Raw genomic sequence first — 144,179 nt, 5'->3', positions numbered from 1 at the left:
GGAATAAAAGGGTAAAAACTGTATTTTGGTACTTTTTTTGCACCCCATGTATCTTTTAAACCAATAAACATACAAAAAATATTTTTGACTCATTCATAAGGGTTTAAGAGGTGAAAATTGTACATATTTTTGGTACTTTTTGCATAAGGGGGTTTGAATAAGGGGGTTAAGGATTGGCTTATTACTTCAATAGGGAGAAAAAAGTACCAAAAGATAGAAGTATGAAATTTGATTTTATTCATTAATTCTATTAAAGGGAAGTTTTTGGTACATTTTTTAATGTTCTATAATATTGAAACTAGGCACATGAAATTAAGCATGTAGTGCCTCATATAAGTGAGAAACAATACAAGTGGACCCTTTGGTAGTTTTTCGTTCTACAAAAGGTACTTTTTCAATATTCTATCATATTGACCCTAGAAAAATGTAATTAAGAATGTAGAGCCCAGAGAAAATAAGAATCTATAAAATGGGACTTTTTGGTACATTTTCGTCCTTCAAAAGGTACTTTTTGAATTTTCTATAATATTGAACCTATAAACATGAAATTAAACATATAGAGCCCGGAGTAAATGAAAACCCATAAAAGGGGAATATTTGGTACATTTTCGTCCTTCAAAAGGTATTTTTTGAATTTTCTATAATATTGAACCTAGAGACATAAAATTAGGCATTTAGAGCCCGGAAGAAATAAGAACCTATAAAAGATATCCATTTGGTACTTGTTCGTTCTTCATCTGCTACTTTTTGAGTTTTTAATTAAATTGAACATAGAAACTCAAAACTAAGCATTCAGGGACTTATGTGAATAAATATCTAAAATGGAGTAATTTCTGGTACTTTTTCGTTCTTTAACTGGTACTTTTTGAATTTTCGATAATATTGAACTTAGAAACATGAAATTAAATAAAATATGTCTTTTTTTTTTGTTTTCGAGCTTCAACTGATACTTATTGAGATTTCTAAAATATTGAATATATATATAAACATAAAATGAAACACGTAGTGTCCGGGTTGAACGAAAATATATAAAAAAAGACTTTCTGGTACATTTTTTAAAAATACTTTTGATATTGCAGATATACATAAATGCAATGTTACGAAGAGGGTATCTTTCTCGAGAGATAGGTCTCTTTTTTTGGTAGAGGGGTTTACGTCTACATTAAAGTTATTTATGCAGAATTTCATTAGATATTACCATTTATAAGTGAATTTTTACCTTCTGAAGGGGACTTTGAATGGGGTCAACTGAATACCGATTATTACGAAAATTTGCAGTACCATTTTGACTTAAATAAAATTAATTTCTGCCGATTTTTGGAGAGATAAAATAACATTTAACATTTTTAAGAGCTGAAAAGTCTTATTCGGGTATGTTTGCATGGGAGCTAGACGAAATAATGGACCTATTTTTAATATTTTCGATAGGCTTGGATCAAAAGAAGAGTATGTTCCAAAGTTCATCAAATTATCTTGAAAATTTCGACTTGTATCGTGCGCATAAGGTTTACATGGACACACAGACATACGGATATTTCTAAATCGATTCAGAAAATGATTCTGAGGCCTTAAGGTGGATATAGGACCAATATTTTTAGGTGTTAATACCCTCACCTACTATAGTGTTGTAGGGTATAAAAATATTTTCGAAAATTTATTAAAAATAGAGACATTTTCTTAAAGTAGAGAAATTTTTATAAATAAAAATAAAAATTTTTATTTAAAAATGTTATGTAAATTAAGATCTGTAATGATTATTTACTATTGGATATGAAGTTTTATTGCTATTATTAAAAATATGCAAATCAAATTTTCTTATAACTATTTATTCTTTATAAACTTTATAGTCAATAATTATTTTAACGCTTGCGTTTCCGTTTGAATTGATTTTGTTTTATCTAATTCAAAGAATAATCATTATTTAAATGTATATGGTTTGATTTGTTAAAAATTTTCCTTAATAAACTTTTAATGAAAATAATTTATTTTTCATAATTTTATTATTTCCCGTATTCTTTTGAACTATTTTAACAAATATTTTATGGTTTAACCATTTATGTTTTAATCAATTTCCAAAAAACTATATACAATAACACTTTATCCATAAACATGTATGTATATCCGGCCAAGAAACAAACATTTTCATTTGAAATTTAATGGTTTCACTTTACATTCTAATAGTATTGGTAATGTTTAGAATAAGGTTTCTTTTATAACAGATTTTATAAATTAATAATATTTTAATAAGAAAAAAAAAACATTTTTGTTTTAAAACATATAGAAATTTTGTCATTACAAGAGTTTTGTGATTTTAAATAGTCTTATAATGGTATAACACTTTATTTAAATACCTTATTATTTAGCAGTTTTATAAAATAACTTTTCGTATTGTTATTTTATCCCTTAAAAGTAACATTTACACAATTTAAAAGTATTACAACATAATAACGTACAAAATACAAAATTCACAATAAAGAATACGGCAAAATCCCATAAGTTATATTTTTTCCATTATAATGCCAATAAATATATATGTACAACAATATGAACAATAGCTTACTATACTTTTGCTCAAAATGCTTGCAAACTTTTTGTTGGAACAAACTGGAAACCTTAATTTACTAAAATCCAACAATTAAAGCCTTTAGAAAATTCTCAAACAATGTGAAATAATTTTCAGCACAATACCAGACCACTTAAATATATACATACATGTGTGTGTTTAGTTACACCTTTCCTAGGATGGATTAACAAATGTAAACATAAATCACCTTAAAACTTCAATTAAATTTAAGCCCGGCCACCCGTATACATAGACACTTTACGAATTACACATGTGTTATTGTATAGTTAGGTGAATGTGTGTATATTTATTCTCACATTAGAGTTTTAGTTTTTGTATCTTGTATCTCATATCTCATAGTTTAGATTTTGTATCTTTTTTTTTTGTTTTATGCTTTACAGCAATCAACTTATAAACATCTTATGGCTCTTTTTGAGTATTTGTTGTTGCAATAATATTTAGACATTCTATTAAAAGAGATTTTTTGTAGATTTGTTTGTGGAGAAAAGCCTTCTTGTTGTTTTCGAATGATCCTTTTTTTGCACAAAATATTTTAAATCCTTTGAAATAACAAACCTTAAGAACTCAAACTGTGTTGTAGAGAAACGCCTTTTATTTTTGGTTGGTTACCCTTGATATTTTGATTACATGTGTAAAATGAAAATTTAAGTTTGAAATATTGTTAAAATTGCAAAACCAACAACATCAATATATGTAAATAGCAACGACAAACTCAAAACTTTTTGAAATTGCCCGTAAAGTAAAAAATTTCGTCATACAAATATCAGAAAGTGCAACAGCTAGAGACTTTAAATTTTGTATGGACATCTTTGAGCTGTAGTAGGCGTGGCACCTCCCAAATAACTTCGTATATCTAACTCGCAATAGGGGGCGTGGCACCTCCCATGTGAATTAAGTACAATAAAAGTATATCTAAGAAACTATTAAAGCGAAAATCCTCAAATTTTGCACGAACGACTCTGATATCGATGAGAACATTTCTGTGAAAATTTCTGAAAATTTTCTATAAAAGGAGAATTTTTCAAAAATTTTCTATAAAAGGAGAATTTTTCAAAAATTTTCTATAAAAGGAGAATTTTTCAAAAATTTTCTATAAAAGGAGAATTTTTCAAAAATTTTCTATAAAAGGAGAATTTTTTCAAAAATTTTCTATAAAAGAGAATTTTTCAAAAATTTTCTATAAAAAGAGAATTTTTCAAAAATTTTCTATAAAAAGAGAATTTTTCAAAAATTTTCTATAAAAAGAGAATTTTTCAAAAATTTTCTATAAAAAGAGAATTTTTCAAAAATTTTCTATAAAAAGAGAATTTTTCAAAAATTTTCTATAAAAAGAGAATTTTTCAAAAATTTTCTATAAAAAGAGAATTTTTCAAAAATTTTCTATAAAAAGAGAATTTTTCAAAAATTTTCTATAAAAAGAGAATTTTTCAAAAATTTTCTATAAAAAGAGAATTTTTCAAAAATTTTCTATAAAAAGAGAATTTTTCAAAAATTTTCTATAAAAAGAGAATTTTTCAAAAATTTTCTATAAAAAGAGAATTTTTCAAAAATTTTCTATAAAAAGAGAATTTTTCAAAAATTTTCTATAAAAGAGAATTTTTCAAAAATTTTCTATAAAAAGAGAATTTTTCAAAAATTTTCTATAAAAAGAGAATTTTTCAAAAATTTTCTATAAAAAGAGAATTTTTCAAAAATTTTCTATAAAAAGAGAATTTTTCAAAAATTTTCTATAAAAAGAGAATTTTTCAAAAATTTTCTATAAAAAAAAATTTTTCAAAAATTTTCTATAAAAAGAGAATTTTTCAAAATTTTTCTATAAAAAGAGAATTTTTCAAAAATTTTCTATAAAAAGAGAATTTTTCAAAAATTTTCTATAAAAAGAGAAAAAATGTTTTTATAAAAAAAGAGTTTTAAAAATTTTCTGTAAAAAGAGAGTTTTTCAAAAATTTTGTATAAAAAAAGACAATTTTTAAAAATTTAAAAATGCGAGATTTTAAAATAAAAAACGTCGAGCACATGTATAAACTAATACTTCTTTGATCATCTCCTTTTGTTGTTTTTTCTCTGTATGTATGTATTTTGTTTTAGCTTAAAAAAATTGATGTCAACATTGATAATACAACTGAAGATTAATCGCAGGGCTGGCACTTTTTGGCATTTTAATAGGTTATCGCTTATTGCAGGCGTTAACATTACTGTCACACCCAAAAACAACAACAACAACAACAACAACGCGGCAACAGCAGTAATAACAATTATATACAAATGTATCTTTTGAAAAAAAAAAAAAACAATCTAAACGAAAAAGTTTTGTCCGACTAACTGACGTCTTTAATACTTGCTGCACACTCTCACACACTCAGATAAAGTTTAAAAATACATTTATATATTGATATTTAGAGACCTGAACTGTTTTGTGTTTGTTAATCTATAACAGGACATCGACATCCATCCAGCCATAACGAACTTAAATAAAATCAACAAACATAAAAAGGAAAGAAATTTTTATGATAAAAATCTTGCCATTCAGTCAATAATCGTATTGTAATGTATTTCATTGAGTGGTGTTGTACAGTGGTGTTGTACAGTAAATTAGAAAATTCAATAATAATAGACCTGCATTCAGTCCAAAGTATAACCATCAGCTTGAAATGGTAGGATCGAAGAAATTTTTATATACATGTGTATGTATGTGTGTGTGTGTGATTACAAAATTTTGCCCTTATTTCGTACCATGAAAATAGAAAGCTGAAATCGATTCATTATTTAATTTAGGCTCCAGACAAATGTCAGTTCGGAACTTGTTTGGGCTAAGTTTATCCTATTTAATAAAATTCATATTGTACAGATTCGTAATAGACACTAAACCAACAGAGCGCATCGACTCGGTCCACTTAAATCAATTCCAAAGTTTTTTCTATGATTAAATTTTCTATTATAACGATGTCCACCCCACTGTACCTCATTATTTGTATCATCTGTAAACATGTATCACAAAAAAACACAAGGGATTGTCTCTGCTATTACAATTGACTTTATTGTTCCAGACGACGTTCATCGTTCATTGGTTTCTCATTGTAATATTTTTACGTTTCGATTTATTATTTTGCTGACCTTTGCTTTAGTTTCTCGATTTCGGTACTTTCTGGGTGCCATTCGTAGATGAGAAAATAACAATTGTAAAAAAGAAATTGAACAAAAAACAATTGAAATTCAAAAATAAAGTTGACACATATTGGCACAAAGTTAAAGTGACACTTTTATTTTAGCAAATTCCTCTTATCCATTGATTCATTCATTTCCCAGCATCAAAGTGAAAGTAGTAATAAATTTGCAAATAACTAGGAAATGACAAAGAAAATAATTTTCCAGCAAAAAAACTAAAATTTGACATACAAGGATAATATTGAATGAAGGACAGTAAAATTAAAATTGAAAGTTTTTTATTTATTTAACTTAAACTAAGGAACTAGAACTAGTTTATAACAACCTTAAACCATCAATAAGCCAGTGCCAGTTTCAAAATTTATAACCCCAAATAGTTTGTATTTTATACCTTCACGTTTCTTTGACAATTTGATGTGTCACATCAAAAAATAAGAAAAAAATATAAAAACAAATCTTGTAACCGTCCGACTGTCTGTCTTGTTTATATTACAACAAAACCCTTCTCAATGTAATAAGTGTCAATACAGTTTCTTTCTTTTAGTTTTTTTTTTTTTTTTAATTTGTCTCGCATGTTTTCAGATCGTAAACTGATTTAAAAAAAAAAACGACAACAAATCCGTAACTTGTTGTGTGTTTCTTAGAAAATTTCAAAATTAATTAACACTCCTTTATTACTGTATCGTGTAGTTCTTTGGAATTAAACATCATACATGAGCAAAGATCAATACTGATTCGTTACTATTTATTTTTTTCCTTCATCTTCTTCATCTTAAGGTTTTGGGTTTTTTTTTTTCGTTTAACTGATGGGCAGTTACTGATATCGATTGTATATGGTCCATTATAGTTTAGTTGACGATTATCATTGATAAGTATTTTTTTGTTTCGTTGTTGTTTTCCCTTTTTTGTACTATAAACTCTAGATGAGGAAAAAAAAACCAGAAAAGAATCAAAATGTTATTTATATGTTAATCATATTGTCTGTCCCCTGTTTAAAGGTCAAAATAAAGTAGAAGAAGGGAGTTTGATTTTGATTCTTTAAACATGTGGAATAATTCTTTAAGTAATTTTCGAAAAATGAAGGCTATTATTGTCATTGATAGAAAAAAAAAGAAATAATTAGATATTTTTTTTTTGGTTAAATTCTTTAAATTTTTAAATAAATTTGATTCTGAAAATCTTGGAATTGTTATCAACAAAATTGCTGGTATGTAAATGTGAACACCACCTTACATTCTTGCACGCTAAAGAAATATTTCTATGTCTTTTAGACAGCTTCTTGGTAAGTAATTAGATAAAGAATAAAATATAGCTTTAGTTTTTTATTCCCAAAGCAAGTGCTTTTTTAGAATGAATTTAAAATTTGTGGAATTTCCACTTAGATTTTGGAGTTCGCTTAACATATACAGGTACAGTTTTAAATTTTGACAAATCTACATTTTCAACTTTAGATGAGTCCTGTCTATATATTCTACAGTTTTGACTATAGACTAGACTAGTCTATACTAGTTTTGTCTATAGATCAGTTTATAGTTTGACATTAAAAATGTCTATAGTTTTGAAATTAGACCAGGCTGTAGTCCAGATTATAGTCTAGTCTATAGTCTGTACTATAGACCAGTCTTGATATCGTCTTGACTATAGAACAGTATAAAATCTTGACTATAGACCGGACAATAGACCAGTCTATAGTCTTGGCTATAGACCAGTCTATAGCCTTGGCTATAGACCAGTCTATAGTCTTGGCTATAGACCAGTCTATAGTCTTGGCTATAGTCCAGTCTATAGTCTTGGCTATAGACTTGGCTATAGACCAGTCTATAGTCTTGGCTATAGACCAGTCTATAGTCTTGGCTATTGACCAGTCTATAGTCTTGGCTATTGACCAGTCTATAGTCTTGGCTATAGACCAGTCTATAGTCTTGGCTATAGACCAGTCTATAGTCTTGGCTATAGACCAGTCTATAGTCTTGGCTATAGACCAGTCTATAGTCTTGGCTATAGACCAGTCTATAGTCTTGGCTATAGACCAGTCTATAGTCTTGGCTATAGACCAGTCTATAGTCTTGGCTATAGACCAGTCTATAGTCTTGGCTATAGACCAGTCCATAGTCTTGGCTATAAACCAGTCTATAGTCTTGGCTATAGACCAGTCTATAGTCTTGGCTATAGACCAGTCTATAGTCTTGGCTATAGACCAGTCTATAGTCTTGGCTATAGACCAGTCTATAGTCTTGGCTATAGACCAGTCCATAGTCTTGGCTATAGACCAGTCTATAGTCTTGGCTGTTGACCAGTCTATAGTGTTAGCTATAGACCAATCTATAGTCTTGGCTATAGACCAGTCTATAGTCTTGGCTATAGACCAGTCTATAGTCTTAGCTAGAGACCAGTCTATAGTCTGGGCTATAGACTAGTCTATTGTCTATAGATCAGTCTATTGTCTTGGCTATAGACCTGTCTATAGTCTTGGCTATTGGCCAGTCTATTGTCTTGGCTATATACCAGCTATATTCTAGACTATAGACTAGTCTATAGTCTTAATTATAGATAAGTCTGCCTTGACGATAGATCAGTCTATCGTAATCAATATTAAAATATCCACTACAAAATACATCCCTAATATCTACAATTATCTTGTACATAGTATCCATTCCAACAATTATTTCTTCTTATCTCATACCCGAGAAAAAAAAACTACTAGTTTCTAGATATTTATTTTAATTGTCATGTCATCATCAATGAACATTGACTGAACAACAATTCATCGACAACGTTTGGCTAAAACTAACCACAATAACAACTATGCAGACAGACAACAAAACATTGCAACAGGTCAAAGTTGAAAACATTTTAACGATATGGCGTAATCGCTACAGCCAGACAGCGAACAATGTAAAAATAGCAAACAAATAAAATGTAAGTTTAAATAAAAATTATCTAAGCTTTACTTTTATGATTCTTTGCTGATATTTAACGCACTCAATTTATTCAATGCTTACTTTGTGAGGGAGACCAGACTATAGCAGACCAACTATTAAATTCAATAAAAAAAAGAAGTTTTAACGAATTTGTTTTTTATTTTGTTAAAATTTTATTTTTATGAAGTAACAATTCTTATTGTTATTTGAATTGCCATTTTTTGTTTAATGTTGTTGTATTAGTTGTTGTTGCTGTTGTTCAGATTGTGGGTTATAACGACCCACGCACCACAGGAGGTGCCAAACAACCACGCTTTACTTCTTTATGTATATATGTACGTGTGTTTGTCTGTCTTTGTTCCGAGTCTGGCCAATGTCTGTATGATACGTCCGTCCTTCTGACTTTATATCGAACAAAAACAATAACTGTCTGTTTTGTTTTGTTCTGTTTTTGTTTTTTTTTAGATTTCTTTTTCTTCTTTAGTTATGGGAAGGCATAAATCCCATTGTTAGACCAGCGCCTCGTTTGACACAGTTGGAGTTCATGAATTGTTTAAATAAAAAAAAATCAAGGCATGATCGCATGCGTACCGTATGCCCCCCTCACTTCAAGTTTTTTTATTATTTTTTTGCTTTGAAGGTTTATTACTTTTGATTCGTATTTTGAAAAACTTTTTATTGTAATAATTATACAAAAATAAAATTATTCGTGTTGATTATTTTGTAAAATAAGAATTGCACTAAGAAAAATTAAAGTTCTAAAATGTATAAAACAATTTTTATAAATAAACAAATTGTGAAAAATTCTCTATAAATGGTGTATCTATCACAAATTCTATAAAAGGACCATTTATCGAAAATTTTCTTAAAAAAAAGGAATAAGAACTTAAATTTCCTATAAAAAGAAAATTTATCAAGAATTTTTTGTAAAAAAGTATATTGATCAAGAATCTATATATATAAAAATGAATGTGTGTTTGTTTGTATGTTTGAACGTTATGGACTACTAAACGGCTGAACCGATTTTCTTGAAATTTTTACAGCGTATTTTTGTATGTCTGGAATAGGTAATAGGCTACTTTTTATTTTGAAATTTCAAGTGGGCGAGGAGCCACGCCCATATTAAGAAAATATCAAATACGTATATTTGAGATAATATAACAGTTAGAGTCCTCAAATTTTGTCGGAGCCACTTTAGTGTCAATATGATTATTTAGTATAAAAAGTGGGCGGACTAGCAGCAGAGGGCGTGGCAGCTCTTATATGAATTACATACAAAAATTCGTTTATCTTGGAAACTATTACAGTTAGAATCTTAAAATAACTTTAACATCCATTTAAACATTTTGGGTAATAAATTGGCGGACTATCCATGAAGGGAGCACCTTTTTACGGACAACTTTGACATCCATATGAATATTTGTTGACAAAATGAGCGGAATGGCTATAGTGGATGTGTCACCTTACATATTAAGAAAATATTAAATCAGTATATCTGATGAAATATAAAAGTTAGAGTCCTGAAATTTTGTCGGAGCCACTTTAGTGTCAATACGATTATTTATTATAAAAAGTGGGCGGACTAGCAGCAAAGGGCGTGGCATCTCTTATATGAATTACATACAAAAATTCGTTTATCTTGGAAACTGTTAGAGGTAGAATCTTCAAATTTTGCACGAAGATCTTTAACATACATATAAACATTTTGGGTAATAAATTGGCGGACTGCCAATGGGGGGAGCGGCGCCTCCCATATGAATTAAATACAAAAATTATTTTATAAGGGAAATTAATAGAACAAGATTCTTAAAATTTTTCACGAAGAACTTTAATATTCATCTAAACATTTTGGAGAATAAAGGACGGACTTTAATCAAGGATGGACTTTAATCAGCCTCCCATATGAATTAAATACAAAATTTCGTTTATCTGGAAAACTAATAGAACTAGATTCTTCAAATTTTGCACAAATTACTTTAATATTCATCAGAACATTTTGGAGGAAAAGGGGCGGACTTTCATCTGGGGTGCCTGAAGCCCCCACATGAATTAAATAGAAAATTGTATATCTGAGAAACTAGTAGAGCTAGAATCTTCAAATTTTACATGAAGAACTTTGACATTCATATGAACATTTAGAGAATAACGGAGGGACTTTCAATGGGGGGCTTGGCAACGCATTTCGTATATCTCGAAAATTGTTAGATTATTAAAATTTTTCATAGATAGATAGAAAATGGCGATAGATAGAAATCGGCGTACTAGCAATAATTTGCTTGGCATCCCTCATATGTAACATATTGTAAATGTGGAAATTTATTGCAGTTAGAGTCTTCAAAATCGTCAAATGTGTTTTTTTATTTATATTGCTTTTAGGGCAGCAAAGCACACTGGGTATAGCTAGTTTAATATAAAAATAAAATTTATCAAGAATTTTCTATAAAAAGAAAATATATCAATAATTTTCTATAAAAAGAAAATTTATCAATAATTTTCTATAAAAAAATTGATTAATAATTTTCTATAAAAAGAAAATTGATAAAAAAAATTTCTATGGAAAGAAAATTGATAAATTTTCTATTAAAAATAAAATTAAGCAAAAATAATAATTTCTATGAAAAAGAAAATTTCTATAAAACAAAATTAATTAAAAAATTGTTATAAAAATTAAATTTAATTAAACATTTTCTATAAATAGAGCATTTCTGGAACTTTTTGTTGAAAACTTAACGAAAATTTTTATCAAAACGATAAATCAAAATTTTGAAGAATCAAAAAAATTATCAAAAAGTTGACTATTTATATTTTACGTGTATTTAATTTTCTTTAATAAATTTTTGAATATTTTCTTAACGGTTTTCGGCTTTTGTTAAATTTAATTTCTTTATCAGTCATTCTTTTCGTTTCGGATCAGCTCCGTTCTTTTTATTCTCTTACAATTTGATTAAAGTCAAGTCATCATAATAATTTTATTCTAAACGCAAAATTTTTACACAATATTTTTTTTTTTTTTTTATATTTAACTATTCATTATATCTAAATCGTGTATCTACATAAGTTTAATTTTTTGTGTTAAGCATTAAAAAAACCTTGTTCTTTTTATTTCATGTACAACTTAAATCACTTAAAGAATTTTACCAGTACATCATTGCGTTTCTATTTCTAATATACGTTTTTTTTTTTAAAAAAAAACTTCGTTATGATTTTTTTTTGTTTTTTACTTCTTTTTGTTTGTAGCTTATTTTTATAAAATTTGATACAATTAATCATAAATCGTTATGTGGCGCGTGATCTTGTCTGTCAGAGTGTTTCGAATTAAGTTGTGGCTTGTTCTCATTAAACAAGGAAAAATATAAACCCAGCAGTAGGTCAATCAAATAACCAACCTCAACGAACAAACATTCAAATTAAATAATTCAAATGAAGAATAATGAAGATTTCATACGCCTCTTTATAATCAACGGAGGTGCTGACCCAAACTACTGACTTTGCGGCCAAATTTACAATACACACACATACAGAGAGAGAACATTCACTCAATCACTCTTCTTTTGTTCAGCTTCTAATCTAATCTGCCCTCCACCCTCTACTTTAAAAATATTTTCTTAACAAAAAAAAGCTTAACAATAAATAAAAATTTACAATAAAGCTTAAATCATTACCTAAATAAGATCTAGTTCATCTTAAGATAGATAATGTAAGTATGTCTGGTTATGTGTGCATATTAATGGTAAAAATCTAATAAAAGGTTCGAACATTATTAAATTCTATCATCAGAATTTAATATACAGTTATGGGCAAAGGAGTGAGTGCGTTTATTCATTCGCCATTCGACGTTCATCAACTGTCAATCATCCATCCATTGATTCAATTTTATTTTTATAAAAAAATAAATCCCGCATAATGTATACTTTTTCTTCTCTCCATCTTTTGACTTTTTCTACGTCTTTGTCAATTTTGGTCTTTATTTATGTACTCTGCCTCCTATAAAAATAATGTATGTTAAAAGTACCAGTACGTCTACCAGGGAATGTTTGTAGTTCCAAATTCAAATGTGCGGTTAAGCGTTTAGGGAAACCACAAATTCATCATTTTAATACGTTTGTTGTTGGTTGATATTTTTCATGTTTTTTTTTTTTTTTTGAGTTGTAACAACCGAATGAAGTTATTTATTGTGGTTGATTTAAAACTTCATATATTTTTCGTTAACAATTGGGCGCGGTAGAAAAATCAGTTAATGGATGTCTACTCAAATCTTAACCATAATATTAATGAGTTGTTGCTGGAGCTTAAAAATAGTAACCCAATGAGCAAATTGATTTAATATTTATGTGAAAATTGTGTAATAAAGGGGATTTTATTTTATAAATTGGGTTTAATTAAGAATTAATATTAATTGAAATAAAAAATGATAATTTAACTTAATTTAAAAAAGTTTTTTTTTTTCTTTTGTTCTAAACCCGTAAAAGGCTTTTAGTGCCTTATGCTTCTCATATAAACTAAAAAGTCTTTAATGCACTTGAAGTTACAAACAAAATATTGAAACCTTTATGTCTCTCCTAATGCGGTAAAATTCTTTTTGGGGACAAAAAATATCTTTAAAAAGTTTACAATAATTTTTTACGTAATAAACTCAAATTTTAGGAATCTTTGAGACACATTTCTTTAAAATTGAAGAAACTTAATTTTTGACAAATTGTACTGAAATAGGGAATTGAGGACGCTTTTAAAAATTTTATTTTTCTCGTACTCAGTATTCTGAATTAAACGATTAGTATTACTGTATGCAGTAAAACTCATCGTTTGAGAAGTTTGCCTATAGCGTGACTCTTTATAGTATGTATATCTCTTTAAATTATGAATCGGTTGATAATCAACTTCTCAGGCGACTTAACGATGTAGATCTGTTTTTAAAACCAATAACAAGACGTTATTTCTACTACACATGAGATTTTTACAGATTAAGTTTTATATTAACTGAATCGTAAGGATGAGTATGCAGATTGTCGGTCTGATTGTCCGACCGATTCTATACTCACTAGGAAATTGGTAGTTTATCGGTCAAATAGTCAAGTCGTGGGTATCCGTTTTCAACTGACCAAATGTAGTTTTGTAATGTATTAGATCCAACCTGTAATCATGAGAAATCTTAGTAGGTCATTAAGTCTAGAAAAAGATAACTCATCAAGGTTAGAACTGTATTCATTTAAAGCGATCGTAAGATCACTTTTTACTTTACACACTACAATTAACCCCGGATGTCTATCACGGGATATTAGTTATATGGTACGTTTTTCATCGAAAGAGCTTGTCCACTTTGCATGTTTTCAGATCATTCCGCCTACTTTCTAGCATTTGAAGAAAGCATCTGAAAAAAAATACTTTAAATTGACACTAGCGGAATTACAATATTTTTCGGATAATCCGTTCTTGCTAGCTCATCCGTCTGCTCATTACCATTGTAGTTTCTATGCATACGGACCCACCGTAAGCTGATGCCGTTCTTGCTACCTCATCCGCCTGCTCATTACCATTGTATGTATAGGGACGCACCCTAAGGTGATGTCAGATAGTCAACTCAGATTTCACAGATCATTTTTACATTGCCTGAACAATATTGACCCTGCAGTACTACGATCGATATCAATAGTCACTAAGACTAATAGTCACTACCACTAGTGAACTTTCAACCCACTAGCAACATTATTTACTGGTAAATTTAAGATGGGAATGTCATTGCGAGTGGCCTATTGGTACCCTATGCATAACATGCTGCCATTAATTTCACTAGTTCAAATGGTGGTGAACGGTGGCGTGTCATAATGTCCACTGACATAATGTCCATGGACGTTGTGACACACCAAAAAGTGTCATAGTGTCCATGGACGTTATGGAAATTCTTAAAAGTGTCATAATGTCCACGGACATTGTGACACACTACTAAAACAAAAGTGTTTTGGAAAGTATGTTTAGAATTTAGGAAAGGGACACTTTTATCCCGGAAAGAATTGCTCCAAAATTTGATGTATGTTGAGTTTTGGATTCCTTTAAAAAAGTGTTCTGATTAGACGGCCTACGGCCGGGCGCAGGAGTTTTAAAACTCTGGGCAATTCTTAAAAGTGTCATAATGTCCATGGACATTGTGACATTTCTAAAACAAATATGTAATGGAAAATTTGTTTAAGATTTAGGAAAGAGACACTCTTATCCCGAAAAGAATTGCTCCGAAATTTGATGTATGTTGCGTTTTGGATTCCTTTAAAAAAGTGCTCTGGATAGTCGGCCTTCGGCCGGGTGCAGGAGTTTTAAAACTCTAAACTCTAAAAATAATGTCCATGCTCATTATGACACTCCACTGTGGTGAATCACGATTGTAACACAAATTAATTTTGATCGTCTGTTAAAAGCATAGTAGCGCCTAAACAAGAGGATCTAGAATACTAAATTTTTCAAAAAATATTTTCTCTGTTATTTAAGATTTGATTACAATTGAAAATGGACAAGTTTATGTATATAATCGAACACAAATAAATTGTTTTTAGAAATCGATCTTCCACTGTAATCGAAATGGATTTACCATTCAGTATTCTTAATTTATATTTAAAATTTATATGAAATTTCAAAATTTCTAATAACTATACATCTTAGTATAACCTTAAATTTCGTAGAAATGTATTAATATTTCTTTAAAATTAATAACAAATGGCCATATTTGTTAAACACACTTAGATTTATTATATGGATACTTTTCCAATTCGTAATTAAGTTTTACTAAAAATTGATGACAGTAACTGATACTTTTTCTAAAACATTATTTATAAGATATTTTAAAAAAACATTTAACACTTTAGTAAAAGTTATAAACTTTTTAAATTGAATACAAAAAATCAATGAACTTTCATTTCTTTCTTTTTTTTCAATGAATTGTATACAAAAAAAGTATCAATTTCATAATTTATTACTAAAATCAAAAATTAAATTCCGTTGAAATAGAAACTATAGTTTTTGTTTATAAATTTTGCTAGTAAGTATCTAAAGTTATAAGATCTTGTAAAGTATATGGGGAAACTTAAGAATCCAAAAATTTTTAAATAACTGAACCAACTCATTCATTGGTCTAGACAACAATGTAATACTAAAGATGTCTAGTATGTGGTTATATAAGTAAATACTTTTATAATAATAACAATAGTTTTTATAGATGTCTGTTATTGGTATTTTAGAGTTTTTTTTTTTTCTAACAAACATTTTATGGGTAAACTGCATATTAACCATTGTAGAGAAAAATATATTTAAATATTTTTGTTAAGTCAAATATGGTTATTTTTTTTTTTTTGTGGTTTCTACTGGTATACAAAAGCACATGAACTAAAACCTTTTTAGTGAAAAAAAAAAACTACACAAAAAATTAGCAAATATGCATACAATTACCCACTGAAAATCTATAGTAATAAAAGTTACAAATAATTTAGTATTTTGTATTTAAATTTAAAGAAAATACTTATGACCCATTGCAGCCATAAAAATATTCTATTTAATTTTAAATTCCCATGCCACTAAAAAACTGCAAAAATATTTCAATTTTACAGAAATTTTATCTGTTTAAGTTCAGTGGTTGTTGGACAATTGCAAAATTAAGAAAAAACTGCAATAATGTACCATTTATGGTTTTTTTTTTTTAAAGAAACAAAATACCCCTTTAAAAATTATTATTAACCACAACTGCGTAGCAGCTTGCAAAATAATAACAGCAGAAACCTAGAGATTTTGTCACATGATATTTAAACAAATTAAAAAATATTGAAAAATTTTTTAAAAAATATATGTATAATACTGGTAGGTGATCTAACACTCATGTCGATCATGACACATTGCACAATTGTACAACATTCATAATACATGACCAGTATGTAGACAACATACATTATTTACATGTAAACTTACATACATATAACATAAAACCAAAATTCAAAATAAAAATTTTTGGGGGAAAAATACTACATGGTTCACCACTATTCACTCTTAATATTCGCGTGTGAATTCTTAGATTTTATTTTCAATTAATACTTGTACCAACATATATTTTTCTTACGTTCAATTCATTATACCCTACACCATTTTATTGGGGAAGGTATATTGGGTTTGTGCTGATGTTTGTAACGCACAATAATATTGATCCTATACCCACCTTAAAGTACATTAATCGACTTATAATCATTTTCTGAGTCGATTTAGCTATGTCTGTCTGTCTGTCCGTCCGTCCGTCCGTCCGTCCGTCCGTCTGTCTGTCTGTCTGTCTGTCTGTCTGTCTGTCTGTCTGTCTATCGGTCCATTATTTCACCTAGCCCCCATACAACTGAACCCGAAGATTAGGGATTTTAAGTTCATAATTATGTTTAATATTCTCGTATCTCGACAAAAAGCTGCAAAACCAAGTTCTATACTAGCCTTGATGACTTTCATGAATTTTATAATTATAGGGTCTCATTTGATCATAGCCCCTATACAAATCCCCTTCAAAATTTGACTTAAATGTCCACAATTTTGTTCAACAATAAATGTCATAAGTATAATTCAAGGCAAGATACAATTCAACTTAAATGCTTTATTATGAAAACTAAATCAAATTTTATTTTTATAACAAGTGTAGGGTAGGGTGCAGGGTATTATATGGTCGGCCTCGCCCGACTATAATTTCATACTTGTTTTATTACGTTCAATTCATTTTTTACTATGTTATTTTACATTCTATCGAAAATCCAGTACTGGCAGGCAGCATTCAAATGATTTATGATCTACATACATTATTGGAATATTTAAATGTCGTTATTTTTTATTTTATTTTTCTATTAGACCAGCAGCTACAGATTTTTTTCTTTAATGAAACTACTCAGTATGTACAAATATATACGCGGAACCTGTTACAAATAAACCCTGAGTATAGTATAATTTACTGTAGTTTAAAGTCTGCAAAATAAATAAACTGAAACTTAAACTAAAACCGAACACTTGTTTTACTTTTGTACAAACATTTGTTTTAACAAACTTGATCATTAATTTAAGACACAACAGCAAAAAAAAAAAAAAAAACAATTTAAACCAAATTTTTAAATCATTTTTTAATGAAATGAACTCAATGTATCACTTGAGGCGTTTAATATTGCTTTTTTGTTAACAAAAATTATAACATGTTAAATTTATTTTTACATTCAACATTAATTTTCGCTTTAAATGGTGGCAATAATTAATAAGATTGTTTGTTTAAATATTTTTCAAAAAAATAAATTTAACTATTTAAAGTAAATAAAATAAATTTTAAAGTCAAAACATATCTCAAGTAATTTATTACATTTAAGATTATAGTGCTTTACAAGAAATTTGCCATATTTTTGTGTTGGCAAAAGATATGATCATTTAGAGAAAAAAACATACTGGTTTTTTTCTAAGCCATATCATTTGGTTAGACTTTTTTTCTATATGATAATTAAGTTGAATTAAAAATTAGTTTGTCTTATCTATATGGAAAATTAAGTAATTATTTTTAATTTGCTGTTTCTTTTTAAAAGATCTTCTAATTATCGTTTTTCTACATATAATGTATTGCGATTTTTTTAAAAATTATAAACTAGTTTATATGATTTTAATAGTTAGATACAAAGTGATTTCTCGGAAACGATTTACAATGAAACGACTATATCAAGATTCAATAACACGATATCACGGTCCACTACAGATATCGTGTTATGGAATCTTGATATATATTTCAAACACTTTAATATCCCAGAAAATGTGATCAGTAAATTTCTTAAAATATTGGAGGACAGACAGACATCGACAAATCGACATGATTCAACGATTAGGTTAAGTTGAGTAGAGGATGTTTCTTTATTTGGAAATGTTGGTGGAAAAACTTTATGATGATGCAGGATCTGCATTACTTTAAAATAATCTAGTAATAACTTACACTTATTTATATATAACTGTACTGTATTATTCGGTGCGCTGATTTCGAAAATGGAAATAAAAAAGTCGTATCTATCACCCACCAATTTTCTAAATTTTGCTTTTTTGGTCCTAGTGATACTATACTCGGGTCCCAAATATTAAAATTTGTAATTTTACAGAAGTTGCAATTATTGGCCGTGACTTATACTTTAAGTTATAGAAATGAATTCTGGAAATATTTAGGATGATAGGACCAGGTTGACTGATGGTGCAATGGCTCTGAAAGTGAAAATGATTTTTGCAAAAACGTTAGCACTAAAATTATATTTTTATATTTGTCATTCCGTTTGTAACATATCGAATTATTGATCATAGACACCCACAAAAGTATATATACATATTCTGGGTCGATCTGGGTATGTCTGTCCGTCCGTCTGTCTATGGAAAGCACGATAGACTCCGAACGAAAAGCGTTAGAGACATGCAATTTTCCACAAACATTTCTTATAGGTAAGTTTTGTTTGTTATTGAAAATAGACAATATTGGTCCACGTTTTCGCATAGCCCTCATACAAGTGGCCCTCCGAAAAACAGCTTTAACAGTCATCACTGTTTTAAAAATGCGAGTATAGCGATAAAATTCAACATGAATAAGTTTCATATGGTCCAAATTCTCTCTACCAAATTTTATGAGTATCGGTCCATAATTGACCCTACCTCTCATATATGGTCCCAACAAAAAATTACTTTAACGCCCATTACTGGCTTAAAAATACGAGTCTAGCCCTGAAAAATATATCTACTGAATTTTATGAGGATCGGTCCATAATTTTTCCTACCCCCCCATATAAGGTTCCTTTCAAAAAATTACTTTAACGCTCAATACTGGCTTAATAATACGAGTATAGCGATAAAATTCTACATAAGCAAGTTTCTTATAAGTTAATATTTCTCTACGGAATTCTACGAGAATCGGTTCATAATTGACCTTACTCTCCATATAAGGCCTCCTTCAGAAAATGACTTTTACGCACATTACTGGCTTAAAAATGCAAGTATATCTATGAAATTCGTTATGTAGAAGTAAATTTCTTATAAGCCACAATCTCTCTACCGAATTTTATAATTGACCCCGATTGACCGCCCATATATGTACATATATATGTCCATGGTTTAAAAATTAGACAAAAATATTTTGTTTTTAAAAATTAATATTTTGTTAATCTGAAAGGGATATGTCCATAAGTCCTGTTTAAAATATCAACGTAATGTTAATAGGGGAGCATTGGGTATATAATATTCGGCATAGTCGAATATAACACTCTTACTTGGTGGATTTTAATTAGATTCGAACTTTTTACAAACTTTTATTTTCGTTCGTAATTGGAAGTAAAATGAATATTTTATTTATATTGTCTTAACTCTAAAACTTATATAAACAACTTTATAGACATTTTGTGTTATTAAAAGCGTATAATTTAAAAAAAGTTTACCATGTTCTCAAATTAAGCTTTAAAATGAGTACCTCTTATGTTAACCAATAAACATTTATCTTATAACTTGCCGACTATCTAAAAAAATTTTAAAAACCAATTGTGAAAAATTAACATTTTTGACAATTTCGCAATTGACAGACACTGATTGAAACTTAGTTAATTTTACAAAATACACGTTTAAAAATTATTACACAATTTTTAAAACAACTACTAAAGTAATGAACATCATTTAAAATGTTTATATATTTTTTTTAATTTTATTTTGCGTAAATAGTTATTAGCAAGATGATCATTTAAATGACACATACTTATTTACTTCGATTTTCCAATATAAGTATTGTCAAACTTTTTAAATGACAGTTGACTAGACTGGCTATTAACTGAATAACAGCGACAGCTATGGCAGCATAAATAGCAAAAAATACTTATAAAAACAATAACAACATATAAGATGTTAAACTTTGTTGTGTCATACAATTGCCAATTATGTGGCCAATAGGCTGAATGGCTGCTGGTTGACTTGACTGTGTGTGTCGGGGCAGTTTAATGCGAATGAATGGCTACGTAGAACCATTGTGGCAGATAGAACTACTTGTCTACAATTGATCACTTAAATGTTTTAGCGTGACATACAGTTTGTTGCAAATGTTGTTGTTTTTTTTTATTGTTTTCCCGGTTGTAAGATTATCCCTCCTTTAAACCAAAACTTCTTAACAAAAAACAAACTACTTTGACTGATTTTTTTTTTCTTTTAAGAAAATCAAAAATACAAATGTTGTCTACATGTTGCATATGCATGCTGCTGCTGCCACTAAAAAAAAACCATTGCTATGGTTATGCTGCTGCCGCTGTTGCTGTCTATGTTTAAAAAACAGTTTGTTGCAAAATCCATTGACAGTCAATTAATAAATGTTGGCAAAGGTAAAGTTAATAAATTTTGCAATTGTATTCGCGTATGAATGACAACAAATGTCACAAATCTAGCCAAACAACTCCCTAATATTGTGTGTTTTAAAATGTGATTGAATAACAATGTAAATACCGCGTGACATACACAATGTAGCGTTAATTAAAGATCACATGTCAGTTCAAAATAGCTGCAATAGCAATAACAAAAAATATAAAGTTAATCTAAATTTTGTTGCTATATAGTCTTAAATTTATATATGCGGTTTTGTGGAAATATATTTTTGAATAAATACTTGGGTACTTATTTAGTATAACAACTGATCCATTGATAGTATTGTGTTGTGGTGGTGTTTAGGCTGTGTAATTTGAATTTTATTTAAACCAACTCTATATGTTTACAAGCTGCATGGTGTCTTACCAACCGAAAAGTTTTTAAGAAAAAAATTAAAAAAAAAAACACACACACCACTGCAAGCCTACAATTATAAGTTGCCCACAATGTGTTATAAAAGATATCGAGACCAAATTGTTTGCGACGCAAATTAAAATTGAAATGGCATATAAATTGCCAACATTATTATTAACAACGACAGCCCAAATGACAACTTGTATAAAGAATGCAAAAATACAGCAACAGTAAAAAAAGCAACAATATCAACCAAAATTGCATATGCACTCGTTTATGAATTGTTAGGTGGGAGTAACTATTATTTCGTGACATTGTTTAGAACTAAACTGAACTAAAACTGAAATAGAATTGAACTAGAACTGAATTAGAATTGAACTAGAACTGAATTAGAACTGAACTAGAACTGAACTAGAACTGAAATAGAATTGAACTAGAACTGAATTAGAATTGAACTAGAACTGAACTAGAACTGAACTAGAACTGAACTAGAACTGAACTAGAACTGAACTAGAACTGAACTAGAACTGAACTAGAACTGAACTAGAACTGAACTAGAACTGAACTAGAACTGAACTAGAACTGAACTAGAACTGAACTAGAACTGAACTAGAACTGAACTAGAACTGAACTAGAACTGAACTAGAACTGAACTAGAACTGAACTAGAACTGAACTAGAACTGACTAACTAGAACTGAACTAGAACTGAACTAGAACTGAACTAGAACTGAACGAGAACTGAACTAGAACTGAACTAGAACTGAACTAGAACTGAACTAGAACTGAACTAGAACTGAAATAGAACTGAACTAGAACTGAACTAGAACTGAACTAGAACTGAACTAGAACTGAACTAGAACTGAACTAGAACTGAACTAGAACTGAACTAGAACTGAACTAGAACTGAACTAGAACTGAACTAGAACTGAACTAGAACTGAACTAGAACTGAACTAGAACTGAACTAGAACTTAACAAGAACTGAACAAGAACTGAACTAGAACTGAACTAGAACTGAACTAGAACTGAACTAGAACTGAACTAGAACTGAACTAGAACTGAACTAAAACTGAACTAGAACTGAACTAGAACTGATTTGGAAGTGAACTAGAACTGACTGAACTAGAACTGAACTAGAACTGAACTAGAACTGAACTAGAACTGAACTAGAACTGAACTAGAACTGAACTAGAACTGAACTAGAACTGAACTAGAACTGAACTAGAACTGAACTAGAACTGAACTAGAACTGAACTAGAACTGAACTAGAACTGAACTAGAACTGAACTAGAACTGAACTAGAACTGAACTAGAACTGAACTAGAACTGAACTAGAACTGAACTAGAACTGAACTAGAACTGAACTAGAACTGAACTAGAACTGAATTAGAACTGAACTAGAACTGAACTAGAACTGAACTAGAACTGAACTAGAACTAGAACTGAACTAGAACTGAACTAGAACTGAACTAGAACTGAACTAGAACTGAACTAGAACTGAACTAGAACTGAACTAGAACTGAACTAGAACTGAACTAGAACTGAACTGAACTAGAACTGAACTAGAACTGAACTAGAACTGAACTAGAACTGAACTAGAACTGAACTAGAACTGAACTAGAACTGAACTAGAACTGAACTAGAACTGAACTAGAACTGAACTAGAACTGAACTAGAACTGAACTAGAACTGAACTAGAACTGAACTAGAACTGAACTAGAACTGAACTAGAACTGAACTAGAACTGAACTAGAACTAAACTAGAACTGAACTAGTTCTGTGCTAGTTCAGTGCTAGTTCTCATCCAAAAATAGAGGTCCTCCATGTGTTCAATGAGGTTAGCATGTCGATAAAGCGCTAAGTTTTCTTAACGAATTTATAAATGAATTTATTCCAATTCAGCTCTTTATTGCCCTAAAAGTTGTGGGAGTTACATACATATATCTAGAATCTTACGAAGAATGAGGCTTTTCCTTGAAAGGAACGTTCTACACTTAGGAGATTCTACATCTTTTCACAAAAAAATTGTTCCTGTTCTTTCTCTGTTGCCTTTACATTACATTCTTCAGCGTTAACTCAAAGCAATTTTTCTCTCAACCAAATTTTCAAATACAGTTGATTTTTTACCCTTCCATCTCAAACATACCTTTAGCCAGAGCTGAGCAATCGAAACGAACGAATGCCTTAAATAAAAAATAAAATATTCAATGTATTTATGCAATGCAGCATATTTGCTTGCTGCTGCCTGGTCTGGCCTGGCTGGTGTTGAGACTAGTGATTGGCGGCAATCGCCAATAACAACAATCAACTGCTGAGATGATCATTTGTATAATATTTTTTATTTCTTTTTGCGTTCTTTATGTCATGAATGTTACCTATGACTTGTGAAATGTGATATGTGTATAAGAGTCCTATGAATATGGCTCCTGCCCACTGGACCACTATTTGTTTATTTATTTTTTTAATATGATTTTCATCTTCTGCTGTTTTTAGTTTAGTTGTTTCAATCTCAGTCTCCCAGACCATTTTGCTGGTGTCCATAAAATTGTTTATACTGGCTGTTCATTCGTACGTTCGTTCGTTAGTTTGGCTGGCTGGTTGGTTGTTGCTTTGGCATCTAACATTGCCAAGCAATTGTCCACCTACACAATAACAACAACAACAGTCGTTCGCTGTAAACAATATTATGGATGTTTGCCATTGTCAGTTGTATTGAATAAGAAAAAAAAGCTACAACGAACAGCAAACATTTGGCAGATCATGAAGACTTATATATATTGATGTTATGTTGTGGTTTTCTTAACAATATTTTATTCTTTCCCTTACCACGCTGTCAATCAATGCTGCTACTTAGAGACAGTTATTATGTCCGCTGAGAATCAAAACTTTGTTATGCAAAACTATAAAAAAATAAGATTTAATGTTGGTGATAAATTAAGAAAATGAAGAAAAATTATACAACTTTGATTTAAAGTGATCATAACACAGAGAGAATGTGAACGAATATGAATTGATTTTGGTACCTTTTTTGTCTTGGTGAAGGTGTTGATCATTCTTTTGTGAACATAAGTTTGCCAATATGATCATTTTTTGATTTATTGTGTTTTTTGTTTTTTGAAATGTCTCCCCTGTGGTTTTTAACGTTTTTGTTAAATTTTGTTTAAAAAAATGTAAATATTGATATTTGAAACAAAAGGCAATCAATTTTGACATTATGGACTTTATAACCTAAAGAATACACCAACGGAAAAAATTAACCAAAATTGAAATAGAACAACAATCAAATTTATGATCATCTTGTATAAAACAGGATGAATAGAAGGATTTAAAACTCGAACTAAACTAGAACTGAACTAGAACTGAACTAGAACTAAACTAGAACTAAACTAGAACTGAACTAGAACTAAACTAGAACTAAACTAGAACTGAACTAGAACTAAACTAGAACTAAACTAGAACTGAACTAGAACTGAACTAGAACTGAACTAGAACTGAACTAGAACTAGAACTGAACTAGAACTGAACTAGAACTGAACTAGAACTGAACTAGAACTGAACTAGAACTGAACTAGAACTGAACTAGAACTGAACTAGAACTGAACTAGAACTGAACTAGAACTGAACTAGAACTGAACTAGAACTGAACTAGAACTGAACTAGAACTGAACTAGAACTGAACTAGAACTGAACTAGAACTGAACTAGAACTGAACTAGAACTGAACTAGAGCTGAACTAGAACTGAACTAGAACTGAACTAGAACTGAACTAGAACTGAACTAGAACTGAACTAGAACTGAACTAGAACTGAACTAGAACTGAACTAGAACTGAACTAGAACTGAACTAGAACTGAACTAGAACTGAACTAGAACTGAACTAGAACTGAACTAGAACTAGAACTGAACTAGAACTGAACTAGAACTAGAACTGAACTAGAACTGAACTAGAACTAGAACTGAACTGAACTAGAACTGAACTAGAACTGAACTAGAACTGAACTAGAACTAGAACTGAACTAGAACTGAACTAGAACTAGAACTGAACTAGAACTGAACTAGAACTAGAACTGAACTAGAACTGAACAAGAACTGAAGTAGAACTGAACTAGAACTGAACTAGAACTGAACTAGAACTGAACTAGAACTGATCTAGAACTGAACTAGAACTGAACTAGAACTGAACTAGAACTGAACTAGAACTGAACTAGAACTGAACTGGAACTGAACTAGAACTAGAACTGAACTAGAACTGAACTAGAACTAGAACTGAACTAGAACTGAACTAGAACTAGAACTGAACTAGAACTGAACTAGAACTGAAGTAGAACTGAACTAGAACTAGAACTGAACTTGAACTGAACTAGAACTGAACTAGAACTGAACTAGAACTGAACTAGAACTGAACTAGAACTGAACTAAAACTGAACTAGAACTGAACTAGAACTGAACTAGAACTGAACTAGAACTGAACTAGAACTGATCTAGAACTGAACTAGAACTGAACTAGAACTGAACTAGAACAGAACTAGAACTGAACTAGAACTGAACTAGAACTGAACTAGAACTGAACTAGAACTGAACTAGAACTGAACTAGAACTGAACTAGAACTGAACTAGAACTGAACTAGAACTGAACTAGAACTGAACTAGAACTGAACTAGAACTGAACTAGAACTGAACTAGAACTGAACTAGAACTGAACTAGAACTGAACTAGAACTGAACTAGAACTGAACTAGAACTGAACTAGAACTGAACTAGAACTGAACTAGAACTGAACTAGAACTGAACTAGAACTGAACTAGAACTGAACTAGAACTGAACTAGAACTGAACTAGAACTGAACTAGAACTGAACTAGAACTGAACTAGAACTGAACTAGAACTGAACTAGAACTGAACTAGAACTGAACTAGAACTGAACTAGAACTGAACTAGAACTGAACTAGAACTGAACTAGAACTAACTAGAACTGACTAGAACTGAACTAGAACTGAACTAGAACTGAACTAGAACTGAACTAGAACTGAACTAGAACTGAACTAGAACTGAACTAGAACTGAACTAGAACTGAACTAGAACTGAACTAGAACTGACTAGAACTGAACTAGAACTGAACTAGAACTGAACTAGAACTGAACTAGAACTGAACTAGAAGTGAACTAGAACTGAACTAGAACTGAACTAGAACTGAACTAGAACTGAACTAGAACTGAACTAGAACTGAACTAGAACTGAACTAGAACTGAACTAGAACTGAACTAGAACTGAACTAGAACTGAACTAGAACTGAACTAGAACTGAACTAGAACTGAACTAGAACTGAACTAGAACTGAACTGAACTAGAACTGAACTAGAACTAGAACTGAACTAGAACTGAACTGAACTAGAACTGAACTAGAACTGAACTAGAACTGAACTAGAACTGAACTAGAACTGAACTAGAACTGAACTAGAACTGAACTAGAACTGAACTAGAACTGAACTAGAACTAGAACTGAACTAGAACTGAACTAGAACTGAACTAGAATTGAACTAGAACTGAACTAGAACTGAACTGGAACTGAACTAGAATTGAACTAGAACTGAACTAAAACTGAACTTGAACTGAACTAGAACTGAACTAGAACTGAACTAGAAACTAGAACTGAACTAGAACTGAACTAGAACTGAACTAGAACTGAACTAGAACTGAACTAGAACTGAACTAGAACTGAACTAGAACTGAACTAGAACTGAACTAGAACTGAACTAGAACTGAACTAGAACTGAACTAGAACTGAACTAGAACTGAACTAGAACTGAACTAGAACTGAACTAGAACTGAACTAGAACTGAACTAGAACTGAACTAGAACTGAACTAGAACTGAACTAGAACTGAACTAGAACTGAACTAGAACTGAACTAGAACTGAACTAGAACTGAACTAGAACTGAACTAGAACTGAACTAGAACTGAACTAGAACTGAACTAGAACTGAACTAGAACTGAACTAGAACTGAACTAGAACTGAACTAGAACTGAACTAGAACTGAACTAGAACTGAACTAGAACTGAACTAGAACTGAACTAGAACTGAACTAGAACTGAACTAGAACTGAACTAGAACTGAACTAGACTAGAACTGAACTAGAACTGAACTAGAACTGAACTAGAACGAACTAGAACTGAACTAGAACTGAACTAGAACTGAACTAGAACTGAACTAGAACTGTACTACAACGGAACTGAATCACCTAGATTTTTGGTGGAAGATTTAAAAATATTTAAACGAAAATATAATCTAGTCAAATATTAAAGTATTATTGAGAAAGTAGTTCATTCTATTTAGAGCTTAACAATTCTTTAAACAAAAGAATTCACTTTTAAAAACTGAAAAAAAACATAATGTGTGTTACTCACACACAACAAAAAACCTCATGCTCAATGGTTGTGGTTAACAAAAAAATAAAAGCCCATGTTAAAACTGGGTCACATTTTGCTGTAGATTTTCACATTTTTCTTACACAATTCCCAAAACGGAAGTAATTGTCATAATTATGAACCAAATAGAAAATAAAAAAAAACACCTTAATTAGATTTTATTGTTGAGTATGAGCAGCAATGGACACTCTCGCAACAAAAAACAAAAAAGGTTAAAACTTAATCTTTATAAGATCATTATTTTTGGGAGCAATTGTTTGGGGATACAAAAAAAGTATTAATTTAATAGTTTGGTAAGCGTGAAAGTGTTTCAGTTTACTTTTACAAAATCCATAACAAAACTATAAGAAAAAGGAAATGAATGGTCATTTATAAACTCAGCACATCCATACATACATATGTGACTTATCCAATAACTGAAGGCTTAAATGAATATGTGTATGTAAGTATGTTTCTTATGTTTTTTTCATTTATTGTATTAAGACACGATTTAAAGAGTAAACTTTTTAAGATAATAAAATTAACAATAATCTTTTCATACTTTTTTTTGTGTGTATGACGTCTGATTTCGTTTATTTTAACTGCAATGGCTACTGTTATTTCTTTTATGAAAATTTTTTACAAAAATAACTAAAATTGTTGATTGCTTTAACAAAAATAAACAACAATCACATACAATTTAGTTTAACATCATCAGATTTTCTGTTTATTTATTTTTTTAAAGATTTTTTTTTGTTAAATTGTTGATTCAACATTTCTTGGGGTTTTTTGTTCAACAGCATCTCCTGCTGTATTTATTTCTTAAAGTAGAGCCATCATTATCATCATCACCTGTCTTCAAAACTGTTACGAGAGAGTGCGAGACCTGTGTGTGTAGTTTGATTTTGACAACAACTGTTCAAAAAAAAAAATAACTTGGCTTAAATGAAAAGGCTATCATCTCTAGAGTATAACAAACGGTAACAGCATACTTACAAAAGTTGCAGTTTAAAGTACACTTAGAGAAAGGGAAAGTGGTTAAAAAGCTAATGGCTAAGGAAAATTATAAGATCTTCATCTTGATTTTTAAAATGTTTATGGGCATCAGATGGATTCGCACATTTTCAAATCATAACATTTCTCATGAAAATTGGAAATCTATCGTACCAAAAGCAGTGTTGAACCAATTTTCGATCTTTTGAATTTAGAGCTTAAAAGTACTCTACATATGGACTGATCGAAATATGACGAGGGGCTAAAATGTTTTTTGATCAAATCTGAGAAAAACCATAAAAAGCAATTCAACTGTTAACATCATCTAAGGTTATGTTCTAAGTCCAGAAAAAGATTTTTGGCCCTCAAATGATAACAATTATCTTTTATGGGGCTTAGATATCTAACCGAGTTACAATGTTGTGGAAAATGAAATAGTTTTTGACCCAGAGATAATATCACTTATCTATCATGGGGTTTTTAATATCTCACTGATTTACAATGTTGTTAAAAATGGAATAGTTGACATTAAAGGGGTCGTGGGTAATCCATTATCTGGACCCTAGATATTGTTGTGTAATAGTTATTTGTTCATGATCCTGCGAGTAAAACTGTTAGCTATTTACTCCCGAATAAGATTTGTTAATATACAAATATACTGAAAGATTTTACCCAATATCTATGATTAAATTATCTCATCATAGGTTTTTTTTCTCCGTGTAAGAAATGCCAATGGTTAACGAAGCTCAAAACATTGAATTGGTGTTTTATTCTACGTTTTTATTTGTATTATTTTTTATTGTTGTTCCTCTCCTGTTCAACTAAAATCAACAACAATCGTGTTGTGCTGATTAGGAAACAAACAATGATGGCGACGTAGCAAATTGCGTTTGTTATTCATCTTAACGAAAATAGTGACTTTCAAAACAACAAAAATCAAGTAGATTACTAAATGACATGACAGAAAAAAATTCCAAACCAAACTAACAAAAAAAAAATCAAAACTTAAATAACGTTTCAAGCCAGCCATAGACGACGTAGAAGTAAAGTAAAGAATCACATTTGTTATTGATTCTAATTTGCAGGTTGTCAAGTGTCTCTTGGCTGTGGCACTGGCTTCTAGCATTACAACAATAGTTTCCATCAAAAAAAAACTGTCTCCAATTGCAGTAAATGTGTTGAAATTTGTTGCTGTTGTTGTTGTTGGCGTTGTTAGTGCGCTGGTAAACAGTAGCATTGTATGCATTTCTCCATCATCATAACTTCTTTTCGTAGTTCGTTTGTTACATTTCATGTACAATGATTTTTTTTTCGTATGATCATGTTTAGTGGTTTTGTCAATATTGACATTAACACTTTGATGCTTTCATTGTCTACACCGTTTGAACACCTTTTTTTGTCTACCACTCACGTTTGAATGTCAAATTCAAATACAAAGGTAAGAGAACAACAACAAAAAAATCTAAAATCCATAACATAAGTCAACATAAAGATGCATGTTTTCATACATTCCCGCCTGCTTGCCACAACAACTGTCATCATTTCATAAGTGTACTATTAAATTCATAAGAATAAAAGTCTTAAACAAACAAATCGTGAGTGTCTTGTCTCCAACAACATTTATCACTGTTTTAAAGTTGATTTTTCCGTTTTTTTTTTGGTGTTATAAAAAATTATGATTTTATTGAAATAATATTTTATTTGATTTCTGTTTAAATCGTTTGTAAAGTTTTTAAAAACTCTTATATATTTGTAACATAGACAACACTTTGTTTACGTTAATTTAGATTGATTTATTTAAATTTTCATTAACAAATAGTTAGGGTATTCACATGTTAATTTGTATTTAAATTCATTGCTTGTAAATGCTATATATCGTTTTTCAAAATCCTCAGCTTTATAGTCACAAACTTGATCAAGCAGCTAAACGATTTATTGAGAGTTTTTTGCAGTTACTCGATACGCTAGTAAGAAGTCTATATTCGCCTTTGCCTAATCTTATATACCCTTCTCTCCGTTATTTAGGACGGATTTTGCAGATTGTAATGATCGAATGCATGTCTGACAGAATTATTGAAGATTTGGATCCCGAAGATATCTGGGGTCTTCAGAAAACAGATTTCAACAGACACATGGACGGACATGGCTTAATCAACTCCGCTATCTATATACAGAGGGAAAAAGAAATATACATGCCTGGTACCAAATTGACACCAAACTGTTTATAATTTTTCAATAACATCCGTTGTCAAAGTACATATATACATACATATGACAACACTATGTAATGTTGACAACATTGCAACAATTCGTTATCGAAATCTAAATTTTATACACATCCGTTGTCTAAATGTTAACAAACGTGGTAAGCTCACTATTGACAAACAATCCGTTGCCAATAGTGAGCTTACCACGTTTGTTAACATTTAGACAACGGATGTGTATCAAATTTAGATTTCGACAACTAATTGTTGCAATGTTGACAACGTTGCGTTGTCAACATTACATAGTGTTGTCGTACGTATGAAAATACTTTCACAACGGATGTTATTGAAACATTATAAACTCTTTGGTGTCAATTTGGTACCAGGCGTGTATATTTCCTTTTCCCTCTGTGTAAGGATACAGAATATACATATATACTTTATAGGGTCGAAAAATTATATTTTGGAAATTATAAACGGAGTGACAAACTTATATATATCCTTCTCACGAAGGTGAAGGGTATACATGAGACTGCTTCGTTATACTAAATTAGTTCTGTTTCTAATCAAAGTTTTATTGAATTCCCCTAATATATTTCTTAACCTTTTTTATGACTTTGTTTTTTCGATTTACTGTGATTTTTGACTTAAACAAAGTTGTACATTTAATATGGTGGGCGTCAATGATATTTGTTCAAAGTAAATATACAATTTACTGCCAACAACTGGAAGTTTGGATGTTGTGCTTATTATTATTATTTTATTTCATGATGTTGCTGTTTTTATTGCTGTTGTTGTCTTTATTTCCTCTTCCTTCCTTGGCAATGAAGATGATGCTGATGCTGATGACTGTGCTACAATTCCATACAAAAATAATAATAAAGAAAACAAGTCTTTATAGTGTGGTTGTCATTATTTTGCGATAAGAAATGGTTTTGTGGAATCTTTTAAACAGCAACAGCATCATCCTCAACAAAACACAACAGCAGCAGCAGCAGAAGCAAGTGTTTTGCAAAACCATTTGTGGTTTTCATTTCATTTTTAGTTTTATTTCTTTATGTTTGTTGTCTTGTCTGTCTTGATTCTTTAAATGCACATTTGGTGCTTTGCTTGCCATAAAATTTGCAGCTTCTGTGGCATTTAAATATTTTAATTTTCTCTAAAATACATTTGTCATTCTTTCGCTTATCTTAAAAATGCCAAAATTATCAAAAGAACAATTTTAAATTACGCAAAAGCTGTCGATTAAGAGTATTCAATTGGCCAGCAATAACACCATCAAGCAACCTGCCAGCACAGCCAGTTTCCACAGTCATTTCTTCTCTAAGCCAAGCTACCAGTAAAATGCTAAAGATGAGAAGTAAAATAAGTAATTTACTACTCGTATGTACGGGTACGGACTGGCAACTTGGTGCGTAAAACAAAATAAAGTTGGTAGGAAATTATAAAAGAATTTTTAAAATATCTTTATTTCTAATTTCTCTGTTTGTGGTGTATGCCAACAGAACCATGCCAACACGTTTGGCATACTGGGAACGAATACAAAAACGCAAATGCGTTGTGCAGTAAATGCAACAAAAAAATATATACCTAGTGTTAATTAGCAAAATATAAATTACTACTTTTCTTACCACTGGACACCTGAATACAGAATACTACTGGTACTATTTGTTTTTTTTTTTTTTTTTCGAGTATTACACACATTTTATTTTTGTATCTTCTTTTTTGTTTTTGCTGCTTTAGGTTTGTTATTTTGTTGGACAATTTCAGTATTATTTTAATTAAGTAAGTGCAGGCAACACTACCATCTTGATTTGTATCCAAATGCATCTTCTCACAAATACAAACATTGTAATGAAGGCTAGATACTTTATAGGTTGTAAGGAGCGTACTAAGTTTTACATACGATTGGTAACATTTCAAATCTTCCGAAAAGATAGATCGATAATAGATAAATACAACAACAAAATTTTCTATAAATAGAGAATTTCTCACATATTTTACCATTAAAAATAGATTTTTTAAAAATTTTCTATAAAAAGAGAATTGTTCAAAAATTTTCTATAAAAAGAGAATTGTTCAAAAATTTTCTATAAAAAGAGAATTTTTCAAAAATTTTCTATAGAAAGAGAATTTTTCAAAAATTTTCTATAGAAAGAGAATTTTTCAAAAATTTTCTATAGAAAGAGAATTTTTCAAAAATTTTCTATAGAAAGAGAATTTTTCAAAAATTTTCTATAGAAAGAGAATTTTTCAAAAATTTTCTATAGAAAGAGAATTTTTCAAAAATTTTCTATAGAAAGAGAATTTTTCAAAAATTTTCTATAAAAAGAGAATTTTTCAACAAATTTCTATAAAAAGAGAATTTTTGAAAATTTTCTATAAAAATAGAATTTTTCAAAAATTTTCTATAAAAAGAGAATTTTTAAAAATTTTCTATAAAAATAGAATTTTTCAAAAATTTTCTATAAAAAGAGAATTTTTCAAAAATTGTCTATTAAAAGAGAGTATTTTGAAAATTTTGTATAAATAGAGAATTTTTCCAAAATTTTCTATAAAAAGAGAATTTTTCCAAAATGTTCTATAAAACGAGAATTTTTCCAAAATTTTCTATAAAAAAAGAATTTTTCCAAAATTTTCTATAAAAAGAGAATTTTTTGAAAATTTTTTAAAAAAGATTTTTTCAAAAATTTAGAAAATTTTTCGAAAATTTTTTATAAAAATAGAATTAAAAAAATTTTTACAAAAACTTGAATTTTTAGAAAAAAGAATATTTGAAAATTTTCCGAAAAAAAAGTCGAAAATTTTTTCTTTCTGTGAAGAGAATTTTTCAAAAGCGTCCTGTTGTCAATCGAAACAATCAACATAAAGTATTTTCTTGTAATCGCTTAGAACTTTTTGTACAAAGATTTTTCAGCTTTTTCCTATTTAAAGCTTTTGCTGTTAATTTCTTTATTTGTTTAAGCAATTTTTCCCTCTAAGCTATTTGGCGCTATGTCATCCGTGGCCTGTGAAATGCCGCGATAAGACTTTGATTCTCCTCCAAAATGTCTGCTATGTAAATTGTGCGAACCCAGTAATCAAAGTCATGCATTTTACTTACGATAAGCTTAAGTTAAATGCGCAGCATCTTTGTAATTTTATTCTTTCTTTCATTTGGTTCTTTTGCATTTGCAGGATTTTTAAGTATTTTTTTTTTAGTTTCATTCTTTTCTCGCTTTTAGTGTAATTTTTTTTTAGTACGAGTTTATTTAGCATTCGGTTTGTTGCTGTGTCGTCTTGGCTGGTTTGTTTTGCGTGCCATATGCGATATAAAGCTGTCAAGGCGCGCATTTAAATTTCAAGTAACTTTGATAGAGTTTTACTCAAAATGCTTTATGGTCTTATCACTGTGCTGTCTCAATTTTAGCCATGAAATGTAAGCAAAATAGAGTCTGATTTATATTTTTAATACTGTTTTTTAGTCATTCCGTGTTATTTCCTTTTAACTGTTTTATCACATTCACGAAATTAAAGTTTTTTAGTTTATAGTTTTTAATGCATAAGAAGAGGTAGTTCTTATGGACACAACAAATTGAATATTTTTTGAGAGTGAAAAATAAAAAAATGCATATGTATACATCATTTTTAATTAAGTGGTTTTTGGTTAATAGAGTTTTTTTTTGTTTTGGTTTTAGCTAAGTAGAGTCCTTCGAGCTATCCCAACAAAAAATTCTACAAATAGTACTAATATCCGGAAGTATTTTTTAAAGCTGATAGTAGAGATTAAAAAAGCGAGTGAACTCTCATATACGCTGGAAAACAAGAGAGCATGATCGTTTACGAGAAATATCTTTGCCGATAGCTGCTTTCACCGAATGCATTATTTAAAAGCATATTGGAAACGGTGAATCATTTTTTACTAATTTTATTTAATCATTTAAGAAAAGCTCACCGCTAAACTTAAAGAAATTTAGTTATTTTTATTATATTTGACGGATTTATTTTTTGCTGGGATAAGAAATTTGTTGAAATCTATAATTTTGCATGTTGAATTGATATGGTAGAACTCTAAAACTAGATTTTATTAATAGAGGCTATTCATTTAAAACATGTTTATTTTCTCAAGAATATTTTTTATTTTTATAAAAATTATTTTAAGATGGAATATTTTTGCATCAACAATATATATTTACATTCACTTGAAAAAACAAGGTTTTATAATTTTTGAATTTAACATTGAGTTCTTTGTATCGAAGGCGGAGTAAAACTTTCAAAAATTTTTGAAATTTTGATTCTTTTAAATCTTAAATAAGATTAGGTTGTTATAAAAATTTTGCTTTTTTGGCTTCCCCGGAGAAAAAAACTTTTGATTGTTAGGTATGTTGCTGAGATCTCCTTGTTTTGGGAACGATTAGGTTATGTTCTATGGATTGGATGGCAATTATCGAATTATACCTAAGTGTTATACTTAAGTGTTTTTATTCTCAATTTTGTAAATCGTGTAGGTACTACCGGTATTAGATTAGAGAGGAAAATTACTAAAACAAATAAAGAAATTAACAGGAATAGCTTTAAATAGGAAAAAGCTGAAAAATATTGTACAATAAGTTCGAAGCGGTCACCAGAAAACACTTTAAGTTGGTTAATTCGATTGAAAAAAATTAAGTCTTAATCTTTTTATAGACAATTTTTTACTTTTTTCTGGAAACTTTTTAAAAATTCTCTTTACAGAGAAAATTTTAAAAAATCTCTTTATAAGAAAATTTTTAAAAAATTCCTTTTATAGAAAATTTTTAAAAAATGTCTTTTTATAAAAATTTTTTTTTAAGAAAATTTTCAAAAAATGTCTTTTTATAAAAATTTTTTGAAAAATTCTCTTTTTATAGAATTATTTTCAAAAAATTATGATTATATAAAATTTTTTGGAAAATTTTATTTTAATAAAAAATGTTCGGAAAATTTTATTTTTATAGAAATATTTTCGAAAAATTATCTTTTTATAGAAATATTTTCGAAAAATTCTCTTTTTCTAGAAATATTTCCAAAATTTATCTTTTTCTAGAAATATTTTCGAAAAATTATTTTTTTATAGAAATATTTTCTATAATATATATATTTATATATATAAATCTATATATATTTTTTCTCTTTTTATAGAAATATTTTCGAAAAATTCTCTTTTTCTAGAAATATTTTCGAAAAATCATCTTTTTCTAGAAATATTTTCGAAAAATTATCTTTTTCTAGAAATATTTTCGAAAAATTCTCTTTTTCTAGAAATATTTTCGAAAAATTATCTTTTTCTAGAAATATTTTCGAAAAATTCTATTTTTATAGAAATATTTTCGAAAAATTCTCTTTTTATAGAAATATTTTCGAAAAATTCTCTTTTTATAGAAATATTTTCGAAAAATTATCTTTTTCTAGAAATATTTTCGAAAAATTATTTTTTTATAGAAATATTTTCGAAAAATTATCTTTTTATGGAAAATATTCGAAAAATTCTCTTTATAGAAAATTTTCAATAATTCTCTTTTTATAGAAAATTGTCGAAAAAATTGCCTTTTTATAGAAAAATTTCGAAAAATTCTCTTCTCTTTTCTCTTTTTAAATAGAAAATCTTTGAAAATTTTTTACAGAACATTTTTGAAATATGTTTATGGTTATTTAAAATCTCAAAGGCCTTGAATATTTCAATTTATTTGAACTAATGCAGTTTAACATTGGTCTTTATTCCTTCAAAAAAATCCTTAACTTCTGGATACAAAAATAGAGTCTAATATTTTCAATTGATATATTTGTTTATTTATTGTAAATTTTGATGAATTTTTTAAAATGAAAGATGAAAATTTATAAATTAATACATCCTGTCAAATTGTTTAACATAAATCTCACTTTAGACCTTAAAAGAGTCTATTAAAATTTTATCACATTTTTTTTTAAATCTTATGTTTATATTTATAATAAACAAAAATTACATTTAAACAATTTGTTGTTTTTTTATTACATTACAGATTTCAAGCCGCAACAAAATGACAAACTCAAAACAGGGTAAGTGATGACTGACATTCTCCTTAATATCTACAACAGCTACAATGCTATTAATGTAAATCTTTAAAGTTTTTCTCACTTCTAAACTAAGTCTGAATTTCGAAGTAAAAGTACACATACATACATAAATACAGATACTCCAAGAAAATCTTATTTATTTCAATCTTCATCTTTCAACGCGTGTCCTCAATTTTGTGTGTAAACATCCGCTCAATATCCGTGTTCATGTCAATTTGATTTAATTTTCATTCTTTGTATAAAATTGTTTTTTTTTTAACATCATATACACTCTCCTCTTTTAGTGCTGTTGGTTGTTATTGCTTCTTGGTGAAATCTTATGTTTATGCAACATATTTATGTATGCCACAATTGGTGTTACTGACACTATGGACACACCCTTAATGAAATACGATACGATACATTTCAGAGCTCGGGCTGGCTGAACTAATATAAAAAAAATTGAAATAAGCAACATTAAACAGAGCAAAAAACCATGTTGACATAATCTTCTCAAATCAAGTACTTAACGCACTTCAATTGACCAAAAATACACAAGACACACATGTTCAAATCTGAATACCAAAAGCGGTCACATCAAGTGAAATTATAATATTTTTTATTGGATTTTAAATTCATCTTTCAAAATATGTATACGACTTAAAGTAAGAGTGTTTTTTCTTAAAAACCCAGTCTGTCGGTTGGACAGACAAAACAGCTTAAGGAATTTGATATTGTTAATGTTTTATGTTCTTTTTAAGTTATTTTTGGGTTTGTTTTCTTTTAAAACTGCATCCATGAATTGCAATTCGAAACATGTTTAATTTTTATTATGGCCATCAGTTGCTTCTTCCCTTCATAAAACTGAAAACGTAAGAAATTCAACATGTATTGCTTTTGCAGATGTCCGCAAATTAGACAAATGCTCATGTATTCTTAAGTTTGTGTCCAGACTTAATAATAATTTTGTGGCTTTTATTTTGTATTTGTTTTATATTTTTATTTTTGTTCAGCCAACATTAATGGATTTATAATTATACTGTGAGAATTTTACGCAGTTTCTCATCATCATTTGTTTTAATATGTATTTGAAGTTTTACACTCAATGTATTGTCGGATGTATACTCTTACACAAACTCAAACTGATAGATGAATAGATGGCTGACATAAAAGCCCTACAGCAAAACGGAAGTTAAAAATGAAGAGTCTACTTCAATATAGTGTAGAGAGCTGATAAAAACTATAACAAATATAGATAGATAGATATTTGTGTAGTATCTATAGTGTCGGAAAAAACAGTTTGAACATAAATTTTAGTTTTTTCTTAAAACAAATCTTTTACAGAAAATATTTTTTTCAAAATCAGGGGGTATATTGGTTTTCAGTGAAAAGTCAGATGTATAGTAAAAAATCGGTATCCCCCTCTTTAATTAGAATGTTAGTAATATTTTAATATACTTCATTATTATAATCGCCACTGTAACTTTGTGCATATAGCATTCGACTACATATTAACCATTTTGATTGTTATTTTCTAGCCAAGTTTTTTTCTTGTTTTTTTACTATAAAATGACTTCCGTTAATGCTTTCACATCATATATCATAGTGTTAATTAGACAAAAGGTTAACTAGGCCAAAACACATTTTATTTGCCTCAAACATTAGTTGAGAATTTGTGTAAGTTGGTGAGCTAGTAAATGCATATCAATATGTCACAACTATTTTCAAATAGTTGTTGTCTAACACAAGAAAAGGACAATTTAATGGATCAGTTATTCTAACGTACATTTTCGGTGACATGAATGACAACAAGATCAAATTAATGAGCCAACTGTCACTCATGTATATGGAGGTGTACCTATTCGAAAAAAAAAAAAATAAAAATGGGGATGGTTGTCAAAAACAAGTTTATTCCGTGACATTTAATAAAGAATTGTTAGATAAGGTATATTTTTTAAATATTCGTTTATAACTTAAAAATTTATCTATAAACGGAAATAAACGGAATAATTCTTCAGTTCTAGTTAATTCACTAGATCAGTTCTAGTTCAATTCTAGTTTTAGTTCTAGTCAGTTTCTAGTCAGTTCTAGTCCAGTTCTAGTTCAGTTCTAGTTCAGTTACTAGTTCAGTAGTCAGTTCTAGTTCTAGTCAGTTCAGTTCTAGTTCAGTTTCTTAGTTCAGTTCTAGTAGTTCAGTTTAGTTCTAGTTCAGTTCTAGTTCGAGTTCAGTTGCTAGTTCAGTTCTAGTTCAGTCGAGTTCAGTATCTAGTTTCAGTTCTAGTTCAGTTTCTAGTTCAGATCTAGTTTCAGTTCTAGTTCAGTTCTCGTTCAGTTTCTAGTCAGTTCTAGTTCAGTTCTAGTCCAGTTCTAGTCAGTACTAGTTCAGTTCTAGTTCAGTTCTAGTTCAGTCTAGTTCAGTTCTAGGTCAGTTCTAGTCCAGTTCTAGTTCAGTTTCTAGTTCAGTTCTAGTTCAGTTCTAGTTCAGTTCTAGTTCAGTTCTAGTTCAGTTCTAGTTCAGTTCTAGTTCAGTTCTAGTTCAGTTCTAGTTCAGTTCTAGTTCAGTTCTAGTTCAGTTCTAGTTCAGTTCTAGTTCAGTTCTAGTTCAGTTCTAGTTCAGTTCTAGTTCAGTTCTAGTTCAGTTCTAGTTCAGTTCTAGTTCAGTTCTAGTTCAGTTCTAGTTCAGTTCTAGTTCAGTTCTAGTTCAGTTCTAGTTCAGTTCTAGTTCAGTTCTAGTTCAGTTCTAGTTCAGTTCTAGTTCAGTTCTAGTTCAGTTCTAGTTCAGTTCTAGTTCAGTTCTAGTTCAGTTCTAGTTCAGTTCTAGTTCAGTTCTAGTTCAGTTCTAGTTCAGTTCTAGTTCAGTTCTAGTTCAGTTCTAGTTCAGTTCTAGTTCAGTTCTAGTTCAGTTCTAGTTCAGTTCTAGTTCAGTTCTAGTTCAGTTCTAGTTCAGTTCTAGTTCAGTTCTAGTTCAGTTCTAGTTCAGTTCTAGTTCAGTTCTAGTTCAGTTCTAGTTCAGTTCTAGTTCAGTTCTAGTTCAGTTCTAGTTCAGTTCTAGTTCAGTTCTAGTTCAGTTCTAGTTCAGTTCTAGTTCAGTTCTAGTTCAGTTCTAGTTCAGTTCTAGTTCAGTTCTAGTTCAGTTCTAGTTCAGTTCTAGTTCAGTTCTAGTTCAGTTCTAGTTCAGTTCTAGTTCAGTTCTAGTTCAGTTCTAGTTCAGTTCTAGTTCAGTTCTAGTTTAGTTCTAGTTCAGTTCTAGTTCAGTTCTAGTTCAGTTCTAGTTCAGTTCTAGTTCAGTTCTAGTTCAGTTCTAGTTCAGTTCTAGTTCAGTTCTAGTTCAGTTCTAGTTCAGTTCTAGTTCAGTTCTAGTTCAGTTCTAGTTCAGTTCTAGTTCAGTTCTAGTTCAGTTCTGGTTCAGTTCTAGTTCAGTACATTGAATAATATGTATTGTTTTGTGATTAATTATTAACAAATTTTATTACAACTAACACTCTTGCTTTTAATTACCAATCCCAAGTGTATACCTTTAATACTTGAGGAAAAACGCCGGAAATATTACCACTTAAATGTCAATTCTCATCACTAGCAGCTAAGAAAACCAATTTGTTTTTATACCTACAATTTGTCGAAAATAATTGATATTTTTCAGGAAGATAAACAAAACAAAAAGGATCTTCCGAAAGTTAATACGGGAGCATATATAATAAACCGCCTTTGTAAAGACTACTGTTTAAATAAACTACTGTTGCTACTTCCACGGCGTTACTCATAAATGCGGTTAAAAACAGTACATATGTTTGGAATTAACCAAATGGGAAGAAAATAAAACAAAAACTACTTATTTGTACTTGAGGGCGTGTAACACGCGGTAACGACTATTCAACCATGTATCTTTCATTGATCTATGTATCTATACATTTTAATGGTGCTACACTTAATGCAGCATTAAATTGTCGAAAACGGTTAGTTTTCAGACAAAACTCTACACTTTTTAAAACATTTAATCGCTTACACCAATGATGGCGTCAATTTTTTTCAGTTTTTTTTTTGAATTGTGGAATACAATAGTATTTTATTTTTTGTCTTCTTATTTGGTGTCGTCATTAAGTGCACATCATTGGCACTTTTAGAACTTCACCGCCGGAAAAAACAGAGAAAAAACTTTAAATATACTACTGCCAGCCAGCCACTACACATGTATACACTTACTTGTCCATAACCATTTCATTCATTCACATTCATGCATTGACAATGCAAGATGGAAGTAGTATAAAAAGTATTAAAACACTTGTTCAGAGAATGACGACAACTCTCTAAATGACCATTTGGTGGATGATAGTTTTTTCTGTTTGGTAACTTTTATCTATCATTCTACTACTAGTATTCCAATATTACTTTTTTTTTGTCCATTGTCTACATGCATAGAAACATATTCATACATATTTTTTGCTAACATTTTCTCAAATTTCAAACAAAAAATATTAATTCACTTAACAATTGTTATTTTTTTTTATAAATAATTTCTTCTGTGTATATTTTTTCTTTCTGTTGTCTGTATATTTTAACACTATCGATCTATCAATTTTGTCAGACACATGTTGCGTTTTTGTTTAGTTCAGTATATTTATATTTTGCCTTGTGTCGTTTTATATTTATTTTTCTTCTTTTGCCTCTTTTTCACTTTGAACTGTCAAATTAAACCGATTGTAACTGTTGGATTTTGACTTGCAGTTTTTTAAATTTCTTTGTTCGATTGCCGCCTGCAAATAAACTATTGTGTAGATAGATAGATGATCAGATATGGTAGGCGTATAAGATCAGGTGTATTAAGAAAGAGTGTAAAGTGTTTTATTTTTTCTTTCTACATTTGCCAAAAAGGAGAAATGCAGATAAAAAATATATTAATTTATATTGTTTAGGAGAAAAGAAAATTTGTCTAAGTCATGTTTGACAATTATTTTTTGTGGAAACAACATTTGGCATAAATGTTTTGATCTCAAGCTTACGCCGATTGGTAGTGTGGTTGTAGGGAACTTGATTTGATTCTAATATTTTTAAGAGATTCCTAGACAAAATATTTTACTTTACGAGTATGTATGTATGAAACAAAAATGTTTTTCAAATTAAAAGTTAAATTCGTTCGAAAATAATTTATTCGCGAAAAAGTGCAGACGATAAAAATTCTATAAAAAAATATTCGACAATTCGTTCGTGAATCACCGAAGTAAATAATAAATTCGGAATGGGAAATAAAATTCTTTAGAAATTAACTTATTCAAAGAAGTGCAAAACGATTAAAATTCTACTACAAAAACACCCGAAGTTTCTGAATCGATATTTAATATTTGTTTCGTGAGTGTATGCAACACATTTAATTCAAATTGGACCTTCGCTATTTTTAGTAATGGTTATTTAACAGAAAAGCGCAAAAAATCATTCGATGATTTGTTTCTGAATATCCGAAGAAGGATCCAGTTAAATTCATAAAATACATTTGTCAACAAAATTTTTTCTTAGAAATTTGGAAAATATATATAATTTTCTTCGGGAAGAAAGTAAAATAACAAATTTTCTTAAATTCTTAAAATAAATTTATATAATAACTAGTTATACCCAGTGCGCTTCGCTACCCTGATCGTAATGAAATAAAATAAATGACCCCTTTTAGAGATTTCATGTTTCTAGGATCAATATTATAAAAAACACAAAAAGTATCTTTTGAAGAACGAAAAGGTACCAAAATTGTCATTTTATATGTTCGCGCTTACTCCGGGCTCTACGCACATAATTTCATTCATAATTTCTAGGTTCAATATTATAAAAATTTTAAAACGTACCTCTTTTTGGTACGAAAAAGTACCAAAAAGTCCCCTTTTATGGGTTGTCAATTAATTCGGCATCTACATACCTAATTACATGTTTCTAGATTCAATATTATAGAAATTTCAAAAAGTACCTTTTAAAGAACAGAAAGATAATAAAAAGTCCCCTTTTATGGGTTCTCGCTTAATCCGGGCCATAAATATTTAATTTCATGTTTCTATATTCAATATTATTGAAAATTTAAAAAGTACCTTTTGAAGAACGGAAAAGTACCAAAAAATCCCCTTTATAGCTTCTCATTTAAACCGGACTCTATATACCTTATTTCACGTTTCTAGGTTTAATATTATACAAAACGGAAAAGTGACAAAAAGTCTCATTTTATAGGTTCTCAAATAATACGGGCTCTACATGATCATTTTCATGTTTCCAAAAAGTCCCTTTATTATTAATTTCATGTTTCGATTTCAATATCATAGAAAACTCAAAAAATACCAGTTGGAGAATGAAAAAGTACCAAAAAAATATCACTTCGTACCGGGGTTCCAAATAACACCCCATTAGCGTATATAGTGTTTCTAAATGTAAAATTTTCATCAAGTTTTCCTTTTTTCCCCTTTTGGTACTTTTTTCCTCCCCATTAACGAAATAAAAATGAAATTCCAAATAGTTGCAACATCGCAGTGGGAGCCCGTTATTATGTATTCATATTATAAGTTAATAAACCAAAAATAATGTTGTATGAAAAAAGAACCAAAAATAGGTACAATTTTCTGCCTTTATATGTCCGTATATCCAAAAAGAACTAAATTTTTATTTATTCGTTAAGTTATGAAGGAGTCAAAAATATTTTTTGTATGTTCACTGGTTTAAAAGATACATGGAGTGCAAAAAAAAGTACCAAAATACAGTTTTTAACCGTTTATTCCCTAAAGGGGCCGAATTTGAAAAAAAAGTACCAGACACCTGCCCAATAATTTTTTAAATGAACGACTATAAGCTTTAAACTGTTTTAGTATCTCTTCTAGTTTAGGAGATATGAGGTTACCGAATTTTCCCGTTTTTTACCCAGCTCTTTAGTTCTAACCGCTTAGGCTGTGTGATGATGAATCAGTCAGTAGAATTTGGAATTAGAAACCTTTTTTTTATTGTATGTAAAATTGTTTAAATAATGCCATAAATTTATGTTAAAAATCTTTGAAATCGTTATAAATCAAACACTTACATATGTATATTGAATTTCTTTAATGTCATATGTGTAACAAATTTCCACGTGTGTATATATTTAAAATTGATTCTCAAAACTTAATGAATTTGAGTGATTTTTTTAATTTCTTTTCGTTTTTCCTCAAAACTAATAGATAAATTCATTTTTAAACTTTCAAAAACTCATTAAATCGTTAATTGTTGCTTTGTTGTACTCTACTCTTAAGATAAAGCGCGGTGAGGAAAAAAAATGTAGTAGTTTCGTGTCGGCGGCAAGTTTCATTACAAAACAAAAACTAAATATTGGGTGGCGTTAACATATAAACTCCAATTTTTTGTTTTCATACGAAATGAAAAAGTTTATATCCATCTTTAAGAGTATAATTAAATTATACAAGTACTATAATAAAGATTTCAAATAAAGATACCAAATATTTAAGGTGATTAAAAGGGAAAAAACAAAACAAACCGTTTTTTGAAAATTTTTATTTTATAAATAAATAGTTTTTAAATGCAATAAAACTGTAGTGTTTGTTAAAAAAAAGTTTCAAATTTAAGTTGCTATATATTTACGATTCGATATGAGCTATAATTATGGAAATCGTTTTCAAAACAAATAATGATTCTGAGCCTTTTTATGACTACTGTACGATAAGAATAGGAAAAAATATTCATTAGGTTTTAGTTTTATAGAGCGTTATGCATAATTTGTATTTTAAGTTTATTTTTCTCATTTATATAAATCTCTTTAATTTTCAATCGTTAAAATGTTTTGAAAAATATTTAATTAAGAAAAGACAAATGTGTTTATAGCAATTTGGGTAAATATTTGAATATATAAAGATTTTAAAATTGATAACTTTTATACATATTTCTACTTATCATGGTTAAACTGACAATTTTGAAATCTTTTAGAATAAAACAGTAGTGGGTTTTATAATACAGATAAATACTACTCAAAATAGATTAAGAGTGCTATGCCGAATCTGATATACCCACCATCAAATCATGTGTATTAAATTTCAAGTGAATTTCGGAAAATGGACCTATACTATGTAAATCGATGTTTTTTGCTACCACAATTTAAACATTTATTGGATTTTTTCTAAACTGATTCAGCATATATAAATAGTAATATAGTCAGGGTGATGTCATATTTAATAAATTTGTTTAATGATTTGAATTCCTGTATATTTACTTATGGACAATTTTGGCCAGATTAACTTAAGGCTTTACAAAGATTTTTGTTTCAATAAAACTTGTTATGTCGAATAGCAAGCCTTATATGAAGGTTTTGATCCAATATGAACCGATGCTCATATTACTTGACAGAAAGATTTTAGATCCTATAAAACTAGTTCATGACTCGCTATACTGGTATTTTTAAGCCAGTTATGGACGTTAATGTCATTCTAAATGAAAGGCCGTTTATAGGGGCTAAGATAAATTATAGACCGATCCGTAAAATACACTTTGTTTTTATAAAACTTGTTTATGTCGAATTTCATTGCTTTACTATAATTTTGAAGAAGTTGTTTATGTCGAATTTCGTTGTTATTTTTTAATATTGGAGCAAGTTATAGTTATGGTGGGAACGTTATATGGGCGGTAGGGTCAATTATGGGCCGATCTCCATAAAATTTGCCAGAGAGATTTTAGTTCCCCCAAAACTTGTTTACGTCGAATTTCATTGCATTGCTATCATTTTGAAGCAAGTTATGAGCGTTATAGGAGTTTTCTGAGAGGGGCCTTATATGAGAGGTAGGGCCAATTATAGACCGATTCTCATAAACATAATGGTACGGAGATTTTAGTTCATATAAAACTTCTTTATGTGGAATTTCATTGACATACTGATGTTTTTAAACCAACTTATATGGGAGCTATGCGAAAACATGGACATGGACCATTTTCAATACCAAACAAACTGCATCAATAAAAATTTCAGCTCCTTAGCTCTTCTCGTTCGGACTCTATCGTACTTTCAACAGACAGACGGACGGACATGGCTAGATCGTCTTAGAATTTAATAAGGATCCAAAATATATATACTTTTGTGGGTCTATCACCGATGTGTTACAAATGACAAAAACTATATTGTTTTTGTCATTTTTTTATGGTGGGTAAATAGAAGATTTATTAAAATTTAAAAAAAAATTTCAGATTTATCATTATCGTTCGCGAATGAAACAGAAATATTAAAATATTCAAAAACTTGGTATAAAAATAAATTTGTCTATACAAAAAGGAAGTTAGTTAATCATCTTCTATAAAAAATAATTTCATTGAAAATTTTTTATAAATGAAAATTTATGTAAAATTTTATAAAAATTAAGTTTGCAAAAAATTAAAATTTATTGATATTTTTTTATGAAAAGAAAACTTATTGAAAATTTTCTACAAAATTTTTTAGAAAATATTGAGAAGGTACAACTAGATATAGATATGTATATCAGTTTTCTTTTCTTGCTTTTCCAGTTTTATCAGAATTTCTTTAGTTCTATTTGTTTTAGATTCTGAAAATCTCATAAAACCTTTTTCATTATTTTATATAGTTTTTTTTTTTTTTTTTTAATTTTAAACTTGTTTTTTATTCCTTGTATTTTTTGTTATTTTAGTAGATTTTATTTCTGTTTACTTTTTTATGCCTTCATTACATTACATTTTAATGAGCACCGTTTTATGTTTTTATTTTCTCCTAAATATGTTGTAAAACACTAAAATGTATAACAAGTAAATGTAATTAAAAACAAAAAATTAATTGTTACTACAATTTCTTGTTGTCGTTGTTAAAAATTCACAACGCAACGCACAAGGCCGCAGGGGAATACAAAAACAAAGAATGGTTATAGGAAACTTTAAGTATGATTTTGTGTCGCCTAATTTAGTACCACGAAAATCTAATTGAATGAAATAACACCTTTGAGAATTAGAGTTTTTTCAGAAAAATCACAAATCTTATAACAAAAGTAGATAGAGTAGGGAAGAGAGAAGAAAACATAAAATTACACAACTGAAAATTGAAACTTACAAGGTAATATGAAACCTAGTTTTTCTTACCACCAAATGTTTAAATTTATATCTCAAGAATTTGTCATTTTCCACTTCTTGTGTTTTTTTTTTTAATGTTATGCATAATTAACTGTTGTTAAATAATTTTCAAGTACTAGTACACAAAAACAACAAGAAAATTCTCATATTACCAACAATAATCATAATTATAATGAATAATGATAAGAGTTGCTATAAGGAAAACCTAACAGAGGAAATACAGTTTGAAGCATTTTTCATATACAATATTATTTTGTTGGTTTCAGTTCAATTGTATTATACTTTAAGGTTTTTTAAGTTAATAAAATAAACCTTCATTTTTTAAGTTTTCCTATTCTAAGACAACAATGCACTTTTGTTGTCACAAGAAGTCAGTTAAAGAGAATGTGTTGTGTTTAAAAAAAAAGAACTTTTGTCAAAAAATATTAAGAATAATACACGAAAATTGCTAGACCATAACCAAAACTAAACAATGGTTTCATTCACACCATCATCCTGTTTCGTTTCTTATTTTTATTCTTTATTCAGATTACTTTTGTTTTTTTTTTTTTTTCTACCAAAACTTGAGAATAACATGCATGACTTTAATCGAAAATTTTCATATATATTTTTACAACACCCTACATATTGGAATATTGTTTTATGGGTGTAAACTCTCCACCCAAAAGGGTAATCAAAATGGGTAATACAAACAGGGATTGTTAAGTTTATTGGTTCACTTATACATAGATGAATAAAATTTAATTTCATAATCCAAAGATCAAACCAAACGTCATATGGATATATAAAAATTTATCAAAAATGTTCTATAACAAGAAAATTTATAAAAAATGTTCTATAACAATAAAATTTATCAAAAATGTTCTATAACAGGAAAATTTTTCAAAAATGTTCTATAACAAGAATGTTTATCAAAATTTTTCTAAAAAATATCCAAAAGTTTTCTACAAAAGAAGTTATTAAAAAAAGAAAAAAAAGAAAGTTTGTCTATAATCTATATATATATATATATAAAAGAGTAGTGTTACTGACTGACTGATTCATCATCGCACAGCCCAAACAGCTGAACCTAGAATCATGAAATTTTGACAGTAGATGTGTTTTTGGATATATAGATCCACTAAGGAGGGATTTTTGAAAATTTGTACATTTAGGGGTAAAAAAGGGGTAAAAACGGGTAAACAGGTTTTCTTAATTATCTAACCCAATATTAGTGATACAAGAAAAATTTTAAATACACCTGTACTCACTCTTAAAACGATCAGATGGGTGTCTGGTACTTTTTTGAAATTCGTACTTTTAAGGGGTGAAAATGTGTAACAAAGGCGATTTTGGTACATTTTTTGGCTCTTTATAACTTTTTAACTAATAAACAAAATAACATTTTTGTAAATATTTTGAATATATCTTCCAAAGTTATGAGACACTTGTTTCGTACTTTTTTAAAATTCAGTCCTTTTGGACTGTAAAAGGGAGAAAACTGTACTTTTGGTACTTTTTTAGCTAATGTGAAAACTTTGATTTATTGAAGTATTCCTACTAAAATAAGTAATATTTATTGAAACAAAATTTTTGCTATTTAACTGGGGAAAAAAGTACCAAAAAGGAGAAAAACGGGAAATTTAATTTTATTCGAACTCATTGAGCCAATTTTTATAAAATTTTAAAAAGTAGTAGTAAATTTGTTTGGTACTTTTTGAAAGCACAATTTTTCTGGAACAATTGAATGCAGATTTGAATAGTTTGAGTTGTGTCTGTGATATATAGATTTAAATACGGAACATTTTGTAAACTTAATTCTCGAAAAAGTATATTTCTAAGCGGAAAGGGAAACAAATTGTACTCTTTTTATTAGTTCTTTCCACTAAGGTAGAATTTATTCCACTTTTAGTACTTTTTTTTCTTCAAATGATGCTTTTTGTATGTTCTATAATATGAATTCGAAACACATGATTATTAAACATACACGGTCCTCATTGAATAAGATTCTTTAAGAGAGAACTTTTTAGTACTTTTTATCTCATAAATTGTACTTTTTGAATTTTCTAAAAACATCAACCTAGGAACATAAATTTTAACATACATGGTCTTGACTAAATAATAAAGTGTGAACTCTAGTACTTTTCCATTCTTCAAATGGTACCTTTTGGATTCTCTATAATGGTTAACCGAAACACATGACACACAGTCCTTATTAAATGAGAATTTATTGAGAGAGATTTTTTTAGCTTTTCCGATGGTACTTTTTGATATTTTTACGATATTGAACATAGAAATACAAATTTAAAACGTAGGGACCTTAGTGAATGAGAATCTACTGAAAGGGACTTTCATTCATCAAATATAGAACACAGAAACATAAAATTTTTGATTAAATGAGAATCTATAAGATGTATTTTAAAGTACTTTTTTATCAAATAGTACTTTTTTATCAATAGTATAATGTGGAAGCTAAACAAATGAAACTAAAAATACAAGCTTCTTACTGAATACGAATTTATTCACGTGACAATTTAATTTTCTATAAAAGTAAACAACATTTTGTATGTATTTAAATTTGGTTGGGGTAGCGAAACACCCAAGTATGATAGTCTGCTATAAAAGGGAACATTTTACGACAATTTTCTATAAAAAACGAAAATTTGTCAAAAATTATCTTAAAAAAAAAAAATTTGTGAAAAATTTTCTTAAAAATAGAAAATTTTTCGTAAGAATTTTTAACGAAAGAAAATTAAGGATAATTTCCTTTAACAGAAATGTTATGTTAATAAGTAAAAAGTTAACAGCCTTACAACCCTAACCTTCTTACACCTTTTTAAGTTAAAGCAGGGTAATTCCACAACGACTTTAATCGAATAAAAACATTTTATTGTTAGATCCCGTACTCTCAAACAAAATGTATGACTTGAGCATATCTATCTACATATCTATTCTTTTAGTGGGTTGTATTACTAAACCTCATGTGACATTAAAGCATAAACAAACATGATACAGAGCAATGAATTAAACTCGAACAAAAAAGGAACTGCAAAAAAAAAAACAAAAATGCAAAAAAAAAGTTTGGACAAGTAAATACAAAGGCCCCAAAATCAAGAAAACCTATATGTCTTTTGTATGTCTGTACATTGTTTTTACATTAATATAAAACGTTACCCATAGTGATATTGTTTCTTACTGCCAAAATGTTTACTTTTTGAACTTTTTGGCTTTAATATTGTCTCTTTAACAGTTCAAACATTTACGACAATGTTATTGTAATGTTTCTTTCATGTTGTTGTTGTTGTTATTATTGTTTGTTTGGTATGTTTGTACATTGTTGTTTTCCGATTTTGAATTTAATAACGAGTGAGCGTGATATACGCCACTTAGTTAAATATTCGTTGAACCGTAGTAAAAACAATTTTCGTTTGTTGGTTATTTTGCTTTTTTTTTGTCTGAATTTTTTTTGCTTAGTATTTTTGATTTCTTGAAATCGAGTAAAGTTAGCACCTGCCTGTAGCACCTCAATATAACATGAATTGTTGTATTATTGGGATGTTGTGTATTAACCCCAAAAACAGTAACAACTACTACAATATTGATAATAACCAGAAGTCTTAAGGAATTCAATAATTTCAAACTTTTGTCAAATATCTAATCAAAAATAATCTACAAGCTTTCCGAGTAGAACAACTTAAATGATATGCGTTTTAATAAGGTTTCAGTTCTTTTCATTTTGCTTAAACTACAGTTCTAGTTCAGTTCTAGTTCAGTTCTAGTTCAGTTCTAGTTCAGTTCTAGTTCAGTTCTAGTTCAGTTCTAGTAGTTCTAGTTCAGTTCTAGTTCAGTTCTAGTTCAGTTCTAGTTCAGTTCTAGTTCAGTTCTAGTTCAGTTCTAGTTCAGTTCTAGTTCAGTTCTAGTTCAGTTCTAGTTCAGTTCTAGTTCAGTTCTAGTTCAGTTCTAGTTCAGTTCTAGTTCAGTTCTAGTTCAGTTCTAGTTCAGTTCTAGTTCAGTTCTAGTTCAGTTCTAGTTCAGTTCTAGTTCAGTTCTAGTTCAGTTCTAGTTCAGTTCTAGTTCAGTTCTAGTTCAGTTCTAGTTCAGTTCTAGTTCAGTTCTAGTTCAGTTCTAGTTCAGTTCTAGTTCAGTTCTAGTTCAGTTCTAGTTCAGTTCTAGTTCAGTTCTAGTTCAGTTCTAGTTCAGTTCTAGTTCAGTTCTAGTTCAGTTCTAGTTCAGTTCTAGTTCAGTTCTAGTTCAGTTCTAGTTCAGTTCTAGTTCAGTTCTAGTTCAGTTCTAGTTCAGTTCTAGTTCAGTTCTAGTTCAGTTCTAGTTCAGTTCTAGTTCAGTTCTAGTTCCGTTATAGTTCAGTTCTAGAATTGAACGAGCAATCAAATTATATTATCGATTTAACACCTTTACATATATGTTTTCCCGTAACTACACAACAATTTAAATGTTTGCCTTTGCTTAAGCAACTCTACTACCATTTTCTTTACTCTATATGAAAATCAATTTGCAAACAGTTCAACCATGAAATTTTATGACAATTGTGATTTTTCTTCTTGCACTCTTCCCCCCAAATACCAACATTCTTTGCTACGATATATATATATAGCTGAAATAATTCGATATTAAATGACAATTGTCATGGAATATATTCATAAGTAAATACAGAAGTGGAAGTAACAATTTTTACCAGTTTAGATTTAAATTCATTCATAAATTTAAATATTCGCTCTATTTAGGCCAATAAAACACAATAGACACAGCAAGCAACAAAATTGCCTAATAAAATTAGTTACACTTGGACTCCTGTCGCTGGTAGCCATAATTGTAATTGGCATTTTTAGTTTATGGCCTACCACGAGTATGGCGACGACTAATGCCAACTACAGAAAACTATTGTAATAATATTTATAAATGACATTTTAAATACAAACAAATAAAAAATGTCTATAAAAACCAAACCAAAGTAAAAACACATCCGTACATAGAAAGAGGCCTTACGGTGAAGTTAGTACCAAGGCAAATCCTTGCACAATATTTTATATGTTTTGTCATTATTTTAGCTGTCTTTGCAAAACTGTAAGGAATACTAGAGCGAAACAATGAGTAACAAATAACTTCCGGTACAAATAATTTACACAAAAACAAAGGCATAAATAAAATTGAATAATATTGTTTAAAGACTTTTACTACTGTTATTTATTAATAATGTGTCTAAAATCTATACTTAGAGGTCAGCCTTCCGGTTTTTTCTTATATTTTATAATAATGGCAAGTAAATGATCAGTCTTGGCTCAAATGTAAAATATTACCTGCTCGGCAGTTGTAAGAAAAATGTTTACAATAGAAAGATGTTGTAACGCCAACATCCCTTAATAATAACACTGAAATTGTATAATTCATAGATATTGAAATTGTTACACAAATATCATTCATTCACATTTGAAACAATATACTGTCTAGATTTCATCTATTTGTAGAAAATGTCTTTGCAATTGTGATGAGCATGTCAGATAATTTTGAAGTTCCCTTTTTCAATCGTGGGAATAGACGTATTGTATCATTTAAATAAAGGAATGAGACAATTTCCATAATACTTCTTTTTATACACATGCACCTGTGATTGTTTCACAATGAAATCCTTTTCTTTTTTTTCTTATTGTCTATAATCCTTCAGATTTTGATTTTCACTGTCGTTGATAAGAATCAAAAGTATTGTAAATATTGATTGGAAAATGTTTTTTTTGTGTCTTAAATTGAGAGCACCTGTTTTGATTTTTTCCTCTTCTGTTTCTTTAAGGTCTGTAATATATTTATAGAAATAGAGAATTTTATAACATCATAAATTTCAAAGGTTATCCTTGAAATGTTCTTTTAAATATAAGATTCATCAAGATTACTATATTTTGACATCCAGTGGAAAAAGAGCGTTAATTTATGTTCAAACTAAATTTAACTATATTATAATTAATTTTTATATTTTCTTACACAATACATAAAACTAAACTAAATTACTAAAATCTCTTTAATTTTTTTAATTTTCACCCTATTTATGTATATAAAAACTTTGATTTCTTTTGAAGTTGTATTAGCAATTATTTTTATAACCTCTCCCTATTTGTTCCTTTTATAACCATTTAAACATCTTTTTTGTTTTACCAAAGTAAAAAATTTCATATAATTTATCTCAAACATTTCTTAACACATGATTAATTTGTCTTAAATTTTTAACCACTTTTTCCTTCACTCAAGTTAAAGTTTTCCTCTTCCGTTTTCCAAGTAGTAGTACTTGGCATTGGTTTTCTGTAAAATGAGTTTTTTTCTTTTATTTTATTTAAGAGTACGCGTCAATAAAGTTTATAATTAAATTTTTCCAAAAACATTCTGAAGGATGCATTAGTCAATATATATGTAGTGTGTAGTAACGAGAAATTTCAAGTGTTTGTTTATAAAACGTACGAGGGTTGTTATATAATATAAGGTTTTCCAAAATTAAGAAAATTTTAGAATTTTCTAGTTCTATTTCAGTACTATTTCAGTTCTAGTTCAGTTCTAGTTTAGTTCTAGTTCAGTTCTAGTTTAGTTCTAGTTCAGTTCTAGTTCAGTTCTAGTTCAGTTCTAGTTCAGTTCTAGTTCAGTTCTAGTTCAATTCTAGTTCAGTTCTAGTTCAGTTCTAGTTCAGTTCTAGTGCAGTTCTAGTTCAGTTCTAGTTCAGTTCTAGTTCAGTTCTAGTTCAATTCTAGTTCAATTCTAGTTCAGTTCTAGTTCAGTTCTAGTTCAATTCTAGTTCAGTTCTAGTTCAGTTCTAGTTCAGTTCTAGTTCAGTTCTAGTTCTAGTTCAGTTCTAGTTCAGTTCTAGTTCAGTTCTAGTTCAGTTCTAGTTCAGTTCTAGTTCAGTTCTAGTTCAGTTCTAGTTCAGTTCTAGTTCAGTTCTAGTTCAGTTCAGTTCTAGTTCATTTCTAGTTCAGTTCTAGTTCAGTTCTAGTTCAGTTCTAGTTCAGTTCAGTTCTAGTTCATTTCTAGTTCAGTTCTAGTTCAGTTCTAGTTCAGTTCTAGTTCAGTTCTAGTTCAGTTCTAGTTCAGTTCTAGTTCAGTTCTAGTTCAGTTCTAGTTCAGTTCTAGTTCAGTTCTAGTTCAGTTCTAGTTCAGTTCTAGTTCAGTTCTAGTTCAGTTCTAGTTCAGTTCTAGTTCAGTTCTAGTTCAGTTCTAGTTCAGTTCTAGTTCTAGTTCAGTTCTAGTTCAGTTCTAGTTCAGTTCTAGTTCAGTTCTAGTTCTAGTTCAGTTCTAGTTCAGTTCTAGTTCAGTTCTAGTTCAGTTCTAGTTCAGTTCTAGTTCAGTTCTAGTTCAGTTCTAGTTCAGTTCTAGTTCAGTTCTAGTTCAGTTCTAGTTCAGTTCTAGTTCTGTTCTAGTTCTGTTCTAGTTCAGTTCTAGTTCAGTTCTAGTTCAGTTCTAGTTCTGTTCTAGTTCTGTTCTAGTTTAGTTTTAGTTCAGATATAATTCAGTTCTGGCTCAGTTCAGATCTAATTCGAGTTTTATTCCAGTATAGGAGGAGACAACCCTCGTTATGAAGCAATCTTCCGCACTCTTTACAATCAAACCAAATTTAAGTACAAAGTTTCTTACTCTCATTGGTTCTCGGCAAACAAAGAGTATGTTTGTGTGGTTTAGAATGGATGTTTTGTTGTTACTAACTTTAGTAGCTATAAATTCTTTATAGCAGCACATCAGATCTTATTGTAAATTTATATCATGATACCATTATTTCAGCAAAAATAACCCAAAGAAAAAATTGTATATAATAGGAAGACTATCACTACAAAAAAACGCAATCAGTGCGTATAGTTGAGCATTGAAATGTACATGTATGTTTAAATACATATTGGAACGAATATCAAAAGTTTATCTTTATAGTTAGTATTTGTATTATGCTGTATTTACAACATTTTTTGCAATAAAAATGTTTATTTCAAATTGTTATTAGACGAAAGAACAAGCTTAATAACGACCGCTATATGATGTATTAAGTTTTTTCTTCAGATAAGTAACTCTTTTGCAGTGCAGCTTGAAAATGTAACCCAAAAACATTTAGATATTGCTAGTTTTTACTCATTAAGTTATATACAAATATTTGTTTAGATTTTTACTTTGTTTACCAAAATCTTCCTAACTCTCTCTTTATTTAGTTAACAAATATTTAAACTAATTGTGTATGAAGTATTTTCAAAGCCGTTGTTCACCGCCCCAACATATATTCTAACTTGTTACTTGTTTGTATTTATTAGACACAAGTGTAAGGACAACACCATTAAAAGAGGTCACTTGTATTTGTTTTAATGTCTATCAATGACGGAGGCAACAGTATTAATAATAGTGTCTTAAAAAATTACAAAAGCAATTTAATAGTTAGTGACACTTTACTTACTATTGTCAACATGCAGCTTATTAGATTTTTGCCTTGTTTTAATAACACTATTAAAACAATCTGATGTCCCTGGACCATGGCGATAGTGATGATATACATACGTACATTGATGAAGATGATGCTCTTTGCCAGTACGTCTTCATTGTCATCGTTATTGGAACACAAAATGTAAACATAAATATTGATTGTTTTCTTAGTTATTCTTAAAGTTTGTTATTATGGTAGTAAATAAGATTTGTTGTTTGTGCAGGAAAATGTAATTAAATGAATTATATTTATCTTAAGTTGGATAAATGTTCATAGCTAAACTGGGGCAATTATAGATTTTGAGTTTGGAAAAAAATATTATTAAATCTTTAAAGTAAATATTTTAAGAAAGTAAGTAATTTCATTGAATAAAGGTAATAAAATTCAAACTACAGTTCTTGTTCAGCACTACTTCAGTTCTAGTTCAATTCTAGTTCAGTTCTAGTTCAGTTCTAGTTCAGTTCTAGTTCAGTTCTAGTTCAGTTCTAGTTCAGTTCTAGTTCAGTTCAAGTTCAGTTCTAGTTCAGTTCTAGTTCAGTTCTAGTTCAGATCTAGTTCAGTTCTAGTTCAGTTCTAGTTCAGTTCTAGTTCAGTTCTAGTTCAGTTCTAGTTCAGTTCTAGTTCAGTTCTAGTTCAGTTCTAGTTCAGTTCTAGTTCAGTTCTAGTTCAGTTCTAGTTCAGTTCTAGTTCAGTTCTAGTTCAGTTCTAGTTCAGTTCTAGTTCAGTTCTAGTTCAGTTCTAGTTCAGTTCTAGTTCAGTTCTAGTTCAGTTCTAGTTCAGTTCTAGTTCAGTTCTAGTTCAGTTCTAGTTCAGTTCTAGTTCAGTTCTAGTTCAGTTCTAGTTCAGTTCTAGTTCAGTTCTAGTTCAGTTCTAGTTCAGTTCTAGTTCAGTTCTAGTTCAGTTCTAGTTCAGTTCTAGTTCAGTTCTAGTTCAGTTCTAGTTCAGTTCTAGTTCAGTTCTAGTTCAGTTCTAGTTCAGTTCTAGTTCAGTTCTAGTTCAGTTCTAGTTCAGTTCTAGTTCAGTTCTAGTTCAGTTCTAGTTCAGTTCTAGTTCAGTTCTAGTTCAGTTCTAGTTCAGTTCTAGTTCAGTTCTAGTTCAGTTCTAGTTCAGTTCTAGTTCAGTTCTAGTTCAGTTCTAGTTCAGTTCTAGTTCAGTTCTAGTTCAGTTCTAGTTCAGTTCTAGTTCAGTTCTAGTTCAGTTCTAGTTCAGTTCTAGTTCAGTTCTAGTTCAGTTCTAGTTCAGTTCTAGTTCAGTTCTAGTTCAGTTCTAGTTCAGTTCTAGTTAAGTTCTAGTTCAGTTCTAGTTCAGTTCTAGTTCAGTTTCTAGTTCAGTGTTAGTTCAGTTCTAGTTCAGTTAGAATCAAAATTTAAATATTTCCTGTAAATATGTTTGTAACAGTGATAGGATTTAAAGACAAAATTACCAATAAAAGTTTTTATGGCTTGTTTTGGCGAGAAGACACATACCAATCCGATCAACAATCATTAACGCTAGAACCCCCATGTTAAGGCAATTTTATAATTGGCTCATGGTGTCTTGTAGAAGAACAACAAGACAAGTATGGATAAAATAGGAGGTGCCTTATTTGCCACACTCTGCCAACAAGAAACATAAATATTTTAAGTACGTTCTTCTACATACTAGGGATTTTATACACATTCATACATACATAATCTACTATGTACATAAGTTTGTTTTTAGTAAGGATTTTTGTTTATAAAATAATAAAAATCCCATATTTATATGGAGGACTATATGTAGTTGACAGTACTCATTAAATATATTCCTGCATTTTAATCAGCATACAACAACAACGAATACTCGAATATTGTAAATTGTTCATTCTCATTAACATTACCATAAACATATGGTAGATATCATTTTACACTATCACAGTCAGCCATTTTTATTATTACAAGCATTTTAATTTTGTTCTTCTTTTTTTTTGCTCTCTAAAGGGGTTTTTATAGTTCAGGTGTGTCTGAATATGTGTGTTTTTAAAGTTTTACCCCTTGTTTTTTAACTACAGATACTTGTATGAATATATTGCAAAAAATAATAATAATAATAAACAGAATTGTTAGTTCGTTTTAATAAACATAAATGGCGGTAATTAACTGGCAGTTGTTTAGAGCAGAGTTACAAAATGTGTGAGATATTTTTAAAGGGGTTTATTTAATATTTAATTTACTTTATAAGAACGTTAATGTATTTGTCTTGTTATGTAGTATTGTAAAGTGTAAAGATTTATTTATATTAAATTTATAATAAAATCATCTGGGTATTTCAGGTTCGATTTCAACTAGAAGCTTTTAGTTCCTGAAAATATTTTTTTAGTCAAAAAACCTAATAATTAATGTTTTTAATATACCCTAAAATATAAAATTTGTTTATTAGAACTAAAATTTGTATTATTAGAACTAAAAATTAGATTTTTATACCCTACACCACTTTAGTGGGGAGGGTATATTGGATTTGTGCTGATGTTTGTAACATACAAAAATATTCGTCCTAGACCCACCTTAAAGTATACCAATCGGCTTAGAATCGTTTTTTGAGTCGATTAATTGGATGAAATTTGGCACACACGTTTTATTTGACCCAAGGGCGAAGCCTATTGAAAATGGTTAAAATCGGTCCATTATTTCACCTAGCCCCCATAGAACAGAACACCCCGAAAAGGGCTTCTGAGCTCATAATTATGTTAAATATACAGATATATCGATAAAATACGGCACAACTAAGTTTTATAGAAGTCTTGATGACCCTGCCAAATTTCATAAAGATCGGGCCCCATTTGACCCTAGCTCCCATACAAAGTCCCCTTCAGAAAATTACTTGAATGTCCCAAATTAACTTATAAACACAAATATCGCGATGAAATTCAGCACAATAAAATATTATGTAAATATAAATATATTCACAAAATTTTATCGGGCTTGGTCCATATTTGCCCCTAGCCCCCATATAAAGCCTCTTTCAGAAAATTAGTTTTTCATCCATAAATTGCTTAAATGTACCGGAACAAGGGAATATTGAAGATAAATGCTTTATTATGAAAAATAAATGACATTTAATATTCATAACTGGTGTAGGGTATCATATGGTCGGCCACGCCCGACTATACTTTCTTACTTGTTTTACTTAAATTCAATTTTTCGTTGACATTACATTTTTCACTTAAAAATCGATTTGTCGCCTAAAATTCGATTCACCTCTAAATATATTAATTTATCACAAAAATTTCTATTTTGCGCTTAAAAAAAAAGTCATGCCATAAGTTTAAATTGGAAATTCGCCATGATGACTTTATTGGCTTAAAACGATCTAAAACTTTGATCAGATTATTTTTGAAATTTACATACATTTAAAATTCATTATAAAATTATACATCTGAAAACTTTAATAGATCAAGAAGTAAATGAACTGGTTTTCTATTTAAGATGTATGTATATATTTTTCAACACTATCTTGTTCGAAACACACTATCATCACACCAATCAATTTGCTCTTCAGCAAATTTAGTTGTAAAAAATGGTGATTATTTCATACCTTGTGTTTTTGTATTAGATAAACAGGTGTGTCTAAATAAAACCACTAAAGTTGTAGGCAGTATAAACAAATAATTAACATTTTACAAATAAACAAATTCCCAGAAACAATTTAGCCAAAAAAAAAAAAAAAAACAAATGGTGAAGAGCTAGACCAAAAAATCAAAAAAATTTTATTGGTCTTTATTTATTTTTATTATTTCACATTTTATTAAGTTGGTCAATAGATTTAAGTTTTTGTCATTAATCTGGGTGGTGTCATGACAAACATCAGTAACTTAAAACAAAAGCTTTCAAAAAGTTTTCTCTTGAAATAATACAAAATTTTTATTTATGGGTATTAAAAACGACATTTTAAATAATATATATATAACACTTCTATTCTTACCAAAAAAAGGGGGAAAGACAGAGTAGTAGCCATTAGTAAAATATGGGTTTCACATGATACATACATAGATTTAGGCCAATAGGTCAATTGTTTGTTGCAAAGTTACTATACAAACTATTGCAGTTTGATGTAGGGTGTGTCTGCATTTGAAAGACAAATTTATTTAAACAAATTTAGCAAATATAAACTTTATAAGTAATATGACTGAATTGATTCAAGCGTAACATGTCTATATATGAGCTATAATATGTTTTATACTTAATTTTTAGATTTGTTTTCAAAGACATACAAAAAACGGAAATGAATTTGCAAATAAACACATTATTCTCTTTTGTTTCTGCTTTATTTTCAAAGTAATTTTTCACTACGACATGCAATTTAATAACTTTAGAATGCAACTATACCACCTTTTGTATACAAAATAAAAAGGGAGGGAGAAAAACCACGCCCCTCTACTACTTACAAATACAAATTGCACATTCATTTAAAGACCCCTTTACCCATACCCATACACAAACAAATCAATCAGCAGGAAAAAAAATTTTGTATTTTAAAACAACCGCACCAATCCATAAGTAGGGAGTTTCAAATTTCATAAATATGAAAAAAGCAAAAACAAAAAAAAGAGTTACGACTTTTGAAAAGTTGTTTGTAATTCAAGGAAAATATATATCCCTACTACACAATGTCTTCTGTCATAATTTGCCCTTATTAATGTCACCAGAACCTTATTTGTACCATTTGTATTACGTTTTTTTTTTTGTTTAGTTGGGTAAAAGAGGGAATGACAAAGACTTTGAGTACAAATGTTGTTTTTTTATTTTTTTGGTATTTTTTTGCGCAAGAGTTATTGAAAGTGCCAAAGGAAGTGAAATGTAAGCAGCCATATTTAAGGGTTCAATTAAAATGGCAGAATGCTAATAAATAACAAAACAAGAAAAATATACAACCAACTTACAGACGTACAAAACAATAAAAGGAAATAATTTATTGTTTTGTTAATTTTCACAAAAAAAATAGGTCTCTTTCAACTAGTACTTATTATACAATAGGCCGACGGCAAAATTATTTTATAATTAAAATGCGTGAGAAAAAGCAAAACAATAAATTCGTAGTTGTAAAATTCAAATTTTCTGCATCTAATTATGTTTGATCATAAAATTTATCATATTTGTTAAATAGTAGGGATTAATACAAACTATAGCAATAAATTATTTATGAAAATTTATTGGGATCTACCTTATACAACTATAAAAAGTAATTGTATGTATTTTTAAATAAAAATTTTAAAAGGGAAAAATAACGCCAAATTAGTTTCCCGATTGATTCTATAATGATAGGGTCCAGTTTTAATTTTAACACTTTATTTAGGAGAGGCTTTCACTTTAACAGGGCATTGTCCTAGGAGTGGGTCAATTCAAGCCTTTCAGACATTTAGTGAGAGGTTTAGTCTAGTTGAATTTGTTCCGATTTCGGATATCAAAATATAAAAGTAATATTTTATTCCGTCAGTTCATTTGCTGAAATTGGAGTGTGGAATATACGTTACTGAAATTTTGCGGTGAAATAGACAAGAGTCCACTGTAGTGAAAGAGCCCAAAAATAAATTATATTGAGAGTAATGAGTTTCTGTACTTACTTTATATTTTAACTCATTATTTTAACACGTTGTCATTGGAGGCAAGTACTTACCACGCTCGTTTACAAATAATTACTTAAATAAGTCATTATAAATGGGGAGTTAAAAAGTTGTTTTATTTACTTGGGTCATTGTTAGAGTATTAAATGATAAAGGAGGCGGTATGTATTTAATTTGTAGAACAATGAAATGTATTCTGAATTGTTATTACATTCTCAAATGATGTAGCCATGTCAGTCTGTCTGTCCGTCTTCTTTTTAAAAGCATGACAGGATCCAAATATAATCTGCTAAAAGGATGTAAATTTCCATTAATAATCCCTGTTAATAATATATGTTTGGTATTGGCGATATCGAAATTGATATTAGTTTCTCAAATTATTCAGCAATATATGTATGTCCATCAGTCTATCCTTATACTTTCTGGAAGCAGAGCAGGGTCCAAACGGAAAGCTGAAAATTTCAAAATATATTCCTTATTAATAAGATTGGGGTAAAGAAAAGACAATATCGATGAACTATATCAAATCCCCATATAAGAACCTCCTAAGAAATGTCTTCAATGTATATAATTGTCATTGTAATTTGACTTGTTTGTGTCAAATTACAATGACAATTATATACATTGAAGTCATTTTTTAGGAGGTTCTTATATGGGGATTTGATATAGTTGATCGATATTGTTTTTTCTGACAGTATCTCTATAACAAATTTCATGGCGGTCGCAATCTGTCACATGTACAGAAAATCACTTTACTTTCTATAAATCAGTTATAATTTAAGACAGTATAATATATAATAATTAAAATTTGCTTTACTACTCCTATTTATACAAAAAGAACTTCTTAAATTCATTTTAAAGTTTCTCACAGTTGAAAAGTTGTATTGATCTCGAAAGCCCAGTAACATAAATCTTCGAATATTATCACATTTCCTTGGTATTTATTCAAATAATTTTAATGCTAAACTAAGTACTTATATCGCAGGAGATTCAAATTCAAATTATTTATAACAACAAATTATTAAATTTTCAATTATTTAACATTTGGTTTTATTATTTTTTTTAAATGCATGCCAAATACATTCTTTATGTAGAATTTTAATCAACAAACTAAAATTTTAAACTTTTACGTTTGGATACCAATTGAAAATTACACAAGAATAAATAAACAATAAATACCAAGCGCAGCAATATCGTCGAATATTGATTATATTATATTTTTAAAAAGAGCGCACGATGATATAAACCTTGTCCTGATTTTTGTAATCAACTTTTGGCTAGACAAAATAAACTTTGGTTGGCAAAAAATTTTCATCATAATATTTACTTTAATTTCATTAAAAATATAAAACGCTTTGACCACAACTACATAACATTAAAATAGAAAACAACACACGTGTATGTATGTGTTTATAAATGTATAAAACTTTAGCTATATACATTTAATTAACCTGATCAGAATCCTGTGAAATAAATGCGTTTTTTTTTATTTATATAGCATTTACCCAGGTGTGTTAATGGATGGCGTTTTTAAATTAAACAATTACACACATACATACATACATCTTTATCCTTGTACTCACATACACACACACTACATGTAGGAAATAAATAAATAAAAACTTAAATATGTATATAGTTTTTTATATATGAAATACATACGCATAAAAAAACACAATTAATTAATCGTATAAATCTGCTTATTATCCATTTTGCTAACAAACAGAATTATGCTCAATAAACTATTGTACATATATTTATTACTCAAACGTAATCAGCCCAGTAGTTTTGAAAGGAGGCAATGTTTTGCGTTTTCATTAGATGAACAAAAATTCTATATCTTTGGTTTATTTAAAATGTTTGTTAATCTGCACTTTTCCATTAGTCCTTCAGTAATCCAAAGATTAGTTAATTTAACCAATAAAGCCAAACAGCCAACCAAAATTGCCGGTTTGTATTCAAATAACAGAACACTATATCAGTTTAAATGTATGTATTTGTGTAAAAGCTACATATGTATGTATATGTAAGTATATAAAATAATGCTTATAGAATTTTAATATCTCACAAATCATAATTAATTAATAAGTTTGCAAAAAATCGTGGAAAAAACAACACAATAAAACACAGAAAAATTTATTCATGTATGTATGAAAATTTGTACGTGTGTAAATATCCCATGTTTTACAGCATTTAGACATTGAAGTTTAATTGCATTAAACAAAAATAAAACCAAAACAAATGTACGGAGAAAAAAAAACTCAAGCTGATCAATAATGATTAATGCCTTATAATTAATGGGACCAGCTGAATTTCTTTGTGTGTTTATATGATTGATACGTTGAAATACCAGTGGATACTTATAAGTTTATTAATAAAATAAAATAATTAATAAATGTATGTTTAAGTGTTAAAAATTAATTAAAAACTTTTTTTGTGTGTGAAACTTTTTCAACTTCTTTGGCTCAATTTGATATTCTCTAATGAATGATGAGCACTAATATTATTAAAGCCTAGATGGGTTAGTTCACAAAAAAAATCTCTTATTTTGTTTTATACGATTATTGAACAGGTATCCAACAGGTGAATTTAACACTATTTAGATATCTCCCTACAGTCAATTTTTATGAGTGTTAAAGTCATTTTATGAAGGGGCGTTATATGGGAGATATGGCTAATTATCATCCGATCCTTATAAAATTTGTTGTTGTTTTCTTATATAAAAAATTTGTGTCAAATTTCGTAACATCAACCAGTTATGAGAAATAAAGAAATTTTCTGAACGGACCTTATATCGCTTGTAGGGTTAATTATGGTCCAATGTCCGCCATATATCAGAATATAATTTTTTGGGTGCATAATGTGGATTTTATATAGGAGCTATGACCAATTACGTGCCTCTTCAGAAAAATTTCGTAGAATGATTCATATGTATGTACACAAAACATATTTATGTCGAATTTTAACAGGATAGTTTTATTTGATATGAAATATGTGAGTTCAAATGATTTTCGGAAAAGGGTCTTATATGGGAGCTATGACCAATAATGAACCGATCCGGGGGAAAATTGGTATTATGATTTATATGTACACAAAACATATTCAAGTTGAACTTTATACTGATAGCTTTATTTATCAATGAAACATATGCGTTTAAGTGATTTTCGGAAGTGGACCTTATATGGGAGCTATGACCAATTATGGTCCTTTCCTATCCTAAAAATTTCGTAGAGTAATTCATATATAGACGAAACATATTTGTGTCGAATTTTATCAAGATATCTATTTGACAATGAAATATGTGCGTTTAAGTGATTTTCGGAAGTGGACCTTATATGGGAGCTACGACTAATAATGGACCGAAATTTGGTAGAACGATTTGTATGTACACAAAACATATTCAGCTTGAATTTTATCACAAAAGCTTTATTTATCAATGAAATATGTGCGTTTAGGTGATTTTTGGAGGTGGACCTTATATGGGAGCTATGACCAACTGAGATCTACGTTGGTGGTATGATTTGTATTCATATTATATTTGTATGTACAAAATTTTGTGTTGATAACGATATATTTGAGGGAGTTATTAACGATAAACTAATTTCCGGGAATATATACCTTTGTATGGGGGCTATAGGAAATATTGGATCAAATGTTATGAGTTTGAACATATTTGATCCCTGGCACAAAAAAATAATGTGTGACAAAATTCATCGAAAATTCATGAGAAAACTACTTAAGAATTGGGAAAAAACTTTATTTTTTTCGAGGTAGTCTAAAATTTTTACTCATAACTTTTTACGTCATGAACCGATTTTACTGATTTTCAATACCAAACTGTACTGGATAATAAAGAATGTTTTGGTGGAATTTCGAGAATTTCTATGGCTTCGTTTTAACGTGAGCGTGTTTTACACAGACAGACGGACATAGCTAAATCGACTTTCATAAGGATCAAGAATATATATACTTTGTTGGGTGCCAGATGAATATTTCCTGGTTTTACACACGAATGACAAAGTTATATATACCCTCTATCATCACTGATGGTGGTGGAGGGTATAAAAAAGAGTTATAGGTACTTAAATCAATTCGGAGAGTTGTCAGAAGTAACCGTTCCTTAAACTAAATAAAAAATAATCGATTCATTCGTCGGTTCGTATCGATCCTGTAGGTAAAATACCATAATGTATTTTTCTTGACAGCTAGAGTAGGCCGACTTCCATGTCTGTCTAAAACCCAGTCTACAGTTTTTACTGCCTGTAACCTTGATGTATACCGGCAAGTCCGGGTTATAAGTTGCCAGTTGCGTTTCTTGTTGAAAGAAGGTCATATTATCTTGGTCACTCTACATGTTTCCAGATTATTCGTTCCATTTTCAGCCTTTTGAAAAGTAGATGCTACTTTTAATAAAATCCGATGAGATATCTTATGGACGTTATATGGTAATAAAATCTAAAATAATTTAAATGAATGTGTAAATCGGACTACAAATAGCGAAGAAATCGATCCGTAATATATTTTGCCGTTTTTCGAAATTCTCTATCTGATCCATATTCAAAATTCTAAAAACTATGAGTTGGTGACATTACAGAATTTAAAAACTAGTACATACATAAATTTACATATTATACCGATTTTTCCTCATATACATGGTGGAGTATTTGATAATAGTATGGTGGAAATGTTGTGATTTTTAATGTTCTGTTATTATTTGAACAGGGATATAAATTTCCAGTTAATAGGATTTAAAGCGTAAAGTGCGTGGTGATGTTCACTAGTGGTATGTTTTTAATTACCGATATTGGCTAAAAGTACAAAAAAAATCAACAACAAATTACATATATACATAAATACATATAGACATATATATATACAATGTAAACCTTTTTAACCAACAAAATACAGTTATGAATGACTATGCAGAGCAACGGTACAAACAAAAAAGCAGAAAAGAACAGACTAGCGGAAAAAAAACGTTCAAACCAAATCCCTCTACTGTGGTCATATTTTTAATATATAGTGGAATCAACATTAAATCATTTTGTAGTATTTGATGGCGGAGTTGTTGCTAGTATATTATTGTTGTTGTTGCTGTTTAAATATATGGGAATACAGATTAATCATGCCACCTAGAGTGAGAAATATTGCTTACAATGGCACAATCATAATGGAAGCTCAACATACTGACTTGCTACCACCGACAGGTAGGCATACACATACCCACAACCATTCCAAGCTAACTGCACTATCAGCAACAACTCGCCCTGAATCGTAGTTCGAGTTGGTTGAGCATCATCATCATCATTATGTGTTCATATACCTTATATTCTGTTTGTTGTTAATGTTTTTTCTGTTGTTGTTATATTATAATTTTAAATACACGTTAAAAACTTAATTCTGCTCCATAATCCATTTTGAATTAATGTAATGTTTCAAATATAAGAGAAAAAAGTAAATCCCATTTGAAAAACACAAAAATTACCTCTGCAAATGAAAATCAATCTTTAACAATGTGGAGTTGTGTATGCTTTGCTTATTGCCCTTATCTAGAAGATACGAGCACGGGAATGTTGCACTAGAAGTTAATAGCATCATTTAAATATATAAACAGATTTCTTTTGTATTTAATAACATAAATTGATGACTTTTTCACTCCCATTTAAAAATTTGAATTTCAGTTTTAATAGAAACACCTTAAAAATCAATTTATATCGCCTGCATCACACATCACAAAAATGTTGCTGCTAATACAATCTACATGTTTGAAATCACAGCTTACACTAAATAAAATAAAGAGAACCTTGGTCGGGTATGTCAGTCATCCCGGTAAACCGGCATACTCCAGACGAGGCATTCAGTTCAACTGAAGGCTACACACGTATAAAATTCGTTACACATATCAGAACATTCGTTTAAATCTTTGTGCGTACGTTTCTAACTTAAACCGTTTACATTTGTTACGGCTAGATGGCAAGCGTGCTTTATTTTTTGTACTAGTAAGCCCAACATTGAAACGCAGAATGGAATATTTGTATGATTGTGTTCTCGTGCTGTAGTTAAATTTTTTAAACGATTTGTTTTTTTTTTCACATTTCTGTTCTGTTGAATATTAATCTTACAAAATATTAGCTACAATTTACCCAAAACAATTTCTTTCTATACATTTCAAATTATTAGAAATCTAATTTAAATTTGTCACAGCGCATATTTCGACAAATTTGAAGGGTATTTATGCTAAGAAAGCATTCACCCAACATTTCTATTTCGCAATGAAATTTTTTCCTTGAAACATTTGTTAGTTAGCATTAGCGAAACTTGTCTAATCAATTTGTTACGCTGCAAATGTGATAAAAAGTGGAATAGAAGGGAAATTTTTGGTAATGCGTTACAATAGGATATTTCTATGGGATGACTAATTAGCACTGCTTTTTTTGGGAAGAAATTAAGCCAATCATTATTTTTTATATTTTTGGGAGGATGGCATAAATAAATCTGGATGTATTAATATAATAGAATCCTTTTTATTTGAAACGATAAATGGATTTTCAAAGTCTTCCTAATTTAAACGGATTTTTTATTTTAAAATTTTTGTTGAACAATTATCATTCTTTAGCAGAACGAAATTCTATTGAAAATTTTAAATGAATATGTAAGTTTTATTAATATTATGTGAAAATTTCAAAAACTCAATGAACTAATGCATTTTTAAAACATTAACCTTCGTTTTCGTAATGACGCTAAATGTTATTACGTACACTTTCAATATAAAATAGCTACAATAAACATTTAACAATTTTATCAAATGTTTATAATTACACAGTGAGACAAAATAAACGGAAATAGAAATACTTGGACAGCGATACTCTTTTCTGTTTTTGAAAACTGCATAAAACCTCCAAAATCTTGAAACCTTGATCTCGAATTCTCAACAGATTTTAAGTTTCTTAACGGATTTATATAAAAGTAGCTGAGGCCTTTACAAGACCTATAATATGTTTAAGTAATCTCGGGAAATATGTACATATGTGTGCATTTCAATACCAAGCATATTTTGGATTTCAGTTTTGCACCGTTTTCCAAATTTGGTAGAAGTATTTCATATAGGAATGCAACTAATGCTATAAAAATCTATGTTTGTTCATGAGTACAACACAACTCTTTTCTTAAAACCTTGACCATAGAATATAGAATAGAATAGAATAGAATAGAATAGAATAGAATAGAATAGAATAGAATAGAATAGCTAGAATAGAATAGAATAGAATAGAATAGAATAGCATAGAATAGAATAGAATAGAATAGAATAGAAAGAATGCAAGAATAGATAGAATAGAATAGAATAGAATAGAATAGAATAGAATAGAATAGAATAGAATAGAATAGAATAGAATAGAATAGAATAGAATAGAATAGATAGAATAGAATAGAATAGAATAGAATAGAATAGAATAGAATAGAATAGAATAGAATAGAATAGAATAGAATAGAATAGAATAGAATAGAATAGAATAGAATAGAATAGAATAGAATAGAATAGAATAGAATAGAATAGAATAGAATAGAATAGAATAGAATAGAATAGAATAGAATAGAATAGAATAGAATAGAATAGAATAGAATAGAATAGAATAGAATAGAATAGAATAGAATAGAATAGAATAGAATAGAATAGAATAGAATAGAATAGAATAGAATAGAATAGAATAGAATAGAATAGAATAGAATAGATAGAATAGAATAGAATAGAATAGAATAGAATAGAATAGAATAGAATAGAATAGAATAGAATAGAATAGAATAGAATAGAATAGAATAGAATAGAATAGAATAGAATAGAATAGAATAGAATAGAATAGAATAGAATAGAATAGAATAGAATAGAATAGATAGAATAGAATAGAATAGAATAGAATAGAATAGAATAGAATAGAATAGAATAGAATAGATAGAATAGAATAGAATAGAATAGAATAGAATAGAATAGAATAGAATAGAATAGAATAGAATAGAATAGAATAGAATAGAATAGAATAGAATAGAATAGAATAGAATAGAATAGAATAGATAGAATAGAATAGAATAGAATAGAATAAATAGAATAGAATAGAATAGAATAGAATAGAATAGAATAGAATAGAATAGAATAGAATAGAATAGAATAGAATAGAATAGAATAGAATAGAATAGAATAGAATAGAATAGAATAGAATAGAATAGAATAGAATAGAATAGAATAGAATAGAATAGAATAGAATAGAATAGAATAGAATAGAATTTGACTATAGATTTGACTATAGATTTGACTATAGATTTGACTATAGATTTGACTATAGATTTGACTATAGATTTGACTATAGATTTGACTATAGATTTGACTATAGATTTGACTATAGATTTGACTATAGATTTGACTATAGATTTGACTATAGATTTGACTATAGATTTGACTATAGATTTGACTATAGATTTGACTATAGATTTGACTATAGATTTGACTATAGATTTGACTATAGATTTGACTATAGATTGACTATAGATTTGACTATAGATTTGACTATAGATTTGACTATAGATTGACTATAGATTTGACTATAGATTTGACTATAGATTTGACTATAGATTTGACTATAGATTTGACTATAGATTTGACTATAGATTTGACTATAGATTTGACTATAGATTTGACTATAGATTTGGCTATAGATTTGACTATAGATTTGACTATAGATTTGACTATAGATTTGACTATAGATTTGACAATAGATTTGACTATAGATTTGACTATAGATTTGACTATAGATTTGACTATAGATTTGACTATAGATTTGACTATAGATTTGACTATAGATTTGACTATAGATTTCGACTATAGTTTCGACTATAGACTAGACTATAGATTTGACTATAGACTAGATCATAGACTAGACTATAGACTAGACTATAGACTTGACTATAGACTAGACTATAGACTTGACTATAGACTATACTATAGACTAGACTATAGACTAGACTATAGACTAGACTAAAGACTAGACTATAGACTAGACTATAGACTAGACTATAGACTAGACTATAGACTAGACTATAGACTACACTATAGACTAGACTATAGACTAGACTATAGACAAGACCATAGACTAGACTATAGACTAGACTATAGACTAGACTATAGACTAGACTATAGACTAGACTATAGACTAGACTATAGACTAGACTATAGACTAGACTATAGACTAGACTATAGACTACACTATAGACTAGACTATAGACTAGACTATAGACAAGACCATAGACTAGACTATAGACTAGACTATAGACTAGACTATAGAGTAGACTATAGACTAGACTATAGACTAGACTATAGACTAGACTATAGACTAGACTATAGACTAGAATATAGACTAGACAAGACTAGACTACACTAGACTATAGACTAGGCTATAGACTAGACTATAGACTAGACTATAGACTAGACTGTAGACTAGACTATAGACTAGACTATAGACTAGACTATAGACTAGACTATAGACTAGACTAGACTATAGACTAGACTAGACTATAGACTAGACTATAGACTAGACTATAGACTAGACTAGACTATAGACTAGACTATAGACTAGACTATAGACTAGACTATAGACTATACTATAGACTAGACTATAGACTAGACTATAGACTAGACTATAGACTAGACTATAGACTAGCTATAGGACTAGACTATAGACTAGACTATAGACTAGCTAGACTATAGACTAGACTATAGGACTAGACTATAGACTAGACTATAGACTAGACTATAGACTAGACTATAGACTAGACTTATAGACTATGACTATAGACTAGACTATAGACTAGACTATATAGACTAGACTATAGACTAGACTATAGACTAGACTATAGACTAGACTATAGACTAGGACTATAGACTAGACTAGACTATAGACTAGACCTATAGACTAGACTATAGACTAGACTATAGACTAGACTATAGACTAGACTATAGACTAGACTATACTAGACTATAGACTAGACTATATACTAGACTATAGACTAGACTATAGACTAGACTATAGACTAGACTATAGACTAGACTAGACTAGACTATAGACTAGACTATAGACTAGACTATAGACTAGACTATAGACTAGACTATAGACTAGACTATAGACTAGACTATAGACTAGACTATAGACTAGACTATAGACTAGACTATAGACTAGACTATAGACTAGACTATAGACTAGACTATAGACTAGACTATAGACTAGACTATAGACTAGACTATAGACTAGACTATAGACTAGACTATACTAGACTATAGCTAGACTAGACTAGACTATAGACTAGACTATAGACTAGACTATAGACTAGACTAGACTAGACTATAGACTAGACTATAGACTAGACTATAGACTAGACTATAGACTAGACTATAGACTAGACTACACTATAGACTAGACTATAGACTAGACTAGACTATAGACTAGACTAGACTATAGACTAGACTAGACTAGACTATAGACTAGACTATAGACTAGACTATAGACTAGACTATAGACTAGACTATAGACTAGACTATAGACTAGACTATAGACTAGACTATAGACTAGACTATAGACTAGACTATAGACTAGACTATAGACTAGACTATAGACTAGACTATAGACTAGACTATAGACTAGACTATAGACTAGACTATAGACTAGACTATAGACTAGACTATAGACTAGACTATAGACTAGACTATAGACTAGACTATAGACTAGACTATAGACTAGACTATAGACTAGACTATAGACTAGACTATAGACTAGACTATAGACTAGACTATAGACTAGACTAGACTATAGACTAGACTATAGACTAGACTATAGACTAGACTATAGACTAGACTATAGACTAGACTATAGACTAGACTATAGACTAGACTATAGATAGACTATAGACTAGACTATAGACTAGACTATAGACTAGACTATAGACTAGACTATAGACTAGACTATAGACTAGACTATAGACTAGACTATAGACTAGACTATAGACTAGACTATAGACTAGACTATAGACTAGACTATAGACTAGACTATAGACTAGACTATAGACTAGACTATAGACTAGACTATAGACTAGACTATAGACTAGACTATAGACTAGACTATAGACTAGACTATAGACTAGACTATAGACTAGACTATAGACTAGACTATAGACTAGACTAGACTATAGACTAGACTAGATAGACTAGACTATAGACTAGACTATAGACTAGACTATAGACTAGACTATAGACTAGACTATAGACTAGACTATAGACTAGACTATAGACTAGACTATAGACTAGACTATAGACTAGACTATAGACTAGACTATAGACTAGACTATAGACTAGACTATAGACTAGACTATAGACTAGACTATAGACTAGACTATAGACTAGACTATAGACTAGACTATAGACTAGATAGACTAGACTATAGACTAGACTATAGACTAGACTATAGACTAGACTATAGACTAGACTATAGACTAGACTATAGACTAGACTATAGACTAGACTATAGACTAGACTATAGGCTAGACTATAGACTAGACTATAGACTAGACTATAGACTAGACTATAGACTAGACTATAGACTAGACTATAGACTAGACTATAGACTAGACTATAGACTAGACTATAGACTAGACTATAGACTAGACTATAGACTAGACTATAGACTAGACTATAGACTAGACTATAGACTAGACTATAGACTAGACTATAGACTAGACTATAGACTAGACTATAGACTAGACTATAGACTAGACTATAGACTAGACTATAGACTAGACTATAGACTAGACTATAGACTAGACTATAGACTAGACTATAGACTAGACTATAGACTAGACTATAGACTAGACTATAGACTAGTCTATAGTCTAGTCTAGTCTAGTCTATAGTCTAGTCTAGTCTATAGTCTAGTCTAGTATATAGTATAGTCTATAGTCTAGTCTAGTCTATAGTCTAGTCTAGTCTATAGTCTATAGTATAGTCTATAGTCTAGTCTATAATCTAGTCTATAGTCTAGTTTATAGTCTAGTCTATGAGCTAGTCTATAGTCTAGTCTACAGTCTAGTCTATAGTCTAGTCTATAGTCTAGTCTATAGTCTAGTCTTTAGTCTAGTCTATAGTCTAGTCTAAAGTCTAGTCTATAGTCTAGTCTATAGTCTAGTCTATAGTCTAGTCTATAGTCTAGTCTATAGTCTAGTCTATAGTCTAGTCTATAGTCTAGTCTATAGTCTAGTCTATAGTCTAGTCTATAGTCTAGTCTATAGTCTAGTCTATAGTCTAGTCTATAGTCTAGTCTATAGTCTAGTCTATAGTCTAGTCTATAGTCTAGTCTATAGTCTAGTCTATAGTCTAGTCTATAGTCTAGTCTATAGTCTAGTCTATAGTCTAGTCTATAGTCTAGTCTATAGTCTATGTCTAGTCTATAGTAGTCTATAGTCTAGTCTATAGTCTAGTCTATAGTCTAGTCTATAGTCTAGTCTATAGTCTAGTCTATAGTCTAGTCTATAGTCTAGTCTATAGTCTAGTCTATAGTCTAGTCTATAGTCTAGTCTATAGTCTAGTCTATAGTCTAGTCTATAGTCTAGTCTATAGTCTAGTCTATAGTCTAGTCTATAGTCTAGTCTATAGTCTAGTCTATAGTCTAGTCTATAGTCTAGTCTATAGTCTAGTCTATAGTCTAGTCTATAGTCTAGTCTATAGTCTAGTCTATAGTCTAGTCTATAGTCTAGTCTATAGTCTAGTCTATAGTCTAGTCTATAGTCTAGTCTATAGTCTAGTCTATAGTCTAGTCTATAGTCTAGTCTATAGTCTAGTCTATAGTCTAGTCTATAGTCTAGTCTATAGTCTAGTCTATAGTCTAGTCTAGTCTAGTCTATAGTCTAGTCTATAGTCTAGTCTATAGTCTAGTTTATAGTCTAGTCTATAGTCTAGTCTATAGTCTAGTCTATAGTCTAGTCTATAGTCTAGTCTATAGTCTAGTCTATAGTCTAGTCTATAGTAGTCTATAGTCTAGTCTATAGTCTAGTCTATAGTCTAGTCTATAGTCTAGTCTATAGTCTAGTCTATAGTCTAGTCTATAGTCTAGATAGTCTAGTCTATAGTCTAGTCTATAGTCTAGTCTATAGTCTAGTCTATAGTCTAGTCTATAGTCTAGTCTATAGTCTAGTCTATAGTCTAGTCTATAGTCTAGTCTATAGTCTAGTCTATAGTCTAGTCTATAGTCTAGTCTATAGTCTAGTCTATAGTCTAGTCTATAGTCTAGTCTATAGTCTAGTCTATAGTCTAGTCTATAGTCTAGTCTATAGTCTAGTCTATAGTCTAGTCTATAGTCTAGTCTATAGTCTAGTCTATAGTCTAGTCTATAGTCTAGTCTATAGTCTAGTCTATAGTCTAGTCTATAGTCTAGTCTATAGTCTAGTCTATAGTCTAGTCTATAGTCTAGTCTATAGTCTAGTCTATAGTCTAGTCTATAGTCTAGTCTATAGTCTAGTCTATAGTATAGTCTAGTCTAGTCTATAGTCTAGTCTATAGTCAAGTCTATAGTCTAGTCTAGTCTATAGTCTAGTCTAGTCTATAGTCTAGTCTAGTCTAGTCTAGTCTAGTCTAGTCTAGTCTAGTCTAGTCTAGTCTAGTCTAGTCTAGTCTAGTCTATAGTCTATAGTCTAGTCTAGTCTATAGTCTAGTCTATAGTCTAGTCTATAGTCTAGTCTATAGTCTAGTCTATAGTCTAGTCTATAGTCTAGTCTATAGTCTAGTCTATAGTCTAGTCTATAGTCTAGTCTATAGTCTAGTCTAGTCTATAGTCTAGTCTAGTATAGTCTAGTCTAGTCTAGTCTAGTCTAGTTTAGTCTAGTCTAGTCTAGTCTAGTCTAGTCTAGTCTAGTCTAGTCTAGTCTATAGTCTAGTCTATAGTCTAGTCTATAGTCTAGTCTATAGTCTAGTCTATAGTCTAGTCTATAGTCTAGTCTATAGTCTAGTCTATAGTCTATAGTCTAGTCTATAGTCTAGTCTATAGTCTAGTCTATAGTCTAGTCTATAGTCTAGTCTATAGTCTAGTCTATAGTCTAGTCTATAGTCTAGTCTATAGTCTAGTCTATAGTCTAGTCTATAGTCTAGTCTATAGTCTAGTCTATAGTCTAGTCTATAGTCTAGTCTATAGTCTAGTCTATAGTCTAGTCTATAGTCTAGTCTATAGTCTAGTCTATAGTCTAGTCTATAGTCTAGTCTATAGTCTAGTCTATAGTCTAGTCTATAGTCTAGTCTATAGTCTAGTCTATAGTCTAGTCTATAGTCTAGTCTATAGTCTAGTCTATAGTCTAGTCTATAGTCTAGTCTATAGTCTAGTCTACAGTCTAGTCTATAGTCTAGTCTGTAGTCTAGTCTATAGTCTAGTCTATAGTCTAGTCTATAGTCTAGTCTATAGTCTAGTCTATAGTCTACTCTATAGTCTAGTCTATAGTCTAGTCTATAGTCTAGTCTATAGTCTAGTCTATAGTCTAGTCTATAGTCTAGTCTATAGTCTAGTCTATAGTCTAGTCTATAGTCTAGTCTATAGTCTAGTCTATAGTCTAGTCTATAGTCTAGTCTATAGTCTAGTCTATAGTCTAGTCTAGTCTAGTCTATAGTCTAGTCTATAGTCTAGTCTATAGTCTAGTCTATAGTCTAGTCTATAGTCTAGTCTATAGTCTAGTCTATAGTCTAGTCTATAGTCTAGTCTATAGTCTAGTCTATAGTCTAGTCTATAGTCTAGTCTATAGTCTAGTCTATAGTCTAGTCTATAGTCTAGTCTATAGTCTAGTCTATAGTCTAGTCTATAGTCTAGTCTATAGTCTAGTCTATAGTCTAGTCTATAGTCTAGTCTATAGTCTAGTCTATAGTCTAGTCTATAGTCTAGTCTATAGTCTAGTCTATAGTCTATAGTCTAGTCCATAGTCTAGTCTATAGTCTAGTCTATAGTCTAGTCTATAGTCTAGTCTATAGTCTAGTCTATAGTCTAGTCTATAGTCTAGTCTATAGTCTAGCCTATAGTCTAGTCTATAGTCTAGTCTATAGTCTAGTCTATAGTCTAGTCTATAGTCTAGTCTATAGTCTAGTCTATAATCTAGTCTATAGTCTAGTCTATGGTCTATAGTCTAGTCTATAGTCTAGTCTATAGTCTAGTCTATAGTCTAGTCTATAGTCTAGTCTATAGTCTAGTCTATAGTCTAGTCTATAGTCTAGTCTATAGTCTAGTCTATAGTCTAGTCTATAGTCCAGTCTATAGTAGTCTATAGTCTAGTCTATAGTCTAGTCTATAGTCTAGTCTATAGTCTAGTCTATAGTCCAGTCTATAGTCTAGTCTATAGTCTAGTCTATAGTCTAGTCTATAGTCTAGTCTATAGTCTAGTCTATAGTCTAGTCTATAGTCTAGTCTATAGTCTAGTCTATAGTCTAGTCTATAGTCTAGTCTATAGTCTAGTCTATAGTCTAGTCTATAGTCTAGTCTATAGTCTAGTCTATAGTCTAGTCTATAGTCTAGAATACAGTCTAGTCTATAGTCTAGTCTATAGTCTATAGTCTAGTCTATAGTCTATAGTCTAGTCTATAGTCTAGTCTAGTCTAGTCTAGTCTAGTCTAGTCTAGTCTAGTCTAGTCTAGTCTAGTCTAGTCTAGTCTAGTCTAGTCTAGTCTAGTCTAGTCTAGTCTAGTCTAGTCTAGTCTAGTCTAGTCTATGGTCTAGTCTATAGTCTAGTCTATAGTCTAGTCTATAGTATAGTCTATAGTCTAGTCTATAGTCTAGTCTATAGTCTAGTCTATAGTCTAGTCTAGTCTATAGTCTAGTCTATACTCTAGTCTATAGTCTAGAATATAGTCTCGTCTATAGTCCTAGTCTATAGTCTAGTCTATAGTCTAGTCTAGTCTATAGTCTAGTCTATAGTCTAGTCTATAGTCTAGTCTATAGTCTAGTCTATAGTCTAGTCCTATAGTCTAGTCTATAGTCTGAGTCATAGTCTAGTCTATAGTCTGGTCTATAGTCTAGTCTATAGTCCAGCCGATAATCTAGTCTATAGTCTAGTCGATAAGTCTAGTCTATAGTCTAGTCTATAGTCTAGTCTAAAGTCTAGACTATAGTCTAGTCTAGTAGTCTGGTCTATAGTCTAGTCTATAGTCTAGTCTAAGTCTAGTCTATAGTCTAGTCTATAGTCTAGTCTATAGTCTAGTCTATAGTCTAGTCTATAGTCTAGTCTATAGTCTAGTCTATAGTCTAGTCTATAGTCTAGTCTATAGTCTAGTCTATAGTCTAGTCTATAGTCTAGTCTATAGTCTAGTCTATAGTCTAGTCTATAGTCTAGTCTATAGTCTAGTCTATAGTCTAGTCTATAGTCTAGTCTATAGTCTAGTCTATGTCTGCTATAGTCTAGTCTATAGATCCTAGTCTAATAGTCTAGTCTATAAGTCTAAGCCTATAGTCTAGTCTATAGCTGTCATGTCGAGCCTATAGTCTAGTCTATATCCTAGTCTATAGTCCCTAGTCCTAGAGTCTTGTCTAATAGTCTAAGTCGATAGGCTAGTCTAATAGTCTAGTCTAGAGGCTAGTCTATAGTCCTAGTCTGAATAGTCTAGTCTATAGTTCTAGTCCTATAGTCTAGTCTATAGTCTAGTCTATAGTCTAGTCTATAGTCTAAGTCTATAGTTCTAGTCCTATAGTCTAGTCTATAGTCTAGTCGATAGTCTTAGTCTATAGTCCTAGTCCTATAGTCTAGTCGAATAGTCCTAGTCTATAGTCTAGTCTATAGTCTAGTCTATAGTCTAGTCTATAGTCTAGTCTATAGTCTAGTCTATAGTCTAGTCTATAGTCTAGTCTATAGTCCTAGTCTATAGTCTAGTCTATGAGTCTAGTCTATAGTCCTAGTCTTATAGTCTAGTCTATAGTCTAGTCTATAGTCTAGTCTATAGTCTAGTTATAGTCCTAGTCTATCCTAGTCTAGTCTTAGTCTAGTCTATAGTCTAGTCTATAGTCTAGTCTATAGTCTAGTCTATAGTCTAGTCTATAGTCTAGTCTATAGTCTAGTCTATAGTCTAGTCTATAGTCTAGTCTATAGTCTAGTCTATAGTCTAGTCTATAGTCTAGTCTATAGTCTAGTCTATAGTCTAGTCTATAGTCTAGTCTATAGTCTAGTCTATAGTCTAGTCTATAGTCTAGTCTATAGTCTAGTCTATAGTCTAGTCTATAGTCTAGTCTATAGTCTAGTCTATAGTCTAGTCTATAGTCTAGTCTATAGTCTAGTCTATAGTCTAGTCTATAGTCTAGTCTATAGTCTAGTCTATAGTCTAGTCTAGTCTAGTCTAGTCTAGTCTATAGTCTAGTCTATAGTCTAGTCTATAGTCTAGTCTATAGTCTAGTCTACAGTCTAGTCTACAGTCTAGTCTATAGTCTAGTCTATAGTCTAGTCTATAGTCTAGTCTATAGTCTAGTCTGGTCTATAGTCTAGTCTATAGTCTAGTCTATAGTCTAGTCTATAGTCTAGTCTATAGTCTAGTCTATAGTCTAGTCTATAGTCTAGTCTATAGTCTAGTCTATAGTCTAGTCTATAGTCTAGTCTATAGTCTAGTCTATAGTCTAGTCTATAGTCTAGTCTATAGTCTAGTCTATAGTCTAGTCTATAGTCTAGTCTATAGTCTAGTCTATAGTCTAGTCTATAGTCGAATCTATAGTCTAGTCTATAGTCTAGTCTATAGTCTAGTCTATAGTCTAGTCTATAGTCTAGTCTATAGTCTAGTCTATAGTCTAGTCTATAGTCTAGCTATAGTCTAGTCTATAGTCTAGTCTTAGTCTAGTCTATAGTCTAGTCTATAGTCTAGTCTATAGTCTAGTCTATAGTCTAGTCTATAGTCTAGTCTATAGTCTAGTCTATTCTAGTCTATAGTCTAGTCTATAGTCTAGTCTATAGTCTAGTCTATAGTCTAGTCTATAGTCTAGTCTATAGTCTAGTCTATAGTCTAGTCTATAGTCTAGTCTATAGTCTAGTCTATAGTCTAGTCTATAGTCTAGTCTAGTCTAGTCTAGTCTAGTCTATAGTCTAGTCTATAGTCTATAGTCTACAGTCTATAGTCTATAGTCTACAGTCTATAGTCTATAGTCTAAAACTATAGTCAAATCTATAGTCAAATCTATAGTCAAATCTATAGTCAAATCTATAGTCAAATCTATAGTCAAATCTATAGTCAAATCTATAGTCAAATCTATAGTCAAATCTATAGTCAAATCTATAGTCAAATCTATAGTCAAATCTATAGTCAAATCTATAGTCAAATCTATAGTCAAATCTATAGTCAAATCTATAGTCAAATCTATAGTCAAATCTATAGTCAAATCTATAGTCAAATCTATAGTCAAATCTATAGTCAAATCTATAGTTAAATCTATAGTCAAATCTATATTCAAATCTATAGTCAAATCTAAAGTCAAATCTAGTCAAATTTATAGTCAATCTACAGTCAAATTCTATTCTATTCTATTCTATTCTATTCTATTCCATTCTATTCTATTCTATTCTATTCTATTCTATTCTATTCTATTCTATTCTATTCTATTCTATTCTATTCTATTCTATTCTATTCTATTCTATTCTATTCTATTCTATTCTATTCTATTCTATTCTATTCTATTCTATTCTATTCTATTCTATTCTATTCTATTCTATTCTATTCTATTCTATTCTATTCTATTCTATTCTATTCTATTCTATTCTATTCTATTCTATTCTATTCTATTCTATTCTATTCTATTCTATTCTATTCTATTCTATTCTATTCTATTCTATTCTATTCTATTCTATTCTATTCTATTCTATTCTATTCTATTCTATTCTATTCTATTCTATTCTATTCTATTCTATTCTATTCTATTCTATTCTATTCTATTCTATTCTATTCTTTTGGGAGCTATTTTGCTCTACCTATAGTATAGTCTATAGTCTAGTCTACTCTATACTATAGTCTATACTCTAGTATATATTCTAGTCCAAGGGTGCTAAAGCCGTATGCGATTGATGCCCATTGCTTTTTTATAAGCTCTTAGCTATAAGCAGTGTGTTTTAATACAAATAGAGCAGTCAGCACTAGCAATACGAAATGCAAAGACAACTGCGACTAGTCTAGGCTATAGGCTAGACTTTATTCCATTCTATAGTCTAGTCTATAGTCTAGTCTATAGTCTAGTCTATAGTCTAGTCTATAGTCTAGTCTTTAATCTAGTCTATAGTCTAGTCTATAGTCTAGTCTATAGTCTAGTCTATAGTCTAGTCTATAGTCTAGTCTATAGTCTAGTCTATAATCTAGTCTACAGTCTAGTCTATAGTCTAGTCTATAGTCTAGTTTATAGTCTAGTCTATAGTCTAGTCCTATAGTCTAGTCTATAGTCTAGTCTATAGTCTAGTCTATAGTCTAGTAGTCTAGTCTATAGTCTAGTCTATAGTCTAGTCTATAGTCTAGTCTATAGTCTAGTCTATAGTCTAGTCTATAGTCTAGTCTATAGTCTAGTCTATAGTCTAGTCTATAGTCTAGTCTATAGTCTAGTCTATAGTCTAGTCTATAGTCTAGTCTATAGTCTAGTCTATAGTCTAGTCTATAGTCTAGTCTATAGTCTAGTCTATAGTCTAGTCTATAGTCTAGTCTATAGTCTAGTCTATAGTCTAGTCTATAGTCTAGTCTATAGTCTAGTCTATAGTCTAGTCTAGTCTATAGTCTAGTCTATAGTCTAGTCTAGTCTAGTCTAGTCTATAGTCTAGTCTATAGTGTAGTCTAGTCTATAGTCTAGTCTATAGTCTAGTCTATAGTCTAGTCTATAGTCTAGTCTATAGTCTAGTCTATAGTCTAGTCTATAGTCTAGTCTATAGTCTAGTCTATAGTCTAGTCTATAGTCTAGTCTATAGTCTAGTCTATAGTCTAGTCTATAGTCTAGTCTATAGTCTAGTCTATAGTCTAGTCTATAGTCTAGTCTATAGAAAGACTAGATTAGACTATAGAGTAGACTATAGACTAGACTATAGACAAGACTATAGACTAGACTATAGACTAGACTGTAAACTAGACTATAGACTAGACTATAGACAAGACTATAGACTAGACTATAGACTAGAATGTAAACTAGTCTATAGTCTAGTCTATAGTCTATTCTATAGCCTAGTCTATAGTCTAGTCTATAGTCTAGTCTAGTCTATGGTCTAGTCTATAGTCTAGTTTACAGTCTAGTCTATATTCTAGTCTATAGTCTAGTCTATAGTCTAGTCTATAGTCTATTCTATAGCCTAGTCTATAGTCTAGTCTATAGTCTAGTTTACAGTCTAGTCTATATTCTAGTCTATAGTCTAGTCTATAGTCTAGTTTACAGTCTAGTCTATATTCTAGTCTATAGTCCTGTCTATAGTCTAGTCTATAGTCTACTCTATAGTCTACTCTATAGTCTAATCTATAGTCTAGTCTATAGAAAGACTAGACTATAGTCTATAGATAGACTAGACTATAGACTAGACTATAGACTAGACTATAGACTAGACTAAAGACTAGGCTATAGACTAGACTATAGACTAGACTATAAACTAGACTATAGACTAGACTATAGACTAGACTATAGACTAGACTATAGACTAGACTAGACTAGACTATAGACTAGACTATAGACTAGACTATAGACTAGACTATAGACTAGACTATAGGCTAGACTATAGACTAGACTATAGACTAGACTATAGACTAGACTACAGACTAGACTATAGACTAGACTATAGACTAGACTATAGACTAGACTATAGACTAGACTATAGACTAGACTATAGACTAGACTATTACTATAGTCTAGTCTATAGTCTAGTAAATAGTCTATAGTCTAGCCCAAGGGTGCCTAAGCCATATGCGGTTTATGCTCATTAGTTTTTTTATAAGCTTGTAGCTATAAGCTGTGTGTTTTAATACACATAGAGCACTCAGCACTAGCAATACGAAAAGCACAAACAATTTCGACTAGTCTAGTCTACATATAGACTACTAAATTAAAAGCTTTTTGCAGTCTAATTAAATAAATTATTAATTTGAAAAGTATTCCTCTTATTCTTCAGTGGTACTAATATGATTTTTTTCAAAAAAGGCATTAAAATACAAACAATTTTTTAATTAAATTAATAAATAAAACCATAAAATTGAAGTTTGAAAGCGAATTATTTTAACGGTTTTTCGAAGTTTTCAACGTATTCTTTTATGAATAGTTGAACGCTATTATGTCAAGAAATGCATTTTGACCAAAACGGTCAAAATGCATTTCTTATTCGCTTCTATGCTTCAATTTAACTATTAAAAACATTATTATATAAAAAGAGCCAAATAAATATTTAAAAATTTTATAATGTACTGTACTGTGCTGACTTGAATATTTACCTATTTTTAAAATTTTGTAAGATGTAAAATATAAATTTATGCAAAGTATTAGCAATTGTTAACGGTTTCGAAAATTTCTGGCAACATATGGATCATATTTCAGTAAAGTATTAAATATATAATGTATGTATGTGTTAAAAACAACTTGTTTCTAAGAAACTCTCCACATATGGACAAGAAATAATTTCACAGTTCTGCTTTAAAATATTATTTCCAATTTCATTAGTTTTAAAAACTCATACCCTAAAGTAGTAGTGTTGACAAATCCTTAAATCATCATATTACCTTTTCCTCACCTTAATTCATATTTTCTTGTTCTCAGATAATTAGTGAGTTAGTAATAAAATGAAATTCCTGTTAAAATCCTACTTAAAATGCTATTACATAAATTTGCGATAGTAAAGAAAAAAATTGCAAAACATTTAAAAAATCCTAAAGAATTTACGTAAAAAAGACTAACATAAACAATTCTATGAATTTGACTGATCTACTCTGATCACACAATAAAACAAATACGGCTTAATGAGTATCTTTTTACAGCGATCTTTTAAGCAAGAGTTCTAGATGATAGCAAGCAGGTAGTTTGGTGTTTTTTTATTTTTAGTTTTGGGAAATGCCTTAAGGTCTTTATACCATATTAAGTAAGTATTTATTTGGTTTTCTTTACGAATGTGTCAGTCCCAAAATTGCAGTTGATGAATTTGAAGAAAACAGGTATAGAATACCGCCTTATTTGGCTTTATACTAAAAACAATTGCATAAAATAGTCGTCTTTTTGTTATTGTTTTTACAACTGTTAGAGACGCCTAAAATTAAAAAAACAACAAAAATTTGTCTAACATATGTGCTAGTATTTCTTCTATATATTTGGGATTTCTCGAATGTCATTGCTTGGTGCTTATGGTATGTTGTGTGTTTTTTGGATAAGAACAAGTTGAGAGTTGTAGGCGTTTTTTTGAAACATTTTTTTGCCAAACATATTTTTAGATTATGTTAGACGTACTTACTTATTACTTACATATTTACAAAATTGTCAGTCTGCTGCTTTTCATACAAGTGTTGGAAGAGTAATAGTTGAAAATTTAAGGTTGTTATGTTTTCTTTGGGTATCTTTTTAAATGACCTTCAAACTTTATAAGTATAATTTTAAGGAATATGATGGTAAAAATCTATTTGTGAGGAATTGATTTCCAACATGTTTTTTAAAGTTTTCAATATGTTGTTGCTACAACATTTGGTATAAACGCTTTTCGAAATTAAATTTTCCCCTTTCATAAACCATTCGAAATCGCACACTTTGTGTTGGCAGGCAACATGTTTGAGTTGTTTATTGCTTGGCAATAAGTTAAACAATTTCTATAGTTTTATAGGGTTGTGCAGAGTTTGCAACCTACGTAAAGTACTAGAGTTTGATGTTTTTTGTATCTTTCAGATACATTTGGTTGTGTTTGCAACTTAACAAATTGTATCTGGTATCTTGTGGTTTGATTTTTATATTGTTTGAAGTTATTGTTTGCTTGTAACCAGTTTGAATGTTCGTTGTTGTCTATAGTCAAGTTTTGTTTATAGTGATTTTTTTAGGTTTTAGCTGTTTGTCGTGCTTGTATCTTTAAGATACTTTTTGCTTACTTGAGGTTCGATGTTGGTTATTATTTTGTGTTGCTCTGCAGATTTATGTTTACTTTTTGTTGTCGTTTGTATTTTTTGTATACAACAAAAGACTTGACTTATGTTTATGTTTTATTTTGTTTGAATTTCTTTTTCTTTTGTTTTATTTAACATTTTTAGGTGCTTCTCTAATTACTTCCATCTTAAAACTTGTTCTATTTACATTTTCTAACGCTTGCGTATTACTTCCAAGTATTGTACAATTACACGTGCTTTATTTTTTGTATTTTATTATAAATAATAGCAAAAAAAAGCTTTAAAGCAACCCCAAATGCAACATGTTACAACTTGGAATTTAAAAAATTCACAATTTAAGCAAAATTACTGCAAATGTTAAGAATGGTATTCGTATTTTATGCACTTACAACTTGAACAATTAAGTGGGATATTTAAAGTTCTTGAAATGGGGATTTTAAAAATCATAATAGCATTTTTTAATCTCAATGTTTGGAATTAAAATTTTCCCGGTTTTTCTTGTAAATTAAAATTTATTGTTAATTATTAACGGATTCATCGTTCTCGTAGAAAAATTGGTCAGGCCCTACCTTTGTCTAGTTTGCTCTAAGGGGATTAAATTTTATTCTAATTCTGTTATTCTAAAATTTTAGGTTTTAAAAAATTAAAGTTGTGTGTTGTTAAAAAATTTTTCGTGTTTTGAAATAAATATTGAACAAAATTTTAAAAATCTTATTTGAAAAAGAAATTGATTCCAAAATTAAATTTTTGCACTCATTTTCCCTCTTTAAATTTAACCATATTTATTCTCATGCACTTTTAATTTTTATAATGTTTTTTTCTCGCAACACTTCAAACTCTTTAGGTTGCATGTTCGAACCTTTAACTTTTATCTTTTTGCCATTACAGTTTAATAATAAATTTAGTTTTCTGTTTCTTTTTTTTCTATACAGCTTTAAAAGATGATCTTCTATTAAAACAGCCGGCCATTATTGCTTCTTTGTCTCTTTACAACAATAATTCATGTTGTTGGCTCTATAAATTCACTTGCAACAATTTCTTGTAGCTCAAACATTTTTCTGTTCATCCGCTAAATATTATCTTTATTTTCCTTTAAATTACTGTACCTAACCTTAACAAAGACATATGGATGGATGGATGGTTGTAAACAAGTTTGAGGTTGTTTGATTTCAAAGGTTCGAAGTTGCTTATCAAAAATTTTGGTTGCATTGTCTATGAAAGAAAAACAACTTCAACATAATGTTAAAATGTTTTGTCTTTGAGTTACAAAAATTTAGTATTCAATAAGTCTTTGTGGATAAATGTCGTGTAAACGGTAGAACATAATTTTTTTTGTTATTTGTTAAACAGAAAAACGAAATTTTCTCAAAAATACTTGTAATAGAGAAAAAAAACAGAAACGAAAAATTTACGTTGAAAACAAGAACGAAAAATATTTACGTGTAATGAACCAAAAGATATGAAAAATTATTTGAAAATAAAACATATGGAAATTTATTAAAAGCCTAAAAGAAAAGTGGTATAAATAAAGAAAAACCTTATTAAAATTATAAAAAAAATTAAAAATCTGTGAAAAAAAGGTTTAAAAAAAAATTATAATTTTTATTTATAAAAATTAAATAGTTGCAAGAAAATAAAAGTTATTAAACAAATAAAAAAAACCAAAATGTTGTGCTGTAAAAATATCAATACCCATCTTATGGCATTTACCGCCATTACTTTATTTGGATTTATATCTGCCCAGGCAGTTGGATCGAAGGATCTATTTAGATGCCGCCAAAGTTGCTATCAAAAGGTAGGTTTACAAAAAAACAGAAACTACATGTGTCTTGTAACTAACAAAAATTGTAGACAAAAGACTTAGTCTGACATTTGAATAGAAGGATTATAGAATGTCTTTTGTTAAGTTAACAAGAAACGAAGAGTTAAACTGAAAGAAGATTTTTTTCAACTTTTTTGTGAAAATAACAAAATAACACAAAAAAGTAGTAAAAGTAAAACTGATGGTTTGAAGGCATAAAAATTTTAACTTTTCAAATTGTATATACCTTCAACTAAATATAGGGACAGACTTAAATATTAATATGTTTTCTTTAATTTTTTTTTACATATGCTTATTATAACATATACCAGCGAGGTAGAAGATGAAGAAAAACATCTATTTATGAAGTAGTATGAACATGTAAAAGATTATGATCTGCACGTGACTTTAGCAACATTTTGGGGTTATTACTACCATCATAAAAATCGACATAATAATGACTATACACAGCTCAAAAACCTAACAAGAAAAAGTACCATATACTAAAGCAACCAAAAAAAATTATGACAAAGTTTAACATGTTTTAAATGTTTCTTTAGCAAAAAAATAATGACAAGCAGACGTAAAGCTAGAGTAGAAAAAAAACGATGTCATTACTGAAAATGTTTCATATATATGTATTTTTTAATGTTTGTTCAACATCTCATTTTATGGTACAATTACGATTTAACATCAAGTGTTGTCAACATTTGCGTGGGTAATTAAATTTTGTACACAAAAATATCAAATGCTCATTAACATCTTTGTTACTCATGCTTTTTAGCGCAAAAAACTAACAAATGTTTGTAGCTTTGTGCAGATTGCTTATTAACTTTAAAAGTGTCATAAGTCAAAATTAGGAATATGTATTTGAAAGTGACTTGTTTAAGGCATACTTAGGACGTTTTATATAGTTTTACTGCCTTAGGCTGATGTCAGAGTGCCTGCTGCATCAAGCATCGCTTTCACTCTGACATGACACATAGGAAAATACAAGGAAAGGTTTGAAGCGCAAAGCTTTGCATTGCTTGTAGCAGGTACTCTGACATCAGCCTTAATCATAAAACAAGTTCTTATTTTATAAAAGGTTTATAAAAGAAATTTTTCGTACAAAATTTGATTTATAAACTCTTTATAAAATAACAAAATTTTTGATGAATAAGGCCTTTAGATACTTTTTAAAATGTTATTTTGTTATAAATTTGAATTGGTTTTATTTCAAATTAGAAACATATAAATCCAGTTAAATATAACTGGTTTGTTGTTTCAATCTTATGATTTGTTTAAAAGTTATCTAAAGAATAGTAAAATACGTTAAAACATTTAAAAGGATTTTTCTTCAAATTTCATTTTTTGAGTTAGTGTATTTTTGAAATAAATAAGCTGTATGTATGTAGCTAAAGTTAATGTTTGACAAAAAAAAGCCATAACATTCCCCGACGTAATATGACTAGGGCTATAAAATCCGCAAAAAATATATACATATATAAACGACTATAGTAGTTAAAAGTTGTTGAAAATCATTTCGTTTTACTATATTACTTTTTGTTGTGTTTTATAGAATTGTTGCAAATAAACAACAACAACAACAGCAAAAAGTAAAAATACATTAAACTCTAGAAAATCAATACCCTGTTTAGGGGTTGTATTACCACTTTTAACAACAAACACCACACAGAAGTATTGTGAAAAATAAAACAATGAAAATGCGAACATATTTCCACAAAAACTCATAAATTCTGAAAAATTGTGATAAAACTTTGATAAAAAAGCCTCAAAAAATAAAACTTTTTTTCCTCTACCTTTTAACAAAACAAAAGTCATAAAATTTTATAACCCCCAGCTCTATAAATTATCATTTCAAATTTTCCAAATGAAAACCTTTGATAAAACTACAATTTTTCACTGATCATAAATAATATTTTGAAACTTATCTGTTATTTGTTTAACAATATTTAATTGAGTTTAAATGTTTTATTATTAACAATTTTTTGTCTTTTTATAATTTATTTAACTTTCATCAGCTTCTGCTAATGTTATCTTTTTTTGGTTTTCTTATGGCAACCAAAAAGCAACTAAAAATGTCAATTTTTATATATTTATTTAGGTTGATTTCAAGTAAAATAAATATTTACCAGCAGAAAATAATAAATAAAATCGAACCCCAGTTTCAAATCAACTCTTTTTTTTTTTTCTTCTGTACGGGGATATATGGTCATAAAATATGGGAATATTTGTTTATTTTTACACAGTTCTCTTCATCGTCACATTTATTCATACAAATATAGAAAAATTGCCATAAAACTAACCAAATATGTCAATCATATCACAGTTTATAGTTTATAGCAGCCAACAGTCACTATCATCATCAACCAGTATGAGTTTCAGTAGTTTATAATCGTTCATTGTTTTTTTTTTAAATAAATATTGAATTGAGTTTTTAGTTTTTCTATTTAAGTTTTTTTTTTCCTTTCATACTTCAAACATATATAAAATTTTATAAAAATATAGCCATAAATGGAAAAATTTAAATTTGAAAAAAAATTAAAAAAAAGCGCGCTTAACTTTTGGTCAAGTAAATAATGACTTGGGTCAATATTTTAGCTATTTAAATAAGCATTAAAATAGTTTAGCAATATTATTTTTAATTGTTTATTCATATATTTTTTATTTTGTAATTACTAAATTTAATATTTGTTTAGTTTAGTCTAAAACTCTTTTATATATACTTTTTTTATGATTTATGCCAGCAATTTTAGTCTTTTTTGTTCAAAAAAATTTTTTTTATTATGCTTATAATTGAGTTTAATGTTTAGTTAAATAAACAAAAAATTAAATTTATTTATTAAAAAAAAAATAAATTTAATTAATTGTTATTGTTTTATGTAAACAATATAACATTTTGTTGAAAAAAAAAGTTGAAAAAAAAGTTGAAAAAAATATTGTCATTGTTTTTAGTTGCAAATACATAAGATTTAAATTTAAAAGTTTTAAATTTTTTTATCATAAATTTGTGTTTATTTTATAAAGAAACAAAATCAAATTTTAAAACCAGTAAGAAATTATAGTTGGGAGAGGCCGACCATATAATAGCCTACACCTGTTACAAAATTAAAATGTGATTTAGTTTTCATAATAAAGCATTTAAGTTGAATTGTACCTTGCCTTGAATTATACTTAAGCCATTTATTGTGAACATTTAAGTCAAATTTTGAAGGGGGCTTTGTATAGGGGCTATGGTCAAATGAGATCCTATAACTATAAAATCAAGGCTAGTATAGAACTTGGTTTTGCAGCTTTTGCGAGTATATTAAACATAATTATGAACTTGAAAGCCCTTATTCAGCGGGTTCAGTTGTATGGGGGCTAGGTGAAATAATGAACCGATGTTAACCATTTTCAATAAGCTTCGTCTCCGATACCATAGAAGATCGTGTGCCAAATTTCATTGAATTATCTTCAAAATTGCTACCTGTAGTTTGATTACAAAGTTTACAAGCCCTATTCGGGGGTTTAGTTGTATGAGGGCTGGGTGAATTAATAGACCGATGTTAACCACTTTTAATAGAAGATCGTGTGCCAAATTTAATTGAATTATCTTCAAAATTGCGATCTGTAGTTTGATTACAAGGTTTACAAGCCCTATTCGGAGGTTCAGTTGTATGGGGGCTAGATAAAATAATGGACCGATCTTAACCATTTTCAATAGGCTTCGTCCCTGTGACAATAGAAGATCATGTACCAAATTTAATTGAATTATCTTCAAAATTGCGACCTGTAGTTTGATTACAAGGTTTACATGGACGGACATAGCTAAATCGACTCAGAAAATGGTTCTAAGCCGATTGGTATACTTTAATGAGGGTATAGGACTAATATTATTGTGCGTTACAAACATCAGCACAAACCCAATATAAAATTAGTCTACTAAATATTTAATATTTCAAAAGTCGAGTATGAATTGAAATCATTCTTAATTTGACATCAAAGCTATAAGTTTGTTAGAGCTTTTAATTTTAATTCAAATATTAAAGATTTCAGATATGCTTTAATTCAAAAGTTGAACTTGACTTCAAATCGTTCTTATTTTGACATTAAAGCTTCATATTGTTTACAGTATTTGAAAAGTTCTTAATTTCTAATGAAAGCTTCGTGGTAGCTAAGTTAAAATCTTTCAGTTACATTTTTATTAAAACAATTAAGGCTCGAATAAAATCATTTTTCTTTTTAAATAAAAAACCCACACATTAATTTACTAAACAACAAACACCTTTTGCCATTTATTTCTTAACACTTTTTTTATTACCATATTCTTAGAATTTACATAATTTACTTAACATTATATTATATTAGTTACTTGTTTAGCTTTCAATTCTAATATAATTTTTCTTATAAATTAAAATTCCTAATAAGTCATTTCTTAACGATCAATAATTTAACCATAAATTTTGTTCAGTCGTTTGTTTTATTGCAAATATTTTTTAGTTTTTATTTAAAAAAATTATGATTGACATTTCCTTTCTTATTTTTTCTTAAGCAGTTTTTTTTTTTGCCAATGAACTCTAATAAAAACAACTAAAAATTCTCATACAGAAATAAAATTACGAGAAAAAAACCGTGGTGATCGTTTATACACATAAAAATTGACATTAACAACAACTATTCATATAAGTAGTATGTATGTATGAACAAACCATAACGAATCATTATTATCATGCCCCAATCCTTTTTGTCTTGTCTTACGCATTTTGCATATTTAATCATATAAAGTCAGCAAGAGTCTGAAACACAAATTAAAATTAATTTAACTGCAAATATGTTTTGTACTAGGAAATATATATACGATCGCAATATATGGGGTTTTTTTAAATTTAATGTCATATTTTTAATACAACGTCATTTCAAAGTTTAACATGTGTAAAGAGTAGAAACTTCAATAAACTGAAAATGATCCACCATGAGAGATTTTTTTTCTTTGTAGCACTGTGGGAGTCTGAAGATCTAGTTTAAGCAACAGATAATTGTTTTTATGTTTAGTTTTTTTTTCCTTTAGCAAATTGAAACTATTATAACTGCCAGTTTTTATTTAGAAACTGCCTTTTTAGAAAAATGTACAAAAATAAAAAATGCGTGCAATTATTAGTTTTGCTATTTTGAGCCATAAACAAACGAATTGAAATTAAATTGCTTTTCTTTCTGCACTAAAATTTTAATATCTACTCTAACTGAGGTTATTGCCTTTAAGCTTTAGTTTAGTTTACCACGGTGTACGGTGTTGGCTTTAGAAATTCATCTACATTATTTCAACAACATGCGTGCCGTTTGTTACTTGTTATACAAAAAACTCTACACTAAAATATAGAGTAGGGAGTTGAGTAGACAAAAAACAGCTTTAGCAAAAAACAAACTCACGAATGCAATTTTCCTCTCCACTGGTGATCATTTTATTCAAGTTTTTTTTCTGGCGATCGTTGGTTGTTGTTTGGTTTTTTGTTTACTTTTCTAGCTTATGTTGGTTTTTTATAGCTTTATTTTGTTGTTTTTGTTGCTTTCCACCCAGCTTAAACAAATACTTTGACTTGATCTTTTAAAATACTTTTTTTTTCTAGCCTAGAGTTTCTCTGCTGTGTAGTAACAGGGTATGGTCAAATTTAAAGGGATCTATGATAAATACAATTTGGAAATTTTATCTTAAAACTTTTTGAAAAGCTTTTCTTTCAACTTGATAATGTGAGCTTTATATATGATCATTTTTTGTAATCTTAACAACTTTAATTGAAAGCTTTATATAAAAGCTCTGGTAATGTAAATAGTCAGTACGTTTCTTTCTAATTCAGTGATCTAGCTGTTATATTTTTGCAAATTTGTCCCTTTAAATTTGCTAAAATACTTTTTTTCTAGCCTAGAGTTTGTCTGCTGTGTAGTAACAGGGTATGATCAAATTTAAAGGGATCTATGATAAATAACATTCTTTTATTTTAGCTTATAACTTTTTGAAAAGCTTTTCTTTCAATTTGAAAATGTGAGCTTTAGTTAGTTAGTTAGTTGGAAAGGAGGATGTATATACATCATATCCGAAGAAATAAACCTAGACATCTATCGGGCCTGTTGTGCGCTCCTTAACCAGTGCCTCAGGTGGGAATCGAACCCACCACCTCCGGTCTAAGAGACTAGAACACTAACCACTAACCTACCGGAGGCCAGGTTAGAAATGATCTCTTTAGAAACGATCTCTTTTTGAAATCTTAACAACTTTAATATAAAAGCTCTGGTAATCTAAATAGTCAGTACGTGACGGGTGATCATGTATACATTTCTCATCCAGTGATCTTGCTGTTATAGTTTTGCTTATGAAGTCTTAAGTGCAAATTTGTCTATGTCCCTTTAAATTTACTCACACCCTGTAACAACTTAACAAACTTCAACAACCTCAGAGAATGTTATGGGTTTTAAGTTACTTGATTATAGTTTGTTGGTTTCTGTTTTTTTTTTTCTCTTTGGACAAAAAAAAATTACGAAAAAAAGCTGCATATACAAAACAAAACAAAAAAAAATATGTAAACATTTATTTAATTGATTTGTCAGTATCTATTTTACCTTAATTTTAGCTTTAAGCTACAAGAGCATTATAATTTATATGTAATTTAGACTCTTTTTTTTTTTTGTTTTGTATGTAGTTTAAACATATGTTGATCTAGATAAAATTGTTAAAAGATAATGGTCATTTTGCGTTTTTCTAAACAATAAATAATTTGTGGCTTGATTGAATTTTAATAATTTTCTTTTGTTGATTATCATTTTATTGTAAAAGAAAAAGATCACTTGTTTTCTTAAACAGGAAATGAGAAAAATTTTTTGAAAATTTTTTTTATAAACACTTAATTATTAGAAAAATAGTTTAAACCTAAAGGTTTACACCCGTTGATCTTTTAAACTTTGCTTTAGTTATATTTAATATAATTTTAAACTTGTGGTTTAAATAAAACCAGTAATTGTTGTTTGTTTAAGCTTTTTTTTCGTTGGCTGTTTTAAGGTAACCTACTTACTTGTTAGTTGAAAATGTATATTTCCTTTGAAATGTACATTTTTTTTACTTTATTTTAATGCATTTTATAATAATATTATTGTAAAATGCAGTCGTTTATTTGTTGGTTACGTGAGTGCCAAAAACAAAAGCAACAAACAGCAACAAAAGAAAATTAGTTTTTCCACACACAGACACACCAAAAGAACTATAACTAGTACTTACTATACACATTCTTTTAGCATAGCAATTCAGCATTTTACCAAACTACATTTCTTTTTCATATGTGTAATAAGTAAAATGCTAGAAAATCTTATTAAGTTTTTCTCTATAGTTTTTAATGCAAAAAGAAAACAAAAAAGATATAAATAGCATAACAAAAAATTAAGGTAACTCTAGTATTTTGGCATATAACAAGTTGTCCTAACCATACTATAGTTGTTGTTTAAATAAATGAATGAATGATTCCATGTTTGTTTGGCTGACTATAAGGTTGGTTGCTTCTATGGTTTGTTGGGCTGGCAATAACAATAAACTTTATAAAATGTTAGAGTTTTTTCCCCAGATCTTTTGGCCCTTAAACATATTTTAACTTAACTCTTGTAGAAGAGGTTGGCTTAAATATGGTTTTATGTGGTAATACTGCTTTTTGTATATTTACACACATAAGTACTCTATTTGTTTAACTGAAATAGTGTGTTAGTTAGGTTTTTGTTTAAATTTATATGTCAAACTATTGTTGGGGATGAATAGCAGCTTAACTGCTGCTCCTTCTTCATTCCTCGTTCATACCTTAAGGCAAACATTTTTGGGTTTTATTTTTGTATATAAACTGTAAAAGAAAATTCCTCTAAATGTGGTTTATTTGGTTTTACAGTTTTAAGAAATATGTTTACATTTATATTCAAACCAAACTCATGTGTGCAAAAATAAGATTTATTTTTATTTAAATTGTATACACAGTTGTTAAATAATACAGAAATGAAACCTTTTTCTATTAATTCTAGAAATCTTTTACAAATTAATTACATACACTAATAGAAAAAGTGTGGGTAAATGAGTGGAGCTTTAATAGGCACTTAAAGTTTTTAAAGGGGAAAAAAGCTTTTTCAAAATCTAGCTAAGAAAATGAACTTCCTAAGAAGTTAAAAAGTAACAGAGCTTACGGTTCTATCTTTCTATGAAAGCTCTTTTCTTGCTGGTATATGTAAAAGGAGCTTTATATTCGTCATATTTAAACTTCTTACTTCAAAAAAGCTTCGTTTTGGAACTTTTTTTTTAACATAAAGTTAACTTCCTAAGAAGTGGTATGGTAAACAGATTATGTATCAAGTTTTGAAATAAAACTTTTTTTTCCATTCGATTGCTCTTTTAATTAAATTTCAAAAGACTTAATAACAAATATTTTACCATTTATTTTCTTTGACTGTAAAAACAAATTTCCCAACAAAATCCTTTTCATAATCCAATTTTTTCTTTTTCATTATTATTTACGCTACACATTTCACTATTTTGTCTTTTGTATAGTCTTTTGAAATACATACCAACAAAGACTTAAAAAAATTTGTATTCAAAATTCTTTACAAAAAATAAAATAAAACTGAAAAGAATTATAAAAAGTATTTCAAACATGTTTTACATGCTTTAGTTTATAATTGTAAAAAACCCTTTTGTTTAATTGCTTTGCTAATGTCAAATATTTAAATTCCTGTTTATAAAGATGAACATAAGAAGAAAAGAAATCATGTTACGCTTTTCTCTTTTTTTTTATTTATAAGATGATGAAACCTTTAAGGTGGTACATTTAACATGATTTCTCATATATATAAGAAAAATACACCACCATATAACCAACATATATGCAGTCAGTCTTACCGACAGCAGACATTAACCCCAAACAAATTGAATTCGTTATGCTGTTCTGTTCAAGTTAAGAAGAAAACAAAATTTAAGAAATTTAAATTTAAAAAACTTAAATGAATTTTTATATTAAACTTTATTTCAACTAAAAGAAAACACCCCAAATATGTAGTAAGCGCAATGTGTTGAAGATCTTTTTATATGTGAAACAAGCTAAGCATACAAGTAAGACGAAAACAAAAAAGATTGTTTCATTAGTTATGCAAATCTTTAAATATAAAGAAATAACACACAAAAATTCTTAAACAAATTGTTCAACGAATTTACATTTAATTTCAGTATTTTAGTATTTTAGTTTTTTTCTTATTACTGTTCCATTTCCAAAATTAAAATTGTTCAAATAATTTCAAATTTCCTATAAAGGCAAGAAAGGAGCAAAAGGACTTACGGGAGGGTTGCTTTTTTGTTAGGGGTGTTGGGCAAAAATATATAATTGTGGTAGTTTAACGGCGGCATTTAAGCTGCTTATTTGTTCCTTTTTTATTTATTTCCAAAAAAAGTTGAACTTTTTAAGCCATAAACGTTGTTAGAGGATTTCTATTATTTTAATAATATTTTTGTTTATATACACAATATACATATAATTTTTGATATCATGGCATTTATTTGCAAACAAAGTGTGTTGAAATCAAAAAAAAAAAAAAAAAGAAAAAGTCAGTTTAACAGGCGGTACTTGACTTCCTGTGTTTGTATACAAACAACGGAAATGAGGGAAATTCTAATGCTACAAAACTTATAAATAATAAAAATATGAAAATAAAAAACAACTACACTATTACTACTTTATAATACACTCGTTTCGTCTAATAATGGGTTGCATTACAGAACGTGCTGTTTTTTTTTTCTATGTTGTTTAAGTATGCAAGTGTTTTCATTTTTGCACAAACTAACATTTCCCTTTAGAAAATTTTGAAAAAACAAACGCTATGGGAAAGCTTGATGAAAGTATATAGTTTAAAAAAAGGGTGTTGCAACTACACTAGCAAAGCAGCGTGCAAAAGAGTGTTAACATTAATAATTACTGCTGTAGTATTGTATTCTTTCACGCTCTCTCTCTCTGTAGGTTTTTAATATACTTTTTAAAATGTTTATTATAATAATGAGATGTATATAGGGTAGGGGTAAAGTTAAAATCCTTAAAAACGATGAACTTTGAAAGCTTAACTAGAAGTGTAGCATATGCCATGCCGGAACATTTGAATGCATATATATATTTACAGCAGTTAGTTAGTTAGTTTGAAAGGAGGATGTATATACATCAAATCCGAAGAAATACACCTAGGCTTCTAGCGGGCCTGTTGTATGCTCCTTAACCAGTGCCTTAGGTGGGAATCGAACCCACCACACCTCCGGTCTACCAGACAAGAACACTAACCACTTACCTACCGGAGGCCACTATATTTATATTTACAACAAGTAATTCAAATTTTGTCTCTCAACTTTGAATATTTCTTCTAACTTTTTCAAAAAGCTTTAGTTAAAGCGAATATTGAACTCTGAATTTGATTAGCCAGCTTTTAAGGATTTGTAATATTTTCAATGTCTCAAAACTACAACTAGATTAAGGTAATTAGAAACTCGTCTTCCACTTTTTCCAAAAGCTCTAGTTGAAGCTTTTGATAATATAAGTTTTCAATTCTGCTTAATATATTCTGACAATTCATCTGCATATCATAAAAGCTATTCTAAAAAAGCTTTTTTATAAACTTGTTTATGATCACTTTCTTTATGATCTTTCATGTTACTTCTGATCTCATGAGCAAAAAAAAGCTTAATTTATGGAACTGATGCAACAAAAAGCCCGTTGAAAGCTTATTTTATTACAAAGCTAGTAAAATAAGTTAAAAGCTCTTAATATGAAAACAATTTTCAATTATCAAACTAAGCTTTGAAACTTTAAAATAGAGCTTTTTCAATATTAGTTAGATTTGTCATTTTAAGTAACTTTCCTATATACTTTTCTACCCTAACCCAATATTATTTATTAAAATCTAATAAAAACAAATTATACGTATTCATATTTGTTTATATATCATGACATTATAATTCTAAGCACGTACTACTTAAAAGATATAAAAACAATACAATACCATTATTATTATTATTACTATTTTTTGTGTTTTTATTTATATATTTATAAAAAATCAACAAAAACAACAACAAACACAAAGAAAAATATGTTTATTATATGAAGTATTTATGCATGATGTATAAAAAAAAAAAGTTTATAGAGATAACTAACTATAAGACCATCTAACTAACTATCTGGTTAAATAAACAAAACAGCACTTTCATTACAATATTATGTATATTCATTATTATTGTTGTTATTATTGTTATCTATTACAATAATATTGAATTGAGTTGAATTGGTATTTGGTATTTGTTTTTAGACTATCTATAGCTGTTTGTTAAAGGTAATTCAAAATGACAAGTATGTTATAAAGAAAAACCCTTTTCCAATTAAAATTTTCAAATAGTTAACAACAATGACAAAAAAAACAACAAACCTCAACCTAATAATGATTATTATTACTACTACATGTTATTATTGGTAACATAAGGTAAATATTAATAATCTATAATCTAGAAAAACTGAACAATTCTTAAAATGTTTGTTAAATGATAAAACAATGACATTTAATAAATATTTTAAGAAATTTAGTAAAAGAACATTTTTAATTTTAAGTAAATTGAGAAATATTCTTTTAGCTTTTTTTGGAAATAATATATTATTTAAATTTTTAAGGCAAATTTTATTAGTTTGAGTACATTATAGTATATGTATATATATTTTTTATTACATTTAATTTATTTGCCAAATGTTAATTCCTTTGAGCTTTATTTTTTATGATATTTTATGATGACTATTATTATGATTATATGATGGCTTTAAACATGTTGTGAATTATTTCTTTTTTGCTGTTTTTCATCTGGTTTCGTACAAATCAAATTTAACACATTTTTTTCGGTTTTTTTGTTTTTGTATGTTGCCTCTATCACAACATATAAAATTTATGACCGCAAAATTTACGATTACTAATTAGCAGCCAAAAATGAAAAAATGAAATAAAATCTAAAAGAAAAAAAATGTTTTCCTTTTTTTTTTTTTTGTTTTTAACAAATTAAGTATAATAAAAAATAAATTATTTATCTGTTTGTTGACCATATACACTATATGTAGTAGATGTATGTATGTGTGTTGTTTACACACTGTTACATTTTTTTATTATTATTATGGCCAAGAGATCATTAAAGTTAAAGCTATTTCCAACTAACAGCAAACTGACCTTATAGATTTTTCCCATAACATAAATTTTCATGAAAAATTATTTTTATATTTTATATAAAAAGTAGAATTTTTCTGTTTTCTTATTAAAGCAAATTGTTGAATATTTTCTGAGTGTAAAGAAAAATTTTCTGTTTTCTGTTTGTTTGAGACGCAGCTGTGTGTATCATAAAAATAAAATTATAAAATAGAATATTTTCGTAAATGGTTACAATTTTTTTTTTATATTTAGAAAATTTCAAAAGTGTTTTTTTTTTTTCATTTCATTTTTATATGAGAACATTTTTATTTGATGTTAGCAGCTAAATATATATAGATTTTTTTCAAATTAACGCCTACTGGAAAATATATACATTTAACCCCTTTAATACTTAATAGAAAAGAGGATTATATGATGAAAATTATGATTTAAATTTATTATTTAAATAATAATTTAAAATTATTGGGTGACCATAACATTATAATCTTTTCTACTTTGATCATTTTATAATTAGAATATTTAATAATAATTTAAAACAATGTTCGGCGCAGAGAGCAAAGAGACGTTTAAATTGTTTGGTTAGTTTGAAAGCTTAAAAGCAGGGCCTATTAGAAGGAATGCTTGAACTATTAGTGTTCTTGCTGTGGGGTTTATGTTTAGTTCTTAATACTTAAAAGCTTTGAAAGTTGTTTTTCTATAAATTAAGTTTCAGACAAATAATAATAAAATTAAGAAAAAAAGGCCTTGAACTAAATAAAACCATGTTGGGCCTAAACTGCTGGCTCAAAGCTCAAAAACAAAGCTTTTAAAAGCTTAAAATTAAATCGAGAATGTATTGGGGCAAATTACTATGCGATTTCCGTGCCCGTTCGCTTATGATTTCTAAAAATCACTTTTTACTTCTTTGCAAGTTCTTTTCCTATTAACGTTGTGTCAGTAAACAAAATTTTCTCTTAACAGCTGTCTTTCTTTTTTCGTATCTTGTTATTAATGAATAATTTCATTGTTATTATGAAATATTATTTAAAATGCCCAATTCATTGAAATAGTTACCCCCGACCTAATTGGCTGGCAATTAACATAAAATTGAACAATAAAAATCATTTAAGATTTTCTAAATTACTGCAATAAATGTTGATGGATTTTTAATAAAATTTTCTGAGAACAAAAAAAAAAAACTAACTTATGGATATTTTATTAGTTAAGCATCAATTGAACTCCAGCAGTAAAAATAAAAGAAAAACAACAATTGAAAGTAATAATTTTTAATTTATGAACAAGCACAAATTAACATTGATTGAAACTGTCTGAAGACATACACAATAACAAGAATTGGTTCAACTAGACGACAAAATATGTTGGACATAAAAGCAAAAAAAAAAAAAAAAAAATTAGTTTTAAAACAGAAAAACAAAGAAAAAAGTACTACACACTTAAGTAAATACTTATAATTATGTTCAGGGTGTAGTATTTTACTTTAAAGATACATATATGACATGACATCTTGTAATGATGAAAATATTAAACATTTTTCTCTTATGTGTAATTAATTATTGTTTTGCTGCATATGCAACATCAACAACAATGTCAACGTTTTTAAACTATTTTTTTGTAATTTAAACATGTTTGACCACTTGAATATGGTAATTGTACAGAAAATGTCATAAAAAAAAACTTTTCAATACATTTATGTAAAAATAAGCATTTTTATGTATGTAGAAGGGTTTTACATATATACATGCATATGTAAGTATGTTTGACACCAAAGCCAGGGATCATTTTACATTAACAATGACGATGATGACCATAAAAATACAGCCTTAAAACATTAAACAAGTTTGTAACAAACATTTACTGAACAATAATGATCTGTACAGAAAAATATGATTAATTTGCTGGAAAAGTAAAAAATGTATTTTACATTGTTACATATTGTTGATATTTTAACATTAATATGTATTTTTTGTGTGTATTGTTGAAAAAATTTATATATTGTTGCTCTTTAACTGATGAGAGCTATTTGTCAATATGATTTTTTTTCCAGCATTAACTTTATTTTGGTACAATTTACTTAACTAAGCCCCGGGTTATTGTTTTAAATATCTATTAAGAAAATTACAGAACAAAACAAAAAACATCATAAAAAATGTATATAAAAAAGTATAACAGAAAAAAATTGACACATTAAGACTTATCAAGCCATTAATTGTGAAAGGCAGAATACACATAAATTTATTAGGGCTGGACAAATGATTAATTTTATAGGCAAAAAAAAAACGAAAATTACAATATTTCAGCATAACAAATTTTGCTTCAGGCAGGCTATTGTTTTCGTTATGCTTATTACCAAAAAAAAAGATAAAATTAAAATCACTACCAAACTCCCTTAAAATTTGAACAATTTTAAATTAAATGTTTAACAGTAATCAACATCCCTTTAAAAATTTCTATAATTACAAATAATTAACACAAAAAGAGACCCTTTTATTTAGTTAAGAAAAGTGACATATATTTTTGCCAACAATAAAAACAACACAATTTCTATAGAAAAAATTGCAACACAAAAAGAGATATGGCTAAAGTTGTATAATACTATAAGATCTTGGGAACCCCTAGTACGCCATATTTTTTTTATTCTGTATTAACAAGCAGCTACTGCTGCAATTGTTCATTCAACCATTCATACTTTCATTCATTTCAACATTCATTCATTCCTGCCACACAGGCTTTATACATATATGCAGGCATTCAATAAAAATGGTAGTAGTGCTACTGCAGTTACATGCAACACTACATATTACCACTTAAAGCAGGGAAGCTACTACAAAAAAAAAAAAAAAAAACGCAAGTCAATGGTGTCCTTTTGTTTAAGACCGTAACAAAAAGTAACAGAAAATATGACATGTCATATATATATGTATATATTCACTTACATAAAAGAGTTTTCCAGCATTATTAAACATTATAATAAATTCAATTGATTTTGAAAAAAAAAATTGTCTTAGACCCCTTGCAATATAGGTACGAGTGAATAGTGACTCTGCGGAAATGCTTGACAATAAATTAACAATACAATGAAAAAATTGTTTAAGTGAAAACAAAAGGTCATCTTTAAAATCTTTTTCCCTTAAAGCAAAATAGTTTTCTTTAAATAACACGACCTACCGCACATAATCCCAAGATTTTTGTCTACAATTTTTCGAAAACAATGACACTTTTTCTTTGTATTATTAATAATGAAATTCAGGTTGAATAGCATATTATCTGATATTTGATTTTTCTATACATACATATGTATTTCCTTTTTTTGGTTTCTTTAGTAGTTTAAAGTTATTAGCATGAAAAACAATAAAATTTAGTCTTTACTATGTGTGTTAGTTTTACAACCCTTCTTTAGCAACAGCTGTTTAATTGTATTGTAATTTATGCAAGATTTCTTTTTTTTATAAATATTCTAGTAATTTATTTTCAAATATGCTAATTTTGGGGTCTATTGGAAAGGTTAAGAAACAAGCTGTTTGAAAAAACTTGTTATTTTAAAGAATTTTTAATTTTTATTAATTTAATACGCAATTTGCAATTCTAACATGTTGCAACATGTTTTCAATTATAAACAACAAATATTTGGAGAGATTTCTAAAAAGAGGTTCTCTAGGTTTTTGTAAAAGATCACCAGAACTTAGAGACAACTTTATAGCTAAGAAAGTTTTCTTTCTTAGTAAAAAAGCTAAGCTAAAACTCTCTTTGCTTCGGTGTTGTTAGCATTTTAGTTATCTGCGTGACTACAACTATATATTCTGTATCTCAAATAGGTTCTCTAAGGACTTTATCAAAACCTAGAGAGAACTTTGAAAGCTTACAAAGTTTTCTTTAAGTAAAAATACCAACAAAGTTCTCTTTGTTTACTTAAATATAACTCTCTATGCTTCGGTGTTAGTTGCTTTTTAATTGCTCTCTAACATAGAAGCATCAGCACGGCTGTTTCATTCTAAATACTTTAATCTACTTAATACTTGAAAAAAGTCATTTATTTTTTATAAATTTTTTAAAAAATTAAAACAGCAATCACATTTTATTGCCCTCATTAAATAAATTATTAATAATCATAATAATGCTACAAAAATTTAATGTATTAATAAAACTTTGCAATTAAATAGTAATAATTTTTTAATGCATTCATTTTGTTTTATTAATTTCCCTGTTTTTCGGAAACATTGACATAATTAAGATATAAATTCTTAAGTTTATGTTCATGTCGTTTGTTTATTTTTTCTATACTTTGTCTTGAACCAAAAAAAAAGAGAAAATAAAAATCTTACGAAATGTTATAAGCCCCCTGAGTTTTGCTTGGTTGTTTATAAAACTACTTACATCTATACATATGTACGTTTTTATGGATTTTTTTCTAACTTTTGCTTGCAATAAATAATGTCAACTAAAGATGTTAATGATGATGGGGAGGAGTAGGAGGTGGCAGGCTGTCGCTAATGTTTTGCAGGTCTTAACAAAATGAAGGTGGTATTAGCATTTGTATTTTGTATTTAACACCCATCAACTGCATAACAAATCTAGAAAAAGAGCTAAAATATACTTAACAAATTGTAGGCACTTAAAGCATTTGGAGCATGCAACTACGTTCAGGGTGGCATTATCAACGTTGAAATAAAAACACTTTTGCTCTTAACCAATTAAAAGGCTAAATAATCACCACATTAACTTAGCCATAAAAAAACATAAAAACAACAAGTCAAAAATATACATATATAGTTTTCAAACATACAAATATATTTTTTCTATTTCAAATTAACACTCGCCCAAAAGGGGGAAAACTATACACAGCAGTAGCTAGCAGTTTATGCTGCATTTAGAATGTTATTTGAATTATATATATATTTCAATATTAACACAACAACAAAAAAATATATAGCTTTTAATATCAAATATATTATTTTGTTCTAATTTTGAGTTTTTTTTTCTATAGCTGTTCTAAATTTACAGTGAAATAAAGAATAAAAGAAAAATCTATTTGAAAATGAAAATGTTAAAAATGTGTTTGTTAGTTGCTTGTCTTAGTTTTAAATGAAATGATTTATGTTTTAATATTTATAGTTTGATATATAGAAGAGCATCTTTATTTTTGCTATTTTTATAATATATAGGGGTGTTTAAGGGGGGCTCCTAAACCTATGAAAATAGAAGGGAAATATATCATTAATTGTAGTTTATAGTTGTCATTTTGTCGGCTTTATTAAGGCAACTTTTAACATGTTTATTTGGTGTTAGATTTTGCAGTTTAATGTTTAAATATTTGAGTTTTGTATTTAATGTTAAATTTTGAAAGATATATTTATCATTATTGTAATAAACAACTCAAGAGTTGAGAATATTTAATTCTTTTAAGATTTATGACTTGTTAACATAGCAGGCCCTACTCATGATATTTGGTTTTATTAATAAATAAATTTTGAGTTTTATAATAATTAACAAATTTGATAATAATTTAATTATGTGGTAATTAATGAATATCATAGTTTACATTTGGTTACTATGTGGGCTTTTTTAAAAGAAATTATCTTTATCTTTATGTAATTGAATCTTCAATTTGCTTAAAAACTATTGCAACTAGCAACTATACCTATCCTTAAGTACTAGTCACAGCACTAGTTATATTTAAGTACAATCTTTCTCTCTCTCTCTCTCTCTCTCTCTTTTCCTTAAAAGCTTAAATGCTTTGCACTACCTTTAAAGCAGTGATAGGCAGAGAATACAAAAAAAGCTTTTCGAACTTTTGTTGCTTAAAAAGTATTGCAACTAGCAACTATGCCTATCCTTAAGTACTAGTCACATCACTAGTTATGTTTAAGTACAATCTTTCTCTCTCTCTCTTTTCCTTAAAATCTTAAATGCTTTGCACTACCTTTAAAGCAGTGATAGGCAGAGAATACAAAAACAGTTTTTTAAACTTTTGTTGCTTAAAAAGTATTGTAACTACCAACTATGCCTATCCTTAAGTACTAGTCACATCACTAGTTATATTTTAATACAATCTTTCTCTCTCTCTTTTCCTTAAAAGCTTAAATGCTTTGCACTACCTTTAAAGCAGTGATAGGCAGAGAATACAATAATAGCTTTCTGATTTTATACATGTGTGAGCATAAGTATGTGTGCAAACAAGAGTGAAAGAGGCTCTTTGCCTAACACTGTTCTTAAGCTTTTAAATTATTTTAAACACAAATTTTTATATTTTTTTATTAATTTTTCCCTTTTTTTCTTTATTGCAGTTTGTTCAAGATTGGCATCATTGTATGGATTTCGAGGATTGTAAAAATGTAAGTATTTCCATAAGCTTTGCAATAAACACCTATTTAAATGTTTATTGTTTTATTAAGTTATATATATTTTTATTTCGTTATTATATTTTCTATATATTTCACTGTATTATTGTAATAAAATATGCCCCCTCCCCCCCTAAATGTTAGCATGATATATATAAAAAAAACTTAAATGTTTATAGTCCCCTTTAAACCGTTAGAAAACCTTAAAATTTTCCTCAAGCACTACAAGTATGAAAATCTTTAAAAATTTGCTAAAATTACCCCAAGAAAAACTAGAAAAAAATTTTAAATTATTTAAAAAAAATATTAAAATATTAGGGTATTTCATTTAATATTTTGAGACTTAAATGATTTCTCAATTTAATTTTTTAATAAATTCTTAAACTTTTTAACTTTTGCCCTTTAAATACACAAGCCCATAAATTTGTTACCCCTTTAATGACATCCGCGTTGAAAATACACACACACATATAAAACATAAATCCCCTTTTTATAACAATTGCATGCCTCATAGATAAAGTATGAACAGAAAAAAAAGAAACAAATTCTTTGAAACACATTTCCTTTTTCTCAAAAACTAAATCCATTTATACATGATCAAACAAGACCACCGACTAGATACAATAAATATATTTGCAACTGCACTCATTTCTGTTGTGATGTTTTTTTTGTTCATTCTATATGTTGCAACAATAATAAACTATAGGTTTTTGCCTTTAAATGAAATGTATGAATGCATTTGACGGTAAAGTCATTGTATTTTTTCCATATTTATATGGCTAGTGCAATGGTATAATAAAAAAAAACCTAGTAAATTTACAATTGTGTTACCAAAAAGCCGCTCATTGGTATAAACATTTCAATAGTCGTTGTCATCGTCGTTTTTGAAAAAACTATTATAAGAAAGCAAACAAATGTACGTAAAATTTTTTTTAGAAAATAATAAAAATATATGTAGCAGAATTGGGTCAATTGAAAATTTATCGATAAAACCAAAAATAATAATAAAAAAAGAACAACTAAAACCATACCTAGGGCAGTTTTGCCTTAAAATATAAGGAAAAAACACAGAGATGACTTTACCATGCACAAAAGAATAACAGGAAGGCCTTTTGCTCTTGTTCATAAAAAAGGAAGCTATAAAATACAAAATATTTCTTTCGTTTTTTTTTTTTTTTTTGTTCACTATTTTGTTAGTTTTCTTTTTTTAGTATTATTTCGAGCACTGTGCTCCGTTTAGTAACTAGAGCAATGACTGAAAATATGAACATGCAGCAAGAGAAAAAAAACAAGGTTAAAACTACAAAAATCCCTTATATAGTAACAAGATTTTTTTTCTATAACTGTGTATGTGTTGGTTACTGCGACAAAAAAGGACTCTTATCAGGCCAAAAAATAAAAATACAAAAATTCAAGTGAATATATTTTTTTAACAACATATTTTTAACAAGATTTTTACTTTTTTTGTTAAACAAAATAGTTTTAAATAGAAAAAAATTTTATTCAAATGACATTGAACATATTTTCTATTTAATGAGTACAAGAAAACTTTACTCGCTACAACTATTTTTCAGCCATTTTTTTTCTTATTTTCTAAATTAATGAAAACTCTTAACTTTAGGCAAAAATCCTAACAAAAATTTCAATTACATTAACAAAAGTATTGAATTTCCTCAACAAAATTTGTTTTTAATATTAAAACTTAGTTTCATATAACAAGCTCCCTTAAGCTTTTTGGCTTAATTTAAAGATAATCGGAAAAATTTTTCCTAATAATCTTTTAACAAACATGTGTCTTTCTACAAAAAGATGTTAATCAATATAAGAAAAGGGAATAATATTAAAACTCCAGAAAATGCCACACGTTCAATATTTCAAAAAAAAAAAATAGTTAAAGGGAAATAACTAGTTGTTCATTTTAGTCTTTACTCCCCCAATACTTTTTATCTATATGTTGGATTTTTTTAATTTATCAATAATACTGACGCGTGACTTTTTATTCAAAAAATTGTTTTTTTCTTACTTTTTATCAGTGAAATCTATTAATTTTTTTTTCTTATTTTCCTTTTTTTTGTGATAAAAGGCTTATTTATAAAAGAGGAATAATTTACAAAACATTTTGTCACATTTTACAAATATTTATTTTAAATTTAACCAATAAAACTTCCTTTAGTTTTTTTCTCAAACATCAAACATATAGATATAATGAATACATATGTATATACATATACATATGTATGTATGTATGTATTTGTGTATCTCCCTGTGTAATTGTAGGCTTAATGATGGTATATGATGGGAATTTATAATCAGACAGAAAAAGGAGGGAATATCTAGTGTTGTTTAAATAACGAGTAAAACGTAACCCAATTTCGAATAAAGTGAAAAGAGTCATTTTAGGAGAGGATCACAAATCATAGAATCAAACAATAGACGGAATTCGTCTTGATAAGAAACGAGCTTAAATCAAAATAAAAATCTTGAAAAAAATACTTTATTCAAATGTTCTGAATTTCGTAATCAAGTGGGAATCGGTCTTAAATTAAGAAAATAATTCTTGAAATAATTACATTTTGTTATCATTTCAATCTTGATCATACTTAAATCAATCTCATTTTCAACTCAATTTAAGAATGTATTCGAGGCCGACCATATAATACCCTACACCTGTTACAAAAATAAAATGTGATTTAGTTCAGTTCAGGGGTTCAATTGTATGGGGGCTAGGAGAAATAATGGACCGACGTTAACCATTTTCAATAAGCTTCGTCTCCGATACCATAGAAGATCATGTGCCAAATTTCATTGAATTATCTTGAAAATTGCGACCTGTAGTTTGATTACAAGAGCGGGGATAGGTGATATAATCGACCAATCTTAACAATTTTCAATAGGCTTCGTGACAATAGAATTACATGTACCAAATTTCATTGAATTATCTTAAAAATAGTAGTTTGATTACAATTACGGACGGACATAGCTAAATCGACTCAGAAAATGATTCTAAGCCGACTGATATACTTTAAGGTGGGTATAGGACCAATATTATTATGCGTTACAAACATCAGCATATACCCTACCCACTAAAGTGGTGTAGGGTATAAAAAGTACCTTTTTGGTGCAATTATAAAACCGATTACTTTACCCTTTTAAATAAGCATTAAAACAACAGCTCCTATACACAGACCCATACTATTGTCATACTTCCTCAAACAAAGTACACACACAAACTAACTAACCGACTAATATCATATATGAGATGACATTTATTACTTTCACAACTTTTTTTTTCAAATAATTCCTATAAAAATGTATAAATTGTTTTCTATTTTTTTTTTTTTTTTTTGGATTTTAAATAAATTCATAGTATTATTTGCTTAATTTAAACAATTGTTTTGTGATATGGCTTTGTTTGTGTATGTGTGTGGCATAAAATAAACACTTCAAAGCTATGACAGGAATAAATATATATATATATATATATATATATATATATATAGATTTTTTTTTAATTTTTGGGCTCGAAGGGGAGAAAAACAAATGAAAGTATTAAATAATGTATACAAAAACATTTTCAATTTTTATTACAATTTTCACTGACACACGTTGTCAATATTTGCAGTCGTTGTTAGTTGACTGATGATGATTTCGTTGATATATTTATATGTCGAATGTGTTTATTTACTCTAATATACCCCTTTTACTATATATTACAAAAATAAAATTTGATTTTTAGTTTATTCGAAACAAATCAAAACAAATCCATCATCGTGTTAATAATAATCAAAATCTATATATGTATACATTTCACACTTGAAAAACAATTAAAAGATCATCTCTAAACTATAACAAAATCGAAAACATACGGGAATTATAGTATTGCGTATTAGAACTGTTTAAATAAAACAAAAATATTTAGTTATTGGAGCAGTTGGTTGCAACAATGAAATTAAATAATTACTCGTTGTGTTTTAATACTTTTCTTTTTTTCAATTTATTTGTTTAAGTGTTGATGGAAATCAATGGAAACAAATATATATAGAAAAATCTTTATATAAACAATTGATGGTGGTGTCATTATGGTGGAGTTACAAAATATTGAAATATTTTCTAGGAATTTTTAATTTCATTACTTTTTTGTTGTTGTTGTAAACTCTTTATTATTCAAGTGTTGGTATATAAGTGGTGGGTCTGTCGTCCCCCCCTTCTATTTCTAATTGTTGTTAATCATTAAAAATGTTTTCAAAATTTATGGATCCTGTAGACAAGGGGTAAATTACTAAAACATTTGTAAACTAAACATTTGTTCTTGTTGCACCAGGGGGATTTCTTTAAACTGTTGTTAATATTTAACAAAATTTTCTTTTTGTATTTTTTTTTTTCAAATTTATGTCGAAATATTAATCAATATTTCTATGGTATTTGTTTTGGTTTCTTGTAAAATCTTTTAATGAGCTTTTAAATGATGTTTTGGGTATTTTTCTTTTGGTTTTTTTATTTATTAAATATAAAGATGTCTGTCAGTTTTGAGTAATAATTAAGTGAACTTATTAACCTTAGTTGGCTAGTGATATGAAACAGATAACCCAACATGTCTATCAAATGTCTAAATTTTTAAAAATACAAATCTATATTTATAAACTAGAGCATATGAAGAATACTTTGTAACATGTGTTTGAAAAAAAAATATTTGTAAAAAAATTTTGTTACACTTATGTTGCTTAAGATTAAGATCCTTTTTTTAACATTGGTTTTAATTAAATTTTCATGTTTTTTAGTTTTTTTTCTAACTACAAGTATTCAGTCATTTTACTGCACATGTTGGCATTTTCAATATTTCAAAATGTTTGGGAATAGTAAACGTCGTTTAGCACTTTGTATACAAAATGACAAATTGGTTTAGACATGGGGATATTTTTTCATCTCTTTGCTATATTCTTCTCTCTAGGTCATAAAACTAACACTTGAAAATATTTCTTATAGTTTTTTTACGTTTTTTTTTTTTCGAAACTAGTATTTGTTTGTATATGTAGTATAGTTTGACAAATTGTCCAATATGACTTTGGCTATAACATGTGTAATATTTATTTTTTTTTTTTGGGAATTTTTTTTTCACTTACACATTCAACAATAATGTCTTGTCAGCATTATAGGACACAAATAACTATGAAATGTCTGAAAAGATTATGTGGTTTGTTGGTCACTTGTACTGGGTTGACATCAAAATAAAGTGTCTTGTGTAATTTTGAAAACATTTTCATAGTGTCTAATAAATTAGGAGGGCACAAATTAGGCAGTAATAATTTTTAAGGCAGCAACAGCAAATTAGTGAATATAGCTCAAAATTTGTATTGCCATGTAAGCTGTAATGAGCATAAAAAGGGATTACTATGAAAACTTAATTTAAAAAGCCTTTAAATCTCTAGGATTAATAGTTTAATACATATAGCAATTAGTTTCATTGCAACAATGAAATTATTTGTTATTTTGTTTTTTTTTTTTTTACATTACTGCTAGTTTAACAGAGATTTCTATATTAACAAATTTATATAGTTTGTTAATCAGTTTCTCATCAAATTTTGTTCATTACCTCATAAACTTAATTTTTCTAAATTTTGTAATCGTTTTTTTTATTATGTTCGCTTTCAACTAAACTTCCATTTTACATATTTTTACAACAAACTATAATAATAATATTTTTTATTTACTATTAATTTATGCATACTTAGTTTGTTAATTAACCATTTAAATGGTGTAATAAACAATATTTGTATAAATTATAAACCTCTAAACAAGTACGATATCTGTGTAAAACAACATTTGTATTTGTATATTTATGTTAATATAATTTCAAACATGTATGTATATGTATAACCAATATTGTGTTGCCCCAAAATCAATATGTAATATGCTTGTGTGTTTATTTTATAATACAATTTTGGTATTTATACAGTTGTTGTATGTGGAAGCTGGCTGTATTAGCGGTTTCAGAAAAACACATCTATATACATATAAACTAATAAAACAACCTTGTTAATTATTAGAAAATGCGATCAAATCCCAATCCAATTTGCATAAATTATTTAGTCTTAAACCAAATAACCCATGTAGGCATAGAAATACAATAATCAAATAGACCAAAACATAATTTATTTAACATTAATTTCAATTTAAATTTCATAAAATAACAAAAAAGTTTTTTGTATTTTTTTTTTTTGTTTTTCAAAAATGTTACAAATTAAATTTTAAACTTTTTTTCTGCTATACATTTTTTTACATAGTATTTTGTAACTTACTAATCATCTTCATTCAATCCTCCTCCAATTTGATTATGTGTTTTTTGGTTTCTTTTTTTCATTTTCTTTTGATAAAAGTGCCAGTAGTAGTGGTTCATTTGGAAGACTTTTTGATTTGCATAAATTTTTCCAAAACGAAAAACGTGTTGACATGTTGTACAAGCCATAAAATTGTTTAGTTTACTATTAGTTTTTTTTTCTTATTTTCAAACAAAATATTTATGAGCTCAAAAAAAACATATATATTTTTCTACATTTAAACAAATCATGTTATCAACTATGTTTTAGGTTTTTGGGGGATTTCGTTTTTGTTCGTTGTAAATGTTAATATCTAAATAGCTATTTTGTATGTGAAATTTATTTCATTACGTTTAATTTAAAATGTTTTCCATTATATAGTTAACTAGTTAATTTGTAAACCGTTACAAGGTTTAAGTTTCTGTTATTTTATGCTGAACAGTTATAATTTTATAAAGAAAAATAATTTGAAAATTCTTTGTAAAAGATATATTGACCTGTTATGGTTAAAATTAAGTTATGTTTTGTTCTAATTATTGAAAAAAAGTAAATCAATATTTAAATTGTTTTAAGTTTTTCCCTGGAATCTGAAATATAATATTTCTAAAGAATTTTTAATGGAATAAGCAAGATATAGCTCTCAAGTTCTTAAGCACATTGAAAAAAACATGTTGCTAGAGCAAATAAACATGTTGCCAACATAATAATTACATTTTGGTCTTGCAAACTTGCAAAATTATAGCAGTTTATTAATGTTGAAAATCTTAAAGGAATAGTCAACATTATACTGTTAGCAACGTGTTGCTTAACATTTGAATGTCTCCTCTTTATAACTAAACTATACTCAGAGGGAAAAATAAATATACACGTCTGGTATCAAATTGACACCAAACTGTTTACAATATTTCAATACCATCCGTTGTCAAAGTATATACATACATACGTACGAAAACACTATGTAATGTTGACAACATTGCAACAACTCGTTGTTGAAATCTAAATTTTATACACATCCGTTGTCTAAATGTTAACAAACGTGGTACGCTTACTATTGACAAACAATCCGTTGCCTATAGTGAGCTTACGACGTTTGTTAACATTTAGACAACGGATGTGTATAAAATTTAGATTTCGACAACAAATTGTTGCAATGTTGACAACGTTGCGTTGTCAACATTACATAGTGTTGTCGTACGTACGAATGTATATACTTTGACAACGGATGTTATCGAAAAATTATAAACTCTTTGGTGTCAATTTGGTATCAGGCGTGTATATTTATTTTTCCCTCTGTGTACAAATTTACTTGGTATTAAAGCATATTTACTAGGAAAATTATTATGAAAACTTTATTTTTTTCATTTAATGACAACAAGTAAAACTTAAGTCTAGACAACACTCCCTAATTTAGCTTAGCACTTAGTTAAGGCCTTTATACACTTTTTTAATTACAAAGTTTTATTGCATGCCTTTTCTTTGTATTGTCTTACATTTTAATTGCAATTCCCATTTATGCCCTGCACTTTTTATCTGTTCACCTTTTATGCATTTTATTTAATTATTTCTTATACAAAACTTATATAATTTCACATATATTTTACTGCAATTTCATTTAATGTGTGTGTTCTTTTCTTTATTTAATCATGCATATCATTTATACATAATAAACTTTTGATGTGTTATAACAGAAAAATAAAAAAAAATAAAAAATATTTAAAAATGAAATATCAATTAAGCATAATTTTGAATTCAAAGTCAAAAAAAACATCTTCTTTTTTACGTTACAGATGTGCATCACGCCACCTAATATCAATAGTTATATCCCAGAAGCATTCAGTTTTCTGGTGAGTGCCAAATATTAACCGCAAAAACAAAAATCTAAAGCTTTTGTTTAATTTTGTGCAAATCCATTATTATCACATACAGCTTTTTTGTTTGTTTGATTATTTTTTTCATAATGCCTCCTCATTATCCTTGTTAATCCTTTACACTCATGTTCATCCATCCTTTTATTATCCAAAAAACAACTGCTGCTTTTTTGGTTTAAACTAATTTTTATTAACGTTTTTTTTAATTTATGGTTTGGTTTATTTGTGCTTTTCTTGGTTTTATTTTAAATTGCTTATAAACTTTTAAGGCAACATTTTTAGTGCTAATGTTTATACAAACATTGTTTAGCAACATTGTTTAAAAAGTTTTTTAGGCTTGCTTTCTTAATTTCTTAAGCTTTTTTATTATATCGCTTTGTTATTTCTAATAAATTGTTTTCGAAATTACCAATACTTTTTAAGGCAACATTTTACAATGTTGCTCAACATTTGTTTATAAACATTTTATACCAAAAGCTTTTAGTTGTAATTTTAAAGCATTTCCTTTTATATTTTATAAAATTTTTAGATTTTTTTTCCGCAAAATTGTTCCAGCAACAATGTTTCTAAACATTAAAATGTTGCTATTTAAAAATCTATGAAGTTTTAATGAAAATTCTTAGAATTTTTTATAAATATTTATAATGTTAGTGTTTGCTAGAGATCATTATAGCTTTTTTTCCTCTAATTATAAACTCATTTTAACAATTTTCTCTACCTTTGTGATATCTTTTCTAAACTATATACTACAGTCATGTCATGTTGCTTTAACGCCTAATGTCTTAATTGTGTTTTTTTTTTTTTAACTCTTTTATATTATTCTTTATTTTCTACTCTGTAAAACTTTTAAACAAAAGAAAGAAAAGATTTTCTAACATGTTAAATTATATATGTATGTATATGCCTTTTTTATTTGATAAATATTATAAATCATTTTTATGGCTGATGTTGCATACAAATTCTTAAAGTCTACACAGACATTTATGCATATAAACGTATTTCAAAAAATAAGCTTACAATTGAATTTTAAAGTAATCGCAATCCTAATGGTGTCATAAAAAGTAACGACTATGACGTATAAAAGATGCATACATTTCAGACAACTTTTTTGTATGTATAATAGTACAAAAAAAAATGTTTAGAATTTTTTTCTTACCATAAAATCGTATAAAACTAAAACATATTTTTTTATATGTATATTTCATTTTTGTACAAAATGGCGCCATTTATGAAGTTACAAGAAAATTTCTTTTTGAAATTCATTAAAAAACTTAATTTTTTTGTTTAGCAACCTTTAGCTAAAAAGAGCAAAACTAATATAATACAACAATTTGCCTTAAAAAAAGTTTTTCTTTTTACCTTTTTTTTTGTAGCTAAACAAAGACTAAAACTTTAAAACATGTTATCATATATATTTTTTGCTAAACAATTATAAAACATAGAGACATATAGTAAATGTTTGACTCCCTGAAACAACTGTTGCCATATTTCGGGAAAAAATCGTTAACACTGTTGTCTATGTATGAGTTTTTTTATTCCTGAAGTTCTTTTCGCAAAAAAAAAAAAAACTAAAACCTAAAAGAACGAATGAATAACTTGTTTCAAACAACTTTGCCATTTCTATGTTGTATGTTTTAACATTAAAATTCCCGGCTTTTAGTTTTTTTAGGTTTGTTTCGTTTTGTTCAACTTCATGGCGGGGAGATTTCTAACCCACTCCATTATATATAAATAAATACGTATTATATATATGTTTCATATATGTAGCAAAATGTTAGTTTCAAGCAACATTTTCCTCTTGAACACAGTTTGTTGGGTTTTTTATAAAGATTTTTTTTTTCACACATTTGCAAACTCATGGAATATTAAATTTTTTGGCTACTTTTTCATAAACACATTTTCACAAAACAGATTTCCCCACTTAAAAGGGTCTCTTTAAAAAATACTTGATCTTCAAATTTATTACAAACTAACAAACTTGTCAAAGTATGCTAAAAGTCAACTTTAAGTAGAATTTACTCTAAATTACTATAATAATAAACTTTATCACAAAAAATTCTCTGCAGTTTCAAAACCCCAATTATTCCGATTAAATTCCGATATTTTATTTTGTATAGTACATTATTTACTTTACACCTCCTGGGTAATCTAACATTTCGACCTTGCTAAACTTCAGAACTGCTGGGTTATTTTACTTAGTTTTTCCATTTTAATCTTTATGGTTTAATGTTAAACCGTATGTTTTTTCCCATTTTCAAATTATGTGCATTTAAAATGATGACATTTTCTTTTATGCTCATCTTTCCATGGCAAAAAAAAAAATATATGGGTTTGTTGTTTTTCTGTTAAAGCGCAAAATACTACAACAATTTTGCAAATAAAAGTTTTGAAAATATCGCCACCACAAAAAATAAACTTTTGCCGACAAATTGTTTAAAAGCGCAAAAACTATAGTTATAAAATTAGTTTTCTACACAAAATAACTAAAAATTTCTTTAGCTGATAATTATGGTTTAAAATCTATTTTTGTTTGCAACATGAACTTTTGAACTTTTGTAGCAAAAACTTGAAAATAAAAGGTTAATTAAGTTTAAAGATTGCAAAAGGAAATTTCAACACCTTAAAACAATACAAGAATTTTAATACAATATTTTTCCATAAATTAATATATTAAAGCAGTTGTTTTCCCTCCTTCCCCTCCAGTATTTACTTATAATTTGCTTTAATATGTAATTAAATTTCAAATATTTTACCATTAATACTAATTATTTTAATTATTTAATTTTCTTTTCTAGTGTTGGAATAATTGTGATCAACAATTGGGTCCATTTCCCTTAAATATCAATTCAGCTTTGCGTCAGGGTTCCTTAGTGATAACAGACATTGCTTGGGATCAAGCCATTACGAATGCATCAAAGCAATGTTTAGTTACTTGGGAGGTCTCTGGAGGCGGTCTAATGGGCAACCTATTGACTGATAGTTCTACTGTTGAATTATCCCTCTGGTCAGATACAGTATATCACGTACAAGTTACGTGCAAACATAAGGTAAGTTTTTTTTTGATAAAATAATAATAATAATACCAAAAAAAAGGCAGTATGGAACAAAACAAACTTAACAGTTTTGCTTAAATTTTTACAAAACCTAAAAACTAGTTGTAAAGCTTAATTGGTTATAATATTTTAGACTTTACTGTAACAGCTTAATGTTTAAGCTTTAAGTTAAGCGCCATCATCAAGATGATGTTGTTGCTGATGATGATGATCTAACCTTGGTGGTTTTTTGGTGATGGCGGCTTCATTAGTATAAACATCTTCTTTTGCTTTTAGTTACCTAACCCCTTGTTCTATATTTACTTTAGCAATAGTCTAGCAGCTATCATCAAGCATCTGGGAGTTAAGACTAGCTAGTTCAACAATATAAATTTTATTGTATACATTATTTCTTCTTTTAAGTTCATAAAATTCTTCATAATAGATGATCGTGATCATCATAATTTTTTCAGAGAGTTTTTTTTATTTCTTTACTCCACCAACCAACAAAAATGATCATGTTGCAACATTAAACTTGATTGTTTAAAGTAAGAAGATGAAGAAAGAAAAAAAAGAAACAAAAATTCCCATTATTCAATTTTTATATTCAATATACCTTGCACGAGACCACCTTCAAAATTGTGTTTGTTGCAAAAAAAAGAGGAAAATCTGTTCTTTTTGTAGTGACCATATGCAGTCTCTAACTCCAGGGTTTTTATGGTATGGTGTGAAAGCCATAGTAATTGGCTAATTACATCAATGTTCTTCTAGCTGTTGACAATTTTGTTACAAACTTCAAACATGCATTTTTTTTCGTTTATTTGCTTTTCTGCTATAGCAGCACACAGAAATAAAAACTTAAATTAAGCTTTTGCCATAAAATGTTGCATGATAACTTTAGTCGTCGTCATTGCTGTTGGTGTTGTCCTCCTTATAGCGTGTCAGTTTCCATGATGATGATGATGATGGCATGCAATCATATTGTTGTTGTAGACCAAAACCAAACATTCAATATTATAGCACTCGCTTTAATTTTTATAGTTTTTTTTTTGTTTGTTTTTTGGTTCATTTGGAGTTTAAATACAATTTATTGTGACTTTTCTTTTATTTTCGTAAAACTGAAGAGCGTTTTTTTTTGTCTGTTTGTGTCTGTTTTTATCAATATTCGTAAACGTGTATATATATATTTATATTTTGCGTGTCTAAGATTAGTGGAGCCTACGTTTTTGACATTAACACGCAACAATTTATAAAATAATTTACTAACAACCCGTAAACTTGCTTTAGAAGTATCACTCCGCTTGAACACTTTTGAAATCCTTGTTGTTATTAATGATGTTTTTGTTTCCTTTGTCTTTTTCCACTTCTACTGGCAACCTGCATGGGTTTGTGGTATTTATTGGAGTTGTAAAGAAGCATAAAAATAAATTACGAACAAAAAAAAAAAAGCAAAACTATGGAAACATTAAGATTGCAGGTGGTTTGTTAAACTTGTATTGACATTTGATGATAATAACAAGCAACAATCAATTGATCTTGTCAGTTTTAAATTGATATGTTAGCAATAACTAAAAGAATTAGAAGATAAAGACAGAATAAAAGCGATGGCGATAAACATTCTTAAAATCTTAAACATTTCTTAATAACAAAACTAATTGGAAAATTTCTTATATTGTATAAATCACTAATCATTAACTTTTATTTTATTTACTTTTAGGAAACGGGTGGCATGCGTAGATCTTTCAAATTGATTGTGGATACCCATAAACTAGGCGATAGTTCCGCCACCGGTATGCAAGCCATTGCTATGGATTCTACATTTGGTAGCAAAACTCTACCCCATATCTATGGCGCTGAATCGGTGCCCTCTACTTCGGGAGAAACTGACTCTAGAATGCGTATCTTAAAGGATAGTTCGAAAGACTTCTTGACACCCTACAATCCTAATGTAAATACCAAAACTAGTTCCAGCACTGCCTCCAGTAAAGTTAAAACCCCCAATGCTGCCACTACATCGGCTGATGAAAATGAGGTAATCCCCAGCTTAAGTGTTAAACGTACCAAACTCATTGGTCTGCCAGCAGTAACTGAAACTGAAACCAGTTTTCTAACCCAAACCATGGTATTTGCTGTTGTCGGTTCAATAGTCTTATTTTTGGGCATCATTATCTTGTACCTTATCATGCGTCCTACACGCAAACAAATTTCAGTCATTGATAAGCAAGTGTTAATACAAACCGAAGTGCTGCCCAGTAAATTGCCCCTAAATCCAGCGTCTGTACAGAGTACAGCAACTTTGTCACCCCTCAATGATCAACGTACCACATTACATGTGTAAATTTAGGTGTGATTTTTTTTAAGACTAATTTTTGTATAGTTGTGTGTAAATATTTTAGGGTTTATATTTTTTTTTTTTCTTATTATTTTTTCTCACTTTTTTCGAGTGTATGTGATCATGTAAATACAGCATAGTAAGAAATTTAATTATATAGTAAGTTTACTTTTTAACAATTCAAAGTGTAAATATTTATTTTGCTTAATTTAACGTTTTAAGCTTAAACCGTGTGTTAGAGTGTGAGTGTGAGATTGAGAGTGTGTTAGTGACTAAAACTGATGTAAGTAGTGTAGGAAAAAGAAAAGAGCGATTTGGCCAAATTTACCTGACAGTGTTAATTTATTTGCTTAAACTTTAAAAGCTTTTTGTTGATTTATTTTTTAAGTCTAAATATATAAAGTTAAGTCTTAAACAAGGTCAGATCGTCCCTTCCCCCCCAAACTTAAGCAAACAGACAGACAAACCAACAAACAAACAAATAATATAAAATGCTTCAGTTAATAACTTAAACAATTTAATGTATTTATTTAAATATAAAACAAACAAATAACAATAAAATAAAAATAAAAATAATTTTCAACTTAAAGTGAGTGAGATTTGAGAAATATGTTGAAAAATAAACTAGCATGTAAGATGTCTAGTCCTTTTGTGTAAGAATTATAAAAAGAAAGTCTCAAAGAATAAGTGTAAATGAATGAATGTTTAAAATGTATTCTTAATTTATTTTATAAAACCATAACAATGAAAATCTTTTTAATAAAAGTTTTTCGTTGCTTTTTCTTAAGACACGCTTACAAAAAAACTCCCAGTGTAAAAAAGATTTGTATATTTGATTTCATTTCATCTTTAGTTTTTGTTTTTTTTTTTCAAGCTTTTATGATTTAAGAAATTTTTGATTTTTCTATTAGCTAAAAAAAACACATTTTTGTTTTAAGTATTGTATAAATTTATCAACAACACATGAAAAAAAATCAAAAATATCTTCCAGTCAAAAGCAAATTGAAGAATATTGTAAAATAAGCCAACTGTCTAGAGATATCGAATCAAATAATCAGATTAGCATAAAATTTATAGCAGTTTATATATAAACAAAAATTTAATTTAAATAATATAATAAACTAAATTAAGGATAATTAATTTTAAATCATGTAAATATCAGCCATACAAAACAAACGGTAAAATGCAACTCTTTTGTAACAAAAAATACAAATTAGCATATAAAAAAAAATCAATAATTTAATATTAATAAAAACAAACAGAAAAAAAAAACAACAAAAAAATATATTAATTTATAAAATGTCTGCGTGTGTTTCAAATAAAGTCAAGCAATCATCAATAAAAAAAAATAAATAAAATAAGAAAGTAACTAAACAAAACTAGAAAAAAAAATAAAACAAATTTTTTAAATCCTTAATTCTGTAACTAAAGAAAAAAATCTGTTAAATTTCTTACACAACGAACAACTCTTATTTTTAAGTTCGTTTGATTTCTTCTACTATTTCCCCAAAGGAGGCACACGTTTAAAGACTGATATCCTTAAATTTTAATTTGTAATTCTTTCTCTCTAAAGCTTTGTTATTTTCATTACTAATTTAAACCGTTTTCTTTTTTGTAATCTAAATTTATCCTGAAAAAAATTGTTATTGAATTTATGTTTATTTTTATGTTATTTTTTCTTAACTATCTTAATTGACTTGGCTTTCAGGCTAAGATAGGCTTAATTTATATTAACTACACAATTCTATTATGAAATTAAACAAAAAATAATAATAATAATAAAAAATGAAAATTTAAAATAAATCATTATTCATGTTTCATCAGCAAACAAAACAATTGTAATTAGTAGTTATATTATAAATATTAAAAATAAAAACACAAAAAATATAAAAAAGAAATAAAATAAAAAACAAAAAAATAAAGCGAAATTTAAAAAATTTAAATCAACTTTTTTATTTCATTTAATTTGAAAAAGTGCTACTTAATAAATATGAGAGGTGAGTAATTGTGGTGGTTTCATCAAAACTCGGTTATATCTTTAGGGCTTATGGGCTGGCATTTTTGTGGGCGTTTGGTGAAGAGTTCAACCTTTGGATATTTTAAAATTTACAAGAAATAAAAAGAATTCTATCAAAGCTTTTAAAGCTAAGATATTTAAAGGAAACTTATTTATTATTATGCGAAATTATGTTCTTATGGATAAAATAAGGAAAAAAAAATGCTCTAACAAATCGATGACAAAATTTTGAAATTGATAAACACTCTTCCATGAGTCTATACAATGCACTACAAGAAACACGCATTTGCATATTTTTGTTTCCCTTGTGCTCACTCATTAATAATTTCCGCTAAAAATCAATTTTTATAAGAAAAATCTAAAATCGGATGTAGTTTCTTAAATAACGCTCCAATTGAGAAAATTACGAAAATCTGTCATCACTCATATTTCCCACTAAAAATCGATTTTTATGTGAAAAACCTAAAATCGGCTGAAGTTTCTTAAATAACACTCCAATTGACAAAATAACAAAAATCTGTGATCACTCATATTTCCCACTAAAAATCTATTTTTATATGAAGAATTTAAATCGGCGGTAATTTCTTAAATAACGCTCCAATTGATTCATATTTTCCACTAAAATCGAATTTAATATGAAGAGTCTAAAATCGGCTGTAGTATCTTAAATAACGCTCCAATTGAAAAAATATCGAAAATCTGTGATCACTCATATTTCCCACCAAAAATTGATTTTTATATGAAGAATCTTAAATCGGCTGTAGTTTCTTAAATAACACTCCAATTGACAAAATAACGAAAATCTGTGATCACTCATATTTCCCACTAAAAATCTATTTTTATATGAAGAATATAAAATCAGCTGTAGTTTCTTAAATAAGAAATAACAAATAACGAAAATCTGTGATCACTAAAAACCGATTTTTATATGAAGAACCTTAAATCGGCTGTAGTTTCTTAAATAACGCTCCAATTAAGAAAATAACGAAAATCTGTGATCACACATATTTCCAACTAAAAATCGATTTTTATATGAGGAATCTTAAATCGGCTGTAGTTTCTTAAATAACGCTCCAATTGAGAAAATAGTGAAAAACTGTGATCACTCATATTTCCCACTAAAAATCGATTTTTATATGAAAAATCTTAAATCGGCTGTAGTTTCTTAAATAACGCTCCAATTGAGAAAATAGTGAAAATCTGTGATCACTCATATTTCCCACTAAAAATCGATTTTTATATGAAAAATCTTAAATCGGCTGTAGTTTCTTAAATAACGCTCCAGAAAATAGTGAAAATCTGTGATCACTCATATTTCCCACTAAAAATCGATTTTTATATGAAGAATCTAAAATCGGCTGTAGTTTCTTAAATAACGCTCCAATTGAGAAAATAGTGAAAATCTGTGATCACTCATATTTCCCACTAAAAATCGATTTTTATATGAAGAATCTAAAATCGGCTGTAGTTTCTTAAATAACGCTCCAATTGAGAAAAAAACGAAAATCTGTGATCACTCATATTTCCCACTAAAAATCGATTTTTATATGAAGAAACTTAAATCGGCTGTAGTTTCTTAAATAACGCTCCAATTGAGAAAAAAACGAAAATCTGTGATCACTCAAATTTCCCACTAAATTCGATTTTTATATGAAGAATCTTAAATCGGCTGTAGTTTCTTAAATAACGCTCCAATTGAGAAAATAACGAAAATCTGTGATCACTCATATTTCCCACTAAAAATCGATTTTTATATGAAGAATCTTAAATCGGCTGTAGTTTCTTAAATAACGCTCCAAACAAGAAAATAACGAAAATCTCATATTTGCCACTAAAAATCAAATTTTATATAAGGAATCTAAAATCGGCTGTAGTTTCTTAAATAACGCTCCAATTGAGGAAATAACGAAAATCTGTGATCACACATATTTCCCACTAAAAATCGATTTTTATATAAAGAATCTTAAATCGGCTATAGTTTCTTAAATAATGCTCCAATTGAGAAAATAACGAAAATCTGTGATCACTCATATTTCCCACTAAAAATCGATTTTTATATGAAGAATCTTAAATCGGATGTAGTTTCTTAAATAACGCTCCAATTGAGAAAATAACGAAAATCTGTGATCACTCATATTTCCACCTAAAAATCGATTTTTATATGAAGAAACTTAAATCGAAAATCTGTGATCACTCATATTTCCCCCTAAAAATCGATTTTTATATAAAGAATCTTAAATCGGCTGTAGTTTCTTAAATAACGTGATTCTGTGATTTCCCACAAAAAATCGATTTTTATATAAGGAATCTAAAATCGGCTGTAGTTTCTTAAATAACGTTCCAATTGAGAAAATAACGAAAAGCTCATACTCATATTTCCCACTAAAAAACGATTTTTATATAAGGAATCTAAAATCGGCTGTAGTTCCTTAAATAACGCTCCAAACAAGAAAATAACGAAAATCTCATATTTGCCACTAAAAATCAAATTTTTATATAAGGAATCTAAAATCGGCTGTAGTTTCTTAAATAACGTTCCAATTGAGAAAATAACGAAAATCTGTGATCACACATATTTCCCACTAAAAATCGATTTTTATATAAGGAAGCTAAAATCGGCTGTAGTTTCTTAAATAACGCTCCAATTGAGAAAATAGTGATAATCTGTGATCACTCATACTTCCCACTTAAAATCGATTTTTATATGAAGAATCTTAAATCAGCTGTAGTTTCTTAAATAACGCTCCAATTGATAAAATAGTGAAAATCTGTGATCAATCATACTTCCCACTTAAAATCGATTTTTATATGAAGAAACTTAAATCGGCTGTAGTTTCTTAAATAACGCTCCAATTGAGAAAATAACGAAAATCTGTGATCACTCATATTTCCCACTAAAAATCGATTTTTATATGAAGAATCTAAAATCGGCTGTAGTTTCTTAAATAACGCTCCAATTGAGAAAATAGTGAAAATCTGTGATCACTCATATTTCCCACTAAAAATCGATTTTTATATGAAGAATCTAAAATCGGCTGTAGTTTCTTAAATAACGCTCCAATTGAGAAAATAGTGAAAATCTGTGATCACACATATTTCCCACTAAAAAGCCATTTTTATATGAAGAATCTAAAATCGGCTGTAATTTCTTAAATAACGCTCCAATTGAGAAAATAACGAAAATCTGTGATCACTCATATTTCCCACTAAAAATCGATTTTTATATGAAGAAACTTAAATCGGCTGTAGTTTCTTAAATAACGCTCCAATTGAGAAAATAGTGAAAATCTGTGGTCACTCATATTTCCCACTAAAAATCGATTTTTATATGAAGAATCTCAAATCGGCTGTAGTTTCTTAAATAACGCTCCAATTGAGAAAATAACGAAAATCTGTGATCACTCATATTTCCCACTAAAAATCGATTTTTATATGAGGAATTTTAAATCAGCTGTAGTTTCTTAAATAACGCTCCAATTGAGAAAATAACGAAAATCTGTGATCACTCATATTTCCCACTAGAAATTGATTTTTATATGAAGAATCTTAAATCGGCTGTAGTTTCTTAAATAACGCTCCAATTGAGAAAATAACGAAAATCTGTGATTACTCATATTTCCCACTAAAAATAGATTTTTATATGAAGAATCTTAAATCGGCTGTGGTTTCTTAAATATCGCTCCAATTGAGAAAATAACGAAAATCTGTGATCACTCATATTTCCCACTAAAAATCGATTTTTATATGAAGAATCTAAAATCGGCTGTAGTTTCTTAAATAACGCTCCAATTGAGAAAATAACGAAAATCTGTGATCACTCATATTTCCCACTAAAAATCGATTTTTATATGAAGAATCTAAAATCGGCTGTAGTTTCTTAAATAACGCTCCAATTGAGAAAACAACGAAAATCTGTGATCACTCATATTTCCCACTAAAAATCGATTTTTATATGAAGAATCTAAAATCGGCTGTAGTTTCTTAAATGACGCTCCAATTGAGAAAATAACGAAAATCTGTGATCACTCATATTTCCCACTAAAAATCGATTTTTATATGAGGAATCTTAAATCAGCTGTAGTTTCTTAAATGACGCTCCAATTGAGAAAATAACGAAAATCTGTGATCACTCATATTTGCCACTAAAAATCGATTTTAATATGAAAAATCTTAAATCGGCTGTAGTTTCTTAAATAACGCTCCAATTGAGAAAATAGTGAAAATCTGTGATCACTCATATTTCCCACTAAAAATTGACTTTTATATGAAGAATCTAAAATCGGCTGTAGTTTCTTAAATAACGCTCCAATTGAGAAAATAACGAAAATCTGTGATCACTCATATTTCCCACTAAAAATCGATTTTAATATGAAAAATCTTAAATCGGCGGTAGTTTCTTAAATAACGCTCCAATTGAGAAAATAGTGATAATCTGTGATCACTCATATTTCCCACTAAAAATTGACTTTTATATGAAGAATCTACAATCGGCTGTAGTTTCTTAAATAACGCTCCAATTGAGAAAATAACGAAAATCTGTGATCACTCATATTTCCCACTAAAAATTGATTTTTATATGAGGAATATTAAATCGGCTGTAGTTTCTTAAATAACACTCCAATTGAGAAAATAACGAAAATCTGTGATCCCTCATATTTCCCATTAAAAATCGATTTTTATGTAAGGAATCTAAAATCGGCTGTAGTTTCTTAAATAACGCAAACAAGAAAATAACGAAAATCTGTGATCACTTATATTTCCCACTAAAAATCGATTTTTATATGAAAAATCTTAAATCGGCTGTAGTTTCTTAAATAACGCTCCAATTGAGAAAATAACGAAAATCTGTGATCACTCATATTTCCCACTAAAAATCGATTTTTATATGAAGAATCTTAAATCGGCTGTAGTTTCTTAAATAACGCTCCAATTGAGAAAAAAACGAAAATCTGTGATTACTCATATTTCCCACTAAAAATTGATTTTTATATGAAGAATCTTAAATCGGCTGTAGTTTCTTAAATAACGCTCCAAACAAGAAAATAACGAAAATGTGTGATCACTCATATTTGCCACTAAAAATCAAATTTTATATAAGGAATCTAAAATCGGCTGTAGTTTCTTAAAAACGTTCCAATTGAGAAAATAACGAAAATCTGTGATCACACATATTTCCCACTAAAAATCGATTTTTATATAAGGAAGCTAAAATCGGCTGTAGTTTCTTAAATAACACTCCAATTGAGAAAATAGTGATAATCTGTGATCACTCATACTTCCCACTTAAAATCGATTTTTATATGAAGAATCTTAAATCAGCTGTAGTTTCTTAAATAACGCTCCAATTGAGAAAATGGTGAAAATCTGCGATCACTCATATTTCCCACTAAAAATCGATTTTTATATGAAGAATCTAAAATCGGCTTTAGTTTCTTAAATAACGCTCCAATTGAGAAAATGGTGAAAATCTGTGATCACTCATATTTCCCACTAAAAATCGATTTTTATATGAAGAATCTAAAATCGGCTGTAGTTTCTTAAATAACGCTCCAATTGAGAAAATAACGAAAATCTGTGATCACTCATATTTCCCACTAAAAATCGATTTTTATATGAAAAAACTTAAATCGGCTGTAGTTTCTTAAATAACGCTCCAGAAAATAGTGAAAATCTGTGATCACTCATATTTCCCACTAAAAATCGATTTTTATATGAAGAATCTTAAATCGGCTGTAGTTTCTTAAATAACGCTCCAATTGAGAAAATAACGAAAATCTGTGATCACTCATATTTCCCACTAAAAATCGATTTTTATATGAGGAATCTTAAATCGGCTGTAGTTTCTTAAATAACGCTCCAATTGAGAAAATAACGAAAATCTGTGATCACTCATATTTCCCACTAGAAATTGATTTTTATATGAAGAATCTTAAATCGGCTGTAGTTTCTTAAATAATGCTCCAATTGAGAAAATAACGAAAATCTGTGATTACTCATATTTCCCACTAAAAATTGATTTTTATATGAAGAATCTTAAATCGACTGTAGTTTCTTAAATAACGCTCCAATTGAGAAAATAACGAAAATCTGTGATCACTCATATTTCCCACTAAAAATTGATTTTTATATGAAGAATCTTAAATCAGCTGTAGTTTCTTAAATAACGCTCCAATTGAGAAAATAACGAAAGTCTGTGATTACTCATATTTCCCACTAAAAATCGAGTTTTATATGAAGAATCTTAAATCGGCTTTAGTTTCTTAAATAACGCTCCAATTAAGAAAATAACGAAAATCTGTGATCACTCATATTTCCCACTAAAAATCGATTTTTATATGAAGAATCTTAAATCGGCTGTAGTTTCTTAAATAACGCTCCAATTGAGAAAATAACGAAAATCTGTGATTACTCATATTTCCCACTAAAAATTGATTTTTATATGAAGAATCTTAAATCGGCTGTAGTTTCTTAAATAACGCTCCAGTTGAGAAAATAAAGAAAATCTGTGATCACTCATATTTCCCACTAAAAATTGATTTTTATATGAGGAATCTTAAATCAGCTGTAGTTTCTTAAATAACGCTCCAGAAAATAGTGAAAATCTGTGATCACTCATATTTCCCACTAAAAATCGATTTTTATATGAAGAATCTAAAATCGGCTGTAGTTTCTTAAATAACGCTCCAATTGAGAAAATAACGAAAATCTGTGATCACTCATATTTCCCACTAAAAATCGATTTTTATATGAAAAAACTTAAATCGGCTGTAGTTTCTTAAATAACGCTCCAGAAAATAGTGAAAATCTGTGATCACTCATATTTCCCACTAAAAATCGATTTTTATATGAAGAATCTTAAATCGGCTGTAGTTTCTTAAATAACGCTCCAATTGAGAAAATAACGAAAATCTGTGATCACTCATATTTCCCACTAAAAATCGATTTTTATATGAGGAATCTTAAATCAGCTGTAGTTTCTTAAATAACGCTCCAATTGAGAAAATAACGAAAATCTGTGATCACTCATATTTCCCACTAGAAATTGATTTTTATATGAAGAATCTTAAATCGGCTGCAGTTTCTTAAATAACGCTCCAATTGAGAAAATAACGAAAATCTGTGATTACTCATATTTCCCACTAAAAATTGATTTTTATATGAAGAATCTTAAATCGACTGTAGTTTCTTAAATAACGCTCCAATTGAGAAAATAACGAAAATCTGTGATCACTCATATTTCCCACTAAAAATTGATTTTTATATGAAGAATCTTAAATCAGCTGTAGTTTCTTAAATAACGCTCCAATTGAGAAAATAACGAAAGTCTGTGATTACTCATATTTCCCACTAAAAATCGAGTTTTGTATGAAGAATCTTAAATCGGCTGTAGTTTCTTAAATAACGCTCCAATTAAGAAAATAACGAAAATCTGTGATCACTCATATTTCCCACTAAAAATCGATTTTTATATGAAGAATCTTAAATCGGCTGTAGTTTCTTAAATAACGCTCCAATTGAGAAAATAACGAAAATCTGTGATTACTCATATTTCCCACTAAAAATTGATTTTTATATGAAGAATCTTAAATCGGCTGTAGTTTCTTAAATAACGCTCCAGTTGAGAAAATAAAGAAAATCTGTGATCACTCATATTTCCCACTAAAAATTGATTTTTATATGAGGAATCTTAAATCAGCTGTAGTTTCTTAAATAACGCTCCAATTGAGAAAATAGTGAAAATCTGTGATCACTCATATTTCCCACTAAAAATCGATTTTTATATAAGGAATCTTAAATCAGCTGTAGTTTCTTAAATAACGCTCCAATTGAGAAAATAACGAAAATCTGTGATCACTCATATTTCCCACTAGAAATTGATTTTTATATGAAGAATCTTAAATCGGCTGTAGTTTCTTAAATAACGCTCCAATTGAGAAAATAACGAAAATCTGTGATCACTCATATTTCCCACTAAAAATTGATTTTTATATGAGGAATCTTAAATCAGCTGTAGTTTCTTAAATAACGCTCCAATTGAGAAAATAGTGAAAATCTGTGATCACTCATATTTCCCACTAAAAATCGATTTTTATATAAGGAATCTTAAATCAGCTGTAGTTTCTTAAATAACGCTCCAATTGAGAAAATAACGAAAATCTGTGATCACTCATATTTCCCACTAGAAATTGATTTTTATATGAAGAATCTTAAATCGGCTGTAGTTTCTTAAATAACGCTCCAATTGAGAAAATAACGAAAGTCTGTGATTACTCATATTTCCCACTAAAAATCGATTTTTATATGAAGAATTTTAAATCGGCTGTAGTTTCTTAAATAACGCTCCAATTGAGAAAATAACGAAAATCTGTGATCACTCATATTTCCCACTAAAAATCGATTTTTATATGAAGAATCTAAAATCGGCTGTAGTTTCTTAAATAAAGCTCCAAACAAGAAAATAACGAAAATCTGTGATCACTCATATTTGCCACTAAAAATCGATTTTAATATGAAAAATCTTAAATCGGCTGTAGTTTCTTAAATAACGCTCCAATTGAGAAAATAACGAAAATCTGTGATCACTCATATTTCCCACTAAAAATCGATTTTTATATGAAGAATCTAAAATCGGCTGTAGTTTCTTAAATTACGCTCCAATTTAGAAAATAACGAAAACCTGTGATCACTCATATTTCCCACTAAAAATCGATTTTAATATGAAAAATTTTAAATCGGCTGTAGTTTCTTAAATAACGCTCCAATTGAGAAAATAGTGAAAATCTGTGATCACTCATATTTCCCACTAAAAATCGATTTTTATATGAAGAATCTAAAATCGGCTGTAGTTTCTTAAATAACGCTCCAATTGAGAAAATAGTGAAAATCTGTGATCACTCATATTTCCCACTAAAAATCGATTTTTATATGAAGAATCTTAAATCGGCTGTAGTCTCTTAAATAACGTTCCAATTGAAAAAATAACGAAAATCTGTGATCACTCATATTTCCCACTAAAAATCGATTTTAATATGAAAAATCTTAAATCGGCGGTAGTTTCTTAAATAACGCTCCAATTGAGAAAATAGTGATAATCTGTGATCACTCATATTTCCCACTAAAAATTGACTTTTATATGAAGAATCTACAATCGGCTGTAGTTTCTTAAATAACGCTCCAATTGAGAAAATAACGAAAATCTGTGATCACTCATATTTCCCACTAAAAATTGATTTTTATATGAGGAATATTAAATCGGCTGTAGTTTCTTAAATAACACTCCAATTGAGAAAATAACGAAAATCTGTGATCACTCATATTTCCCATTAAAAATCGATTTTTATGTAAGGAATCTAAAATCGGCTGTAGTTTCTTAAATAACGCAAACAAGAAAATAACGAAAATCTGTGATCACTCATATTTCCCACTAAAAATCGATTTTTATATGAAAAATCTTAAATCGGCTGTAGTTTCTTAAATAACGCTCCAATTGAGAAAATAACGAAAATCTGTGATCACTCATATTTCCCACTAAAAATTGATTTTTATATGAAGAATCTTAAATCAGCTGTAGTTTCTTAAATAACGCTCCAATTGAGAAAATAACGAAAGTCTGTGATTACTCATATTTCCCACTAAAAATCGAGTTTTATATGAAGAATCTTAAATCGGCTGTAGTTTCTTAAATAACGCTCCAATGAAGAAAATAACGAAAATCTGTGATCACTCATATTTCCCACTAAAAATCGATTTTTATATGAAGAATCTTAAATCGGCTGTAGTTTCTTAAATAACGCTCCAATTGAGAAAATAACGAAAATCTGTGATTACTCATATTTCCCACTAAAAATTGATTTTTATATGAAGAATCTTAAATCGGCTGTAGTTTCTTAAATAACGCTCCAATTGAGAAAATAACGAAAATCTGGGATCACTCATATTTCCCACTAGAAATTGATTTTTATATGAAGAATCTTAAATCGGCTGTAGTTTCTTAAATAACGCTCCAATTGAGAAAATAACGAAAATCTGTGATCACTCATATTTCCCATTAAAAATCGATTTTTATGTAAGGAATCTAAAATCGGCTGTAGTTTCTTAAATAACGCTCCAAACAAGAAAATAACGAAAATCTGTGATCACTCATATTTACCACTAAAAAACGATTTTTATGTAAGGAATCTAAAACCGGCTGTAGTTTCTTAAATAACGCTCCAAACAAGAAAATAACGAAAATCTGTGATCACTCATATTTCCCACTAAAAATCGATTTTTATATGAAAAATCTTAAATCGGCTGTAGTTTCTTAAATAACGTTCCAATTGAAAAAATAACGAAAATCTGTGATCACTCATATTTCCCACTAAAAATCGATTTTTATATGAGGAACCTTAAATCGGCTGTAGTTTCTTAAATAACGCTCCAATTGAGAAAATAACGAAAATCTGTGATCACTCATATTTCCCACTAAAAATCGATTTTTATATGAGGAATCTTAAATCGGCTGTAGTTTCTTAAATAACGCTCCAATTGAGAAAATAGTGAAAATCTGTGATCACTCATATTTCCCACTAAAAAATTGACTTTTATATGAAGAATCTAAAATCGGCTGTAGTTTCTTAAATAACGCTCCAATTGAGAAAATAACGAAAATCTGTGAGCACTCATATTTCCCACTAAAAATCGATTTTTATGTAAGGAATCTAAAATCGGCTGTAGTTTCTTAAATAACGCTCCAAACAAGAAAATAACGAAAATCTGTGATCACTCATATTTCCCACTAAAAATCGATTTTTATATGAAAAATCTTAAATCGGCTGTAGTTTCTTAAATAACGCTCCAATTGAGAAAATAACGAAAATCTGTGATCACTCATATATCCCACTAAAAATCGATTTTTATATGAAGAATCTTAAATCGGCTGTAGTTTCTTAAATAACGTTCCAATTGAAAAAATAACGAAAATCTGTGATCACTTATATTTCCCACTAAAAATCGATTTTTATATGAGGAACCTTAAATCGGCTGTAGTTTCTTAAATAACGCTCCAATTGAGAAAATAACGAATCGGCTGTAGTTCCTTAAATAACGCTCCAATTGAGAAAATAATGAAAATCTGTGATCACTCATATTTCCCACTAAAAATCGATTTTTATATGAAGAATCTAAAATCGGCTGTAGTTTTTTAAATAACGCTCCAATTGGAGAAATAACGAACATCTGTGACCACTCATATTTCCCACTAATAATCGATTTTTATATGAAGAATCTAAAATCGGCTGTAGTTTTTTAAATAACGCTCCAATTGGAGAAATAACGAAAATCTGTGACCACTCATATTTCCCACTAAAAATCGATTTTTATATGAAGAATCTTAAATCGGCTGTAGTTTCTTAAATACGCTCCAATTGAGAAAATAAAGAAAATATGTGATCACTCATATTTCTCACTAAAAATCGATTTTTATACAAAGAATCTAAAATCGGCTGTAGTTTCTTAAATAACACTCTAATTGAGAAAATAAAGAAAATCTGTGATCACTCATATTTCCCACCAAAAATCTATTTTTTTATGAAGAATCTAAAATCGGCTATAGTTTCTTAAATAACACTCCAATTGAATTTAAAAAAATATGTTATTTCCTTCAATCGTATTCGTAGCTTCTAGATTGACATTTTAATCGGTATTGCAATAAAACTCTATAATTATCGTTACCATTTTAAAATATCAAAAAAGTAAATTCTATTGTTAATTTTTTTAACCATAAAATCTTAAATACTAATTTTTTTTAAAGCACGAACTTACAAGTAAGATTTGAATTATAACATTTAAAATCCCGGATTACCGGAGGTACAAAGATAATACTCTTATTTGATCAAAATAAGATCAAACCAAAGAAAAGCTATTTTAGTACATCAGAAAAAAAAAACACATTGAAATAAGTAGTAAAAAGTAAATTTTTATGATGACTTTTATACAAAACAATACGCTTGTATGTATTATAAAAATGTCATATTCCTTGCCGTCACCATCAATTTCAGTTCGTGCAACCATTACTAAAGATATATAGAATTTGCAACAGCCACCGAAGCAGCTGTTGCCAATGAATCTTTTTTGCCTTTACAGTCATATCGTTAGTAAATATTATGGTGTTATTTGTTATAATCAAAATTGCAAAGTAGCGGAATCGCAGCCATTAAAACCTCTTCACAACGCAATAAAAAAGCTTCTAAAAACAATTTACGCAATTGCATTAACAAATAAACGAGAACGACAAAGAAACAACAACAACAACGAGGCAACAGCAAAAATGGAAAAATATTGTATTTAATAAAATAAAATTGTTGAAACGGACGAACTAAATGACAACAGCAGGACATGAAATTGTGTTGTATGCAACATTTGCGTGTTTGTCATCAGAGAACTCATAAATATATATGTATGTATGTAGAGAAATTACACAGAGATCCACTCTATGAACGCCAATGGCACTGTTGATAAAATTACTTGCTCGTATAGTTATCGTTGACGTTGCCAAGGCTAATGTTTATACTATAACGAGTAGATATTTGTTGCTGGTGTTGCTATTGCTGCTGCTGATGATAATATTGATGCGTGGGAGTTTGGGGACTATTTTTCTTTAATTTAAATTTGTTTTTATTATATGATATTTTTTCTTTTTTTTTGCAAAACACTTCAACACTCCAGCATTCATTGTACCGTTAATGTTTTTGTAAACCTCCAAACCATCATCAACAATAGTAGCAAACAAACAAATTATAAAAAATAAATAGATGTTATATATACTTTCACAAATTCGATGATGGCTCGGATTGTGTCAGGGGATTCATCCATTTATTCATTTGCTTATACATATATACCTTCCTTCTCCACTCAACGTTTTTAGACGTGTATTTCAAACACTAGCCCTTGAGGGATTTTCCAGGATTTTGCATTTGAATAAATCGACAAGGCACATCCGAAACAATAAAACAAATAGAATATAAACAGCACTAACAGAAACGACAAAATAGTAAATATACCCCCATAGTTGTTATAGGGAGCAGCGTATATACAAAAATAAAATTTGCAAATTGAAAAAAAAAAAAAAAAACATTAATACCAACCGCAACAACCTCAATCCCGCGAAATCTACTGTTGCTACTACTACACCCTTCATCACTCCTGCTGTTATTTCAACAAATAAAAGCTATTGCAAACAAAAAATTGAGAGAAAAAAACCAAAAACCTCCTGCGAAAAAATTTAAAATAAATAAATGACGAAACGAAAACAATTTGCCCATTTCATGTGCCATTTGGGTAAATGAAAAAATAACAATTGTTTCCAGGTTCACTACTAGGCTACATACATGAATGCGAATACGAGCTTTAATAGAAAACAAAAACTATGTCCTATACGCAAACTATCCACGAAAAATAAAAAAGAAGAGACAAATCAAGCCTGTTGACGGTTTGATAAGAACCAAAAACACTAAAATGTTACAACAACATCGTTGTTCTACGCAAAACAACAAATATTGCAAATTCGATATGTGAAATTGCTAATATGCGCGAGTTTTTAACGGCATAACAAAAATTTGAACATTCCAAACTCCACTTTCATTTGTCACCCACAACGTACAATGATGCATACAACAACAACATGTTATGCCCAGGATGCTGCGATACATTCATAGATAGATAGAACTAGGGATGCCAATCCCGAAATCCCGATCCCGAAAATCCCGGGATTTTTCGGGATTAGAAAATCCCGAATCCCGGGATTTGCAAAATAAATCCCGGGATTTTTTCGGGATTAGGATATCCCGAATCCCGGGATTTTTCAAAATGAATCCCGGGATTTATTACTAAAAAATTTTTTTTAATTCTTTTTTGAGCCATAATTTCATTCAATTCGCTTCAAAATTACGATCTTTGTTTATTTTTGACTTATTCAGCACAGCTATTCTTGTACATTTTGAACCTTTTATTTTTTAAAGTGGTATGATACCAAATATAGTACATACAAATTTATTTTTTCATTTCGTCGTAGACCCAAAAAGTATACACATTCTTTGTCTATAGTAGACATAAATTTGGACCAAAATTAACACAAGAAATCCTAAAAGCACCTCCCCTGAAAACCAATTTGATGCTAATATTAATGTATTGACCAATCAGCTATTTAATGAGATTCATTTTAAAAATAGAATCGATTTGAATCTACAAAAATAATACAAAAATTGTGTAATATTCAATTTCTGCGGCTTTTCATACAAATTATCATATTTTTTAAATTGATTCTCTTAAATGGAAAGTATTTTGTTGTCTGCGTAGTATTTTGAAATAATAAACCATTCCTCGATTGAAATTAATCATACCTTTTCAAATCTATTGATTTCAAATTGTTCGAATTCCATCACATACCGGAATATTTATTTATTTTATTTCGGCACAGTCAAATATAAAATAAATTTTTAAATGATATCTAGAATGTTTTGCTTTACAACCCAGCAAAAAAAGAACTTCCAAAGAAGCGAAAAAGAAGTAGAATTTACTCCATGGAAGTACTGAAAAATAACTGAAGAAGTGATGATTTTAACACAGGCTTGTCATAGGAGGGATGTCCTTTTTATTTGATTCCAAATTTACTACTTCTGAAGTCATTCTCAAGAAGTAATTTTTATGATCCTTTTTTGCAAGTTATTCGAAAGTGAAATTGTATTATTATAGAATACAACTAATTTGCCTTAAATAATTTTAAAACTATAAAGGGTAATAGATACATATAATAAAACAGAAGCCGAAAAGTAAAATGTTTTATCTCCCAAGAATGTAAGAACAAAAAAAATATCTTCAGCTTTGAAAAAATATAATTATTTTCCAATCTTCGGAAGTCTTTAAACATCACTTCCTCAGAAGGTTAAAAAATTCACTTAGTGCTACTTTTAAAGTGGTGATAAATGGTATACTTTTGGAAGTACTTCGTTTTAATTTTGCTGGAATGCTTTCTATAAATCTGAGTGATAACAGTAAAGGTAAATTAAATTGTTCTGAATGTAGATAACATGTTTCAAAGAAAAGGTTCATTTATGATCTAACCTGATATTCGAAGGATTGAACGTTACATTTATTATAACCTATTGGTCCTACACCCACCTTAAAGTATACCGATCGAATCAGAATCGCTTTCTGAGTCGTCGTTTGACATTAGCCCCCATTAAAAAATATCTTAAACGTCCAAAAATTTACTTATAACCATTAGTATCGCGATGACATTCAGCATAACTAACCTTTATATAAAATTACATGCCTCTTCCCAAATGTTTGAGGATCGGCCCATATTTGACCCTAGCTCCCATATAAAGCCTCTTTTAGAAATTTAGTTTTTCATCAATAAATTGCTTAAATACATCGGAATTAAGGTAAAATTCAATAAATTTTTTATGAAAAATAAATAATTTATCTTCTGTCGATTAATTTTCACAAGATTAAACAATTTTCTTCACAAACATGAAGATTTCAGATTTTCATGTATAAAATAATTAAATTTATGTAATCCCGAAATCCCGTAAAATCCCGAAATCCCGAAAAATCCCGGGATCCCGAAAAATCCCGGGATCCCGAAATATCCCGGGATCCCGGGATTGCAATTTTCAAAATCCCGAATCCCGGGATTTGTAAAAGCCAGTCCCGTTTGGCATCCCTAGATAGAACCGATTATGTATACGAGTTTAGGCTAAAATCTATGTATGTATGTGTGTACGTGTATTTTTGAATTCAACCAATTTTCTAATTTTTTACAGCTTTTGTTAACTAATACGGCCAAAACAACATTTCATAAAAAAAAAACCCTTATACGAGTTCTAACAATTTTCAAAGAATTGGTTTTTGTCAATTGCACAAAACTGGACAATTGCAAATTGTATCTACTATGATAAGCGTATTAATGGCAAAAACCCGCAACAAAAAAGTATGTACCATGTTGTGGGTATAAGCATGGAACATAAAAAGGATTAAAGTAAAAAACAAACTTCTGCTTTAATTAACAATAACAATCGAAAATTTCAAATAAAATTTACCAAAAACTAACAATGAAAATTTCTCAAAATGGACAGATTTTTTAAATTTCAATTTAAAACAGTAAAGAGACGAACAGTAAAGTAAAGAGAGAAAATACGTTTGCTTTAGCTTTCAGAATATTATTTCTTAGCAACTGCCGGTCCACACTAGGAAACTTTTTTTGGGAAACTTTTGATTTTGCGTGAGAGAGAAAGAGAATGAATATCATTCATCTCTCTCGCGGTACGGAGTTTCACGTACTCGGAAACTTGTTTTGTTTTGTTATTCTTCTCATTCGTACAACAACAAATCAATGCAATTAATACGTAGTTTCTGAAACAAAAGTTTTCATGTGTGGACATTAAGGAAACTTCAAAAGAGAATTAAGAAAAAGTTTCTCAACAAAAGTTTCCTAGTGTGGACCAGGTCTAAGGTATTTTACCTTCTTCAAAGTCAACATTTAAGGGATTAAAAAATGGTTCAAAAATGGATTTCTATGCTTGGTTGATGGGTTAAATATGTATTGGTACCTGTAGTATATAGGCAATTCCATACGATTGTATGTGACATTTGTACACCGAATTCAGAATTGTATAGATTTTGAAAAATCGGGTACTTGAAAAACTGTTAATATGGTCCTATGCATATAAATTTTGGTAGAGGGATTTACGTCTATGTTAGTTATTTATGCAGAACATCATCATGATATTAGTGTTTATAAGTGAATTTTGATTTTCAAGTCATTTTCTGAAGGGGACTTTGGATGGGGGATAGCGTCGAACGAGGCCTGATCATTACGAAAATCAGCAGTATCATTAAGACTTATGTAAAACTAAGTGTTTTTAATTTTTGAAGTGATACAAGAACATTTAATAATTTTATGAGCTCAAAAGCCCTATTCGAGGGGTACGGTTGTATGGGGGCTATACGAAATAACGGACCGATTTCAACAATTTTCAATAGGCTTTGTCCAAAAGAAGAAAATTGCAACATCCAGAGTGCGCACAAAGTTTACATGGACACACAGGTGGACAGACAGACAGACAGACGGACGGATGGTCGGACAAACGGACATAGCTAAATCGACTTAGAGAGTGATTCTGAGCCGATTGGTATACTTTAAGGTGGGTAAAGGACAAATATTTTTGGGTGCTATAAACATCAGCACTAACGCATAATACCCTCCCCACTATAGTGGTGTAGGGTATAAATAGTTAAAACAACTAACAAAATTATTACTTTATTGCAAATTATATTGAAAATTGCAACATGCAGAGTGCGCACAAGGTTTACATGGACACACAGACAGAAAGACAGGCAGACAAACAGATAGACAGACAGACGGACGGAGGGTCAGACCGACAGGCAGACATACCGACGGACAGACGGACATAGCTAAATCGACTCAGAAAGTGATTCTGAGCCGATTGGTATACTTTAAGGTGGGTAAAGGAAAAATATTTTTGGGTGCTACAAACATAAGCACTATCGCATAATACATGGACACACAGACAGACAAACAGACAGACAGACAGACGGAGGATTAGGCCAATAGACAGAGAGACAGACAGACAGACATACGGACAGACAGACAGATAGACAGACGGAGAAAGTGATTCTGAGCCGATTGGTATACTTTAAGGCAACGGTTCCCAAATGGGGGTCCGCGGACCCCTAGTGGTCCGTAGTAAAATCCTAGGGGGTCCGCGAAGACGAACGAAAAAAACCATGATTATACAATATTCTGCTTTTATATGTATGTACAAATATCTCCAATTTTTGTGCAATAATCCCAAATCTTTTGGTGACTTTTTGAATTTTATTTTTTCGGTTGTTTATCAGGAAGAAGCTAGGCCCTACAAATTTATTGTATAACTTTTATAAATTATTGCGTGATTTGTAATTTTTATTTCCTGTATATGTACTGAAATAATGGTTTTTATTTCAGACAAATAATACTCTGCCTTACAATTAAATTAGGGATACTGGTATTCCGGAGTATGAAGTTCAATTCAAAGACAAGCTTATTACAGATTTAAGTTTATCAAATTGTAAGCAAAAGTGTTCTTGTTTGAAAGGACTAAAATTATATATTTCCAAAACAGAGGTGACTCTTTATGCATCTCTTTATAAATATTCCAATCCGACGTGATACACAGATTTTAACTTGATTTTGTCGACCAATACATATTATTAAATTAACATCAGAAAATCCATAGCGTTTCGCGTAAATATGTAGCCAAAAACCATGAAGTAAAATAATTCGTTGGTATTTTAAAATTCAAATTTAAGTTCCAAATTCACAGTACTTTAACAAAGAGTTCAAATCATATATTATGCGGACAACGCATTCCGCAACAACATAGAATAAGTCCAACTTTTTTATATTATTTTCCCGAAAACTTAGCTCACTTACTCAGTTCACCCTTTGCAATCGCAACAAATTTTTGAAACGTGACTCCTTAAGCACATGTAACAATATGTGATAAAGAAACCTTTTCGCTACCTTGAAGAAAAATGAACATGAAAGATCTCACGATCATAAAATTAAACATCATGTTAACATATCAACAAAGAAGTCATTCTATCTTCAAAACATGCAATTGAAAACCTATCTGAAATATTATGTATTCTCAATGTACGGGAATATTTTATAGATATGACATCTCTACATTTATTAGACCTAGGAATTAATGAACTAGGTCAATTTTCGGATGGACAATTATTTAGAACAATAAGATATCAAAATATGTATGGGGGTCCGCGAAATTAAATAAGTTCTTCAAGGGGTCCGCGAAGTAAAAATCGGTGGGAACCGCTGCTTTAAGGTATAGGGACAAATATTTTTGGGTGCTACAAACATCAGCACAAACTCATAATACCCTCCCCACTATAGTGGTGTAGGGTATAAATAGTTAAAACAACTAACAAAATGATTACTTTATTGTATAAAAAATAAAATATAAATAATTTCTGAATATATTCGCCGGCTAAGCAAAACTTTTTCTACTTTGTATATACAACAAACATACATATAAATAAAATTTTGTATAAATCAAACTAATGATGTCTTTCATAAATTCTACAGATCAGACCATCCAATTAACTAAATAAACATACTTGATAAATGACAACATTATTACAATTGTCCAACCAGTGAAATAAAAAAAGAAATATATGAACAATAAACTATTGTCAACATTAGCAACAAATAGCACAAACATTGCTGTAATGAAAAATATAAGCTGACATTGCGTTTTTTTTTCTGAATCACAAATACACACACATGTTTGTAGTATTGTAACGAAAGAAAAACGCGTATTTCACAGGATTCATTTTTTTTGTGTGGAATAATAAAAAAACAAATACTAACTGCAAGCCATATAATGTTTTTATTTTGTTTAGGTTTGTCTTGACTCTATTAATACGACTGACTACAAAGTCTGATCTCCTTCCTTGGTTTTCATTGGTTGTAAATTGTCGTAAACTAAATTATGACAAATTGCTATTTTAGTAATAGTAGTAGAATGTATGAGGGTAAAAGGATATTGTGTTGTACTGTTTGTATGTTTCGGACTTGGTATTTATGTAATACATATTTATTGTACGTTGTTTATTACTAGACTGTGCTGTCGACAAAATATTGGTTGGTCGGTTGGTCAGTAATATCAAGTGAAGTTGTTATTCTTGTTGGGGTTGTGTTGGCTAGAAATGAACTTTCCGTTTCCGGTTGATAAATGGAAATAAAATTATGTGCATCTTTTTGTTTACAATGATACAAAATAATAGTCGCAAACATAAATAAAAACGAAATTGTTAATGTGTTCTCTCTGGGCTAAGGGCTTTCAGAAGCGCAGTAAACTATTTTTCTGCAACTAATATAAGTTAAGTTGTTAAAACTAACAAAAGTACCTTTACTTATCTGCTTCATAAAATTATCTATATAAACATATTTTCTAAAAATATCCCCTTTAATTCCACAATCGCAAAAACGCTCCTGTTCAACCTGCATACTCCTACATATCCCCCATAGTGGGGAAAGGGGGAAGGAGTATAACATTTTACAATCTTCATAGAAATTGAAATAAAATGTTGGTTGCTTTTAGAGTCTATTAACACAAATGAATATAAATTTCAAATCCTTCCGATTTAGTTGAAATGTAATTTTCTTTAAGATAAATTGTGAGGTTAAGAAAATGTTTATGTATTTACAGTGGCTCACAACCCTTTTTATTTAATAATTTCATTTGTTAAATAAATTTTACTCTTTTTTCATCTTGCTTTAATATGTTTATAACACCACAAATGATAATAAATTGCTTTATACGAGATTATATCTTTCTTGGAGTGTAAAGTCAACTGAATAAAAAAGGAGTATGTATGTTGGAAAAAAGTACCAAAATATTAAAATAAAAAGTGAGAAATAGATGTTGATTTAAATTCATATATGAGGATATACATATGTACATATTTACACACTTATAAAATGATTTTTGGAGGTGGAGTAATGTAGTATATTAGTTACCTAAACGAAAATATAGTCTACCAGACCATGCTACTTTATCAAGTGTTTATTTTGTACCATTTAAGAAATCCACAGGAAAGGGAAGAATGCATACACCATTTCCGGTGAAGGCGCTAGCAGTCTACAAATATTCTAATCTATAATCTAGTATATGGTCTAGTCTATTGTAATATATAGTGTAGTCAAAAGTATAGTCCATAGTCTAGTCTATAGTCTAGTCTATAGTCTAGTCTATAGTCTAGTCTATAGTCTAGTCTATAGTCTAGTCTATAGTCTAGTCTATAGTCTAGTCTATAGTCTAGTCTATAGTCTAGTCTATAGTCTAGTCTATAGTCTAGTCTATAGTCTAGTCTATAGTCTAGTCTATAGTCTAGTCTATAGTCTAGTCTATAGTCTAGTCTATAGTCTAGTCTATAGTCTAGTCTATAGTCTAGTCTATAGTCTAGTCTATAGTCTAGTCTATAGTCTAGTCTATAGTCTAGTCTATAGTCTAGTCTATAGTCTAGTCTATAGTCTAGTCTATAGTCTAGTCTATAGTCTAGTCTATAGTCTAGTCTAGTCTAGTCTAGTCTATAGTCTAGTAGTCTAGTCTATAGTCTAGTCTATAGTCTAGTATAGTCTAGTCTATAGTCTAGTCTATAGTCTAGTCTATAGTCTAGTATAGTCTAGTCTATAGTCTAGTATAGTCTAGTCTATAGTCTAGTCTATAGTCTAGTCTATAGTCTAGTCTATAGTCTAGTCTATAGTCTAGTCTATAGTCTAGTCTATAGTCTAGTCTATAGTCTAGTCTATAGTCTAGTCTATAGTCTAGTCTATAGTCTAGTCTATAGTCTAGTCTATAGTCTAGTCTATAGTCTAGTCTATAGTCTAGTCTATAGTCTAGTCTATAGTCTAGTCTATAGTCTAGTCTATAGTCTAGTCTATAGTCTAGTCTATAGTCTAGTCTATAGTCTAGTCTATAGTCTAGTCTATAGTCTAGTCTATAGTCTAGTCTATAGTCTAGTCTATAGTCTAGTCTATAGTCTAGTCTATAGTCTAGTCTATAGTCTAGTCTATAGTCTAGTCTATAGTCTAGTCTATAGTCTAGTCTATAGTCTAGTCTATAGTCTAGTCTATAGTCTAGTCTATAGTCTAGTCTATAGTCTAGTCTATAGTCTAGTCTATAGTCTAGTCTATAGTCTAGTCTATAGTCTAGTCTATAGTCTAGTCTATAGTCTAGTCTATAGTCTAGTCTAGTCTAGTCTATAGTCTAGTCAAGTCTATAGTCGACATACGTATAATATGAAATTGGAAATGGTGACATCGTACAAGCTATTATTTTGCCTGTCAGTATTTTCCACCAGTTTCTCAACTATACTTGAGATTCCTAACGTGTGTCGCTCATTTCCGTTGGCATTTTTCATAACACAATCTTATGAATATAAAACTGCCTTAAAAATGTCCAAATTTTTTTCATCATTTTGAAAATAAGAAGAAAAATCAAGGAATATCTCATCATATAAAGCTATAAGGAATATGACCAGGAAGAACAAGAAAAGAAATCACAATATACATAATCTTGACAATGTAATACCAACCAAGCTGCTTAGAGATACCGAAGAAAAACCATATAAACTATCAAGAAGTCAGTGAAATAAGATGAAGAAAAAAACCGGAAACAAGTCATGTCTCCTTAATATATGCAACAACATTTCATATTAGTATTCATGGCAAACAACGAAAAGCGAAAAAATCAAATTTTTTAGTTTAAACCAGGAGCAACCAAAAAAAAAAAAAAAAGAAATCTTCGCGACATGATAAATAGCCATACTTTGTTCGTTCGCTCATTTTTCGTTCGTTCCTACGTTCCCCATGTATTAAGTATACTATATGTATGTGATAATAATGGAAAGGACATTAAAGCAACATACTCAGGATAATGTTGCAAAAGAAAGCAAAAAGTGAAGTAACGTAAGTCAGTTAGTATAACAAAATAGTATTTGATATGAACTTTTTAGAAAAAAGTAAAATATATTTAGTTATTCATAGTATGGTGCTAATATCATCTGTACTTGCTGTTTTATAATTTTTTTCTTTTATGTCAAAGGCATTTTGTTCTTTTTCTTAAAAAAAAAGAATAAATAGATGTTTGACATGAAAAAGCCCCATCAAATTCTATAACAATGAGATTTATGTTAAGAAAAATATTCAAAAAAATTAAATGTAAAATTGCCGAAATCTACTTTTGCATACATAATGATCTAGAACAATAAAGTAGGAGTTTATGGTTTTTTTTTTGTCAAACCAAATAAAATAACACGTTTTTTTAGGAACACTAGACAATTGAGGATTAATTTTAATTAACATATTTAAAAGGTTTTTTTTTTGCATGTAGCAGGAGTAATTGTTTAAATTGCTTTGTCGACAAATTAGAGATGATTTTATTTTAAAAAGAAATTCATCTATTTCTATTTTAGAATAAAAGTAATCACTCCCAGAGAGTCACTAACTAACGAAATACGAAGATGTATACTGTCGCTGAAAATGGGGAGGATCCTGGATTTTGAAGAGGATTATTAACTGCATCAAAAAATTTTCCTTAATTAGCCAAATTTACAAATGTGTTGTATCATATCATTCTTAAACAAATTGACAGTCGGACGATGGGATTGAACTAGATCGGTTTCAAACCGAATTAAAAAGTTCTATTAGGTTGCTTTTAAAGTTAAACAATTTTTGAAAATAAATGTGTATATATGTATGTTTGTATATATGTACATATCTTTTGACATATTAACAATTTGTATTGTAGTATTAAATTAATAGCTTAAACTGAAGGATAAATATACAGACATAAGTATGTTTCTATAAGTAAAATAAACATATGTACATATGTATGTCTTTTCTACATGAATGTATGACAAAACAATTTATTTTTACTTTACAAATTAAATTAATCAGCTGTATTGTCTTAAGGGATGTATAAAAAGGATAAAAGTATATGTGACTGAGTGAATGACTGACTGACTGGCTGGTTGGTTGAATGAATGACTAACTGCGAAATTCAAAATATATTTTATTAAGCACGTTCGTATAACATACCAAAAGAAATTAAGTTACTATTTTGTAAATTTTTTTCTTTTGCTTTATGTAGAAATAATTCCCCAGTTGAACATATATTTTGATTTTGATTATATTCTCTTCTCCCCTTCCCATAGCGGTACTCCCCTGTTGGTGTTTGAGATCAAATTTTTCAACACAACAATTGAAGAGGGTGAAGAACATTATCTAGATATTATTAAATACTTCAGCAGCAGTTTATAAAAATCATAAATTTTCGACTACTGGTTTATACATATTTGTACGTAAGACACTTTAAAGGTGGTTGATAGCCCACTAGAGTATGGTTAACTATTACCCACTAGAGTTACAATCTGAATGAAAGCCTTCGCTTTTA

At 28.8% G+C, this 144,179-nt stretch overlaps 1 protein-coding gene across 3 annotated transcripts; it reads left to right on the top strand.

The window, feature by feature from the left end:
* Nucleotides 1-37,018: 37,018 nt before the first annotated feature.
* LOC119601501 lies at nucleotides 37,019-119,015 on the top strand. 3 transcript variants are annotated; one of them, XM_037952459.1, is made up of 5 exons: nucleotides 85,494-86,042; nucleotides 104,543-104,590; nucleotides 112,698-112,754; nucleotides 115,574-115,825; nucleotides 117,528-119,015. In XM_037952459.1, the coding sequence occupies exons 1-5, from the start codon at nucleotides 85,914-85,916 to the stop codon at nucleotides 118,146-118,148; spliced, it is 1,107 nt and encodes a 368-aa protein (XP_037808387.1). In that variant the 5' UTR covers nucleotides 85,494-85,913; the 3' UTR covers nucleotides 118,149-119,015. The 3 variants fall into 3 exon arrangements, with proteins under 3 accessions (XP_037808389.1, XP_037808387.1, XP_037808388.1); XM_037952461.1 differs by lacking the exons at nucleotides 85,494-86,042; nucleotides 112,698-112,754 and adding an exon at nucleotides 37,019-37,057; XM_037952460.1 differs by lacking the exon at nucleotides 112,698-112,754 and having other exon boundaries at nucleotides 85,501-86,042.
* The last annotated feature ends 25,164 nt before the right edge of the window (nucleotides 119,016-144,179 follow it).

Source organism: Lucilia sericata, unplaced genomic scaffold (genome assembly GCF_015586225.1).
Source record: "Lucilia sericata isolate MDLA Ls3-8-SP2 unplaced genomic scaffold, ASM1558622v1 Contig000171F_arrow, whole genome shotgun sequence".
NCBI lineage: Eukaryota > Metazoa > Arthropoda > Insecta > Diptera > Calliphoridae > Lucilia > Lucilia sericata.
The sequence above is the reverse complement of the archived record's forward strand: the minus strand, read 5'-3'. Positions and strand labels throughout refer to the sequence as shown.

What these genes read in the sequence shown, in the direction of transcription:
- LOC119601501 (XM_037952459.1), top strand. Translation starts at nt 85,914, where the DNA reads ATGTTGTGCTGTAAAAATATCAATACCCATCTTATGGCATTTACCGCC. An exon ending in GCCAAAGTTGCTATCAAAAG is followed by an intron (nt 86,043 to 104,542) that starts GTAGGTTTACAA and finishes TCTTTATTGCAG; the next exon opens with TTTGTTCAAGATTGGCATCA. An exon ending in CAGAAGCATTCAGTTTTCTG is followed by an intron (nt 112,755 to 115,573) that starts GTGAGTGCCAAA and finishes TTTCTTTTCTAG; the next exon opens with TGTTGGAATAATTGTGATCA.